This window comes from Scyliorhinus torazame, chromosome 17 (assembly GCF_047496885.1).
Source record: "Scyliorhinus torazame isolate Kashiwa2021f chromosome 17, sScyTor2.1, whole genome shotgun sequence".
Classification (NCBI taxonomy): domain Eukaryota; kingdom Metazoa; phylum Chordata; class Chondrichthyes; order Carcharhiniformes; family Scyliorhinidae; genus Scyliorhinus; species Scyliorhinus torazame.
The window spans coordinates 114,119,714-114,239,288 of NC_092723.1; the positions used below are offsets into that span (position 1 = coordinate 114,119,714).

At 52.5% G+C, this 119,575-nt stretch overlaps 1 protein-coding gene across 1 annotated transcript; it reads right to left on the bottom strand.

The window, feature by feature from the left end:
- Positions 1 to 366: 366 nt before the first annotated feature.
- On the bottom strand, positions 367 to 108,698 carry LOC140394082 (putative sodium-coupled neutral amino acid transporter 10). Its single transcript, XM_072480915.1, has 12 exons — positions 108,521 to 108,698; positions 65,331 to 65,448; positions 58,267 to 58,312; positions 47,551 to 47,644; positions 43,640 to 43,780; positions 33,951 to 34,075; positions 30,814 to 30,916; positions 29,364 to 29,546; positions 25,894 to 26,005; positions 20,473 to 20,579; positions 19,222 to 19,369; positions 367 to 2,705 (listed from the first exon to the last, which is right to left on the bottom strand). Exons 1-12 carry the CDS (start codon positions 108,608 to 108,610, stop codon positions 2,359 to 2,361), a joined length of 1,614 nt encoding a protein of 537 aa, XP_072337016.1. The 5' UTR covers positions 108,611 to 108,698; the 3' UTR covers positions 367 to 2,358.
- Between the last annotated feature and the right edge of the window lie 10,877 nt (positions 108,699 to 119,575).

A 119,575-nucleotide genomic window follows, 5' to 3' on the forward strand; every position in this document is an offset into this window, starting at 1 on the left:
CAATGATTTCATTCACTCTTATTGGAGATGGTCATTGCCTGGCACTTCTGTGGCGTGAATGTTACTTATTACTTGTCAGCCCAAGTGTGGATATTGTCCAGGTCTTGCTGCATTTGCACGTGAACTGCTTCAGTGTCTGAGGAGTCATGAGTGGTGCTGAGCATTGTCCAATCATTACAAACATACCCACATCTGACCTTATGTTGGAAGGAAGGTCATTGAAGCAGCTGAAGATGGTTGGGCCTCGGACACTACCCTGAGGAACTCCTGTCATGATGTCCCGGAACTGAGACGACTGACCTCCAACAAAACCATTTTCATTTATGCTCGGTATGACTCTAACCAATGACTCCAGTTTTGCTAGGGTTCCAATTGCCTCAACTGATTTATTTCTTTAAAAAGCAAACAAATTTCTATTCAGACCCCACATCATAGACAACTAATCCTTTAATAACCCCTTTAAACTGTCAGTCAAACTGTCAGTCAAACTGCAAAGTTAATTGTGGATTTTGAAAATCAGCCAAACATCCAAAATGATATCGAGCCCTTGGAGAAATGCTAACAAAGAATTATTTTGAAGCCACATGACCAGATGGGAATGCTTGTTCTAACCTACACTAGACAGCCTATTAATCAAGAGCTAAAAGTTTTTACTAATTTTTAACTCTTAATGATAATTTAAGCCTTGTTCATCATGCTTAAAGATTGGAAGGTTTAAAAGACTTCAAATCTTGACACTTCAGACCTAATCTCCCCTGCAATAGTGTTTATGTTTACTCCATAAATTTATGACTCCCAAACTGAGGGTTAAGATCCTTGCAGCAACCAAAATGGGGACAGTTTGAACTTAGTGTTAAGTTCAAATGGCTGTGCTGAGTTTGGGTATCCCTCCTGCGTGACCCATGCGCTGCACCTTTCCCCACTGTTGGGAATCCAGCCCCAGCTATTGCTCCAAAGTTTACTTTTCAACAGATTCACAATGATTCTTCAGTACTTTAACATAGCAAAATGTCCCGAGGTGCATCACAGAGCATTAACAGGCAAAAACAACTGACATTCAAACCATTAGGATATGTGGCCTGTTTGAAAGGAAGAGAGAGGTTTACAGAGGTGGAGAGGTTTAGGGAGGTAATGTCAGGGTTTAGGATCTAGATGGCTGAAGGCACAGCCTCCCTGGTGGCGAAAAGGAAGCCTGGGATGCACAAAGGCCAGAATTGATAGAACCCAGAGATCACAAAGGGTTTTTGGGGCTGGAGGAGGTTACAGAGGTAGGGAGCAGTGAGGCCATGGAAGGAATTGAACAGGAGGATGAGAATTTTAAAACTGAGGTGATGGTGGGGACAGAGAGCCAATGTAGATCAACGCGTCCGCTCTGCCGGCTCCACATTCAGGCAAGAATGGAAGTTCTTCTTACCGAAGAGTGATATGTTGTGCAATGCGAATTCGGCATGTGGCAAGTAAGGTACAGAATTTTTACGGGGTTCTCCAAATGAGCACTTTGACTTAGTGCCATTTTCCGCCTTTTCCTATACCCCCGCATATTGTTTCTATTCAAATAATTATCCCATGCCCTCTAGAATGCGTCGATTGAACCTGCCTCCACCACAAACCGAGTTTAAAAAGTGAGAGGTGGGTCAATGCTGCTCATTTCAATCAATTTTTATTTACCACTTTAAATGTGGCCGGTGTGCTCTCCAGCAGCCAGTGCAAGGGGCTGTCTCAATATGGGAGGTGACCCGAAATATGTTCTGCCCTCGGGAGCAGAGGGGGGAGGGGGGGGGGGGTCAGTGGGCTGGTTAGCACTCGAAAAACAGATGCTATGTAGCTGAATTAAATGATTGTAGCTCTTATTTTCTGATTCGCGTTTTGCAAATGCCCGTGGGAAATGCAGTCAGAAAATCCAGGTTAATATGCTCACAGAAAGGAAGCAGATCGCAGGTCTCCCGTGAGTAAAACTTGGCACTTGCTCCAGACGGTCATCCAAAAGCTTTTGTTCAAATAAATTACACATCCATAAAGGACATTACACTGAGTTGGACGGACATGTTGCTGCGGTAGTCAAGATCAGGGATGGCAAATCTCTTTCTTGGAGACCTGCGCACTGTCAGTGATGGCCTCTATTCTGTTCTTGGGGAACGGTGTACTTGGAGAACTTCCAATCAAAGACAATTAGGAAAAAAGGTACAGTGGAACTTTCAAGAATTAGGTCTTATTTCCAGCAGTTCCCAATCAACTTTAGCTTGATAGTATAGAAGGCAAAGAACAAGCTGAGACGTTGTGCTTCCCTCCTTTCCCGAACACTTCCCACCTTTCCACAGTCTGGTAATGCTAAATCAAAAAATAAACGGAACTGTACATTTAAGTTCCAATCTGTTGGTTCCTTTTCAGCCTGTCGGCTGGTACAGTGTCAGGCGAGGACCATTCCTGTGCGTGTGTTCTTCCTGGTGGGTTTGATCGTTTTGCCTTTTGCCTGATTTCTGATAAAATCTTTAGTGCTTTTCTGCTTTCCCTTTCTTTCAGTTCCTTTAATCTTTCCTCCATGCTGGTCCCAGCCTCTCGGTGTTTGACAGCTTCTTCACTGCCATCGGTTTCTCTGGTGACAACAGATTTTGCATTGGCTTCACCAGGCCTGGTGATAAGTCCTCGGCCTTGTCGTTTAAACTGTTTCTCTCCACCATTCCTCATCAATCCTGGTAAGACTGGATCTGTGAGAGGGGGTGGGGCGTGTGGGGATATAAATCAAGGTTAGTGTATTTTCACAGCTATCTTGCTCAGTGAAATCTCGACTAATTAGATCGCTCAGAAGGACTGTCAGAAAGCACTTGTCCATTCAAAGGGTGACAATCTGGAACCTCGTAAGCTGTTGTAGCTACAGATCAATTCACACAAAATGTCAAAACGGAGGTTGATACGCTTTTACTGAACTAGGGCAGAGATTTATTTAGGGTTAGGGAACCAAGGGAGGTAGCTGGAGTTAAGACACAGAACTGGAAAATTAAAGTAAGTAAAGTCGCCCTAGTCCCAGATGACCATTGGCTGCTTTCCCCTTTGTGGTGGAGAGCTGACTGGTGGTGATTTAGCCTGAGGATCACCGCACCTCAGGCGAGGGTGAGGTGAGAAGGCGGGGCCTTCATGAATAACCCGCACTGCTGGCCTCGCTCTGCATCACAAACCAGCTGGTCAGCCAACTGAGCTAAACCAGCCTCCCTACATGATTTAATTAAAAAGTGTGGAGCTGGTTCCAGGGGAAGGATAGCCCAGCCACCCTTGTTGTCATGTGCCCCACATTCCTAAGCCTTCTTTGTTGGACTGCACAGAATGAATTTTCAAGCTACACTGAATTATGGTTCTGTCGTTCCTTCCTAACTGAAATCCAGCACTGTGTGTGTCCCTACATGACTGCAGCAATTCAAGAAGGTGATAAATTTGTCTAGGGGAAATTAGTGCTGGAAAATAAATGCTGGCCTAACGTTGCATAAAATAACAAAAAAACAACCCCCAGTACAGGAGTGTGAGTGTCATTGCGGAATAGTACCCCAGTATCTGAGTGTGTCAATGACAGTGAAATTGTACTCCAGTATCTGTGGGTGCTGATCGACTGTGAAACTGTGCCCCAGTATCTGAGTGTGTCAATGACAGTGAAACTGTATCCCAGTATCTGTGTGTGTCATACATACATACACTGTAAATTGTAAAGGAGGCTATTCGGCCCATCGAGTCTGCACCGGCTCTTGGAAAGAGCACCCTACCCAAGCTCACACCTCCACCCTATCCCCATAATCCAGTAACCCCACCCAACACAAAGGGCAATTTTGGGCACTAAGGGCAATTTAGCATGGCCAATCCACCTAACCTGCACATCTTTGGACTGTGGGAGGAAACCGGAGCACCCGGAGGAAACCCACGCACACACGGGGAGGTCGTGCAGACTCCGCACAGACAGTGACCCAAGCCGGAATCGAACCTGGGACCCTGGAGCTGTGAAGCAATTGTGCTATCCACTATGCTACCGTGCTGCCCTAATGACAGTGACAGTGATAGTGAAACTGTACCCCAGTATCTGTGGGTGCTGATTGACTATGAAACTGTACCCCACTATCTGTGGGTGCTGATTGACTGTGAAACTGTACTCCAGTATCCGTGGATGTCGATGATTGTGAAACTGTACCTCAGTATCTATGGGTGCTGACTGACTGTGAAACTGTACCCCAATATCTGTGGGTGTTGATTGACTATGAAACTGTACTCCAGTATCTGTGGGTGCTGATTGACTATGAAACTGTACTCCAGTATCTGTGGGTGCTGATTGACTATGAAACTGTACCCCAATATCTGTGGGTGTTGATTGACTATGAAACTGTACCCCAGTATCTGTGGGTGCTGATTGACTATGAAACTGTACCCCAGTATCTGTGGGTGCTGATTGACTATGAAACTGTACCCCAGTATCTGTGGATGCTGATTGATTAAGAAACTGTACTCCAGTATCCGTGGATGCTGATGACTGTGAAACTGTACCCCAGTATCTGTGGGTGCTGATTGACTATGAAACTGTACCCCAGTATCTGTGGTTGCTGATTGACTAAGAAACTGTACTCCAGTATCCGTGGATGTTGATGACTGTGAAACTGTACACCAGTATCTGTGGATGTGAATGACTGTGGAACTGTATCTCAGAATCTGAGGGTCTGTACCCCAGTATCTGTGGGTGCTGACTGACTGTGAAACTGTACACCAGTATCCGAGAGTGTCAATGGCAACTTATCATGATTATACTTTAAGTAAATATTAATCACAAAAGCTATGTGGAATGGAAACAGGCCATTAGGCCCTGTCAGTCCATACCATCATTTCATCTCTGTTTGAGTCTCCTACCATTTACAGCATCAGATTTAAAGTGGAGATAAGGATTAATGCAATTTCTCCACCATAGTCCAACAATCTACCACAACCTGAATAAACATATGGATAACAAGTCATGTGTATGGCTCCTATACCTTTGATAATTTTGGGGAAAACTATAGGTGAAGGGCTAAGACGACAAAGCTAAAGTGTAGTAAGGACAGGATATATGACAAACTGTTGACTGGGTGTTTTGGAAAAGACTTGGAAAGAAAGGGGCAGTGTTGGGCACAAAGCTTTCTAAGTTCGCTCAACACCTAATGACTGAAGTGCACTCGGCCTGTTGTTGGAGAATGCACGTTTTACATTCTCATTTTCAAACACATGACCTGGGTGTGGTATTATAGGTATTACGGTACCTGATAGGCTACAGCACCATTGGTGTATGCTTTCTATTGGTTAGAATGTATGATAGCTCCGCCCTGCTAGGCGGGGTATAAGAACCAGTGCCGCCCCAGCAACCTTCATTCTGTACCTGAGCTGCTGGGGGAAACTCTAGCTTATTAAAGCCTTCAGTTGGACTACAACCTCGCTTTAGTGGTCATTGATCGTGCATCAATTTAATAAGCTAGTTTTTTTAAGAAGAAAGGTGGAGCTCCGAATCAAGCCTGAGTGTCTGCAACTTAGCCCCCACGCGGCGAACTCAACGGCAATCTTTAAGCACTGGCTGGCGTGCTTTAAAGGGTATCTCGGGACGGCCGAAAACGCACCCACAGGAGAGCAGAAACTGCACGTCCTGCACTCAAGGGTAAGCCCGGAGATTTACATCCTCATCGAGGAAGCGGAAGACTTTGATACAGCAATCGAGCTGCTAAAAGGACACTATATTCGCCCGGTAAACCAGGTCTACGCCCGGCACCTTCTTGCAACAAGGCGACAAACCCCTGGGGAATCACTGGAGGAATTCTACCGTGCACTCCTGGTGCTGGGAAGAAACTGCAGCTGCCCGCAGGTTTCGGCGAGCGAACACACGGAACTCTTAGTCCGGGACGCTTTCGTGGCAGGTATGCTATCTTCACAAATCCGCCAGCGTCTGTTAGAAAAGGACACCCCCAGACTTTCGGTTGCGGCTATGCGGAGCTAAGTAACACATTCGGCAGCTCCCGCTAAAAACGGACTTTTGGGCTATTTTCAGAGCCCCCAATGGCATTTTTTCGACGTTTCCCGGTGTGATTGCAGTAGTTCCCTGATAGTGTATGACTTGGACCGGGGCGGGGCGACTAAAAAAGTGGTGGTGAACCCAAAGAAGGTGCGAGGGAAGAAGAGCAAAATGGCGGCGAGCGGGGACCAGGCAGCGTGGATGCAGTGGGCGCAGGAGCAACAGGAGGGTATCCAGCGCTGCTTCAGGGAGATTAAAGCGGACCTGCTGGAGCCGATGAAGGCTTCTATCGACAAGCTGCTGGAGACCCAGACGACCCAGGGGGTGGCGATTCGCGAGGTCCGACACAAGGTCTCCGACAACGAGGACGAGATCTTGGGCCTAGCGGTAAAGGTGGAGGCGCACGAGGCGCTCCACAAAAATTGGCAAGAATGGTTCGAGGAGATGGAGAACCGGTCGAGGCGGAAGAATTTGCGGAATCTGGGCCTCCCGGAGGGGCTGGAGGGGCCGGACGTGGGGGCCTATGTGGTCACCATGCTAAACTCGGTGATGGGAGCGGGGTCCTTCCAGGGGCCCCTGGAGTTGGAAGGGGCTCATAGAGTGCTGGTGAGGAGGCCCAAGGCTAACGAGACTCCGCGGGTGCTGTTGGTGCGGTTTCATCGGTTCGCTGATCGGGAGTGCGTGCTCAGATGGGCCAAGAGAGAGAGGAGCTGCAGGTGGGAGAACGCGGAGGTTTGCATATATCAGGACTGGAGTGCGGAGGTGGCGAAGAAGAGGGCTGGGTACAACCGGGCGAAGGCGGTGCTGCACAGGAAGGGGGTGAAGTTTGGCATGCTGCAGCCGGCGCGACTGTGGGTCACCTACAAGGACCGGCACCATTATTTTGAGTCCCCGGAGGTGGCGTGGGCCTTTGTTCAGGCCGGGAAGCTGGACACAAACTGAGGGTCGGGATGGGTGGTCGGGATTGTTGTTGGGGTGTTACATTTTGAGGGGGGGGTTCTTTGCTCTTGTTTCTTTTTGGTTCAGTGTGGGTGGTTAGGGTGGGTTGGGCACTGTTTTGGTTGGGTCTGTCGGGTGGGCTCTTGGAGGGGGGTAAGTAAATGGAGTAGGGGTGGATGGTAGGTAGGGGGGATGGGGCCCCGTGGGGGAGGGGGAGGCCCGAGTCGGGGGTGAGGGGACTGGGCCTATAAAATGAGCGGCGACAGAGGTGGCGGGGCAGGGCAGGTGGAAACCGTGGGCTATTTCCCACGCTGAAGGCTGGAGGGGCGGGGCCGGGGGCAGGGAAGCGAGGGTTGTTTCCCGCGCTTGGGATGGAAGAGGGAGGTGGAGAGCCTGCTGAAGGGTAATGGAGGAGGAAGGTATGTCCCACAATGGGAGGAGTCGAAGGAGAGGCGGGAGTAGCCGGGGTCAGCAGGAGTCAGCTGACTTGCGGGAGTGCAATGGTGGGAGCAAAGTGGCTAGGAGGGGTCCTAGCTGGGAGGAGGGTGGGGGATGGGGGGTGGGTGGGGGGGCACCGGGTTGCTGCTGCTATGGTCAAGGGGGAGCTGGAGCGAGGAGAGGGGGTTGGGACAGGGGTCTGCCACCGTGGGGAACGGGCCGGGCATGGGACGCGCGCGCGTGGCTGGCCAAGGAGGGGTTATGGCTAGTCGCCAAGGGAGGGGGGTGGGTAGCCCCCGATCCGGCTAATAACCTCAATGTAAGGGGACTGAACGGGCCGGTCAAGCGTGACTGGGTGTTCGCGCACCTGAAGGGGCTGAAGGCGGATGTGGTCATGCTCCAGGAGACACACCTGAAGGTGGCAGACCAGGTAAGATTGAGGAAGGGGTGGGTAGGTCAGGTGTTTCATTCGGGGCTGGATGCCAAAAATCGGGGGGTGGCGATCTTGGTGGGAAAGATGGTGTCGTTCGAGGCGTCGAGCATTGTGACAGACAATGGCGGCAGGTACGTAATGGTAAGTGGTAAGCTGCAAGGGGAGAGGGTGGTGCTGGTCAACGTGTTCGCCCCGAACTGGGACGATGCGGGTTTTATGCGGCGTATGTTGGGTCAGATCCCGGACTTGGAAGTGGGGGGCCTGATAATGGGGGGGGGGGGACTTTAACATGGTGTTTGATCCGGCACTGGATCGCTCCAGGTCTAGGACGGGTAGGAAGCCGGCGGCGGCTAAGGTGCTGAGGGGGTTTATGTTCCAGATGGGAGGGATGGACCCTTGGAGATTTGCAAGGCCGGGGGCTAGGGAATTTTCATTCTTCTTGCATGTTCATAAAACTTATTCCCGGATCGACTTTTTTATTATGAGCAGGGCGCTGATAGCGAGAGTAGAGGATACCGAGTACTCGGCGATAGCCATTTTGGATCACGCCCCGCATTGGGTAGACCAAGGGCTGGGGGAGGAGAGGGACCAGCGCCCGTTGTGGCGCTTGGAGGTGGGGCTGTTGGCGGACGAGGAGGTGAATGAGCGGGTCCGAGGAAGCATAGAGAGATACCTGGAGGCCAACGATAACGGGGAGGTCCGAATGGGGATGGTATGGGAGGCGCTGAAGGCGGTGGTTAGGGGAGAGCTGATCTCCATTAGGGCCCACAAGGAGAGGAGAGAGCAGAGGGAGAGAGAGAGGCTGGTGGGGGAGATTGCGAGGGTAGACAGGAGGTATGCGGAGGTGCCGGAGGAGGGACTGTTGAGGAAGAGGCGAAGCCTCCAGGCCGAATTCGACCTGTTGACCACCAGGAAGGCGGAGGTGCAGTGAGGGCCCAACAGGTCCACATATTTCTTGTAGAATTTGTCCGGGAAAAAGGCAAGTCGGATGCTGGCGCATCAGCTTCGGAAGCGGGACGCAGCTAGGGAGATCGGGGGAGTTAAGGATAGGGGAGGGAGTGTGGTGCGGAGTGGGGTTGACATCAATGGGGTCTTCAGGGACTCTTATGATGAATTGTATCGGTCCGAGCCCCCACGGGAGGAGGGAGGGATGGACCGCTTCCTGGACCATGTGAGGTTTCCGAAGGTGGAGGAGGGACTGGTGGCGTGATTGGGGGCCCCGATTGGGCTGGAGGAGCTGACCAAAGGGATAGGGAGCATGCAGGCGGGGAAGGCACCGGGCCGGACAGTTTCCCGGACGAATTCTACAAGAAATATGTGGACCTGTTGGGCCCGTTGCTGGTTAGGACCTTCAATGAGGCAAGTGAGGGGGGGGCTTTGCCCCCGACGATGTCACAGGCACTGATCTCCTTGATCCTGAAGCGGGACAAGGATCCCCTGCAGTGTGGGTCTTACAGACCGATTTCGTTGCTAAATGTAGATGCCAAGGTGCTGGCGAAGGTCTTAGCCACGAGAATTGAGGATTGCGTGCCGCAGGTGATCCACGAAGACCAGATGGGATTCGTGAAGGGGAGGCAGTTGAACGCGAATGTGCGGAGGCTCCTGAACGTTATTATGATGCCGGCGAGGGAGGGGGAGGCGGTGATAGTGGTGGCGATGGACGCTGAGAAGGCCTTTGATAGGGTAGAGTGGGGGTACTTGTGGGAGGTGCTGAAGAGATTCGGGTTTGGGGAGGGGTTTGTCAGGTGGGTTAGGTTGTTGTACGAGGTCCCGATGGCGAGTGTGGCCATGAATAAGAGGAGGTCTGAATACTTTCGGTTGCATCGAGGGACGAGGCAGGGGTGTCCCCTGTCCCCCCTTCTCTTTGCACTGGCGATTGAACCCCTGGCTATGGCACTGAGGGAGTCGAGGAACTGGAGGGGGCTGGTGCGGGGCGGGGAGGAGCATAGGGTGTCGCTCTATGCGGACGACTTGCTGCTATACGTGGCGGACCCGGTGGGGGGAATGCCGGAGGTAATGAGGATCCTCAGGGAGTTCGGGGATTTCTCAGGGTACAAGCTCAACATGGGGAAGAGCGAGTTGTTCGAGGTTCACCCAGGGGACCAGGAGAGGGGGATTGGCGAGCTCCCACTAAAAAGGGCGGAGAGGAGCTTCAGGTATTTGGGGGTCCAGGTGGCCAGGAGCAGGGGGGCCCTGCATAGACTTAATTTCATGAGGCTGGTGGAGCAAATGGAGGAGGAGTTCAAGAGGTGGGACGCATTGCCGCTGTCCCTGGCGGGTAGGGTGCAGTCAGTTAAGATGACGGTGCTCCCAAGGTTTTTGTTCCTGTTCCAGTGCCTCCCCATTCTTATCCCAAAGGCCTTCTTTGGGCGGGTCAACAGGAGCATAACGGGGTTTGTGTGGGCGCGAGGGACTCTGAGGCTGAGAAGGGTGTTCCTGGAGCGGAGTAGGGATGGGGGGGCGGCTGGCACTGCCCAACCTCTGTGGGTACTACTGGGCTGCCAATGCGGCGATGGTGCGCAAGTGGGTGATGGAGGGGGAGGTGGCTGCATGGAAGAGGCTGGAGATGGCGTCTTGTGAGGGTACGAGTCTGGAGGCGCTGGCAACGGCGCCGCTGCCGCTCCCTCCAATGAGGTATACCACGAGCCCGGTGGTGGCGGCTACCCTCAAAATCTGGGGGTAGTGGAGGCGGCACAGGGGGGAAGTTGGGGCCTCGGTGTGGACCCCAATACGGGGGAACCACCGGTTTGTCCCAGGGAGAATAGATGGAGGGTTTTCGGGGTGGCACAGGGCAGGGATAAGAAGGTTGGGGGACCTGTTTGTGGACGGGAAGTTCACGAGCCTGGGTGAACGGGAGGAGAAGTACGGGCTCCCCCCCGGGGAAACCTTCAGATATTTACAGGCATGGGCGTTTGCCAGGCGGCAGGTGGTGGAATTCCCGCGGCTACTGCCACACACAGTACAGGACAGGGTGCTCTCGGGGGGGTGGGTGGGAGTGGGGAAGATCTCGGAAACTTACCAGGTGATGCAGGAGGAGGAGGAGGCCTCCTCGGTGGTGGAGTTGAAAGGTAAGTGGGAGGAGGAGTTGGGAGAGGAGATCGAAGAGGGGACGTGGGCAGATGCCCTAGGGAGGGTGAACTCTTCCTCTTCGTGCGCGAGGCTCAGCCTCATACAGTTTAAGGTGCTGCACAGGGCACACATGACCGGGACAAGGATGAGCCGGTTCTTTGGGGGTGAGGACAGGTGTGTTAGGTGCTCAGGGAGCCCAGCAAATCACACCCATATGTTCTGGGCAGGCCCAGCGCTGGAGGAATTTTGGAAGGGCGTAGCGAGGACGGTGTCGGGGGTGGTAGGATCCAGGGTCAAGCCGGGCTGGGGGCTCGCAATATTTGGGGTTGCAGAGGGGCCGGGAGTGCAGGAGGCGAAAGAGGCCGGTATTCTGGCCTTTGCGTCCCTGGTAGCCCGGCGAAGGATTCTTCTTCAGTGGAAGGATGCGCGACCCCCAAGCGTGGAATCCTGGATCAACGATATGGCAGGGTTTATTAAATTGGAGAGGGTGAAATTCGCCTTAAGGGGATCGGTACAAGGGGTCTTTAGGCGGTGGCAACCGTTCTTGGACATCCTGGCAGAATGGTCAGCAGCAGCAGCAACGGGGGGGTGGGGGGGGGGCGGGTCTATTTTATTTTTGTCTATTTACCCTTCTGAGGGGGTGTATATATTTGCTATGTTTGCTTTGTGTTAACTCGGGGTATTAATTTATTATTTATGTATAGGGAGAGGGGGGCACGGGGGATTTACTTTGTTCTGTATTTAATTCTATTGGGTTCCTTTTTCATTCTGTTGTTGATATTTTGTGAAAATCCTAATAAATTATTTTTTTTAAATGAAAAGGACACCCTGGGTCTCAGGGAGGCACGGGCCCTTGCAGGCTCCCTGGACGTGGCCTCCAGGAACGCCCGCGCTTACGTTCCCGACCGCGCGGCAGCCCCCTGGGCAGCGTGGAACCCCTCCGCGGCCGACCCCGAGACTTCTCCCATTCCCCCACAGGCCTGCGCTGCAAGGCGGCCTGGCAACCCCGAGGGGCCCCGCTGCTACTTTTGCGGGCAGGCCAAGCACCCCCGCCAGCGCTGCCCGGCCTGCGCATCCACCTGTAAGGGTTGCGGCAAAAAGGTCCATTTTGTGGGGGTATGCCAGGCCCATGCGGTTGCCGCGGTCTCTGGCGGCGAATGCGGACGGCAACCACAAACTTTTCCACGGGCCCTGTGCGGGCACCGCCATCTTCATATTCCAGGGCCATGTGTGCACCCCGGGCGCCGCCATCTTGTTCCGCGGACGCCACGTTGGAGGGATGGGCGCCACCATTTTGTGCACCCCCAGCCATGTGTGACCAATGGGAGCCGCCATCTTGGATGAACCCCCAGGACCCCAGCTCGGCTGACCACGCACTGCCCGAAGAGAACTCTCAACTGCTGCGATTAGCCTCTGACTCTGGATCGGTCTCTGCCTCGAACACTCTCAACTGCTACGACGACCGTGTTCATCAACGGGCACGAGACGTCCTGCGTAATCGACTCTGGGAGCACGGAGAGCTTCATACACCCTGACACGGTAAGGCGCTGTTCTCTCCTCATCCACCCCATTAATCAAAAAATCTCCCTGGCTTCCGGTTCCCACTCAGTGGAGATAAAGGGGTTTTGTGTAGCAAACCTCACAGTCCAGGGAAGGGAGTTCAAAAATTTCCATCTCTACGTCCTTCCCCACGGCTGCTCTCCTGAGTTTAGACTTCCAGTGTAACCTTCAAAGTCTGACCTTCAAATTCGGCGGTCCTATACCCCCCCCCTTACTGTCTGCGGCCTCGCGACCCTTAAGGTCGACCCGCCTTCCCTGTTTGCGAACCTCACCCCGGATTGCAAACCCGTCGCCACCAGGAGCAGACAGTGCCCAGGACCGGATCTTTATTAGGTCAGAGGACCAAAGGCTACTGAGGGAAGGGGTCATTGAAGCCAGTAACAGCCCCTGGGGAGCTCAAGTAGTGGTGGTAAAGACCGGGGAGAAGCATAGGATGGTCATCGACTACAGTCAAACCATCAACAGCTTTACGCAGCTGGGCGCGTATACTCTCCCCCGCATATCCGACCTGGTAAACAGGATCGCGCATTATAAGGTCTTCTCCACAGTGGATCTCAAGTCCGCCTACCACCAGCTCCCCACTAGTGACCACAAATACACTGCCTTCGAGGCAAATGCCCTACTCTATCGAGGAGGTCAGGACAGCCACCAGGGACTGCTAAATCTGCGCGGAGTGCAAACCGCACTACTACCGACCAGAGAAAGCGCACCTGATAAAGGCTTCCCGTCCCTTTGAACGCCTCAGCATGGACTTCAAAGGCCCCCTCCCCTCCACCGACCGCAACACGTACTTCCTGAACGTGATTGACGAGTACTCCCGGTTCCCATTCGCCATCCCCTGCCCCGACATGACCGCAACCACCGTCATCAAGGCCCTCCATAGCATCTTTGCACTGTTCGGGTTCCCCGCTTACACACACAGTGATAGGGGGTCCTCCTTTATGAGCGACGAACTGCGTCAATTCCTGCTCAGCAAGGGCATCGCCTCGAGCAGGACGACCAGTTACAACCCCCGGGGTAACGGACAGGTAGAGAGGGAGAATGGAACGGTCTGGAAGACCATCCTACTGGCCCTACGGTCCAGGAACCTCCCAGTCTCCCGCTGGCAAGACGTCCTCCCGGATGCCCTCCACTCCATCCGGTCACTGCTTTGTACGACCATCAATCAGACACCTCACGAACGCCTTCTTGTCTTCCCTAGGAAGTCCTCCTCTGGGACCTCGCTCCCGACCTGGCTGGCAGCACCCGAACCCATTCTGCTCCGAAAACAAGTGTGGGCGCACAAGTCGGACCCGTTGGTCGAGAGGGTCCATCTGCTCCATGCTAACCCCCAGTACGCCTACGTGGCGTACCCCGACGGCCGACAGACGGTCTCCCTACGGGACCTGGCGCCTGCCGGAACCCCACGCACATCCCAGCCACCAGTCCCACCCTCCCCTCCACCGCAGCACCTTACAGGAGGATCGGTCCTTCCGTCGGCCCCATCTAGGCCCCCCCCACCCACCGATGCCCCCCGCAGGCGCTCCCTTCCCAGGTCAACCATTTTCCCCACCAGTGCCGTCTAGGGGTGCCGAAGCTGCCATGGAGATCGAAGCCACGCTCCCGGAGTCACAGACGCCCGAGCCTCCACCGGAGTCACCACCGAAGCTCCGATGATCACAGAGGACGACCAGGGCCCCCGATCGACTGATTGCTTCATTTTAATTGTAAACTGTAAATATAAACCATCAAATGTACATAGCTATCAGAATTGTAAATAGTTACTCAACACTGGACGGAGGTATTACGGTACCTCCATAACTAATTATACCACGTTGCCATGTTTTGTAGTTTCAGGCCACCACCCCCGCCGGACTCATTTTAACAGGGGGTGAATGTGGTATTGTAGGTATTACGGTGTCTGATAGGCTAAAGCACCATTGGTGGAAACCGTATGCTTTCTATTGGTTAGAATGTATGATAGCTCTGCCCTGCTAGGCGGGGTATATAAACCAGTGCCGCCCCAGCAGCCTTCATTCTGTACCTGAGCTGCTGGGGGAAACATCTAGCTTATTAAAGTCTTCAGTTGGACTAAAACCTCGCTTCAGTGGTCATTGATCGTGCATCACTGGGCTACCCTTGAAGTAGGTGGTAAATGTTCGATTCCTCTACTCTGGATAACTGCCCCATTGAACTAAACACCTGCCATCCAAATGGGCAAAACATTACTCTTGGCCTTTGGCCTTGCTTGTGACTTGCTCCAAATTGCTTGAGCAAGTTCCAACTGAGGAACCTATTCCCAGTGACTTGTCATTGTTTATGTACTGTGGTAATGTAATGTAGTTCATGTAATGGAGACTAAATCTTAACTGGGGAGGCGGTGGCGTAGTGGGTTTTTTCACTGGACTGGTAATTCAGAGACCAAGGGTAATGCTCTGGGGTCCCAGGTTCAAATCTGACCATGGTGGATGGTGAAATTTGAGTTAAATAAAAATCTGGAATTAAATGATGACCATGAAACTGTGATGTAAGGTAGACTATCACCTGTATATAATATGAGTAGTTTATCATCCCTGTAAATTCTATGATCTGCATGTGTATTATAAATTTTCCATTTTATTGTTGTAGTTCTACCATCCGACCAGCAGGTGGGGCGAGCACGGAGTCCCAGGACCTGGGATGCACCATGTGTTGCTTCAGAAGGTGTTTGTCAGGAGTTGTTAGCTGTCGCAGTTTAAAGTAACTCTGCTGTATCTTAGAATAAGTCAGTGATAGACTGTATTCACCTTAGACATTTTAGTTATTCGTTAATGTATTAGTAATAAATAGCTTTTTTATAAAACAAGTCTAATGTTCTTTGTTCACATCAGCTCAATCAAAGAACATTACAGAAACCATTGCCAATTGTTGAAAAAATCCATCTGGTTGACTAATGTTCCGGGAAGGTAATCTGTCATCCTTAACCAGTTTGGCCACATGTGACTCCAGATTCACACAGCGATGCGGTTGACTCTTATTTGCTCCCCCCCACCACTGAACTGGCCTAGTAAGCCTCTCAGTTCAAGGGCAATTAGGGATGGGCACCAACGGCACGCCAAGAACGAAAACAAAAGAACTAACGCCTTGTCTCCCTTTCTTGAAAAAACACCTACATCTCTGCACCAATGATGGGTGAACAGGGGCGACTCAACCTCAATCACATATACCATTTATCTGTCCTGCAACATCTTCCCCAGCTGTTAAACAAAGGCTGAATGTCCCATCTGGAAACATTAAATGGAACTGCAGATGTTTAATAGATTGGGAAAGGCTATGGTCGTGGGTAGCCCATTGACGGAAGGTGAAGGAGGGAAGATGGCCGCCACACCCATTACTTTAGACATGTTGGCGGTAGTGATGGTGTCGGAGCTGGAGACATTTGCCAAGCAAATGGATTGGCAGTTCGATCGGCCGGGCAAGGAGGTAAAGGAATCCTTTACAGCCACTGTTGAGGAAGCTTTGGGCCCAATTTGGGAGCAGCTGGTGAAGCCCTCGAACGTGGTTAAAGTGCAGGATGAGACATTGAAGGGGGTTGAAAAGGCCTTGACGCAGCACAAGGATTGGCTTGCCTCATTGAAGGCTGAGTTGCTGATGGTATCGGATAACAACAAAGGCCTGAGGCTGAAGGTGGACGATCTGACAGGTCAAGACAGTTAAACCTCAGATTGGTGGGGCTGTCATCCTTACCCAGTTTGGAGGGCTCGAAGCTGACCCAGTACGTTTTGGAGATGTTTGCTCAGTTGGTGGGCGGGGTGAGCTGTTTTTCCCTCCGGAATTGGACACAGCTCACTGGGCGATCAGGTAAAAGCCAAGGCCAACTGAACCACTGAGGGTGGTGATTATCCAATTTCATATTTTCCATCAGAAGGAGAGGGTCCTGGAGTGGGCGACTGGGATGGACACATGGTGCAGTTTTATCAGGACATTGGGACTGAGCTAACGAAGAGGCATGCGGCCTTCAACAAGGTAAAGGCTATTTTCTACAGCAAAGGCATGCGATTTGGGGTGGTGTACCTGGTGAGATTGCGGGTCCCCATGGACCCAAAAGATCACTTTTTCAATATGCCAGAGCAGGCAGAGGCTTTGATCAGAGAGAAGAGGATGGGCCACTGTGAGGAGGACTGTTTGGAACTCTGTGTACTTATGCCTTTCTGCTTTTGGGTGTTATCTGTTTTGGGGCTTTGTCGGGGGGACGGGGGCTTTAATAAAAATATGGGAAATGTTCAGTTTGTTCTGGAAGGGGAAGAGCTTCGTTAATGGTGGCAGGGTTTAGGTGTTGTTGGGGAGTGTGGGCCGGAAAAGATGTTGGTTTTGAACGGCTGTTGGAGGAGGGGCCTGGCTGGGGGTCACTTTGCTAGCAATGAGGAGAGGAGAGGCTAGTGAACAGGAGTGGTGTGGGGGAGAGGCTGCAATCTGATGGGCCTGTTTGGATGGGTTGCAATGGACCTAGCTGTTGTTCATGTGGTGGGGGGATGGTGGTGGGGGTGAAATGTTACGACAGGCAGCCTGTGGGCCTCTTTGGGGGAGGGGTGACAGGGGAGTGCTAACAGTGTCCAGGGTGTTTTCTTTGTTCCACCTTTGGGGTAGGGCTGGTGGCCATTTTAGGTGGGCCTGCAATCTGGGAATTTCGGCTGGAACATTAAGTCACGTTCTCGATGGCTGACTTGAGGGGAGGCGGGGGTGAGAGACCCCCAAGAAGGTTGACCACCTGGAATGTGTGGGGCTTGGGTGTCCTGTGAAGAAGGCAAGGGCTTTTCCTATTTGAAAAGTTTGAAGGCCTATGTTCTGTTCCTACAGGATACACACCTGCGGCTGCGGGACCAGATCAGGTTGCCGACGGCTTGGGTGAGCCAGGTTTTTCCATTCAGGATAGTAGGGCAAAGGGGGCTGGCGATTTTGGTGAGCAAGCTGCTTCGTTCTCAGGCTGGTCGGTGGTGGCTAATCATGGGGGTCGTTATGTGATAGTTACAGGTACGCTGGAAGGGAAGGTGGTGGTGTTGGTGAATGCCCTAAATTGGGATGACATTAAGTTCATGAAATGGCAGTTAGCTTCCATTCTGCAGTTGGATATGCATCAGCTGAGTTTAGGGGGGAATTTTAACTTTGTTTTGGATCTGAAGTTAGATCGCTCCAGGCCAAGGTCTCTGACTCTTTCAGGGTTCATGGAGGAGACAGGAGGGGTGGATCCGAGCGGTGGGGGTAGGAGTTTTCATCTTTTTTGCCAGTGCACAAGGTGTACTCAATTATTGACTTCTTTGTTATGGGTAAGTCTTTGCTCCCTGGGGTAAAAAGTGTGGAATATTCGGTGGTGGCCATTTTCGGACCATGGGCCGCACTGGGTAGATTTGAAGCCGGGGGCAGGTTAGGTATAGCATGGGGGCTGGAGATTGGATGTGGGTCTGTTGGCTGACCTCGGGTTTTGTGTTACGATTTCCAGGACTATAATGGATTATGTGGCATGGAACGAGAACAGGATGGTCTCCCCTTCTATATTAAGGGAGGTTTTAAAGGTGGAGATCAGGAGACAGGTCATTTTGTACAAGACTAGGATAGGGAGGCTAGACAGGAGTGTCAGGAGCTGGTGGATGAGATTCTAGTTGTGGATAGGGAGAGTGCAAGTGACCCATGCCTGAGCTTTGGGCACATAGGAAGATGCTGCAAATGCAGTTTGACCTGTTGCCCATGGGCTGGATGATGCATGGGCTTGTGAGGAGCAGGAAGCTGTCGTCTAACGTGAGGCAGTTACTCAATGTGGTTTTTGCACCAGTGGTGGGGCCAGGCCTATTTTTGGAGGGTCAGTTTGCTGACAGGGAGGAGCTGAGGGAGGGGACAGGTCACGGTGGGATGGTTCGGTGTAGGTACTTTCAGGTCCGTAACTGGGACCGGCAAGATTTTCAACGTTCCCGGGGGTCCCGCCTTCCACCTCGCTGCAAAAGATTCTGTCCTGTGCAGGGTCGGAGGAGAGCGGTGCGTCTGGGTTGTACGGTCGAATCATGGGCGAAGAGGACGTTTCGCTGGAGGAGGTGAAGATTTGGTGGGAGGAGGAGGAGCTGGATCCCATTTTGGAGGAGGAGGTTTGGAGTGAGTCTCTCTGTAGGGTGAATGCGCGAGGCTAAGTTTGATACAGCTCAAGGTGGTGTTCAGGCCACATCTCGCCAAGGCCAGGAGTTTTTTGAAGGGGTTGCGGGTAAGTGTAAGCGGTGCTCGAGAGGGCCTGTGAACCATGCACACATGTTCTGGCCCTGCCCCAGATTGGTGGGTTTCTGGGGGTCTTTTCTCAAGACCATATCGGCAATTTTAGATGTGGATTTGGAGCCCTGCCCATTAGTTGCGGTATTTGGGGTGTCAGACCAGCCGTGATTGAGGACTGAGGTGATGGCGGATGCTCTGGATTTTGCCTCGTTGTTGGGTTGGCGGTGGATTTTCCTGAGTTGGAGGCAGGCGGCACTACCCAGTGCTACAGCATGGCTGGGTGACTTGCTGGAGTTTTTGTACCTCAAGAAGGCCAAGTTCACGGTGAGGGGAGCGATTGACGGTATTACAGTAGGTGCCGACTGTTTATATTGCATTTCAAGGATCTGATTCCTGTTTGCTGTTGAGTGGGGTGTTAAGTTGGGGGGGAATACAATTGTTGGCTGGGTTTTTGTTTTAATATGTTTGTTGAGGTTGTTGATGCATGTTTTATTGTTTGATTGTTGTTCATGTATAAAATGTTACAAATTTAATAAAATATTTTCAAAAAATAATTGAACAACGATCTTACCTTTATTCCTATATTCTGGCTTTGCATTTCCTGATTCATCAGCCGCTCTGGATTTCAAAGCCACTTGCAAATGGAAGTTTTTTCCGTTTAAATCAATGATACTGGAAACACGGATAAGTAGGAGGAGGATTCCAACTCCCAGAACAAGCTGCAAGACCAGGTTTCAGTTGAGACTCTTTTAACTGCATCAATATTGTCCACAATACAGGTTTCAAAATGCAGCTTGGAATTCAGCCTTTCAAACGTGAGAGAGATTTTTCTCAATAGTACAATATCCCCCTGGTTTCCTGGATTTACCGGCAGAATCTGCTGACCATTTTTTGTCTCCATTACCCGACCGCTGACAGTCAGATGGAGAGGCTGCTGGCTGTCAGGTGGGTAGGCCTTCAGCACTAGGCCGCAGTCGGGGAGTGAAGGGGAACCCGGGTAGATTGGGGAGGCCGGAGGGAAGAGGGAGATTGGAGTCTTGGAGCCTGGGAAAATCAGGAAGCTGCAGGGTAAGGGCCATTCGGAGTGCTAAGCCAGGAACCAACCAGGTGGCTGGAGTTGGGGGAGGTCTGGGTAGGAGGTAGAGTCTGGTTGCAGATGGTAAAGCAGATAGACTGGATCCAGCAGGTAAGCGGAAAGGCGTCTACCACCTGGATCAACATCATCACTTCTCTCTAACCACTGGTTCTCCCGGAGCGTGGGAGATCTCGACTGGCCAAATGGGGGTTAAATATGAAACATGCAGCCTCGTAATATTTAAATTGGCAACCTGCTTCCTGTGAGCTGGTTGGTTGCCCAGCACCTGTCCTGCCTCCCATTAAAACTGCACGGCGACAGTTTGGGTTCGGGATACAGATTTTTAGTATTTTAATACCACAAAAGGCCTCGCCGAGTTGAAGTCATCCCAGCCCCACTAGCAAAGGAAGTCTATCCCTTTATTCCCATCGGGCTGTTCCTTAAGATTAAAGGCCATTGAGGTGTGAAGGGGAATTTGTAACCACAGAATGTGGAATAGTAAATTACCATCTTTCACTGCTAGAGTTTAGAACATAATGTAATGTTGGGGCTGGTTTAGCACAGGGCTAAATAGCTGGCTTTTAAAGCAGACCAAAGCAGCGCGGTTCAATTTCTGTGCCAGCCTCCCCGAACAGGCGCCGGAATGTGGCAACTAGGGGCTTTTCACAGTAACTTCATTTGAAGCCTACTTGTGACAATAAGCAATTTTCATTCATTTTTCATTTCATGTCATAAAGTTAAACTTACACTTCCTGTGAATGTATGTTTCCGCAGTTTTGCATGAATTACAGATGGACAGATGAAGCAGATGAAACTCCCCATGGTAGTTCCCATTATCCCTAACACAGTCTCCACTGGAAAAACAAAAACACAACACAATCAGGGCAATGAGAATCTAGGTGGAGCGAAAGGTGTAAAGACTCATCGTCAGAGAGCTTTACAGCACAGAAACAGGCCCTTCGGCCCATCTTGTCTGTGCCAAACATCAAGTACCTATCTATTCTAAACTCATTTTTCATTCCCTGGTCTGGAGCCTTGTATGCTGTGGAATTTCAAGTGATCATCTAAATAGATCTTAAATGTTGTGAGGGTTCCCGCCTCTACCACCCTTGCAGGCAGTGAGTTCCAAATTCCCACCACCCTCTGGGTGAAAACGATTTTCCTCAAATCCCCTTTAAATCCCCTTTAAATCACGTGCTCCTTACCGTAAGAGCGTGATTCTCCAGCCTCGGTGCGCTCTCGCTCGAGGGAAACGAAGCCGGTGAATAGCGGGAGGGGCTGAAAACGAGAACCGCACCAGGTGCCAAACAGTTTGCGATGCAACTGGCCTGCTCGCGTAGGCAAAATCGGGATCTCGCCGTGGTGTGGCGAGAAACCAATTATCCCCACTTAAGCCCTATTTCCATGCAACTAATGGGAGCCTCCCCATATCCAACGGTCTCCTGTCATTCAGCGGCCTCCCCAGCAAGTGGTCACTCTGGCGCCGATTAGTGCTCCTTTTGAAAAACGTGAACCTAGCGGAAGGGCTTCTGCGGGGAGCCGAGGAGGTGAGTAGCCATCTTTGCTCACAGGCAAAGAGCCCGGGGGCGCTGGGCTTGCCACCGTAGTGCTCAGCGGGGAGTTGGGGGCACCCTCATCTGAGTGGGGGAGGGGGTCCACCCTCCAGAGGGGTGAGCCGCCACCATGGGAAGGGGCGGCGGCCGCTGGGGGGAAACCGCACGCAACACCAGCATACCAACTCCTGGTTCGTGTGTATCCATTCAGCGGGCAACCCTAGCTGCAACCATCTGCCCCACCAACCACTGTAACCTCCACCGACTGCCGAGGCCTCTGGCTGTGCGGCTGAAGGCTATTGCTCATAGGGAATTGGCAATCGTGGTTAAGTGAGCACTTGACACAACCCAAGTGGATTCCAGTGGGTGGGTGGGCCATGTAGCATGTGGGAGTCATTGCCTAGCATCCTAATCACACCTCGATGCATGGACGTTGTGGCTGAACTCCACAGGAGGCAACACCACACATGCAGCAGCCAATATCCGAAAACCCAGGGGGTGGGACACAGCTCCGGGGACATGTTCACGGCCAGAGAGTGGGTGAGTGATACGGAGAGGGAAAGATGCCTGGAGAGATGGGCCAAGTGTTCGGAGGTCAGGCCGATTTGCAGAAGAAAGTGACAGACACAATATACTGCTTGCGGTCAAGGGTGTTTATTGTGTTTTAAAATTCCCTACTCTCTCAATGGTGCTGCCCCCCCCCTCACCCCCTACCTATCCCCCCAACCCTGCCCCCCTCTTCCATTGTCCCCAGTGATCCTCGATGTGCTTTGCCTTCCTAGCTCTACTGCTACGTCTAGGTGTGTCCCCAGGATGCACATCTGAGGTGGAGGCAGCCAGCTGTTTACCTTGTCCCGTGGCTTTCGATGCCCCTGGCGGGTGTCCTCTGGGGGCAGAGATGCGGCCTCATCAGAGGGGTGGAACTCGGGGGAGCTGGTGGTCACCGTTGTTACTCCACGGGTCAGGTCCGTGTTGGCACTCAGTGCCCCCTCCTCCCGGTCAGTGTCCATAGGGCCCTGCAGTTCATCTTGGGATGGAGGGGCAGCTGGTTCGAGCCCCGGGTGCCCTGCATCATCTGGCTCTGCCAGCCCTGGCGGCTCGCTGATGCTTGCACCATCGTGTCAACGCCTTCGGCGATGCTCCTCAGTGATTGGGCCATGCTCTGCAGTGACTCGGCAATGTCTACCTGCGACTGGGACGCGCTCTGCAGCGGCTCGGCCATTCCCATCTGAGAGTGGGACACATCCCACATCATCTCATCAAGGTCAGCCTGGTGCTTGGTCACATCCCCCAGTGAGGCGGTCATTCTGCCAAAACCCTCAGCCATGGCCGTCACCGACTGCACAAAGCCTTGGACACCTTCACTCATGGTGCTGATGTCCACTGCGGTCGTCAAACTAGCAGTGTTGGCCTCGGTGCCACCCATTGCCAGCGACATCCCCTACACTCTGGGACTCCGCCAATTATGGATCTGCTGGAGTGTCGCTGACATCACCCTTTGAATGTTCTGGTCGCTTCTTATTATCTCCACCAGCTCTGGGAATACCTCTTCCACAGGCTAGGAGCCAACTGGGTCCTGGAATTCAGCAGACCTCACACTGCTGTCTCGCCTGGGCGTTCCTGCCTCAACCTGATGTACAGCAACAGCAGTGTGGTGCTAACCAGATGTGCCCTGAAGCCTGACCACTAACATTTCCCACCGAGGTGTGTGTATGTGCGCTGGTGGAGAATGGGGATGACAGCTGTGACACCTTGATTGTGTCTTCCTCCGAGCTGCCCTCCGAGGTGGTCTCCTGGGAGGCTGGAGAGAGTGCCCCCCGGGATGGGTCAGCAGCGTCAGCTGGAGGACCTGCGGGAGAATGGATATGTGGGAGGGATGGGTCAGTCAGTAGGGCAATAACACAGGTCCTCCGGGTGGGGCCCGATGGATCCTCACCTCTGAGGCGTCCACCAACCTCCGCGGGGGTAACCGCCCTATCTTTGGCCACCTCAGTCACCTCCAGGGCCCTCTCCTCGAGGAGGTGTGGATTCTTAAGTCTGGCACCCCGCTGCCAGTCTGGACCCTCTCCCGGTGATTGTGGGAGGGCTTTTTCTGAGTAGATACAGAGAGGGCATCGTTAGCCACATGCGTGGTTCACAGTGGTGGGAGGGGGTGTGAAGGAAGGGTTGGGGGTTGAATGGAGAAGGGATAAAGGGTGGGTTGGGGATCACATGGAGAGTTGGGGGGGTGGATGCTTGTGTGGGGGTGGAAAACCCGGAGTAGGGGTTGCGGTTGGTGTCTATTCACACATGCTGCTCTGTGTAGGTCGTTGACCTTTTTTGGCACTGGAGGTGGGTCTTCCTGGTCATTCTCTTGGAGCTTACAGCCATCGCCATCTCATCCCAGGCAGCACTGGCTGCCCTGTGGCTGACCCTCCGGGTTCCTTGGGGGAACAGAACATCTCTCCTGGCCTCCACTACACCTGGGAGCCTCCCCTGGTCTGCATATCTGAATCTTGGGGTTGGACGGTTGTTGCGAGCTGGCTGGGGTTCATAGAATTCCTACAGTGCAGAAGAATGCTATTCGGGCCATCGAGTGTGCACCGACCCTCTGAACAAACACCCTACCTAGGGTCAGGCACCACCCTATCCCCATAACCCAGTAACCCCACCTAACCTTTTGGATACTAAGGGGCAATTTATCATGGCCAATCCACCTAACCTGCGCATCTTTGTGACTGTGGGAGGAAACCGGAGCACCCGGAGGAACCCCACAGAGACACGGGGAGAAAGTACAAACTCCACACAGACAGTGACCTGAGGCCAGAATTGAATCCGTGTCCCTGGCCCTGTGAGGCAGCAGTGCTAACCACTGTGCCACCGTGCCGGGTTGGTTGAGCAAGTGCTGCTCGACCTTGTTAGTGGGGGCCTGGCGAGCGCCGTGCCGACAAATCGGCTGGCATGCCTTTATTTGTGGTGGGATGCCCATGGAGCCTCGTTGAGTGGACCAATTAACGTTGAATAGCATTGCCAGCCTTGCCGGGCCAAGTGCCGGGAAGCTCGCGGCAGTTCCCGCTCGCTACCACACTAAGAAATTGTTTGGGAGAATCGCGCCCGAAACATTTGCCTCCTGGTTATTGACCCCTCCACTGAAGGAAAAAGCTTCCTCCTATCTCGAACTCTTATAATTTTGTACATCTTGATGAGGTCCCCCCTTAGCCACCTCTGCTCTAAGGAAAATAACCCCAGCCTAACCAGCCTCTCTTCATAGCTGAAATGCTACAGACTAGGCAATATCCTGGTGAATCTCCCCTGCACCCGTTCTAGTGCAATCACACCCTTCCTATAGTGTGGTGACCAGAACAGCACACAGTACTTTAGCTGTGGACTAATGAGCATTTTAAGCAGCTCCATCATAACCTCCTCGGCTAATAAAGGTACGTTTCCCATATGTCTGCTTGGCCACCGTATCTACTGTCCTGCTGCCTTCAGAGATCTTTGGAGATGCACCCCAAGGTCACTCTGGTCCTCTGTACATCTCACCGTCCTACTTTCATTGAAAGGAGGTCATTCGGCCCATCGAGTCTGCACCGACCCACTTAAGCCCTCACTTCCACTCTATCCCCGTAACCCAATAACCCCTCCTAACCGTTTTGGTCACTAAGGGCAATTTATCATGGCCAATCCACCTAACCTGCACGTCTTTGGACTGTTGGAGGAAACCGGAGCACTCACTATTGAAAGTTACTTTTGAAACTGGTTCCACCAACCTTTGCATTCCATATCATAACAACTTACTGATTTTCAAATATTCTCTTTCTCTCCTGCCTGGTCCATTTGTCATGTTTTCCTTGCACTCGGAAATGTAAACACCCCACTCCCACCCCTCTTCCTCGCCAATGCATCACAGCTCTAGGGGCTGGTTTAGCTCACTGGGCTAAATCGCTGGCTTTGAAAGCAGACCAAGGCAGGCCAGCAGCACGGTTCAATTCCCATACCAGCCTCCCTGAACAGGCGCCGGAATGTGGCGACTAGGGGCTTTTCACAGTAACTTCATTGAAGCCTACTTGTGACAATAAGTGATTTTCATTTCATTTCATTTTCACTAGCAAATCTTCACACATTATGGGCCAAAGAATAATCTTACACATACAGCGGGCGGGACTCGCCGCTCTCCCAGCCGTGTGTTCCTCGGCAGCGTGCCATTTGCTGGCGGCGGGAACCTCTCTTCCTGCCGCATTTCAATGTGATTTCCCATTGAAGCCACCCCACGCTCCCAGGAAAAGAGAATCCCAATGGCCGGAAAATTCCAGCTAATATTTGGCGTTATAATGTGGTGTTAGAATCAAACAGAAACCCTTGCTGCAGAACGTAGTTTACTGGATATGACACAAGCTGTCTTGTGATCACTCTCACTCTAGAAAACGGTATAGCAGAACGATGAGAACATGGCTTAGGATATAAACTAGAGACTGGAATTCTCCGGCCGTTGGGATTCTCTGTTCCCGCCGGCAGCGCATCCCCCGCCCCCCGGGTTTCCCGCCAGCGGGATAATCACCAGTTGATGCTTAACTATTCTTTTTAAGAAAACAAATACTCTTGTACTGCTGGTTCCAGCTCACAGAGTTTGACTTACCGTCAGGCACCAGTATACCCAGGCTCATTGTGCAGTACACGATGAAAACTGTGGCTGTTACATGCTGGTGAAAGGGCATATCTCCACTGACTGAGAATGTGCCATCATCTTTCTGTAAAAGACGTAAAGGATGTATCTGTGAGCTTTGAATCGTTTCCACAGTGTTCAGACATTCAGAAAATGAGTAAGACACAAGCACAATCTGAGTCTTGCTTTCCTCAGCACACACATGCGAATATCCTGTCTGTTTTATATGAGATAGGAGCAGAAGTAGGCCATTCGGCCCCTCAGGCCTGCTCCGTCATTTGATATGATCATGGCTGACCTATTTGTGTTTCAGGTTCCACATTCCCATGTACTCCCAGATAACCTTTGATTCGCTCTCCTAACAATAATCTATCTCCACCTTAGAAATATTCATTGGCCTTGCCTCCACTGCCTTCCGAGAATGGTCAGTCTGAATGAAAAGATCTTTAATCATATCATTTAAACAGCCTAAGCTAACGGGTTACTTTAATCAGTCATCTGTTCCCTCTCAACTGAGATCTAACATCCAAACTCACACACATTTGGCAGGGTTTCAGGAAGCACTGCTTCCCTCACATCCTGTTGTCCAGGGACAATGAGGCCAACTGTAATAATCCTGCTGCTGTCCTGAATCTGGGAGCATCCTGATCCGACTGGCTGTGTCCTTTATTTAAGCCATCAGACTAACCTGGCTGCAAACCTTGGATCTGATGATGGGAGGAAGTGTCCTATGGGTCGTGGTGTAATTGGAATACCATTATGCAATTCTGATTTTGGGAGGCATGGGTTCAAATCTGATCTCTAATTTTCTTTTTCATAATGAAGAGTATTAGACTTTTGTTCAGTTCTCACTCATTCAGTTTTAATTGAAGCGAAGGAGAGTTGTGTTCCGTGTAGTGATTAGGACATTTTGGCTTGCACACATAAGCAGCCATAGGATTGGTTCGAGTTTGCAGTACAGACACAGGCCATTTTGTCCCACTCTACATGAACCTCCTCCTGATTTACTTCATCTTACTCCATCAACATAGTCTTCATCTATTGTCACCCGCTTTAGCACAAGGCTAAATAGCAACCTTTGCATTCCATATCATAACAACTTACTGATTTTCAAATATTCTCTTTCTCTCCTGCCTGGTCCATTTGTCATGTTTTCCTTGCACTCGGAAATGTGAACACCCCTCTCCCACCCCTCTTCCCGGCCAATGCATTGCAGCTCTAGGGGCTGGTTTAGCTCACTGGGCTAAATTGCTGGCTTTGAAAGCAGACCAAGGCAGGCCAGCAGCACGGGTTCAATTCCCGTACCAGCCTCCCCGAACAGGTGCCGGAATGTGGCGACTAGGGGCTTTTCACAGTAACTTCATTTGAAGACTACTTGTGACAATAAGTGATTTTCATTTCATAAAGTTTCCCCTTAAATATATTACAAGTCACACTGAAGAGAACAAAAGACCCTTCCTTAAAGTCTTCAGCCCTGATTTTAGCCTGGTTCACCTGAGAAGAACATAGTTCAGGTTGAATTGCCCAGTTTGCACTCTGGTCAATCATACTTCAATAGAGAGGGAAATTGAGTGACTGTACATCAGGTTTTCAACCCCAACCCCTTCAGTTTTCATGGGTAGACTGGGTTAAAATTAAAGCTTACGCATTCTAGAAATGTTTTAATTTCATATGGAGTGACTTGGTTTTCACTGCTATTGTGTAGTGACCGTCATGTAAGTAAAAGCTGTAACATTATGTGAAATGTTCAGAATACAAAGAGTTACTGTCATATAATTAACCACTAGATGGAGCTAGATGCAGAACGATATAAAGCACTGACTCACAGTCTTCTGGGAGAAGGCTGGAGAGGAGCAGTGAGAGAGATCAGAGTACAGTTATAGATAGAGTGTAAAGACTAGTGTTAGTACAGTGTAGATTGTAGATTACTAGATTATTGCTTACTATAGGAGTAAGTGGTTGAGCTTCAATAAGTAGTACAAATAAAAGTTAGCTTTGTTAATGAAGTTAGCTTCTGTGGTCTTTGTGAACACTACGACATCCATCCTGATAACAGAATCACAAAGAACACCACAAAAGTTTTAATTTTAGCATGAGAGCTATAGGTCAGAGTTTTTTGGATGCTGGGGCTCAGGAACACATCTGTGCCAACTCAGATAGGCCCGCTGCCATTTTATGCTCTAACGAGCGTTATTTGGCAGCAGGTGGGACTTCCCTCTGTCATTGGAAGACTTGTCTGTGAGAGCTGGCGGCCAATCAGATTGAGGTAGTTCAATCAGTTTTGTAAAATCATCCAAAGACCCCAGGCCATTAACTTTCACAGTGGCACCAGTTAATGCATTCTTACAACCCCAATGTGGTACTGGGAAACTGAAGCCATTAATAAGAATAATTGGATGGGTTGCATAACGTCTGACAAATCCTTCGCTGTAGGTTGCGTTCTTATAATCCATGACCAGCCCTGCACCAAAAATAACAAATACATTTAGAAAGAAGGTGGGATTTTCCACCTCCCTCCCTCATGGTGTGTATTGTGGCAGAGGCAGCCGCCATTGGTGGCGGCGGGATTGTCCAGTCCCGCCACTGTAAACAGGTATTCCTGTTGTCTGCACCCTCCCCTGCCAGCCGGGGGAGGGGGGGGGGGGCTAGTGGGATCAGTGCTTTCTGTGGGAATGGCTGGAAAATCTCAATCTCAGCCTCCGGCATGGTGACACAGTGGTTAGCACGGCCAGGGACCGGGTTCAATTTCGGCCATGGGTGACTGTGTGGATTTTGCACTTTCTCCCCATGTCTGCGTGGGTTTCCTCCGGGTGCTCCGGTTTCTTCCCACCGTCCAAAGATGTGCAGGCGGATTAACCATGCTAAATTGCCCCTTTGTGTCCAAAAGGTTCGTAGGATTACTGGGTTACGGGGATAGGGTGGGGGCGTGGGCCTAGCTAGGGTGTTATTTCAGAGTGTCAGTGCAAACTCAATGGGCTGAATGGCCTCCTTCTGCACTGTAGTGATTCTATGAATTCAGAACAGAGAAACAAACCAGTAAGTTCAATTGATCTACAAGGGTATTAATATTCCTCGCAAACCCCTTCCCACCTTTACCTCATCTCATCCTCCCACCATAATCTTCTATTCCTCTTTTTCTCATGTATGTCTCCAGTTGCACCTTAAATGCACCTTTGCTACCCATTTCAACCACTCCAATTATGGTAGCATGTTCTACATTCTAACCACTCTCTGAATAAAGAAGTTTCTCCTGAATTCTGTATTGAATTTGTATGTGACTATCTTATATTTATGGCCCTTAATTTGGATCTCCCCCACAAGTGGAAACATCTTCTCTGCCAGTCTGTCAAAACCCAAGAGCTCAATTTGTGAATCATTTAGCTTTCCCTTAGCTATATGTTGAACTGTTATTAGCAATTATTGTGATTGATCAATAAACCAACCTGTTGTTCGATAAAGAGGGTGCTGATAGCTTGGCGACAAGGTAAAATAATCATTGGGAAGCTCAGTGCGAGGGAGATGTAAAATATAGCACGTATACCATATGTTACAAAGCTTGGGGGTAAAGCAGCAAGGATATCTCCTGGTACAGCTTCAGTGAGAGGCAGGTAGCCACATAATCCGACCTGAAATGTTTTTTTTTAAAAGAAAATAACACATCAGGAGCAGATCTTGATTGTTTTTTGTTTTCTGAATATTTTCTGAAGAATAATGGTTAAGAAAAAATAAAAATCAGTGTCATGACCAAAACATTTCAAATCCAAACACATGGAAGATATCAATATGATTAAGCTTTATGACTAATCCCCATTCGCCAGGATGATACGGAGCAGCATCTCCCTATAACCTATGGCCTCTGCCATCTAGAACACTTTCAAATTCCCCTTCAAATCACACAACATCCTGGCCAACCCTTCATTGTTGCTTCCTGAGGTGATTTGTTCGTCATAAGCCCCCTTAACCTGTTCAATGTACCTCTTTGCACTTTGCCAACACTTTATTTTCACTTTTAATAAGCTTCAGGCAGCTTTTCACCATAGCACGGAAGCACAGTGGTTAGCACAGTCGCTAGCACAGTCGCTTCACAGCTCCAGTGTCCCAGGTTCAATTCCCGGCTTGGGTCAATGTCTGTGCGGAGTCTCCACGTTCTCCCCATATCTGCGTGGGTTTCCTCCGGGGGCTCCAGTTTCCTCCCACAGTCCAAAGATGTGCACGTTAGGTGGATTGGCCATGATAAATTGCCCTTAGTGTCCAAAAAGGTTAGGTGGGGTTACTGGGTTGTGGGGATAGGGTGGAGGCGTAGGCTTAAGTAGGGTGCTCTTTCCAAGAGCCGGTGCAGATTCGATGGACCGAATGGCCTCCTTCTTCACTGTAAATTATGTGATTCTATGGTTCTATGATATAAGATGGGTGAAGGGGGCAAATTTGACTTTGGGTCAAAGTTAAAAGCAGTCTATGTCAAATTAATAGCTAATTCTACACCACTCCTCATTCACGTTAATCAGAATAAAAGTGAGGAGCCTAATCAATGGCTGCACGGATAGTACCCACTTATAAAGTAAAATGACCACCGTCACCTCCTCACTGCCCAGGTCAGAAACATACAGATATCAGTTCCAAGTTTGCTGTTCATTCGCTTAAAGCTGCATGCTTCTGTCTTATGCAATTTGAAATAAATGTGATGCCTGCTTTTAAAAATGTGAATGCAGCTTAATTTCAGAGTCATGGTCGGATGTGTCCCACCACAAATTGGAACGGGAGTTCTTGAAGGAGGTTCTGTCCTGCTTCATTTAGCAGTCAGGTAGGACTTAATCTCTGAATATACATCACACCAGTGCTCAGTGACTACACCAACAGCAAGGTTATAGCAGAAATAGAGTGAAAGTAACTTACTACTGTATATAAGGTGAAGGTAATGATGGTCGCTCGCTTGAAGACTCCATTCATTTGTACCACTGATTGCCCTCTGAGGTTGAAGAATATAGGAAGCACTAATCTTGACAAGGAACATTGGAGAGAAACCATAATGCAAACTGAGCTTACAGTTGAAGATTAATGTCTGACTCTGTAATGATGCACTTTCACAAACATCACTAGAAACACAAAATGTATTTACTAATAAGAGATCAGCAGCCTCATAGTTATAGCTAGCTCCGAAAATGTCCCTTTGCCTAAGAAGACTGTCTCACTATCACATTCTGAGTCCCGATTGGTCGCACAGGCCATGTGACCCTCACTCTGCTGTGTTCCCTTACTCTGCTGTGTTACCCTTAAAGGGACAATCACCACATCCCTCCCCTTTAAGTTCTTTGTACAATCTTCAATGACTAATTCCCCTGTCTTAAATATTAGCTAAACAATCTTACAAGAGAGGATCTAACCATCAGTTCTTGACATTCAATGGCATTACCATCGCTGAATGCCCCACAATCAACATCCTGGGGGAAACTGAATTGGCCTAGCCATATTAATACTGTGGCGACCAGAGCAGGTCAACAGCTAGCAATCCTACAGTGAGTAACTCACTGTCTGACCCCCTAAAGCCTATCCACCATTTACAAGATGCAAGTCAGGAGAGTGATGGAATACTCTCCATTTGCATGGATGAGCGCAGCTCCAACAACACTCAAGAAGCTCAACACCATCCAAAACAAAGCAGTCTGCTTGATTGCTACCCCTTACACAAACATTCAATCCCTCCACCACCGATGAACAGTGGCAGCCGTGTGTACCATCTACGAGATGCACTGCAGCAGCTCGCCAGAGTTCCTAAGATAGCACCTTCCAAACCCACGATCCCTACCATCTAGAAGGACAAGGGCTGCAGATACCTGGGAATCCCACCACTTGGATGTTCCCTCCAAGTCACTCACCACACTGACTTGGAAACATATCACCGTTCCTTTACTGTCGCTGGGGCAAACTTCTAGAACTCCCTCCCAAACAGCACTGCAGGTGTACCTACACCTCAGGGACTGCAGCAGTTCACAAAGGCAACTCACCACCACCTTCTAAAGGGCAATTAGGAATGGGCAATAAATGCTGTCCTAACCAGCATTGCCCACATTCCGCAAATAAATAAAATATTATGTACGAGTTGGGTCTTTGAAGGGGGTTTCTGATCCTTGTAGAGCGCCATAATTATGTTGTCTGAAGTTCTTCCACAGGATCAATGTTGTCTTTAATAAATTTAGAGTACCCAATTCATTTTTTCCAATTAAGGGGCAATTCAGCATGTCCAATCCACCTACCATGCACATCTTTGGGTTGTGGGGTTCCGCGGCATGGGCTTTAGGTATTCCAGGAGTTGAAAAGCTTTGGCATAATCTTTCAATAGCGTGCAGTGTAGGTTGCTTCACCTCAAAGATTTCCATCCATTTAGAGTGTGCATCAATCAGGACCAAAACGATTGTGCCCAGGAATGGACCAACACAATCAATATGGATTTGTACACGTGACCGACCAGGTCAATCCCAAGGGAGCAGTGCGGCTTTAGCAGACAACCTTCGTTGTGGTTGGTACTGTTGACAGTGCTTGACTAGCTTCTCGATGTCAGCATCAATACCAGGCCACCACACATAATGCCTGGCAAGCATCTTCATCTTAGAGATGCCAAAATTGTGTAATTCAATTAGGAGCAGCTCTCTGCCTGGGTGGCGCGGCCTCACAGCGTCGAGGACTCCAGCCCTGGGTCACTGTTCGTCTGGATTTTGCATGTTCTCCCTGTGTCTGCGTGGGTCTCACCCCACAACCCAAAGATGTGCAGGGTAGGTGGATTGGCCACGCTAAATTGCCTCCTCATTAGAAAAAAAATAATTGGGAACTTAAAAATCTCATTGGTGACGAATGGCAAGCCTCCTCTGCCACACCGGGGACGGAATTCCAACCATTGAGTCGGCGGGTGACTTGACGATGGTTTTCATATTGAAGTGGCATTTAACTAAAAAGGCTGTATCACACACAAATGAGGTGGCATGGTGGCACAGTGGCTAGCACTGATGCCTCACAGCGCCAGAGACCCAGGTGCAATTCCGACCTTGTGTGACTGTCTGTGTGGAGTTTGTACTTTCTCCCCGTGTCTGTGTGGATTTCCTCTGGTTTCCTCCCACAGTCCAAAAATGTGCAGGTTAGGTGGATTGGCCATGCTAAAATTGCCCTTTAGTGTCCAAAGAAGTGCAGGTTAGGTGGGGTTATGGGGACAGTGCGGGGAGTGTGCCTAGGGGATGCTCTTTCAGAGGGTCAATGAGGGTTGGACGGGGCCAAATGGCCACCTTCTGCACTGTAGGGATCCTATGGACAACAACTTTGCATTTATCTAGTGCCTTTAATGTTGTAAAATGTCCCAAGGTGCCTTGCAGGTGTATTATTGAACCAGATTTGATCCTGAGACACATAAAGCGATGTTAAGACAGGTGGCCCAGCGGTTGGCCAAAGAGGAATGTTTTAAGGAGAATCTTAAATAGAGGATCAAGAAACAGATATGGATGGATTTGGGAGAGAATTCTGGAGATTAGGTCCTTAACAGCTGAAGGCTGGACAGCCAATGATGGAATGATTAAAATTAAAGGCCACTGAAGAGGAGAAATGGAGATATCTAGGGAGGGAGGGGTGGGGGGGGAGAGACTATTGTAGAAAATTAGATAAATCAGGAGGGATTTGAAAACAAGGATGAGAATTTTAAAATCAAGTCATTGCCAGACAGGATCCAATGTGGGTCAATGGGCGCAGGGGTAATGGATGAAAAGGATGGAATGCAAGTCCATGTTGTGGATGAACGTTTGTCTTTAATGTTCCTGGAGGAGGACATTGTACACCAGAAGGCCAAGACCGGGTTTTAAGCCCTCCCCCCATTCCATAGGCCCGTGATGTTCCACCATTCAAACAAACATTAAAGTGTGTATTGGAAAATTGACCCTTGTACAATTATAAAAGAACGGCATTTTCTTGAGCTAACCTATCTCCCTCATGCAGCTATAATTCCAATCGTTAAAGCAAACAGTTTGCTAGCACCGTATTTTCACTTCACTTACGGGTGACAACAGAATGAGGTGGCAAATATTGGCAGAGAGGTGGCGATTCCAGACCACTGCCAGAGGCGGACATTCTCCATCACCATGTCACCAGACAGCACTGAGTTCAGGCAGTATGCCAACAGCTGAAAAACAAGATGGACCCCCGTGAGAACTCCTCATCACCCACCAACACAAACAAAATCACAGCACGCTCTGCCTGCATAAACACTCGCTTGAGTGTAATAATAAGAAGCTGTTTTATTCTCGGAGTCTCTGGCACTTCTGCCAAAGCATAACGAAAACAATACAAAAATGTTGACCTTGGAGTAATTGCTACAATGTGCTGGCTCCCACCAGGGACTGTGGAGTCGCTCAGTTAACCACTTTTAGGCATCAAACACAGCAGAGCGGACTTTTTAACATATACTTTCTCCCCCTCTCAATTGTCTCCCATGGTTTCCTCAAGAAGAGACTCCTGATGGGGCACCATGCATGGCCATTGAGATCAAACACAAGAAATAATGAATGTAATTTAATGTGGCCGACAGATGGCTCTCACCATTTGGGTAGACGGTGGGAGCCTGTGTGTCCCATCTCTCTGGGAGGTCTGACACTATCACATTCCAATCAGGCAGTTTTCTGGGCGGGGTTGGGCCTCCTGTCTGACTAAGCCTGCAATAGGGTGCAAGTTCCACCCCGAGGGATGTTAATTAAATCAGAGGCTGGAAGCGCCACTGGGAGCAATGTTCACAGCTGGTACTACAGTGGGCCCTTCACCATGGATTGGCGATGGATCCCGGGAGAGGAGCGAGTACTGGTTGGATTGTGGGGGGCTCGCAGGAAGGCGTTCAAGGGCAAGGGAGCTGGAGGAGAGAGTGGGGGGGTGGGGCTGTCAGAGGCTAGGGCAGGGATGTGACTTCCTGACACTGGATCCCTCGATCGGGCACAGAGCATCTGTGAATGAGGGAACCTCCTCTACTGGCCACTGGCAAACCTGACACGGTTTACTGGGCGGCCTCTCTGGATAGCAAGTTCCCCCACTCGCCTGGGGGTGGGTTGGGGCATTACATTCTGCCCACCGAGTGCAAAATTGTAGGGAGAATATAATTTTTATTGAAGGAGAGATCCTGCCATTGGCAGGGATACTGACATTAAGATCAGGACAGGCATTGCGGTGAATTCTACAGCAGCTCCCACCAGCGGGATTGTCCAGTCCTGCCAAAGTCAATAGAGTTTCAAGCTGCTCGTCGCATTTTCTGTCCCCGCCCCACTGCGGTAGGGGTGTAAAATTCTGCCCGGATCATTACATTTGATTGGTTTGACCTGACTCGTTGATATTTAATCTTCATGGTGAAGTCCATGGAAAATGGAAAATCTCTGGATTTAAGTTAAATCATCTTTTGGGGTTTTTCAAGGTATGATTGTCATCAGAATAAATTAACGGGTGCTGACATGTGTTATTTTGTCAACAAGATTGCTTCACAGAAATGGATATTTCTTTCTACTCCTTTTGTATTGGATGTGTCTGGTTGGATTCCAGGAACTGCATCAACTTTAACCAGTGAGTATAAAATGAGTTCAAGTAATGGCTCTTCTTACAGATACCAAAAACCAGGTCAAAGAATTTTTACTCTGTCCCTTCTGCACTGCTGACTTTACTTCTGACATTGAATAGGATTGTTTCATTTTGCACATACTCCCGACATCTTCCTGCTGAAAACCTGCATGAAATGGCCTCATTCACATCGACTGTTCCTCCCTCTGTGCCCTGGGCTAAGGTGGAAGAAACTGAGGTGCCAGTTTAGTGATCGTGAAGTTACCACGTCTGAAACTGAGCCACCCTAATGAGACTTTTCTGGATTCTGTGCTTGATTGATTTCAGGAAGATCAGTGGTAGACACCCATGAGTTTATGAAGGACCATGATCACTGCTTCTGACTATTGCCCATTGACCCCTGTTGAAAAGAGCAGTGTGCAAAATTGAGGGATGATGGAACGGGCTCAGCTTTGACATTCTACAAACAGGAATGTACAGTTAACATTCTCCATGGAGGCTCCACACCACAGAGATTCCCCACCACAGAGACATACCCACCTTGTATGCTCCTCACCATGAAGGCACCCCACCGCACAGACGTTCCCACCGCAGAGACGTTCCCACCGCAGAGACGTCCCCACCGCAGAGACATCCCCACCGCAGAGACATCCCCACCGCAGAGACGTCCCCACCGCAGAGACGTCCCCACCGCAGAGACGTCCCCACCGCAGAGACGTCCCCACCGCAGAGACGTCCCCACCGCAGAGACGTTCCCACCGCAGAGACGTCCCCACCGCAGAGACATCCCCATCGCAGAGACATCTCCACCGCAGAGACATCCCCACCGCAGAGACATCCCCACCGCAGAGACGTCCGCACCGCAGAGACGTCCCCACCGCAGAGACGTCCGCACCGCAGAGACGTCCCCACCGCAGAGACGTCCCCACCGCAGAGACATCCCCACCGCAGAGACATCCCCACCGCAGAGACGTCCCCACCGCAGAGACGTCCCCACCGCAGAGACATTCCCACCGCAGAGACGTCCCCACCGCAGAGACATCCCCATCGCAGAGACATCTCCACCGCAGAGACATCCCCACCGCAGAGACGTCCCCACCACAGAGACGTCCCCACCGCAGAGACGTCCCCACCGCAGAGACGTCCCCACCGCAGAGACGTCCCCACCGCAGAGACGTCCCCACCGCAGAGACGTTCCCACCGCAGAGACGTCCCCACCGCAGAGACATCCCCATCGCAGAGACATCTCCACCGCAGAGACATCCCCACCGCAGAGACATCCCCACCGCAGAGACGTCCGCACCGCAGAGACGTCCCCACCGCAGAGACGTCCGCACCGCAGAGACGTCCCCACCGCAGAGACGTCCCCACCGCAGAGACATCCCCACCGCAGAGACATCCCCATCGCAGAGACGTCCCCACCGCAGAGACGTCCGCACCGCAGAGACGTCCCCACCGCAGAGACATCCCCACCGCAGAGACGTCCCCACCGCAGAGACATCCCCACCGCAGAGACGTCCCCATCGCAGAGCCGTCCCCACCGCAGAGACATCCCCACCGCAGAGACATCCGCACCGCAGAGACATCCCCACCGCAGAGATGTCCCCACCGCAGAGACATCCACACCGCAGAGACATCCCCACCGCAGAGACGTCCCCACCGCAGAGACATCCCCACCGCAGAGACATCCCCACCGCAGAGACGTCCCCACCGCAGAGACATCCCCACTGCAGAGACATCCCCACCGCAGAGATGTCCCCACTGCAGAGACATCCCCACCGCAGAGACGTCCCCACTGCAGAGACGTCCCCACTGCAGAGACATCCCCACCGCAGAGACGTCCCCACCGCAGAGACATCCCCACCGCAGAGACGTCCCCACTGCAGAGACGTCCCCACCGCAGAGACGTCCCCACTGCAGAGACATTCCCATCGCAGAGACGTCCCCACCGCAGAGATGTCCCTACCGCAGAGATGTCCCCACCGCAGAGATGTCCCCACCGCAGAGATGTCCCCACCGCGGAGACGTCCCCACCGCAGAGACATCCCCACCGCAGGGACATCCCCACCGCAGAGACGTCTCCACTGCAGAGATGTCCCCACCGCAGAGACATCCCCACCGCAGAGACGTCCCCACCGCAGAGACGTCCCCACCGCAGAGACGTCCCCACCGCAGAGACATCCCCACCGCAGAGACATCCCCATCGCAGAGATGTCCCCACCGCAGAGATGTCCCCACCGCAGAGACGTCCCCACCGCAGAGACATCCCCACCGCAGAGACATCCCCACCGCAGAGACATCCCCACCGCAGAGACATCCCCATCGCAGAGACGTCCCCACCGCAGAGACGTCCCCACCGCAGAGACGTCCCCACCGCAGAGACATCCCCACCGCAGAGACATCCCCACCGCAGAGACATCCCCACCGCAGAGACGTCCCCACCGCAGAGACATCCCCACCGCAGAGACGTCCCCACCGCAGAGACGTCCCCACCGCAGAGACATCCCCACCGCAGAGACATCCCCATCGCAGAGACATCCCCACCGCAGAGATGTCCCCACCGCAGAGACGTCCCCACCGCAGAGACATCCCCATCGCAGAGACATCCCCACCGCAGAGACGTCCCCATCGCAGAGACATCCCCACCGCAGAGACATCCCCACCGCAGAGACATCCCCATCGCAGAGACATCCCCATCGCAGAGACATCCCCACCGCAGAGATGTCCCCACCGCAGAGATGTCCCCACCGCAGAGACGTCCCCACCGCAGAGACTTCCCCATCGCAGAGACATCCCCATCGCAGAGACATCCCCACCGCAGAGACATCCCCATCGCAGAGACATCCCCACCGCAGAGACATCCCCACCGCAGAGACATCCCCATCGCAGAGACATCCCCATCGCAGAGACATCCCCATCGCAGAGACATCCCCACCGCAGAGACATCCCCATCGCAGAGACATCCCCATCGCAGAGACATCCCCACCGCAGAGACATCCCCATCGCAGAGACATCCCCATCGCAGAGACATCCCCACCGCAGAGATGTCCCCACCGCAGAGATGTCCCCACCGCAGAGACGTCCCCACCGCAGAGACATCCCCATCGCAGAGACATCCCCACCGCAGAGACGTCCCCACCGCAGAGATGTCCCCACCGCAGAGATGTCCCCACCGCAGGGACGTCCCCACCGCAGAGACTTCCCCACCGCAGAGACATCCCCACCGCAGAGACATCCCCATCGCAGAGACATCCCCACCGCAGAGACATCCCCATCGCAGAGACATCCCCATCGCAGAGACATCCCCATCGCAGAGACATCCCCACCGCAGAGACATCCCCATCGCAGAGACATCCCCATCGCAGAGACATCCCCACCGCAGAGATGTCCCCACCGCAGAGATGTCCCCACCGCAGAGACGTCCCCACCGCAGAGACGTCCCCACCGCAGAGACATCCCCATCGCAGAGACGTCCCCACCGCAGAGACGACCCCACCGCAGAGATGTCCCCACCGCAGAGATGTCCCCACCGCAGGGACGTCCCCACCGCAGAGACTTCCCCACCGCAGAGACATCCCCACCGCAGAGACATCCCCATCGCAGAGACGTCCCCACCGCAGAGACATCCCCATCGCAGAGACGTCCCCACCGCAGAGACGTCCCCACCGCAGAGACATCCCCACCGCAGAGATGTCCTCACCGCAGAGACGTCCCCACCGCAGAGACGTCCCCACCGCAGAGACGTCCCCACCACAGAGACGTCCCCACCGCAGAGACGTCCCCACCGCAGAGACGTCCCCTCCGCAGAGACGTCCCCACTGCAGAGACGTCCCCACCGCAGAGACGTCCCCACTGCAGAGACGTCCCCACTGCAGAGACGTCCCCATCGCAGAGACGTCCCCACCGCAGAGACGTCCCCATCGCAGAGACGTCCCCACCGCAGAGACGTCCCCACTGCAGAGACGTCCCCACCGCAGAGACGTCCCCATCGCAGAGACGTCCCCATCGCAGAGACGTCCCCACCGCAGAGACGTCCCCATCGCAGAGACGTCCCCATCGCAGAGACGTCCCCACCGCAGAGACGTCCCCATCGCAGAGACGTCCCCACCGCAGAGACGTCCCCAACGCAGAGACGTCCCCACCGCAGAGACGTCCCCATCGCAGAGACATCCCCATCGCAGAGACGTCCCCACCGCAGAGATGTCCCCACCGCAGAGACATCCCCACCGCAGAGCCATCCCCACTGCAGAGCTGTCCCCACCGCAGAGACATCCCCACTGCAGAGATGTCCCCACCGCAGAGACATCCCCACCGCAGTGACGTCCCCATCGCAGAGACATCCCCACCGCAGAGATGTCCCCACCGCAGAGATGTCCCCACCGCAGAGACATCCCCACCGCAGAGCCATCCCCACTGCAGAGCTGTCCCCACCGCAGAGACATCCCCACTGCAGAGATGTCCCCACCGCAGAGACATCCCCACCGCAGAGACGTCCCCACCGCAGAGACATCCCCATCGCAGAGACGTCCCCACCGCAGAGACATCCCCAGTGCAGAGATGTCCCCACCGCAGAGACATCCCCATCGCAGAGACATCCCCATCGCAGAGACATCCCCACCGCAGAGACGACCCCACCGCAGAGACATCCCCACCGCAGAGACATCCCCACTGCAGAGATGTCCCCACCGCAGAGACATCCCCATCGCAGAGACATCCCCATCGCAGAGACATCCCCACCGCAGAGACATCCCAACCGCAGAGACATCCCCATCGCAGAGACATCCCCATCGCAGAGACATCCCCACCGCAGAGACATCCCCATCGCAGAGACATCCCCACCGCAGAGACGTCCCCACCGCAGAGACATCCCCACCGCAGAGACATCCCCACTGCAGAGATGTCCCCACCGCAGAGACATCCCCATCGCAGAGACATCCCCATCGCAGAGACATCCCCATCGCAGAGACATCCCCACCGCAGAGACATCCCCACCTCAGAGACGTCCCCACCGCAGAGACATCCCCACCGCAGAGGCATCCCCATCGCAGAGACATCCCCACCGCAGAGACATCCCCATCGCAGATACGTCCCCACCGCAGAGACATCCCCATCGCAGAGACATCCCCATCGCAGAGACATCCCCACCGCAGAGACGTCCCCACCGCAGAGACATCCCCACCGCAGAGACATCCCCATCGCAGAGACATCCCCATCGCAGAGACATCCCCATCGCAGAGACATCCCTATCGCAGAGACATCCCCATCGCAGAGACATCCCCATCGCAGAGACGTCCCCACCGCAGAGACGTCCCCACCGCAGAGACATCCCCACCGCAGAGATGTCCCCACCGCAGAGATGTCCCCATCGCAGAGACATCCCCACCGCAGAGACATCCCCACCGCAGAGACGTCCCACTGCAGAGATGTCCCCACTGCAGAGACGTCCCCACCGCAGAGACATCCCCACCGCAGAGACATCCCCACCGCAGAGACGCCCCACTGCAGAGATGTCCCCACTGCAGAGATGTCCCCACCGCAGAGACGTCCCCACCGCAGAGACATCCCCACCGCAGAGACATCCCCATCGCAGAGACGTCCCCACCGCAGAGACATCCCCACTGCAGAGACATCCCCATCGCAGAGACGTCCCCACTGCAGAGATGTCCCCACTGCAGAGATGTCCCCACCGCAGAGACGTCCCCTCCGCAGAGACATCCCCACCGCAGAGACATCCCCACCGCAGAGACGTCCCCACCGCAGAGACGTCCCCACCGCAGAGACGTCCCCACCGCGGAGACGTCCCCACCGCAGAGACATCCCCATCGCAGAGACGTCCCCTCCGCAGAGACATCCCCACCGCAGAGATGTCCCCACCGCAGTGACATCCCCACCGCAGAGACGTCCACATCGCAGAGACATCCCCACCGCAGAGACGTCCGCACCGCAGAGATGTCCCCACCGCAGAGACATCCCCACCGCAGAGACATCCCCACCGCAGAGACGTACGCACCGCAGAGACGTCCGCACCGCAGAGATGTCCCCACCGCAGAGATGTCCCCACCGCAGAGATGTCCCCACTGCAGAGACATCCCCACCGCAGAGACATCCCCACTGCAGAGCTGTCCCCACCGCAGAGACATCCCCACTGCAGAGATGTCCCCACCGCAGAGACATCCCCACCGCAGAGACATCCCCATCGCAGAAACATCCCCACCGCAGAGACATCCCCACCGCAGAGACATCCCCATCGCAGAGACATCCCCACCGCAGAGATGTCCCCACCGCAGAGACATCCCCACCGCAGAGACATCCCCACCGCAGAGACATCCCCATCGCAGAGACGTCCCCTCCGCAGAGACATCCCCACCGCAGAGATGTCCCCACCGCAGAGACATCCCCACCGCAGAGACATCCCCATCGCAGAGACATCCCCACCGCAGAGATGTCCCCACCCCAGCGGCATCCCCATCGCAGAGACGTCCCCACTGCAGAGATGTCCCCACTGCAGAGATGTCCCCACTGCAGAGATGTCCCCACCGCAGAGACGTCCCCACCGCAGAGACATCCCCACCGCAGAGACGTCCGCACCGCAGAGACATCCCCATCGCAGAGACGTCCCCACCGCAGAGACATCCCCATCGCAGAGACGTCCCCACCGCAGAGACATCCCCATCGCAGAGACATCCCCACCGCAGAGACATCCCCATCGCAGAGACGTCCCCTCCGCAGAGACATCCCCACCGCAGAGACGTCCCCACCGCGGAGACGTCCCCACCGCAGAGACGTCCCCACCGCGGAGACGTCCCCACCGCAGAGACATCCCCATCGCAGAGACGTCCCCTCCGCAGAGACATCCCCACCGCAGAGATGTCCCCACCGCAGAGACATCCCCACCGCAGAGACATCCCCATCGCAGAGACGTCCCCATCGCAGAGACATCCCCACCGCAGAGACGTCCCCACCGCAGAGACGTCCCCACCGCAGAGACATCCCCATCGCAGAGACATCCCCATCGCAGAGACATCCCCACCGCAGAGACATCCCCACCGCAGAGATGTCCCCACCGCAGAGATGTCCCCACCGCAGAGACATCCCCACCGCAGAGCCATCCCCACTGCAGAGCTGTCCCCACCGCAGAGACATCCCCACTGCAGAGATGTCCCCACCGCAGAGACATCCCCACCGCAGAGACATCCCCATCGCAGAGACATCCCCATCGCAGAGACATCCCCACCGCAGAGACGTCCCCACCGCAGAGACATCCCAACCGCAGAAACATCCCCACCGCAGAGACGTCCCCACCGCAGAGATGTCCCCACCGCAGAGACATCCCCACCGCAGAGACGTCCCCACCGCAGAGACATCCCCACCGCAGAGATGTCCCCACCGCAGAGACATCCCCACCGCAGCGGCATCCCCATCGCAGAGACATCCCCACCGCAGAAACATCCCCACCGCAGCGGCATCCCCATCGCAGAGACATCACCACCGCAGAGACGTCCCCACCGCAGAGACGTCCCCACCGCAGAGATGACCCACTGCAGAGACATCCCCATCGCAGAGACATCCCCACCGCAGAGACATCCCCGCCGCAGACACGTCCCCACCGCAGAGACATCCCCACCGTAGAGACGTCCCCACTGCAGAGACGTCCCCACCGCAGAGACATCCCCACCGCAGAGACGTCCCCACCGCAGAGACGTCCCCACCGCAGAGACATCCCCGCCGCAGACACGTCCCCACCGCAGAGACATCCCCACCGTAGAGACGTCCCCACTGCAGAGACGTCCCCACCGCAGAGTCCCCATCGTAGAGCCACTTATCGCAGAGCCTCCCAACCACAGAGACGTCCCCACTCTGGAACCTCCCCAGAGTGGTAGCTCCTTCCCAAATAAGCTTACCCATGGGTACCAGAGCAAATAGTGCAGAGCGTTCAATTTCTATGGAACTGTACCCCAGCGAAGTCTAAAATGAGGACAATAAGATAAATCGCTTTACCCGTTAACGCAAATACAATAAAGTCAAATGTAAACATAATATTTTTGAAAACCTAACCTTTATATAATGGACAGTGATATATACACTGAGACAATCCATTTAACCAGCTGATTAATAATTCCAATCTGCTTCTTATTGTGCTCCTAATACTCACCACAATTATTAATAACAGGTAGAAGATAAGAGAGAACACTGACTGCCAGGCTGAATCTGACATATTCTTCTCCAGGCTGAGAGGAAGAATCACTGCCGAGGTGATGGTAAACAGTGCGAGAGCACATTGCCAGGGAGTACTCTGCCGGGAAAATTAACAAAAACTTGTGAAATGCCACAAACAATGACTACAGGAGGTTGCTTTTCCAGTTTATTTTAAGCCAGCTAAACTTAATTCACCTCATCATGGTTCTCCTGCACTGCTCTCCATGTTCAGAGCTTGAGGTCGCTGATCCTTCCCCAATCTAGTATTGAACTGTCAACGTGATCCAAAGTGGTGTGAGGCGACTCAAGTGGCATACTTACCCTTGGTCATCTGCACACCAGCATTTGTTCCCCCTTCCTTTCTGTCCACAGGTTTCCTCACCTCGTTTCATCTGCTGAACAATGACTCACTCCTTGGCTCTCAGTTGATCACCTGCCCCTCAGCCAAAAGGCCTTGTTCAGCTTTGGTAACAAGTATGGCAAGCTGTTTACCCAGGGAGGCATCACTGCCGTTTCTAACCTCACTAGGTATCCACACACACCTACACTTCTAACAAGTTTCGCCAGAGAGTGACTGCAAGGTTTTAAAAAATATTCATTCATGGGATGTGGGAATTGCTGGCAAGGCCAGCATTTACTGCCCATTTCTAAATGCCCTTGAGAAGGTGGTGATGAGCCACATTCTTAAACCGCTACAGTCCAAATGATGTAGGTACATCCATAGTGCTGCCATGGAGGGAGATCCAGGATTTTGACCCAGTGACAGTGAAAAAACAGTGATATATTCCCAAGTCAGGATGGTGCATGGTTTGGAGGGGAATTTGCGATGGTGGTGTTTCCATGTACCTGCTACCCTTGCTCTTCTGGATGGTAGCAGTCACAGGTTTGGATTGAGTGAGACATTACTCAAGTAGTCTAATATATCTTTGGACAGGCTCCATTACAATATTTAAAAAATAAGCAAACTACCGTCGAGACTGGAAATCTGAAAGGCGACACGGTGGCACAGTGGTTAGCACTGCTGCCTCACAGCGCCAGGGACCCGGGTTCCATTCCAGCTTTGAGGGGCTGTCTGTGTAGAGTTTGTACGATCACCCCGTGTTTGTGTGGGTTTCCTCCCAATGCTCTGGTTTCCTCCCACAATCCGAAGATGTGCAGGTGGATTGGCCATGTTCAATGCATGGGGTTATGGGAATAGGGTGGGGGACTGGGCCTGGGTGGAGTGCTCTTTCAGAGGGTGGGTGCAAACCCAATGGTCGAATGTACTCCTTCTGCATGGTAGGGATTCTATGAATAACTTCTATGGAAATCAGAAAAATGTTGAAAAACACCAGCAGATCAGGCAGCATCTGTGGAGAGAGAAATGGAGCTTGGTTCAGGTTGAGGGGGGACATTCTCCTTGTTTTAGTTCCGACGAAAAGTCATTGGCCTAAAACGTTAATTTTCCAATGGGGTGCTGATGAGGTGAAGTAACTAGAATGGGAGGAGATGCATGTTGCGCAGACTAATTTATCCCAATGGCATATTTTTATACATTCCATACAGTTCATGACACTGTACTTAAAACCACATGGGATCTAATATGGGAGTCTATCATTCCCCACTGCCATCCCTTCCGTCTTAGTGAGTAGGGATCAGGCCAAGTCAAATGCTGAGATCAATTTTTATTTGTTTATATTCCTCACACCTTGGTGGAAATTTGTTATTGACTGAGGCAGGCTCCAGGTTGCTGTCAAGCTGCAGGAGACATCAGGATTTCTATGGGGTTGAATATCGCTTGGGCTCATTAAATATAGTTTAGGTTAAGTACTTGTGGTGCTGTCGACTCACCCTTGCAATTAGAGACCACGGACTAATAATAGTCAGTGTGCATAGGGTCTGAATCACATTTGTATAATGAAAGACTATAATTAAATCAGGTAATGGGAATGAGTAGGAAGGGACTGAAATGTTAATGGATCGAGAGGGATGGAGGAGCACAAGGTATTTATGAAGGAACGTTTACAAAGGTATTTGTGGCATCTCTGAGTGTGTTGCATTGGAAATTCAAACTCGTTTGCCCACCTTGCATCAGCAACATTCTTTAGGAGCCTTCCCAGGTGATCCCAGGAGTCATGGCTAACTGGCTCTCGTTAACCTAAGGCAGGATGTTCCAGACAGGGGTGAGAAGAGCCCAGGTTCCAAGGGAGGAAAGGATCCCCGGTGTAGATCGATGATCTCATGGTGCCCAGACACTATCCCCCAAAAGGGAGGAAGCGTTTTCCAAACTTCAATCCTTGGCCATTAAGAGGCTCTGACTTTGGGCGTCACAGTGGGGCAGTGGTTAGCACTGGTGCCTCAAGGCACCCAGGGCCTGGCTTCAATCCCGGACCCCTGTCCATGTGGAGATTGCACATTCTCCCCGTGTTTGCGTGGGTCTCATTCCCACAACCCAAAGATGTGCAGGCTAGGTGGATTGGCCACGCTAAATTGTCCCTCAATTGGAAAAGAAATGTATTGGCCACTCTAAATTTAAATGAACAAGGCTCTGACTCCCTCCATTGGAGAATCCAAGCCTCCATTTTACCCTTCAGGTAGAAGAACTGCACTTCTTCTACAGATTTGGGAACCTGCCTCAACTATTACATCAATTATTAAGTACTAAACAATAATACTGGCGCTCCAGTCCAGTACTATGGAGGTGCTGTACTGTCGGATGTGCCATCTTTCCAATGAGACATTAAACTGAAGCCTGGCCTTCGCTCTCAGGTATATGTAAAATATTGCTTCTACACTATTTGAAGAAGGGCAGGAGAATCCTGGCCAATATTTCCTCCTTAACCAACACCACTGAAACAAATTGACTCAACATTTCTGTTATTCCTTCATGGGATGTGGGTGTTGCTAGCGACGCCAGCATTTGTTGCCCATCCCTAATTGTCCATGAACTGAGTGGCTTACTCGGCCATTTCAGAGGGCCATTTAAGAATCAACCACATTGCTGTGGATGTGGAGTCACATGTAGGCCAGACCAGGCAAGGACGACAGATTTCCTTCCCTGAAGTGCATTAGTGAACCAGATGGGTTTTTACAACAATCAATGAGAGTTTCATGGTGACTATTACTGAGACTAGTTTTATATTCCAAATTTATTAATTAACAATGAGAGTGTGTGAGTGTTTGTGAGAGAGTAAGTGTGAGAGTGAATGTGAGAGTGAGTGCGTGTGCAAGTGTGGGAGTGAGTGTGTGAGAGTGAGTGTACGAGAGTGTGAAAAGCATGTGAGAGTGTGTGAGAGAGTGTGAGAGTGAGTGCATGACTGTGAGTGCGTGACTGTTTGAGTGCGTGACTGTGTGAGTGTGTGAGAGTGAGTTTGTGAGTGTGTGTGGCTGTGTGAGTGCATAACAGTGAGTACGTGAGTGAGTAAGTGAGTGAGTGAGAGTGTGTGTGGGAGTGAGAGGGTGAGTGTTTGTGAGAGAGTGTGTGGGTGAGTGTGAATGTGAGTGTGAGAGAGTGTGAGAAAGTCTGTAAAAGATGAGTGAGTGAGAGGGTGAGTGACAGAGTGAATGTGAATGAGTATGTGTGGGTGAGTGTGTGTGTGAGTTAGTGAGAGAATGAGTGTGTTGTGCACATGTATGGATTCCAGGGCATGGCTAGAATCTGTTGATAATCCCCCAGCGCTCACTGTCCTGAATCACACATGAATAATTGACAAGGGTACGGATAGTCACTGCTACCTGAACAATTGGACTGTGGTGACGAAACCTATTTGTTCACGAGGGCAGGTTGGGGAGAAAATTGCAGAGAAACAAAACAGGATAAAAAGAGAAAAGTTAACCTCAACAAACCTTACATTTTGCCCGTTTTACTGAATAATATATTGAACTTACTGGGGTTCCAGTTAATGCCAGGTAAAGGTTGGCTCCCAGGTCATGAAGCACAGCAAAGAAAGCAATGCAGGTTCCCAGCATCAATCCAATCATGCTGTAAGCAGAAAATCAGCAACACCTCATTATTAAATTCAATTAAATTCAAAAGCAAAATTCTGCTTCTGTGCCAATGATCAAGTAGAAAATATTTAAATGGGAAATGAGAAAACTTTTCTCTTATTTTGTGGAATCCCAATGTACCATTGACTGATTAATGTCTTTATGGGGTATCCTCCCTTTTCTCAGCCCTGGTCTTTTGTTGTGACTTCAAGTTCCAGAGCCTTATGCACATAATATAGGCCGACACTCGAGTGCAGTACTGAGGAGTGCTGCAGTGTCAGAGGTGCCCTATTTTGAATGAGACGTTAAAGAAAGACTTTGGGCAGAATTCTCCGGGCCTTCCTGCCGGCAGGGTCTTCCATTCCCAATTAAGTTACCCACCCCACCACCACTCCTCCACCCGCAGCGCCCCTGAGGCAAGCCACGAAAATTGCCACTGTCTTTGGCGAATTTCTTATGGCGAGTTTCTTCCGCCATGGGAAAACCTGCCATGGGTCTGGAAATTCCCGGACCTTGTCTGACCCCCTTGTCTAACACATTCCAGGGTGCTATTTTGAAGAAAAGTTGGGAAGTTCTGCCAATATCTTGGCCAGTATTTATCCCTTAATATGTCATTAGAAAATGTGGTCATATATCACATTGCTGTTTCTGACATCCTGCTGTGCACAGATTAAGAGCAATGGGGCGCGATTCTCCGAGGCCGCGCCGGTTGGGAGAATCGCCGGCCGCGCCATTATATCGCACGACGCCGGTCCGACGCCGTCCCGCCACTCTCCCAACCTGCAAGAACGGCCGCGTCGAGTTCTGCGCCGCGCCAGCCGGAGAATCGCCCAAGACATTCACAATGGCGATTCTCCGGTACTCCCGCTATTCTCCGGCCCGGATAGGCCGAGCGGCCTCTCCGACACGACAGGTTCCCGCTGGCGCCGTCCACACCTGGTCGCTTCCGGCGGGAATTGTGCAGGAATGCTGGGGGGGCAGCCTGTGGGGGGAGGGGGGTTCCTTCACCAGGGGGGCCTCCGATGGGGTCTGGCCCGCGATCGGGGCCCACCGATCGGCGGGCCAACTTCTCTAAAGGAGGACCTCCTTTCCTCCGCCGCCCTGCAAGATCCTCCCGCCATCTTCTTGCGGGGCGGCCTCGGGGAGGACGGCAACCGTGCATGCGCGGGTGACTTCATTTACGCGACGCCGGCCGCGTCATTTACGCGGCGCCAAGGCCCAGCGCACGTAAAATACGCGACCTCGCTCCTAGCCTCCCGGGGGCGGGAGAATAGGGGGCTGGGAGCGGGCTCCGACGCCAGAGTGAAACACTCTGGTTTTCACTCCGGCGTCAGGACTTTGTCTCCCTTTGGGAGAATCGTGCCTATGATTCCTACAATATGACCGGCGCCAAAAAAGGTGCAAATCAGTCCGGCATCGCGCCGCCCCAAAGGTGCGGAATCCTCCGCATCTTGACCAGCCGAGCCCTAACCTTGAGGTGCTAGGCCCGCGCCGGACTGATTTCCACCCCGCCAGCTGGCGGGAAAGGCCTTTGGTGCCCCGCCAGCTGGCGCGGAAATGACATTGCCGGGCGGCGCATGCGCGGGAGTGTCAGCGGCCGCTCATGGCATCCCCGCGCATGCGCAGTGGAGTGAGTCTCTCCCGCCTCCGCCATGGTGGAGACCATGGGGAAGGCGGAAGGAAAAGAGTGCCCCCATGGCACAGGCCCGCCCGCGGATCGGTGGGCCCCGATCGCGGGCCAGGCCACCGTGGGGGCACCCCCCGGGGCCAGATCGCCCCGCGCCCCCCCCAGGACCCCGGAGCCCACCCGTGCCGCCTTGTCCCGCTGGTAAGAGAGGTGGTTTAATCCACGCCGGTGGGACAGGCATTCTAGCAGCGGGACTTCGGCCCATCCGGGCCAGAGAATCGCCGGGGGAGGGCCCGCCAAACGGCGCGGCGCGATTCACCCCCCCGCCGAAAATCCAGTGCCGGAGAATTCGGCAACCGGCGGGGGCGGGATTCACGCCTGCCCCCGGCGATTCTCCGACCCAGCAGGGGGTCGGAGAATCTCGCCCCAGAAGTATTTTCATGGGATGTGGACATTACTGGCTGGGCCAGTATTTATTGCCCATCCCTAATTGCCCTTGAACTGAGTGACCTGCTTGCCGTTTCAGAAGGCAATCAAGAGTCAATCACATTGCTGTGGGTCTGGAGACACATGTAGGCCAGACCAGATAGGTTTGGCAGATTTCCTTCCCTAAAGGGCACCAGGGAACCAGATGGGTTTTTACAACAATCAACAATGGCTTCATGACCATTAGACCAATAACTAGTGGGAGATACAGTGTGGGGGTGACTGTTTTCCCCGTGCTCCTTAAGGAGTATGAGCTCCCCCACCAGGGGCGGGGAGCTTACCCATACTTGTATAAAAGGTCGGCCATTCTGGAACCGATTGACAGGAGAGAGTGCCTAATGAGGTTCTACCTGTACTCATGTATATAATTAATGTAAAGTAAATGTCATTTACTTTTTTGCTTATTGTGGACTCCCTGTACCTTATTAAAATTAGACATCACTTCCGGTTGCGGCCATGCCTGAATAGGTCGCACGTTCGCCAGCTCCCGCCGGGAACGGACTTTAGGGCTCTCTAGAGGGGCCCCAACGGCACTTGTTCGACGGCTTCCAGTGTGGGAAGGTGACAGCAAGGTCCCCCCGACAGTATATGGATTGGACCAGGAGTGGAGCGGTGAAAAAAGAGATCTTGGAGCAGCGAAAAGTGAGAGGGAGAAAAAGCAAGATGGCGGCGGGTGGAGACCAAGTAGCATGGGCGCAGTGGTCGCAGGAGCAGCAGGAGTTTCTTAAACACTGCTTTGAGGAGCTGAAGATGGAAATGCTGGCGCCAATGAAGGCGGCGATTGAGAAGCTAGTGGAGACCCAGAGGACCCAGGGGGCGGCGATCCGGGAGGTGCGGCAGAAAGCCTCGGAGAACGAGGATGAGATCTTGGGCCTGCCGGTGAAGGTGGAGGCACACGAGGCGCTGCATAAGAGGTGGGTGGAAAGATTTGAGGACCTGGAGAATAGGTCGAGAAGGAAGAATCTTCGGATTCTGGGTCTCCCTGAAGGAGTTGAGTGGCCCGATACCGGGGCATATGTGAGCACGATGCTCAATTCGCTGATGGGCGCGGGAGCTTTCCCGAGGCCCCTGGAGCTAGATGGGGCTCATCGGGTCCTGGCAAGGAGACACAAGGCCAAAGAGCCGCCAAGGGCTCTAGTGGTGAGGTTGCACCGATTTATGGATAGAGAGTGTGTCCTGAGATGGGCCAGGAAAGAGCGGAGCAGCAGGTGGGAGAACACGGAGATCCGAATCTACCAGGACTGGAGTGCAGAGCTGGCCAAGAAGAGAGCTGGCTTTAATTGGACCAAGGCGGTGCTCCATCGGAAGGGGGTGAAGTTCGGTATGCTGCAGCCAGTGCGATTGTGGGTCACATTCCAAGATCGACACCACTATTTCGAAACACCTGATGAGGCTTGGAGATTTATACAGACTGAAAAGTTGGACACAAATTGAGGGTTTGCTGTTGTGGGGGGGGATGTTTGTTGTATATATGGTTTTAACTAGTGTAGGGAATGTTCCCTTGGTTGGGTGCTGGATGGGGATGGATGAAGGGATTTGATGGGGAGACTGTGGAAGAGTGTGGGCGCCGGTGTTGGAGGGAGGGGAGGCCCGGGGATGGGGGAATTGAGATAAGGCCGCAAAAGGAGCTGCGCCAGTGGGGGCGGGGGCGGCTCAGGAAAGCGCAGGCTTTTTCCCGCACTAGGGAAGGACGGCGGTGGGGGTCGGAGGAGCGCACACCGACTGCTAGGGAGGAGGGGGAGGGGGGATTCCCACACTGGGGGGGGCCGATGGGAAGGCAGGAGAGGCCGGGGTCAGCAGGAGTCAGCTGACTTACGGGAGTGTTATGGGGAGCAAAAGAGCTAGATATGGATCTAGTGGGGGGAGGGGGGGAGGGGGGTATAGGGTTGCTGCTGCATTGGCCAATGGGGAATTGGAAATAGGAGAGGTGGTCGGGGCGGGGGTCCGCCGTCTGGGGGACTGGAGAGTGCGGGAGGCGCGGGCACGTGACTGGCCTAGAAAAGGAGATGGCTAGTCGGCAGGGGGGTGGTGAGAAGCCCCCCAATCTGGCAGATAACTTGGAATGTGAGGGGCCTGAATGGGCCGGTTAAGAGGGCCCGAGTGTCCGCGCACTTAAAGGGACTGAAGGCAGACGTGGTCATGCTTCAGGAGACACATTTGGTGGCAGACCAGGTCAGGTTGAGAAAGGGATGGGTAGGACAGGTATTCCATTCGGGGCTGGATGCGAAGAACAGAGGGGTTGCAATACTGATGGGGAAGCGGGTGTCGTTTGAGGCCAAGAATATTGTAGTGGATAATGGGGGTTGATACGTGATGGTGAGTGGTAGGTTTCAGGGGGTGTGGGTGGTACTGGTAAACGTATACGCCCAGAACTGGGATGATGCCGGATTTATGAAGCGCATGCTGGGTTGGATTCCGGACCTGGAGGCAGGAAGCTTGATAATGGGGGGGGATTTCAACACGGTGCTGGATCCAGCATTAGATCGCTCCAGATCCAAGGCAGGGAAGAGGCCGGCTGCGGCCAAGGTGCTTAGGGGGTTTATTGACCAGATGGGGGGAGTGGATCCGTGGAGGTTTGCTAGGCCCCGGCCAGGGAATTCTCATTCTTTTCCCATGTACATAGAGCCTACTCCCGGATGGATTTTTTTGTGTTGAGTAGGGCGCTAATCCCGAAAGTGGAAGGAACGGAGTATTCGGCCATAGCCATCTCAGACCACGCCCCGCACTGGGTGGAGCTGGAGTTAGGAGAGGAGAGGGACCAGCGCCCGCTGTGGCATCTTGATGTGGGATTATTGGCGGATGGGGAGGCATGCGGGAGGGTGCGGGGGTGCATTGAGAGATACTTGGAGGCCAATGACAACGGAGAGGTGCAGGTGGGGGTAGTCTGGGAGGCGTTGAAGGCGGTGGTCAGGGGAGAGTTAATCTCCATTAGGGCCCACAGGGAGAAGAGAGAGGGCAGGGAGTGGGAGAGGTTGGTGGGGGAGATCTTAAGGGTGTACAGGAGATATGCAGAGGCCCCCGAGGAGGGACTACTTAGGGAGCGGCGAAGCCTCCAGATGGAGTTTGACCTGTTGCGACAGGGAAAGCAGAGGCACAGTGGAGGAAAGCACAGGGGGCGACGTACGAGTATGGGGAGAAGACGAGCCGGATGCTGGCACACCAGCTCCGTAAGAGGGTGGCAGCGAGGGAGATAGGGGGAGTTAAGGATAGCAGGGGGAATACGGTGCGGAGTGCGGTGAGAGTAAATGAGGTATTTAAGGACTTCTATGAGGAGCTGTACAGATCTGAGCCCCCAGCGGGGGAAGAGAGGATGCGACGATTTTTGGATCAACCGAGGTTCCCGAGGGTGGAGTAGCAGGAGGTGGCTGGTTTAGGGGCGCCAATTGGGTTGGAGGAGCTGGTTAAAGGATTGGGGAACATGCAGGCGGGGAAGGCCCCGGGGCCAGATGGGTTCCTGGTCGAGTTTTATGGGAAATATGTGGACCTGCGAGGCCCATTGTTAGTGTGAACTTTCAATGAAGCAGGGGAGAGGGGGACCCTGCCCCCGACAATGTCTGGGGCGCTGATCTCGCTGATTCTGAAGCGGGAGAAGGACCCGTGGCAATGTGGGTCGTATAGACTGATCTCGCTCCTCAATGTGGATGCTAAGTTGCTGGCAAAAGTGCTGGCCACGAGAACTGAGGACTGTGTCCCTGGAGTGATTCATGATGACCAGGCGGGATTTGTAAAGGGTAGGTAGCTAAACACTAATGTGCGGAGGCTCCTCAATGTGATTATGATACCATTGGTGGAGGGAGAGGCGGAGGTAGTGGCAGCTATGGACGCGGAGAAGGCCTTCGACCGGGTGGAGTGGGAGTATCTTTGGGAAGTGCTGCGGAGGTTTGGGTTCGGGGAGGGGTTTATCAGTTGGGTCAGGCTCCTATATAGAGCCCCGGTGGCGAGTGTGGCTATGAATCGGCGGAGTTCGGAGCACTTTCGGCTGCACCGAGGGACGAGGGAGGGGTGCCCCCTGTCCCCCTTGTTGTTTGCATTGGCAATTGAGCCTCTGGCCATGGCACTAAGGGAGTCCAGGAAATGGAGGGAGTTGGTCCGAGGGGGAGAGGAACATCAGGTGTCGCTGTATGCGGACGACCTGTTGCTGTATGTGGCAGATCCAGTGGAGGGGATGGTAGAGGTCATGCGGATCCTAAGGGAGTTTGGGGACTTCTCGGGCTATAAGCTCAACGTAGGGAAAAGTGAGCTCTTTGTGGTGCATCCAGGGGACCAGGGAAGGGGGATAGACGACCTACCATTGAAGAGGGCAGACAGGAACTTTCGGTACTTGGGGATCCAGGTGTTTGGGAGCTGGGGTGCCCCGCACAAGCTCAATTTGACATGGTTGGTGGAGCAGATGGAGGAGGATTTCAAAAGTTGGGATGTGCTGCCACTCTCGCTAGCGGGCAGGGTACAGTCGGTTAAAATGATGGTCCTCCCGAGGTTTCTCTCTGTGTTCCAGTGCCTTCCCATTGTGATTCCCAAGGCCTTTTTTAAACGGGTAGGTCGGAGCATCATGGGTTTCGTGTGGGCAAATAAGACCCCGAAGGTAAAGAGGGTGTTTCTGGAGCGTAGCAGGGACAGGGGAGGGCTGCCGCTGCCGAATCTGTGCGGCTACTATTGGGCAACCAATGTGGCGATGATCCGTAAATGGGTAATAGAGGGAGAGGGGGCAGCGTGGAAGAGGTTGGAGATGGCGTCCTGCAGGGGCACGAGCCTGAGGGCGCAGGTGACGGCACCGCTGCCGCTCTCGCCGACAAGGTACACCATGAGTCTGGTGGTGGCGGTAACGTTGAAGATCTGGGGGCAGTGGAGACGACACAGGGGCGAGGTGGGAGCCTCGGTTTGGTCCTCGATTCGGCAGAACCATCGGTTCGTCCCGGGAAGGATGGATGGGGGGTTTCGGAGCTGGCATCGGGCAGGGATCAGAAGAATGGGGGACCTGTTTATAGATGGGACGTTTGCGAGCCTAGGGGCACTGGAGGAGAAGTTTGGGTTATCCCCGGGAAATGCGTTCAGGTCTCTGCAAGTGAGGGCGTTTGTGAGGCGGCAGGTGAGGGAATTCCCGTTGCTCCCGGTGCAGAGGATTCAGGACAGGGTGATTTCGGGTGCATGGGTCGGAGAAGGCAAGGTTTCGGCGATCTATCAAGAGATGAAAGAAGAGGAGGAGGTTTCGGTAGAGGAGATAAATGGCAAGTGGGAGGAGGAGCTTGGGGAGGAGATTGCTGAAGGTCTGTGGGCTGATGCCCTGAGTAGGGTTAATTCTTCCTCCTCTTGCGCCAGGCTCAGCCTAATACAGTTCAAGCTTGTTCACAGAGCGCATATGACAGGGGCGAGGATGAGTAGGTTCTTTGGGGTGGAGGACAGGGGCGACATTCTCCGACCCCCCGCCGGGTCGGAGAATCGCCGGGGGCTGGCGTGAATCCCGCCCCCGCCGGTTGCCGAAGTCTCCGGCACCGGATATTCGGCGGGGGCAGGAATCGCGCCGCGCCGGTTGGCGGGCCCCCCGCTCGATTCTCCGGCCCGAATGGGCCGAAGTCCCGGCGATAAATTGCCTGTCCCGCCGGCGTAAATTAAATCACCTACCTTACCGGCGGGACAAGGCGGCGTGGGCGGGCTCCGGGGTCCTGGGGGGGGGCGCGGGGGCGATCTGACCCCGGGGGTTGCCCCCACGGTGGCCTGGCCCGCGATCGGGGCCCACCGATCCGCGGGCGGACCTGTGCCGTGGGGGCACTCTTTCCCTTCCGCCTCCACCACGGTCTCCACCATGGCGGAGGTGGAAGAGACTCCCTCCACTGCGCATGCGTGGGAAACTGTCAGCGGCCTCTGACGCTCCAGCGCATGCGCCGCCCAGAGATGTCATTCCCGCACCAGCTGGCGGGGCAACAAAGGCCGTTTCCGCCAGCTGGCGGGGCGGAAATCCCTCCGCCGTCGTCCTAGCCCCTCAATGTTGGGGCTCGGCCCCCAAAGATGCGGAGCATTCCGCACCTTCGGGGCGGCGCGATGCCCGTCTGATTGGCGCCGTTTTGGGCGCCAGTCGGCGGACATCGCGCCGTTTCCGGAGAATTTCGCCCTAGATGTGGGAGGTGCTCGGGGAGTCCGGAAAATCACGTCCACATGTTCTGGTCGTGCCCGGCGCTGGAGGGGTTTTGGAGGGGTCTTGCGAGGACTAAGTCCAAGGTGGTGAAAGTCCAGGTCAAGCCAAGTTGGGGGTTGGCATCATTTGGGGTAATGGACGAGCCGGGAGTGCAGGAGGCGAAAGAGGCAGGTACCCTGGCCTTTGCGCCCTGGTAGCCCCGTGGAGGATCTTGTTATTATGGAAGGACGCAAAGCCCCCCAGTGTGGAAGCCTGGATAAATGACATGGCAGAGTTCATTAAGCTGGAGAGGATAAAGTTTGCCTTACGAGTGGCAACCGTTCCTAGACTATCTCGCGGAGCGCTAGGAGGAGGTCAGCAGCAGCAGCAACCCATGGGGGTGGGGAGAGGGTGGTGTCTCTTTCGGGGGGTATTTGGGTGGGTGGGGGGGGTTTCCCCAAGGGTACTCTTGAATGTCATAGGGGGGTGTTAATATATGCGGGAGAAACCCAATGTATAAGTAGTTTATTATTTTTGATTGTGCTGTTTGTGTTCTTTCTTCTTTTTGTTATGGGGGGGGGGGCTTGTTTGTTAAAACATTTTGTTGGAAAAATTTGAATAAGCACATTTTTAAAAAAAATTACATTAAAATTAGACATTTAATTCCAGATTTATATTAACTTCAAACGTCACCATCTGCCATGGTGGGATTCAAACCCATCTCCCCAGAGAATTACCGAGGGTATCGGAATTACTAGTCTAGTGACAACACCACTAAGCAATTGCCTCCCCTCATTGGCTATTGAGCACTTTGGGATGTCCTGAAGTCTCTCCAGGCACTATATCAATGCAAGTCCTTTGTTTTTATCTCCCCCTCTTCATTTACCTGAACATTTTGACAGTATGGTCCTACCTCTATTAAAACACCAAAACATGTTGATGTAATTGGAATGCTGCCATGTTAGAGGAACTGAGCTTTTCACAGATGGCCAGGAACTATTTACAAGAACAACAATTCGCATTTGGAGAAAAATAGCCCAAAATGTTTCACAGAGCTCTAATCAGAACCTATGTGACTGGATTCCCCGCTGGCAGGATTCTCCTTTGCGCCGGCAGCGCACCCACGCCCGCAGATTTCCCGGCGGCGTGGGGCCTCCCACAATGGGCAATCCCATTGGCCGGCTGGCGGGACAGAGAATCCCCCTGCCGGCTGGGGCGCGCCGTAACAGAAAAAGGGGGAAAGTTGTACAAACTATGGACTGTGAGTTTGTAGAGTGTGTTTTTGTATCTGTGGCTATTTTCTTTCCACATGCTTGAAATAAAATCCATTTTTTGAATAAAAGGATTGGAATTCGAGAGAACCACTGTGGGAAATTCCAGCCAATTAAAGTTGTCAGGCCTGACTTCCCCACACAGGATAAAGTGAAAACATTATCCATTTATTTTTAGGGACAGATGGATGATTGTTAAGACAAGGAGAGGGGCAATGATTAGATCCTGACTCTGTCAAACGGTGAGTCAGCAGTCTGTTGTGCATTCCTGTAGATTTTTAATTCCATTGGCTCCAACAAGCAGCTGGCTTGCTTTATTATTAGCAAACAGATAATCAGCAGAGGATGCCCGAGAATAACTGAGGGCGAGACAGTGGAAGCAAAAGGGGGGAAATTATCTTGGGCCAATCTACGTGGATTACTTTGTAGTTCCTTTCAAATGACTAGAGAGAATTCAGTCACCTTGGGCGACATTCTCCGACCCCCCCGCCGGATGGGCCGAAGTCCCGCCGCTAAAATGCCTGTCACGCCGGCCTAAATTGAACCACCTACCTTACCGGCGGGACAAGGCGGCGTGGGCGGGCTCCGGGGTCCTGGGGGGGGCACGGGGCGATCTGGCCCTGGGGGGGTGCCCCCACGGCGGCCTGGCCCGCGATCGGGGCCCACCGATCCGCGGGCAGGCCTGTGCCATGGGGGCACTCTTTCCCTTCCGCCTCCGCCACGGTCTCCCTCCACTGCGCATGCGTGGGAAACTGTCAGCGGCCGCTGACGCTCCCACGCATGCGCCGCCCCGACATGTCATTTCCGCGCCAGCTGGCGGGGCAACAAAGGCCGTTTCCGCCAGCTGGCGGGGCGGAAATTCCTCCGGCGCCGGCCTAGCCCCTCAATGTTGGGCTCGGCCCCCAAAGATGCGGAGCATTCCGCACCTTTGGGGCGGCGCGATGCCCGTCTGATTGGCGCCGTTTTGGACGCCAGTTGGCGGACATCGCGCCGTTTCCGGAGAATTTCGCCCCTTATGTCGCAACTGCAAACTGTACAGGGAGAATAAGATAGGAAACAACGTGGGAACTCTCACCCAAACAACATGAAAGCTTCCGGTGTCAAACTCATCGTAGGCCGCTTACCTGATTGCAACCACTAACTTTCCAAATATTCCATTCGATATCTGAGCTGAAATGCAAATTGTAAATTTGGTGAGTGATAATTCAAAATTCTCAGCTATCATACAATCTTCAGGAAAGGACAGATAAAGGAGTATTGAGGAAGTCCGACTGATTTCAAAGTATGTAGTATGGGCCAGGATTTAGAGAACACCAAAGTATATCATAGAGTATATCATAGAGTTCACCTGACCCACAATTTTTAATAGATTTTAGTTATGGGCCACACTTTACATGTGTGGTGCAACAGAGATCTAAAGTATTTTTAAACAAAAACAATGTTTATTCTATGAATCCAGTTAACATTTTATAAACACACAGTAAACATCTTATCAACTACCAACCTTGATAATCCCCACAGATACAATACTCTATAGGTAACTCTTAATAACTTTCCTAGCAACATCCATAAGTCATATACCCTTTTTAACAAAGCCAACAGGTTTGAATTCTCTATAGAAAGCAGGTATCACTTTTAAATTATCAAGTGAGCTGAAGACACTCTTTAGATTGCACAGAGAGAGATCAATACAGCTTTTTGCTTGAATGCAGCTCCCTACTACTTAAAATGAAAGTAAAACACAAAGCAGCATCCAGCTCAAAACGAAAGTAAAAGACAGAATCACATTCCAGCTCCACCCACACAATGACATCACTGCAGCTATTTGATAAAACACGCCTTTCTTAAAGAGACTCTCACATGACATATGCAAGCCACATTTTGAAAGCCAAGCAAGTTTAATGGTCGAAATAATGAATAAGTTCCAAGTAGTTCAAGTAATTGGACAAAATCAATGATTGTTAAATGTATAATCCACACTGACATTAAAATGCAGCAGCATTTTCACCATTATTGTCGGGAGTGACCTTTCCTACCTTTTGGGTTATTAGTTTACAAGGCCTTGCAGAAGCTTAGATTGTTCACTTTACTGAACAGAATTGTGGTAAGGGTTTGTTCAGTACCTCTCACAATGAGGTTCAGAGGCTTGTAAGGTCAGTCATGCTAATTGGTAACATATAACTATAGACATATATTTGACCTGTATTCGAATCTCTCCATACAACTCTGTCTCCTGACTACTGCCATGCGTCTCTCTATATCACACTATGGGCAGTACAGTTTGTCAGTCCCACATTAACCCTTTTTATGCTGGAAACCCCTTATACTACACCTCCCCCCAAGTCTTTACCCAACATGAGTCATGAGCTCAGCCTGCAGTTTGACTTTCATGGGCACATTCCATTCTTTCCTGCGCCCTTGTACCTCCCTGAGGTATGCGCTGGTGAGTTGATGGTGTTACGACTCCTGGGCCAGTACACGTTCAATTCCAGCCCCACTTGACCCGGAGTCACAACACAGATGAAAATAGATCTTATATTTGGTTGAATTAAATTGACCACAGCCACCACAAGTAACACAAGTAACCTTTTATTATTAACAGTAATTAGAATTAAATGGGCAAAAAATATAACTAACTATCCACAAGCTGATTCCTAACTCCCCTCCCCTTTCTAACTCCCACCCTCTCTACACACACACAACATAGATGGAAATGGTGGTTGAGAAGTAAAGAAAATATAATATAATAGAAGGAAAAGGATCTTTGATTCAGATGGATGTCTTCCAGCTAGTTTCTTTCTCAATGTTAAGTCTTCAGTTGGGTACTTTCTTTTCCTTCAGCTTGAAATGATCTTCACTACAGACTCACAAAGATAGCAGGCAACCGGTCGTGGAGAAAGAGAGAAAACACAGCTCCTTTTCCTTCGAGGGTCTAGAGGCTTCTGGCAGGTTTTCTCTGAAAAACCAAACGCTGACTGTTGTCAGGCAGAACACTATCCCTGGCCAATCCACTGGTTGCCAGTTAACCATCGAACCGACTTCCTCCAAAGCCAGTCCTAACATTCATTCAGTACCGATGAGTCTGACAGAATGTCAGCATTCCAAAAGGAGAATCCAGGATCCTTGATCTCACCCCAGAAGCAGAGTTGAACTTTTTCCTGGTGTGGTACCTCAATGTCATGGACTGTTTTGGGATCCTCCACATGTCTTTCTGTCTTAGAATCGCGCAGCTTTCCAAAACGTCCCAGCCGGTTGCAGTGGAAGCACTGTGCAGGGATTGCTGCACATTGCTCTCAGCTGTGAGCTCTTTTGACACCACAGCACAGAAATGGTCTCCCACCTTTGTGTGGTCTGATTGGGTATTGTCCTCCTTGGCCTGGAATCTTCCTGGCTTTTTGTTGTTTATGAGATGGACCATTGGAGTTGTTCTCTCCCATGGCTTCCTCGCCTCATAGAATCATAGAATTTACAGTGCAGAACGAGGCCATTCAGCCCATCAAGTCTGCACCGTTCCTTGGAAAGAACTACCTAAGCCCACATCTCTACCCCATCCCTGTAATCCAGTAACCCCACCCAACCTGTTTGGACACTAAGGGCAATTTAACATGCCCAATCCACCTAACCTGCACATCTTTGGACTGTGGGAGGAAACCGGAGCACCCAGAGGAAATCCACGCAGACACGGGGAGAATGTGCAGACTCCACACAGACAGTGACCCAAGCCGGGATTCAAACCTGGGGCTGAGAAGCAACTGTGCTATCCACTGTGCTACCGTGCTGGCCCACCGGAGCTGGTGTCGTTAGCAAAATTCAGATTACCTGATTATTTGGAAGGCCTTTTCTAGAATCAGAGATCTTCTTTTGCCTATAGTACGAAAGACAATCATCAGACAATCTGACCACTATTCGCTCTCATGTGAGCTCTAACGTAAGTCTGCCAGAATCAGACTTCAGCAGTCTGTATAGCTGGTTTATGAAAGAATCAACAGGGTCTCCAGGCTGCTGCACTCACTTGTTGAACTTTGCTCGCTCCAAAATATAACTTTTGAATTATAGTAGGTATCAAAGGATTTCAGAACCTTTCCAAACATATCTGAATAAACTTATTGTTTATTCCTTGCCTTGCAATGATGTCATCAACTATTAGCCCTACTGAGTACAGGAGTGTATTCACTTCTTCAGCCTCTGTCTTCTTATCTTGCCAAAGCCCTCAATTCTGTGCCTGGTCTGGCCCTTGAATCAACCCAAATTGATCTGGTAGAGTAGATTTATTATCCACCATTGCTTTTCAGCCCAGGGGAGTACAGCTTTAAATGCTGTTCCACTCTTCAAGATGGGGAGATACTGGCATTGGACTGGGGTGAGCACAGTAAGAAGTCTTACAACACCAGGTTAAAGTCCAACAGGTTTGTTTCAAACACTAGCTTTCGGAGCACTGCTCCTTCCTCAGGTGAATGAAGAGGTATGCTCCAGAAACATATATAGACAAATTCAAAGATGCAAGACAATGCTTTGAATGCAAGCATTTGCAGTTAATTAAGTGTTTACAGATCCAGAGATAGGGCTAACCCCAGGTTAAATAGGTGTGAATTGTATCAAGCCAGGACAGTTGGTAGGATTTCGCAGGCCAGATGGTGGGGATGAATGTAATGCGACATGAATCCCAGGTCCCGGTTGAGGCCACACTCATGTATGCGGAACTTGGCTATAAGTTTCTGCTCGGCGATTCTGCGTTGTCGCGCGTCCTGAAGGCCGCCTTGGAGAACGCTTACCCGGAGATCAGAGGCTGAATACCCTTGACTGCTGAAGTGTTTCCCGACTGGAAGGGAACATTCTTGCCTGGTGATTGTCGCGCGATGTCCGTTCATTCGTTGTCGCAGCGTCTGCATGGTCTCGCCAATGTACCACGCTTCGGGACATCCTTTCCTGCAGCGTATGAGGTAGACAACGTTGGCCGAGTCGCACGAGTATGTACCGCGTACCTGGTGGGTGGTGTTCTCATGTGGTAATGGTGGTATCCAAGTCGATGATCTGGCACGTCTTGCAGAGATTGCCATGGCAGGGTTGTGTGGTGGCATGGTCGCAACCTCCAACAAACCATTGTTTACAGCAAACTACCCAGCCTTCAGAACAGCGACCACAACTGTCCTGGCTTGAGACAATTCACACCTCTTTAACCCAGGGTTACCCCTATCTCTGGATCTGTAAACACTTAATTCACTGCAAATGCTCACATTCTACACATTGTCTTGCATCTTTGAATTGTCTATATATATGTTTCTGGAACATACCTCTTCATTCACCTGAGGAAGGAGCAGCGCTCCGAAAGCTAGTGTTTGAAACAAACCTGTTGGACTTTAACCTGGTGTTGTAAGACTTCTTACTGTCTTCAAGATGGCGCAGCAGTAACCAGTTTTTTCAATGCTTCTTCCCATGCTTGTCAGGTTTAGACAGGTGAATTTTCTAATCAAAGGTTCGGGCACTTTAGAACATTTTCAGAATATTCGGGTGATTGAAAGGCAATTCCCAGCTTTAGCTGGGTTTGTAATTATTTTTCCATGGGATTTGGCTGCCACAGCATTTGACGCCAACCTGGCTAGCCACGGTGATTAATGAAACCCACTGCTCGGACTGATCAATAGCTTGAAGACTTTGAAAGGCTAGCTTAGCCTTAGAACTGAATTTTTGCTCACCTTTGCTCGGCCCTTTGACTCTGATTCCTAATGGATCTCCAAGTGTTCTGGTGGAGTCCTCTAGCTTCACCATGGAATTTTCTTCTGCCCTCCAGCCTCCATATCTGCAGTGGAGCTTCTTCCTTGGTGATCTCCTGCTGCCTTCGGTTCAAATGCACTTCAGTCAAGTCAGGACGCTGTACCTTCCGTTTTTCAGATTCCAGGTCCTTCACCAGCTTCTTTGGTTCTGCATTTTGCTGCTAGCGATCACCATGTTGTAAGGGTTTGTTCAGTAGATCTCACAAAGAGGTCCAGAGGCTTGTACGTTGAACAGTTGGTAAGACATAACTACATACATATGCCTGACTTCTACTCGAGACTCTCCCGACGACTCTATCTCTTGCCTGCTGCCATGTCCCTCTCCACTTCACGGTGTGGGCAGTGCTATTCTCCAGTCTCACATTAACCCTTGCCATGGCGGGGTTTGAACCCGGGTTCCCAGAGCATGACTCTGGATCACTAGTGCAGCGACAATACCACTATGCCACCGCTTTGCCTGTTGACACTGAGTTTTTCTGATCTGGGGAATATTAGGCGGGGTTCTCTGTTCCTGAGGCTAAGTGTTGACTCCGTCGTAAACGGTGTCGCGTTTTACGACGGTGTCAACAGGCCCCTATGATCAGCGATCCTGCGCCCTACAGGGGGCCAGCATGGCACTGGAGTGACTCACGCAGTTCTAGCTGATATCGGCGGCAAACAGGTGCCACGGGTCTGCGCAAGCGCGCTGTGACCGGCGCGAACTCGCACATGCATGCTAGTTGCCTGAGAAAGGACGTACTGGCGCTGGAGGGTGTGCAGAGGAGATTCACTAGGTTCATCCCAGAGCTGAAGGGGTTGGATCACGAGGAGAGGTTGAGTAGACTGGGACTGTACTCATTGGAATTTAGAAGGATGAGGGGGGATCTTATAGAAACATATAAAATTATGAAGGGAATAGATAGGATAGATGCGGGCAGGTTGTTTCCACTGGCGGGTAAAAGCAGAACTAGGGGGCATAGCCTCAAAATAAGGGGAAGTAGATTTAGGACTGAGTTTAGGAGTTTAGGAGGAACTTCTTCACCCAAAGGGTTGTGAATCTATGGAATTCCTTGCCCAGTGAAGCGGTAGAGGCTCCTTCATTAAATGTTTTCAAGATAAAGATAGATGTTTTTTGAAGAACAAAGGGATTAAGGGTTATGGTGTTCGGGCTGAGTGGAGCTGAGTCCACAAAAGATCAGCCATGATCTCATTGAATGGTGGAGCAGGCTCGAGGGGCCAGATGGCCTACTCCTGCTCCTAGTTCTTATGTTCTTATGTTCTCCGCGTCGGCCCCGATGCAACATGGCGGAGAGCTACAGGAGCCGGCGCGGAGTAAAAGAGGCCCCCACCAGGAGAAGCCGACCCGCCGATTGGTAGGCCCCGATCACGGGCCAGGCCATGGTGGAGGCGCCGCCCGGGGTCGGATCCCCCCTCTCCCGCACCAGGCCGCCCCCCGCAGGATGGACGCCGAGGACACGCCAGGTAGGACCACATGTGAACGGCGCCGGCGCCACTCGGCCCATCCCGCGTGCGACACGCCATCAGGATTCTCCGTTTCGCTGGCTGGTCAATGGGGTTTTCCATTGTGGGGCATCTCATGCCATTGGGAAAACCCCAGGCTGCCGGAAAAATGGAGAATCCCGATTGCGAATAATTCAGTCCCTTATTCCTGATTCACAATGCACAAATTACAAGGGCTTTTAACTTCACTGCACAAATAACCGCATTAATCCATCTGTGCCATATTATTCTATCCCAATTTTGAAAGCGAGAGGTGTGGTGAATGTATTGTATCAATAATCCACCATTGTATTTATGCTATGCTGTTGCCCTTGTATTTGTATCTGTGCTATGCTGTTGCCCTTGTGGGCTCCCCCTATGGGCCATTGTGTGGCATTATCCATAAGGGAACATGTTGGGGCCTGTATGGGCTCCACCCATGGCTCCTCCCCTTGAAGGGAGGTATAAAGAGCAGTCGACCTGTCGGCGGTTCTCAGTGTTAGCTCAGTCGCAGGCAGGCATTGTTCTAGTTGATTAAAGCCACAGTTTATTTCTACTCTTGTCTCGAGTGAATTGATGGTCGCATCAAGAGGAACAGAAGCAAAGGAAAGCAAACCACTCACACAAACAGTTAAAATGGCCAGGGCAGGATGGGAAGTTGGAGATTGTTGTCTCAAGTAACTGCTTTGTACAGTGTACCCTCTGGCAGCTGGCGTCTCTGCGGCAACTAATGTTAAACATTTAAATTGTTTGGCCTAAAATCGAGGTTTGAATTGATGGAAGATGATGCTGTTACAGCACAGAGCAAGTTAGTGCATGATGGTGGAGCTCATTTAAAATGGTTGGCTGCGCACAAACTACAGCGCTGTCATCCTTTAGCTAGTTATCATAATCTCTGCTCAAGGCAGAGATTCCTCCCCCTGTTCTCATAAACTTACCGAGACCAAAGTATGTTTTGCGTTTAGCAGCAATTGCCGCTTCGAGCAGCATCAGGCTGGAGCTGTAAGCCAACCAGGAGCAGCAACTCAGCAGGAGGGAGCCCAGGATCACACCACACTGTAAACAAAGAGCAGGACAGCATTAAACCTTCATTATTAGGTTGCACCGCTTCATGGAGATCTCATGCTCTCACTCGGATTTCAGGAAATTTGAAAGTAAAAATGAATGCTGAAGAAAAGAAAGAACTGCATTTATATAGCACCTTTCCCAACCCCGCCCTCCCCCCACCATCACCACCCCAGGATATGGCGTGAAGTGCTTGTTTGTAATACTTGCCTGTGTCACCATTACATGTGACTCATTGGTTGCTGACTCGTGGGCTCTCTGGTTCCTCCAACTCCTGTTGTTTAACTGGTGTTGTTAGAACATGGGGATGAGGGTGGCACGGTGGTGCAGTGGTTAGCACTGCTGCCTCACGGCGCTAAGGACCCGAGTTTGATCCCTGGGTGACTGGTGGAGTGCCGTGAAATCCTGGCCATGGATTTATAAAGAGGTTTCTACACTCAAGGCAATCCCCAAAGGGCTTTTAGAATCACTTACATCATTTTTGAAGTCAAGCCACTATTGCAATTTAGGAAACATGGCTGACAATTTGCACATCACGAGATCCCTTAAGCAATAATGAGCAGCTAATCTGGTTTTTAACGTGCCGATGACTAATGGCAAATATTGGCTAGCACACCAGGGAAACCTTCTTTGCTATTCTTCAAAGTGGCACCACTGGGTCTCTTACTCCCACCTGAGAGGCCAGAAAGGGATTCAAATGAATGTCGTCTGGTACCTGCAGCAAGGCAGAACCCCCTTGATACCCCCGGAGTGTTAAGACTGGATCATTGTGCTCAGGTCTCTGGATGGTCGGCTTGAATCTGTAGCCTCCGAGCTCAGGGATAAGAATATAACCCACTGAGCGATGACTCACAGCACTCTGATAGTGCTGAGAAAAGCTTCAATTTTCATGAACTTTCAGCAATGTGTGTGTCACTCTTGCGATATGAAGGCCTAACCCTGAAACCACCCCTCCAATTACTCCATGCTCCCCTCAGGGCTTAGAGACTGCAGTCATTCATTGACTTCATACACAGTCATTGATTTTGGCCAGCTGGTGTTTTTGTCATGCTTCTAATTAGTTGGAGTCATACTTGGCACAAAGGAAGATGGCTGTGGCTGTTGGAGGTCAATCATCTCAGTCCTAGGACATCACTGCGGGAGTCCCTCAGGGTAGTGTCCGAGGCCCTATCACCTCCAGCTGCTTCATCAATGACCTCCCTTCTATCATAAGGTCAGAAGTGGGGATTTTCACTGATGATTCTGCAGTATTTAATACCATTCATGACTCATTGAATAGTCTGTGCCTGCATTCAGCAAGACCTGGAGAACATATGGGCAGCATGGTGGCACAGGGACCTGGGTTCAATTCTAGCCTCAGGTGACTGTCTGTATGGAGTTTGTACTTTCTCCCTGTGTTTGCATGGGTTTCCTCTGGGTGCTCCGGTTTCCTTCCACAGTCCAAAGATATGCAGGTTAGGTGGATTGGCTATGCTAAATTTCCCCTTAGTGTCTAAAAGATTAATGGGGTTACTGGGTTGTGGGGATAGGGTGGAGGCATGGGTTTAAGTTGGGTGCCCTTTCCAAGAGCCAGTGCAGACTCGAAGGGCCGAATGGTCCCCTTCTGCACTGTAAATTCTATGATTCTACGATTCCTCCCCGTCTCTGCGGGGGTTTCCTCCGGGTGCTCCGGTTGTGGTGGTATGTATTAGGGGTCATGTGGGACTGTGAAGCCGTGATGATATTGGCTGACAGATCCCGGGTCCTGGTTGGCTGCTGACTCCTGGCTCCGCCCTGAAGGCGGAGTATAAGAACCCGAGCTTCTCCCCGCCACTTCATTCTGTTGCTGAACTGCTGGGGACAAATCTCGCTTAATAAAGCCTGGATCGACTTCATCACTTCTCGTCTCTCTCGTAAGTCATTGTGCGCTACAATTTATTAAGCGAGCTTAAAAGACTATGGAGCTCCGTATCGCCCCGGAATGCCTGCGGATCAGCCCCCACGCAGCGAACTCGGCAGCAGTATTTAAGCACTGGCAAGCATGTTTTGAAGGCTACCTCCGAACGGCCCCCGGCCGGATCACAGAAGACCAGAAAATGCAGGTCCTGCATTCGAGGGTAAGCCCGGAAATTTACCCTCTCATAGAAGACGCAGAGGATTTCCCGACGGCACTCGCATTACTGAAGGGCATCTACGTTCGGCCCGTTAACCAGGTCTACGCGCGCCACCAACTCGCAACGAGACGGCAAAATCTCGGAGAATCGCTAGAAGAATTCTACGCCGCGCTGCTAATTTTGCGACGGGGCTGCAGCTGCCCGCCGGTGAACGCGATGGAACACACGGACATGCTAATTTGCGATGCTTTTGTGGCAGGTATGAACTCTCCCCAAATCCGCCGAAGACTTTTAGAAAGAGAGTCGCTAGGATTCTCTGAGGCACGGGCCCTTGCAGCTTCCCTAGATGTGGCCTCGCAAAACGCCCGCGCCTACGGCCCCGACCGCGCGGCAGCCCCTTGGGCTCCGTGGACCCCCGTCGCGACAAACCCCTCCCTCGCAGGCTTGCGCGGTTATAGCGCCAGACCATCCCGGGGGGGCCCGCTGCTATTTCTGCGGGCAAGTGGAACACCCCCGGCAGCGCTGCCCGGCCCGCGCAGCTATTTGTAAAAGCTGCGGCAAGAAGGGCCATTACGCGGCAGTGTGCCGGTCCCGGGGGGTCGCCGCAATCCCCGGAGAAGAACAAGCCCAGCATATCCCAAACGCTCCCCAACCCCCCCCAGCGCCCCATGTGCGACCCGCGGGTGCCGCCATTTTGGGTCCCGGGCACCACGAGGGGAGGATGGGCGCCGCCATCTTGTGACCCCCCAGCCAAGTGCGATTCATGGGGGCGGCCATTTTGTCCACCCCCGACCACGTGCGATCCATGGGGGCGGCCATTTTGTCCACCCCCGGCCGCGTGCGATTCATGGACGCCACCATCTTGGTTGACAACAAAGGACCCCAGCATCGACGGCTCCACGGGGTCCGAAGAAGACGCCACGACACTACTACCACCTTAACCAAGCGGGTAGACCCGTGGCCTTTTTCTCCCGGACCCTCCACGCCTCAGAAATCCGCCACTCCTCAGTGGAAAAGGAAGCCCAAGCCATAGTGGAAGCTGTGCGACATTGGAGGCATTACCTGGCCGGCAGGAGATTCACTCTCCTCACCGACCAACGGTCGGTAGCCTTCATGTTCGATAATGCACAGCGGGGCAAAATTAAAAATGACAAGATCTTAAGGTGGAGGATCGAGCTCTCCACCTTCAACTATGAGATCTTGTACCGTCCCGGAAAGCTGAATGAGCCGTCCGATGCCCTATCCCACGGCACATGTGCCAACGCACAAATAGACCGCCTCCAAGCCCTCCACGAGGACCTCTGCCACCCGGGGGGTCACTCGATTCTACCATTTTGTAAAGTCCCGCAACCTCCCCTATTCCGTGGAGGAGGTCCGTACAGTCACCAGGAACTGCCACATCTGCGCAGAGTGCAAACCGCACTTTTTCAGGCCGGATAGAGCGCACCTGATCAAGGCTTCCCGCCCCTTTGAACGCCTCAGTTTGGATTTCAAAGGGCCCCTCCCCTCCACTGACCGCAACGCATACTTCCTGAACGTGGTGGACGAGTACTCTCGTTTCCCCTTCGCCATCCCCTGCCCCGACATGACAGCGGCCACAGTCATTAAAGCCCTTGGCACCATATTCACACTGTTCGGTTGCCCCGCGTATATCCATAGCGACAGGGGGTCCTCCTTCATAAGTGACGAGCTGCGCCAGTTCCTGCTCAGCAAGGGCATAGCCTCGAGCAGGACGACCAGCTACAACCCCCGGGGGAACGGGCAAGTAGAGAGGGAGAACGGCACGGTCTGGAAGACCGTCCTGCTGGCCCTATGGTCCAGGGATCTCCCAGTTTCCCGGTGGCAGGAGGTCCTCCCGGATGCTCTCCACTCCATCCGGTCGCTGCTGTGTACCACCACTAACCAAACGCCTCATGAGCGCCTTCCTTGTCTTCCCCAGGAAGTCCTCCTCCGGAACGTCGCTGCCGACCTGGCTGGCGGCCCCAGGACCCATCTTGCTCCGGAAACATGTGCGGGCGCACAAATCGGACCCGTTGGTCGAGAGGGTTCACCTTCTCCACGCGAACCCGCAGTACACCTACGTGGCGTACCCCGACGGCCGACAGGACACGGTCTCCCTGCGGGACCTGGCGCCCGCCGGCAACACACACCCCCCCGACACCGATCATCCCCTCCCTGCCACCGGCGCACCCCGCGACCGCCCCCTTCCCAGGGGGATCGGTCCTCCTCCCATGCCCGCCCATGGGTAAAACAGGAACAAACACCGAAACGCTCCCGGAGACGACAACGCCTGAACAAGCACCTGCACCACCACCGGGGCTGAGGCGATCGACCAGGAAGACCAGACCGCCCGCTCGACTCGTGGCATCCGCATGACACCAAGAATGTTGTTGTATTGTAACAAAAAAAATGTTTTTCTTGCTAATATTGTAAATAGTTTCACAAACTTGTACATAGCCCAGTGTAGGGCTAAAACTGTAGTAACATGTCCGAAATTTTCCTTCCAGGGCCAGCCTTGTAAACCCCTACCACCATGCAAACCACCACCCCGCCGGGTTCCTTTTTAACAAGGGGTGAATGTGGTGGTATGTATTAGGGGTCATGTGGGACTGTGAAGCCGTGATGCTATTGGCTGACAGATCCCAGGTCCTGGTTGGCTGCTGACTCCTGGCTCCGCCCTGAAGGCGGAGTATAAGAACCCGAGCTTCTCCCCGCCGCTTCATTCTGTTGCTGAACTGCTGGGGACAAGTCTCGCTTAATAAAGCCTGAATCGACTTCATCACTTCTCGTCTCTCTCGTAAGTCATTGTGCGCTACACCCGTTTCCTCCCATTGTCCAAAAATGTGCAAGTCAGGTGGATTGGCCATGCTAAATTGCCCCTTCGTGTCCAAAAGGTTAGGTGGAGTTATTGGGTTATGGGGATATGGTGAAGGCATGGGCTTAAATAGGGTGCTCTTTCCAAGGGCTGGCGCAGACCTGATGGGCTGAATGGCCTCCTTCTGCACTGTAAATTCTATGATTCTATGATACAGGTTTGAACTGATAAATGGCAAGTGACATTCACAGCACATACATCCCAGGCAATGTCCACCTCCAAAAACAGAACATCTTAACCATCTCCCCTTGACGTTCAATAGCATTATCATCACTGAATCCCCCACTATCAACATCCTGGTGTATCCTCATTGACCAGAAACTTAACTGCATCAATCATATATTGTGGCTACAAGAGCAGGTCAGAGGCTGGGAATACCGCAATGAGTAACTCTGTTCCTGGCTCCCTAAAGGTATCTACAAGTCAGGGGAGTGATGGAATACTGCCCCCTTGCCTGCATGGAATGCAGCTCCAACAACACTCAAGAAACTTGACACTAGCCAGACCAATACCCGCTCCATAAAAATTCACTCCCTCCACCACCGATGCACAGTGGCATTAGGGTGTACCATCTACAAGATGCACTGCAGCAACTCACCAAGGTCCTTTAGACAAGTTCTTTAGACAACACCTTCCAAACTCCGACCGCTACTCTAGAAGAACACAGGCAGCAGATACCTGGAAACACCACCACCTGGAGGTTCCCCTCCAAGTCACTCACCATCCTGACTTGGAACTGTATCGCTGTTCCTTCACTGTCGCTGGGACAAAATCCAGGAACTTCCTTCCTAACAGCACTGTGGGTGTACCTACACAATGTGGACTACAGCGGTTCCTGAAGATGGCTTATCACCACCTTCTCAAGGACAAATAAGGATGGGCAACAAAAGCTGGCCTAGCCAGTGACATTCAGATCCTAAAAATGAATTTTAAAAGACTGTACCAGTCTTTGTGAGCTCTTACTTCACTCTTTATATTTGTATAGATTTCCTTAAAAGTATAAAATAAATTGCATAATTTTAATAAACTTAAAAATGTAAATAAAAATAAAGTTTACACAACATTACTTTTGTTTCTTCCTTGACTATTTACTGCTTTAATTACTATGACATTTCTTCCCTATAAATGTACTCCTCTCCCCACCCCCCACCATCTCCTGAATCTTCGGCCTTCTTGCTGGAATCTGAAGCTGTTGGATGCCCATTGATCTCAGTTTGACTGGAGCACAATAGGCTGGAGGTTAATGTTGAGTTAGCCAATAGGGTAAGTGATACTTTGGCCTTCAGTGTATGATGGGGAAAAGCATTGAATGCTCGTAACAAATGAGGAAACCTGCTTATTTGTGATCCAAAGGTCAAGTCTTGCTAGGGGCAAATAGGAATACATTTTAGTGATAGTAGATACCCTTACGCAGACTTTATTGCATGTAACAGGAAGGTCTGGGCTAAATGGGCAAGGGGAATATTGGTAATGAATGGCCAGGAGCTCAAATTGCAGCCATCCCTTGAACACAATTGTTTTTTGGTAAGCAAGGCATGTATAAAAATCCTAGATGATCAGACTTTGGTAGAACAGATCCAAAGTGAAGACCATACAGTTAAACCGCTCAGTCTCTCAAGACCTTTTTATTAACAGCATTGCAAATTACTGATTATAGTTTATGGTTCCCAAGCTATTTGTTCCCAAGTTAAGTTTGCTGTGAACATGATTATCTGGTGTTTGAAACAATTTAACAATTAATAGCTCTTTTCTGCCACACTTGGTCAAATATTCTCTGCATATCAAAGACAGTTACTCTTCCCCTGCCTCAGCTATTCAACTCATGTCCAAGACTCGATCAAAGCTGTGACGGGATCTGGAGCAAAATAATTATGTAAGCAGAACCTGAGCATTGGTAATGTAGCCACTTAAATTGGCCAACTCCCGATTTAAAATGGCGAACGGCAAAGGCTGATGGGAAAGTCAGCCAACAAGACAAAAACCAGCAGCTGCAGGTTTGCTGTGTATTTACCTCTGCAAAAACCAGACAACATCGATACCAGCGACCATCAGCATAACAAAGTGAACAGCCATCTGCATATTGATGAGCAATCCCCGGGAACAATAAGTAACATTTTTGACACACAAAGCAAAGCCAGACTCCTCGGCGCAGCAGGAGCCAAAACAAAGGAGGTGAACGAGCACCTCAAGACCGCCCATCGATCAGGGAATCGCTCCAGTATTGGAGAAAATCGAACCAAGCGATTGGGACAAAGTCCAATCACTTGGCACCAGGTACAGGGTCCGCCCCGAAAGGCGGGAAGCCCCTGGGGACTATAAGAGTTGAGCCCCAAGTTCAAATCGCTCTCTTCACTCTCTTCTTCACCTCTTCGCTCTCTTCACGCTCTTCTTCCTGCCCGGGTCACCCAGCAACAACGAACCAACATTTATTTTTTATTTTTATTTATTTATTTAAAAAAATATATATTTATTAAGAATTTTAACACAATTTTTCACCCTTACAGACAAACCCCCCCCCCCCCCCCGTAACAAAAAGAAAGAAAGCGCACATAGCAAGACATGAACATGGTAAATCGATATGATACAGAGCTTTGTACATTGAATTCCTCCCGTACATGTCAGTTTTCCAGATCCTTCATGTATTTTCTTGCTCAAATACCCCCCAAACAAGCCCCCCCCTTCCCCCCCTCCCCCCCCACCCCCCTCCCCCCCCCCCCCCCCACGCAAGACATCCCCCCCTCCCCCCCCCCTCCCCTCTGGGTTGCTGCTGCTGCTGGCCGACCTTCATCTAACGCTCCGCGAGATAGTCTAGGAACGGTTGCCACCGCCTGTAGAACCCCTGCGCAGACTCTCTCAAGGCAAACCTTATCCTCTCCAACTTGATAAACCCAGCCATATCATTTATCCAGGCCTCCACGCTGGGGGGTTTTGCCTCCTTCCACATTAGCAAGATCCTTCGCCGGGCTACTAGGGACGCAAAGGCCAGAATACCGGCCTCTTTCGCCTTCTGCACTCCCGGCTCGTCCACTACTCCAAATAATGCTAGCCCCCAGCTTGGCTTGACCCGGACTTTCACCACCTGGGATATTACTCCCGCCACTCCTCTCCAGAACCCCTCCAGTGCCGGGCATGACCAAAACATATGGACATGGTTTGCCGGACTTCCTGAGCACCTCCCACATCTGTCCTCTACCCCAAAGAACCTACTCAGCCTCGCCCCCGTCATGTGCACTCTATGAACCACCTTAAATTGTATCAGGCTAAGCCTGGCACACAAAGAAGAGGAATTAACCCTACTTAGGGCATCAGCCCACAGCCCCTCCTCAATCTCCTCCCCCAGCTCCTTCTCCCATTTACCCTTCAGCTCCTCTACCAACGCATCCCCCTTTTCTTTCATCTCCTGGTATATCGCCGACACCTTGCCCTCTCCGACCCATACACCCGAGATCACCCTATCTTGAATCTCCGGGAATTCCCTCACTTGTTGCCTCACAAACGCCCTCACCTGCATTTTTCTGAAAGCGTTTCCCAGGGGTAGCCCAAACTTCTCCTCCAGTGCCCCTAGGCTCGCAAACGTCCCATCAATGAACAGGTCCCCCATTCTTCTAATCCCTGCTCGATGCCAGCTCTGAAACCCCCCGTCCATCCTTCCTGGGACAAACCGATGGTTACCCCTGATCGGGGACCACACCGAGGCTCCCATTGCACCCCTGTGCCGTCTCCACTGGCCCCAGATCTTTAGCGTTGCCGCCACCACCGGACTCGTGTGTACCTTGGCGGCGAGAGCGACAGCGGTGCCGTCACCAGCGCCCCCAGGCTCGTTTCCTTGCAGGACGCCATCTCCAACTTCTTCCATGACGCCCCTTCTCCCTCCATCACCCACTTACGGATCATCGCCACATTTGCTGCCCAGTAGTAGCCCCCCAGATTCGGCAGCGCCAACCCTCCTCGGTCCCTACTGCGCTCCAGAAACCCTCTACTTACCCTCGGGGTCTTATTCGCCCACACAAAACCCATAATACCCCTGCCTACCCTCTTAAAAAAGGCCTTGGTGATTACAATTGGAAGGCACTGGAACACAAAAAGAAACCTCGGGAGGACCACCATTTTGACCGACTGCACTCTACCCGCTAGCGAGAGCGGCAACATGTCCCATCGTTTGAAGTCCTCCTCCATCTGCTCCACCATCCTCGTCAGATTAAGTTTATGTAGGGCCCCCCAACTCCTAGCTATTTGGATCCCCTAGTACCAAAAGCTCCTTTCCTCAGCGGTAGATCGTCTATCCCCCTTTCCTGGTCTCCTGACTGTACTACAAAAAGCTCACTCTTCCCTACATTAAGCTTATAGCCCGAAAAATCCCCAAACACCCTTCGAGTCTGCATGACCTCCACCATCCCCTCCACTGGATCCGCCACATACAGCAACAGGTCGGCTGCATAAAGCGACACCCGATGCTCTTCTCATCGGACCACCCCCCTCCATTTCCTACACTCCCTTAATGACATGGCCAAGGGTTCAATTGCTAATGCAAACAACAGGGGGATAGGGGGCACCCCTGCCTCGTCCCACGATACAGCCGAAAATACTCCGACCTCCGCCGATTCGTAACCACACTCGCCGCCGGGGCTCTGTATAGGAGCTTAACCCAGCTAATAAACCCTCCCACGAACCCAAACCTCCGCAGCACTTCCCAGAGGTACTCCCACTCTACTCGGTCAAAGGCCTTCTCCGCGTCCATAGCCGCCACTATCTCCGCCTCTCCCTCCACCGATGGCATCATTATCACGTTTAGGAGCTGCCGCACATTGGTATTTAGCTGCCTGCCCTTTACAAATCCCGTCTGGTCCTCGTGAATCATCCCCGGGACACAGTCCTCGATCCTCGTAGCCAGCACTTTTGCCAGCAACTTAGCATCCACGTTGAGGAGCGAGATAGGCCTGTACGATCCACATTGCAGTTGGTCCTTGTCCCGCTTCAGGATCAAAGAGATCGTCGCCTCAGACATTGTCGGGGGCAGGGTCCTTCCCTCCCTTGCCTCATTAAAAGTCCTCACTAGCAACGGGGCTAACAGGTCTACATACTTCCTATAGAACTCAACCGGGAACCCGTCCGGTCCCGGGGCCTTCCCTGCCTGCATACTCCCCAGACCTTTGATCAGATCCTCCAACCCAATTGGTGCCCCCAAACCAGCCACCTCTTGCTCCTCCACCCTCGGGATCCTCAGTTGGTCCAAGAATTGTCGCATCCCCTCTTCTCCAGCTGGGGGCTGGGATCTGCACAGCTCCTCATAGAAGGCCTTGAATGCCTCATTTACTTTCGTCGCATTCCGCACCGTAGCTCCCCTTCCATCCTTGACTCCACCTATTTCCCTCGCTGCCATCCTCTTACGGAGCTGGTGTGCCAGCATCCGGCTCGCCTTCTCCCCATACTCATACGTCGCCTCCTGCGCTTTCCTCCACTGTGCCTCTGCCTTCCCTGTGGTCAACAGGTCGAACTCCGTCTGGAGATGTCGCCTTTCCCTAAGTAGTCCCTCTTCAGGGGCCTCTGCGTATCTCCTGTCCACTCTTAAAATCTCCCCCACTAACCTCTCCCTTTCCATGCCCTCTATCTTCTCCCTATGAGCCCTGATGGAGATTAGTTCTCCCCTGATCACCGCCTTCAGCGCCTCCCATACCACCCCCACCTGCACCTCCCCGTTATCGTTGGCCTCCAAGTACCTTTCAATGCACCCCCTCACCCTCCCACACACTGCCTCATCTGCCAGCAGTCCCACATCCAACCGCCACAACGGGCGTTGGTCCCTCTCCTCTCCCAACTCCAGTTCCACCCAGTGTGGGACGTGATCTGAAATGGCTATGGCCGAACACTCCGTTCCCTCCACTTTCGGGATGAGTGCCCTGCCCAGAACAAAAAAATCTATCCGGGAGTAGGCTTTGTGCACGTGGGATAAAAAGGAAAATTCCCTGGCCTAGCAAACCTCCACGGATCCACTCCCCCCATCTGGTCCATAAACCCCCTAAGCACCTTGGCCGCAGCCGGCCTCTTTCCGGTCCTAGATCTGGAGCGATCCAGTGCTGGGTCCAACACCATATTAAAATCCCCACGCATTATCAAGCTTCCTACCTCCAGGTCTGGAATGCGCCCCAACATTCGCTTCATGAATCCAGCATCATCCCAGTTCGGGGCGTATACATTTACCAATACCACCCACGTCCCCTGCAACTTACCGCTCACCATCACGTATCGACCTCCATTGTCCACTACGATATTCTTGGCCTCAAACGACACCCGCTTCCCCACCAATATTGCCACCCCTCTTTTCTTCGCATCCAGCACCGAATGGAATACCTGTCCTACCCATCCCTTTCTTAACCTGACCTGATCCGCCACCTTCAAATGTGTCTCCTGGAGCATGACCACATCTGCCTTCAGACCCTTTAAGTGCGCGAACACTCGGGCCCTCTTTACCGGCCCATTCAGGCCCCTCACATTCCACATTATCAGCCGGATTGGGGGGCTTCCCACCCCCTCCCCCCCTGCTGACTAGCCATCCCCTTTTCTAGGCAAGTCCCGTGCCCGCGCTGCCCTCACCTTCCAGTCCCCATGTCTAGCTCTTTTGCTCCCCCCATAGCACTCCCGTAAGTCAGCTGACTCCTGCTGACCCCGGCTTCCCCCGCCGTCCCATTGACCCCGCCGTGTGGGAATCTCCCAATTAGTGTGCGCTGCTCCATTCCCCCCCCCCCCTCCGTCCTTCCCTAGCGCGGGAAAAAGCCCGCGCTTTCCTCAGCCTGCCCCGCCCCCTCTGGCGCAGCTCCTGTCGCGGCCTTGTCTCATTTCCCCCATCCCCGAGCCTCCCCTCCCTCCAGCACCGGCGCCCACCGTCTCGCACTGTCTTCTCACCCGGTCCCTTTCCCCATCCTCATCCATCACCCAACCCGTGGAACATTTCCTGCGTGTGATTAACACCCTGTGTACAACAAACATCGAACATCCCCCCCCATCCTCACACACCCTCAGTTTGACTCCAACTTTTCAGTTTGAATAAAGGTCCAAGCCTCCTCAGGCGTTTCAAAATAGTGATGCTGATCCTTGAATGTGACCCACAATCGCGCTGGCTGCAGCATTCCGAACCTCACTCCCTTCCGATGCAGCATCGCCTTGGCCCGGTTAAAACTCGCTCTCCTCTTTGCTACCTCCGTGCTCCAGTCCGGGTAGATTCGGATCTCCGCATTCTCCCAGCTGCTGCTCCGCCCTTTCTTGGCCCATTTCAAGACCCTTTCTCTGAAACGGTGAAACCTCACCACAATCGCCCGTGGCGGCTCATTAGCCTTGGGCCTCCTTGCCAGCACCCGGTGTGCCCCATTCAGCTCCAGAGGCCTCGGAGGGACCTCCGCACCCATCAGCGACTCGAGCATCGTGCTCGCACATGCCCCGGCATCGGCCCCCTCCACTCCTTCAGGGAGACCCAGGATCCGAAGATTCTTTCTCCTCGACCTGTTCTCCAGGTCTTCGAATCTTTCCGCCCACCTTTTGTGCAGGGCCTCGTGCGCCTCCACCTTCACCGCCAGGCCCAAGATCTCACCCTCATTCTCATTAACTTTTTTCTGCACCTCCTGGATCTTTATCTCGTGGGCCTTCTGGGTCATCCCTAATCCTTCAATCGCCGACAACATAGGCGCCAGCATCTCTTTCCGCAGCTCCTCAAAACAGCGCTTAATAAACTCTTGCAGCTCCGGCCCGCATTCCACTTTATCTCCGGCCGCCGCCATCTTGTTTTTCTTCCCTCGTTTCTCCCGCTGCTCCAACGCTGCTTTTTTAGCCGTTTCACTTGTCCATTCCATATACAGTGAAGGGGAACCTCACTCTCACCTTCCCACACGGAACGTCTTCAAAAAATTCCCGTTGGGGCTCATCTGGAGAGCCCGAAAGTCCGTAATCGCGGGAGCTGCCGAATCGTGCAGCTTAGCTCCGCATCGCCGCAACTGGAAGTCCACAACGAACCAACATTGACCGTGACCGGTGCAGTTACTCCAGTGATCATCCAACTCGTAAGTCTTAATTCAACGCTCGCTACGAGATAGGCGCTCCTAGCTACCAATCCGTACCAACTTCGAATCCCGCAGACTCAGAACCCGAACGAAAGGCCATTTGTTTCCCTGACCTGGTGGGCCAGTTCAAAGTTAAGTATAGGCCTGTTAGTTGTAGAAGTAGCTTAGACATAGAATTTGTGCATGAGTAGCGATTACCGTGTATAATAAATTTGCTTTGATTTAAATCTTACTAATCGGTGTATTGGATTATTGATCATTACTCGGACTTGAACCTCGTGGCGGTATCATAAAGATACCTGGCGACTCGAGAGCAAAGGTAATAAAACAGAGCAATTGAACCAATGAGAAAATCAGCAACAGTGTGCAGGTTATTAATGTCATGGGATCATTGGTGATTCCTTCCCGCATTAATAATCGGGGAAAAGGTTGATAAACTGGTAACTGGCCAGTTTAGGTTGATTAGGGTTAGGGTTGATCCCAATAGGTGGCCATTTTCCATATATTCAGGTCAATGCCAGTGTCTCATCTGCACTGGAATAATTTGCCGAAGAAAGCTGCCAGTTCTGTGCACAGTCTTCAGTGCTACAAGTAGAATGTTCTCGGGACCTGTAGACTTCTCTATGCTTGGTGCACTGAACATCACAACATGGAGTAGAAGGAATTGGTCAGACAATGAGAACTATGATGGTTATCAGTCCATAACCTGACATCCAATAATGGTAGATTTATTGTGATTTAGCGGGCCTGTCACGGTATTCCGGGGTGCCCACGATTCTCCGCCTCCACCGGGGGGATTCCTGGCGGCGAGGTTCACTTGTGCTTTCAAAAATCGTGCAACAGTCCCTGCAGCTGCTGAGGGGGAGAGGGGGGTTGCAGAAAGTGTCCAACATCGCCATTGTTTGCTGACAGTTGTGTCGCTGGCCGGGGACCACTGCCAGGGCCGGAGGGGGAAGTGGTGGGGGATGGCCAGGATGTGGGCTGTGAGGTCGGGGTGGACGGGCATGGAACACAATTGGACAAACCGCTGACTGCCCACTGCGAACTTAGTGCCACGGGTCATATGGGTGTCCTCCCAGGCCACCCTTCCTCGGTGCCCTCTCGCCCCAGCTGACCCATCAATGGGATGGTGGTGCACCAGCACAACCAGTGCCATCTTGTTGGCTGGGATGGTGTATGTGGGGAGTGAAGTGTGTACATGTGGCTGCAGCTTGTCAGCCTCCTGAGTGTCAATCACGGGCCCGGCAAATCTGGCACCATTTCTCATAGGAATCGACCGTGATCCATGTGGCGCAGATGCCAGCCCCCTAACGGTCGCTAAATTGTTCCAGGTGCAGTGCCAGTTTTGCTGTCGTAGAAATCCACTAAGCCTGCCCCGTGTCAACACTTAGTATCAGGACCGGAGAATTCCGCTGACAATCTTGTGGCCTTAACTACTTCCGGTGGTAATGAATTCCACAGGCTGACCACTCACTGGGTGAAGAAATTTCTCCTCATCTCTGTCTTAAACCGTCTACCCCGGACCCTCAGACTGTGACCCCTGGTTCTGCACATGCCCACCATTGGGAACATTCTTCTTGCATCTATCCTGTCTGGTCCTGTTAGAATTTAAGAGGTTTCTATGAGATCCCCTCTCATTGTTCTGAATTCCAACCAATACAATCCTAACTGAATGGGGCCAGTAGAGGCCGGAAGTGGCCTCTTCTGGGATTTACCCAGCTCACCACGCCTCGCGAGATATCACGATTTGGATCCACCTGGGTTCCAGTCTGGCACTACCAGGCTGGCAGTGGTGCTGGTAGTGTCAAAGTGCCAGGCTGGCATTGTGCCTGTGCTGGGGATCAGGTCTGGGGTTGCCCTGCCTGTATGAGGTTGGGGGTGGGCCCCGGGGGTGGGCCCCGAGAACTCCCTTATAGCTTAGTTGGGGCTCTGGGGCTCATGTCGGGGGGTGGGGGGGGGGTGGGGTGGGGGGGAGGTTGAGAGACCGGAGAACCATTTAAAAATGGCATCCCCATCGCCACCTGCACTAAGGAGTCCTGGAGAGTAGAGCTCATCAGTGCAGGAAACGGACCTAAGTGCGGCCTTGGTGGGTGCCCCTCAGAGGTCCCAGATTGAAACAGAGACCTATTCGATAGCATGGTCTTTCCTGGCACTGTGACAACCAGGAAACACCTTGCTAAACGCGCTCGACATGGGACTCTATTGCAATTTGGTTAGATCGCGCCCTTAATGTCTCGTCACACGTCAGTCCTGCCATCCCAAGAATTAGTCTGGTAAACCTTCACTGTGCTCCCTCTAGAGTAAGAATATCCTTCCTCATAGAAGGCGACCAAAGCTGCACACCATCTTCCGGTGTGGTGTCACCAAGGCCCTGTACAATTGCAGCAAGACATCCCTGCTCTTGTATCAAATCCTCTTGCTGTGAAGGCCAAGATACCATTTGCCTTCTTTACCGCCTGCTGTACCTGCAGGCTTACCTTCAGTGACTGGTGTACGAGGTTACCTAAGTCTCGTTGCACATTTCCCTCTCCTAATTTATGGCCATTCAGATAATAATTTGACTTCCCATTTTTGCAATATCACCTCACATTTATCCAGATTATGCTGCATCCTCCTCACAGCTCACCCTCCCACTCAGCTCTGTGTCATCTGCACCACACTGACCGAGACCAACTAACTTGATACAGATCAGTCAACAAACTTTGTACCATCCCTTCCTCTATAGTTCAGTACTCACTGGATAGTCAGGGGGTCAGTTGGGGAGCACCTGATTTTATTTCCTACCTGATTAGCTTGTTTGACATTTATTCCTTGTTATCCCATTGCACTATTGAAGAAAGGCAGCGGAGAAATCCTGGTGTCCGTGCCAATCCTTATCTCTCAATCCACACCACAATAAAGTAACACAGTTGGCCATTTATATCATTTCTGAAGCTCGGGTCAATTGAATGACAGCACGCTGAGAGATGTGTGGAAAGACGGGAGGTGGAGGAACAGATTCATAAGACCGCTAATTAGTTTTAACAAGAAGAAAACAGTTATTAAACATGAAAAAATTGGATTATGATACAATGCTTCTTGACTCATCCCCTTAGTTTAACAATTACACACAGATTTTAAGATTAACACAGATTACCAAGTATATCTTAAGGTACAATGGTCTCATTAATACACAAAGTCCCTTTTAATCACACAAGATGACTGTAGACAAATACACTCTACACTCTGAACCCCCAAGTGATTGTTTGTGGATATCTGTTCAGAATTTCCCCAGATGATTATCATGTGGGAGTTTCCAAACTCCACTCCCAAAAACACGCCTTAAAATCTTCTGAGGGCGGCATGTGGCGCAGTGGTTAACACTGGGACTATGGCGCTGAGGACCTGGGTTCGAATCCCTGCCATGGGTCACTGTCCATATGGAGTTTGCACATTCTCCCCATGTCTGCATGGTTTTCACCCCCACAACCCAAAGATGTGCAAGTTAGGTGGATTGGCCTCTTAATTGGGAAAAAAATAATAATAATTGTGTACTCTAAATTTTTTTTAAAAAATCTTCTCTTGTAATTATGCTTTTGCTGAGTAGTTTGTATTCCAAAATCCATACCAGGATTTCCAAATAACACTTTTAAAGTTTCCTCTCCATTTTAATAGTGAATCCAGTCCAGGATTCCTTCTCTAGGCTCTTATTTACTCTTCACTCTGCAACCCTCTCTAAGCACAATAGAATCACAGTTGGAACTTAACCAACCCCCACACACACAAACACCTTTGTCCAGCATGAATCTAATTATAACTTTCACAGCTCCAGGCACAGAAACATTACATTAAACCCACTTAAAACTATACCTTATTTCTAAGTTTTACCAATACAAATATAACTCCCTTAAAACTACCTTTGTTTTCTTAACTGTTGTGAGCATAGCATGCCATCTGGGAGAGACATGAACGAATTCAGGCTACCGTGCATTTATCCAGATCCACAGCCCTCCCACCCCTAACATTAGGCATTGATGAGATGGAGAACATGGTTCTGCTATGTAAGCAGATATATGTGTGTGAGACCATTCGAGACTGAAAGTCTCATGTGCCTTTTGTCATGATATGCAGACACACACATAATGATATACAGACAAGCAGCTAATGGACACAGAGAACAGGACATGACCAATAAGCAGGCAGGACACGCAGGGGTGGGATCTGACTATAAAAAACACGAGGCACTCACACTCCACCTCTTTCCACTGATGAACATCTAGAGAGTCAGTCAAGGGTGTTGTTACAATCTCACACCTCCACCACGTGGCTAAGAGCTAGTCTGGTTCAGTCAGACAGAGCAACCAGACTTAAGTTAGCAGAGAGTCGAACTCATAGAGAACTGTGCTAACTGTGCTATTAGTTCTATAAACCTGATTGAACTAACTTTAAGGTCTGGAGTATCTTTCTGATCTAAGCTGCATCCAGTTGCAGCCAGTGTTAGACCAGTGTACCTAACCAACACCTTTTTCCATTTCTCAAGCCAGAATATCTCTCGGAAGGGGAAGTGCAGCAATAGGAGGGACTGCCCCCCACTTCAGCGACCAAGACCTCCAAATCCTGGAGGAGGAGGCTCCGAGAGAATGCTCCGTGTTATATCTCAATGGCTGCTGGAGCTTGCCCACATTAACCAAGAGGGAATTTCAGAAGTATGCCACTGCAATGAGTGCAGTAGGAGATCATGGAAACTCTTAGATTGAGGAGGCTGTGGTGTAGTGGTCTTGTCACTGGACTAGTAATCGAGAGACCCAGGGTAATGCTCGAGGAACCCACGTTCTAATCCCATCATGGCAGATGGTGACATTTGAATTCAATAAAAATCGGGAATTAAAAGTCGAATGATAATTAAACCAATGTTGTAAAAATCCCTCTGATTCATTAATATACTTCAGGGAGTGAAATCTGCTGTCCTTACCTGGTCTGGCCTACATCTGACTTCAAACCCACAGCCACAGCAATGTGACTGACTCTTAAATGCCCCACAAAATGGTCCAGCAAATCGCTCAGTTCAAGGGCAACTAGGGCTGGGCAACAAAAGTAGCAGGTGAAGCCCACACCCCTGAACGAATAAAAACAAATGTCAATGTGGGGAGAGGTTCCACACCCAACTGCACTGTGGCAAGTTGAGTTGTTCAGCACATCTATCCAAGAGATGTTTCACATACTGCATGCTGCCGGTGGGAGACCTGGCACATTCCTCTCCTTTAGCGTGGAGGCTTGGCTGCCGAAACTGCTCCTGCGGGGCACACATGTGGAGACACATGCAAGAAATGTGTCCCTGGTGACACTATATGCTCGGCTAACATCACTCTTTGTTTTGTATCTGCAGGGCAGGATGGCCCATAATACCAGGGAGATGGTCCAGACTGAGGGTGTGTTTGTGAGGCTACAGGCAATAAGGAATGTGAAGGGACAGACATGGAGGTAACCAGGGTACCCACCCGGCTGCACGGCAGGGATGGTGTGCCGCCCAAAGCCAGTGCTGTAGGTGGTGGTATCAGCACTTTGGACTTTGCTGATAATAGTGGATGTGCTGCTGTAACTAATTGAGCACAAGGGGAAGTTGGTATAAGAAGGAGTGTGACGGCTGGATTGCATTAAAAGGGGAGCATGATTAACGTGTGTATTACATTGTGATCCCACAATGTGAAGTTCTTCATCTCATTACGTACTTTTGTGCCTCAGACAGATCCCAGTATCTGTTGCTCACCGCCCCGACCCACGACTGCCCACCAAGCTGGGTCAACCTATCCCTTCGGCATGAAGAGGAGGAAGAGAGGCCCATGGAGGTAGAATCACAACTGACTAGCCCAAAGTCTGCCAACACAAATACCAGCTCATCAGAGGGATGCATATGAACATACAAAATGGGAGAAGAGGAAGACCATTCAGCTCCTTGAGTCTGCTCTACCATCCAATCAGATCATGGGCGGGATTATCCATTGGCCACCGCCGGAATCGAGAAACGTGATTGAGCGGAGAATCGGTTCTGATGCCGAAATTGCGGCAGGCGCCAATTTCACGCCAAAATCACAATTCTCCGTTGCCTCGACAGCGGCATCAATGTGGTCCGGGATGTACGTACAGGCAACACCGTCTGCAGATCATTATTGTGCCCGACACGGCGATGCTCCGCCTCCGATGGACCGAATTCCCGACAGCGAGGTTCACTCTGCTCTTAAAAATTGTGAAACCGGCGTCGTGACTGGTGAGGGAGAGAACGCGGCTACGGAAAGTGTCCAACAACGCCATCGTTTGCTGACAATTGTGCCGCTGGCCAGGGGCCTTCTGCGGCGGTGGTCAGGAAGTGGGCTGTGATGCCGTGGTGGACGGGCAAGAAGCACCATTGCCGCGGCCTGCCAGGCAGCCATGCAGCTGCGCATGCTGCTGACTGCTCACTGTGAACTTAGGGCCACAGGTCATATGGGTGTCCCCCTAGGGCACCCCCCTAGGTGCCCTCTGGCCCCAGCCGACCCATCAGCTATATGGGCATGCTCCAGCACAACCAGTGTATGGGGAGTGAAGTGCGTATATGCGGCTTCATCTTGTCAGCCTCCCGAGTGTCAAACCCGGACCCAGTGAATCAGACACCATTTTGCATTGGAATCGATTGTGTTCCAAGTGGCGCCAGTGCTATCCCCTCAACGGTTGCTGAGTCGGTCCAGATTTGGCGGCAGTTTTGCTGTCGTGAAAGTCCATGAATCCTGCGTCGGCGTCAACACTTTCCCACCCCATGTGCCCTCTTCACAACATACTCTCCTACCTATCTTTGTATCATCTGTAAATTTAGCTCAGGTTCACTGAGGGAGAATGCAGAATGTCCAATTCACCTAACAAGCACGTCTTTCAGGAATTGTGGGAGGAAACCGGAGCATATGGAGGTAACCCACGCAGACACATGGGCAACGCGCAGACTCCGCACAGATGGTGACCCAAGTCGGGAATCGAACCCGGGTCCCTGGTGCTTTGAAGCAACAGTGCTAACCACTGAGCTACCGTGCCACTCATAAGGGAATTGGTATTAATATTTTGAAATCTGGGTCCACAGGGTGGGTAATATCAAAGGGAAAGAATGATATATCCATAGCACAATAACTGGAGAAAAGCACACAGTGGCAACAGCTACCATCACAGCCACACCCAGCTGAAGAGAACAGTCTCCCCTGAAAACAAGTTGTTGCCAAATGGGTAGCTGGTTAAAACTCAAAATATGGACATAGAAGGATACACCTTCGCTGAACTGAAGACTGTTCTTCCCAAATGTGGACAAATAACCTGTGCGTGGTAGTTATCTGCTGGATTTAGCCCATCGAGTTATATAATACTGGATGTTGCTTGGGAAAAAGGAAATGGAGGAAGCTGGGAATGAAGGGGTAACTTTATGAGACACTGCGTCTGTATAGCCATCAGTGTAGTTAACTGCATTGTTGTAATGTATAACAGTCCTTCTTGTCATGTGTTTTTTTCTTTTAAGTTAATAAATATTCTGTATTATTTGATCACAAAATGACTGGACTATTCCTCCCTGGTTTGCCTATCTTTTCTCACACTGTACCAAATTGAAAATATACACCACTAAGAACCAGAGTTCCAAGTTACCCTTCTGGGATTTGGGATACCCTCATATTTAACATCAGTAGTGTTTTAACTCCCATTCTCAATCTCTAAAGGACCAACACTCATTTTACTTAATCTTTTCCATTTCAAATAGCTGTAGGAGCACTTGCGATCAATTTTTACATTCTGAGTTAGCTGCACCTTATACCCGAATCTCTTTCTCCGAATTAACCTTTTTAGTCATTCTCTACTGTTCTTTATATTCTGACCAACCACCTGACCTGCCACTCATCTGACCTGTCACTCATCTGACCTGCCACTCATCTGACCTGTCACTCATCTGACCTGCCACTCATCTGTACATAATTATGTGCTTTTCCTTAAGTATGATGCTTTCCCTAACTTCTTCAGTTAACCACGGATAGTAGGAATATATTTCTACTGCGTATTCTGAAATATCCGCTTAAAATTCTGCCACTGCTGCTCTATTGATCTGCCTCTTAGCCTCGTAATCCAGATCACTTCAGCCAACTCAACTTTCATACTCACGTAGTTGCCCTTATTTAAGTTTAAAATGCTTGTCTTAGACCCATTCTTCTCCCTTTCAAATTGGATGTAAAATTCAATCATGTCATGGTCCTTGCTACCTAGGGGTGCCTTTACACTCTCTGCATCTGCATCTAACGGGAGACTAAGTTGCTCTCCTCCAAACCCGTGTAAAGATGGTATCAATGACAGCCCTGACGTGACTGTGTGTGGCTGACTCTGAGATTCCACAGAGGTCGCCTGCTTTATCCTGGAAAGAGCTGGTTGCATCAAACGTCAGAGCCGCAGTAAGAGCCAGTATCAGGGCCTGTGGATTGGCATGGTGCCCGACCTTGTTGCACCAGGGCACATATGTAGGTTACCATTTCCCAGGTTAACCAGAGCCGGATTCATAGAATCATAAAATCCCTACAGTGCAAAAGGAGACCATTCGGCCCATAGATTCTACACTGACTCTCTGAAAGAGTACCCTACATAGGCCCAAACTCCCACCCTATCCCCGTAACCCCACCTATGGCCAATCCACCTAACCTGCACATTCTTGGACTGTGGGAGGAAAACCGGAGCACCCGGAGGAAACCTACATAGGCACGGGAAGAATGTGCAAACTCCACACAGTCACCCGAGGCTGAAATCGAACCCGGGTCTCTGGCGCCGTGAGGCAGCACTGCTTACTGTGCTGGACTCACTCTAATTTGCAGTTCCCAGAAGCACCCGAGGCATTGGGACCGGAGACCTCGGGCAAGCGCCGTTCATTATTGTCTCCACAAACGGGGACCAGATGGAACAGCCCCTTGTCCGGGTCTCCCAGGCGATCGGAGGCTCCAGATGCATGCCCATTGGGCAGGGTGGCATCCTGACACTACTGGCACCACTGGGGAACCTTGGCAATGCCAGCCTGGCACCTTCACCTGTGCCAGCCTGGCACAGCCAAGGTGCCTGGGTGGCACTGCCAGGATATCAGGTTGGCACTACCAAGATTCTAAACTGGCATTTTTCACATGGCATTGATCAGGGCAGAGGTGCCCTGAGCGGGTGTTAGTGGGTGTGGGGGGGAAACGGGTCCTCCTAATGGTGAGTTGGGGCTTGGGTGGGGGGAATTGGGGGTTGCGCGGGGGCTCTAGAAATCAGGATGCCATTTAAAAATGGCATCCTGATCTCTCGCTACACTGAGGAGTTCTGGCAAGGAGAGCTCCTCAGTGCCGAAAACGGGGGCTATGTGCGGCCTCGGCCACATGTACCCGCTGCGAGTGCCAGGACACACACGGCTAAATGTGCTCAATATGGGACTTTGTTCCCATTTAGTTAAATCGTGCCCAGAAACCTTTCCGTTAGATCGCACCCCATGTCTCGAAAACTCTTCACTCTTCCATTTTGCTCCAAAATATAACAGTCTTATACATTTCTTATATGTAACAATTTCCTTACATTGTGACAGTGGCTACACTCCTCAAATCATTCATTATTTAGGAAGCGCTTTGGGATGTCCTGAGGTTCTGATAGGTGCTGTATTAATGCAACGTCTTAGATAATCATGAGGTGGATTTTATGGAGGCATCATTGTTCTCATCTGCTGGCTGCAGAGAGCTGATGAGAGACACCCGTGGGCTCCTCCAGGAAGGCCCGCTGGAAATAAGTGTCACTCAGGAACTTAGATAGCTGTAGCAGGCCTCTCCTGGGATCAAGGACCTTGGGAGTAGAAGCCCCAGCTACAGAGAGCTGCTGGCCAATCAGAGGCCACCAGCTCTTTTAAACAGCAGCGCAGTTTGGGAGGCAGTGGCTGCTGCCGGAATGACACCTACTGGAGGCCCAGGGTCGAATAGTGGCAAACAGGCCATATGTAAGTAATAGTGGGAGGGATTTCACAGGTTAGAGGTCATGGGGAGAGGGCTCTCGGAGGGATAGCAGCAAGGGATCATGGATCGAGCCACTGCCTTTCCAGCCCCCCTCCGAGATGCCAAGTTGGCCGCAATTTTACCTGTTGTGCACACGACATGTCGACAGGCCTGACGGCCGCTGAGTTAATGTCAGCGGTGACAAGATGAGGCTCTTAAGGACCCTTAATTGCCCATTTAATGGCCTCAATTGGTGGTGGGGCAGGAAGTCCAACCACGGGCCTTCCCGCCCTGACTTAATTCTGACCAAGGCTGGACGAGGCACACCACCATCATATCCAATGAAATGTCTTCCCTGCTTCCGAAACATGCCCTGGGAGAGGTCATAAAATTCCATCCCGTGAGTGAATTGGAATCTGAGCAAATCCCTGCCTGTCACAGTTGGGTTGCTGACTACTTTCTTCCTTCCCTCATTTCAGCCTTGGTGCTATCTTGCACTATGAACTTTGACCTCTAGTTTTCCCACTTGGGAAGGATCAACTGGCGTGGCAGCACTCAGAGCAGCAGCCGCACCCGATCCAGACCTGGACGCCTTGAACCAGCCCAGTTGGAGAATTAGCGCAGAAGTTCATTCCAACGTCAGCTTTACCTCACCAAATCCGTCAGTTCTCTCAACTTGGTTTCTGAACCAGTCGACTACTTTTCAAGATAATTTCCCCAAATTTGGGGATCTTTCACCGTGTGCAACAATAACAAACAGTTTAACAGGTGGAGCAAAACAAGTATCTTCAGTGTGGCAGGGCGAGTTAGACCAGTTGTTAACTGAACATTCCAGTCTGACTCTTTGAAGCTAATTCAGTACAATGGCTGTGCTTAAATGTTATTTCAATAAAGATCTCTCATGAATAAAGACACCTGCATACTCCAAACACAACGCCCATGTCATCATAGAATCTTCTGAAAGTCCTCTGAAAGAGCACCCCACCCGGGCCCATTCCCCCGTTACCCTACACTGAGGGACAATTTAGAATATCCAATCCACCTAACCTGCACGAAGGTTCATGAGATATAGGAGCAGAATTAGAGCATTTGGCCCATCGAGTCTACTTCGTCATTCAATCATGGCTGATCTCAGGGCGGCACGGTGGCGCAGCGGCTAGCACTGCCGCCCCATGGAGCCGATGACCCCGACTCGATCCCAGCTCCGGGCCACTGTCTGTTTGGAGCCTGCACACTCTCCCCGTGTCTGCGTGGGTCTCACCTCCACAACCCAAAAAATGTGCGGTATAGGTGGATTGGCCATGCTAAATTGCCCCTTAATTTAAAAAAAAAATCAAGGCTGACCGCACCCTGGCCTCAACTCCACCGCCCTGCCCGTTCTCCATAACCCTTCGACTCATTACAATTGCGAATCCGTCTAACACCTCCTTAAATTTGTCCCAGCATCCACCGCACTCTGGGGTAGCAAATTCCACAAATTCACAACCCTCCGGGAGAAATAGTTTCTCCTCAAATCTGTTTTAAATTTGCTATCTCTAATGTTAAGGCTAGAATGCCCCGTAAGAGGAAGCATCTGCTCCACGTCTACTTTATCCATACCTTTTATCATCTTGTTATTATTATTATCTCAATTTGATCTGCTCTCATTCTTCTAAACTTGAGAGAGTATAGGCCTAACTTGCTCCATCTCTCTTCATAACGACAAACCCCTCATCTCTGGAATCAACCTAGTGAACCTCCTCTGAACTGCCTCCAATGCCACTACATCTTTCCTCAGATAAGGGGACCAAAACTGTGCACAATACTTCAGGCGTGGTCTCACCAATGCCTTGGACTGTGGGAGGAAATCGGAGCAGCCGGAGGAAAACCCACGCAGACATGGGGGGAAAGTGTAAACTCCACATGGACAAGGTCGGAATTGAACCCGGGTCCCTGGAGTTGTGAGGCAGCAGTGCTAACATGTGGCACCGTGCTGCCCTAATCTTGATCCTGATCATTCGGGAATCTCGTGGTAATTCCTGCTTGCTACAACACTTAGAAATCTTTCTGGGGAATCGCGTCCCATGCTTCATATTCATGTGGATTCCATAAAACCCTGTTAGTTCAGGATTCAGACTATAAAACATGGGACACGATTCTCCGGAAAGGTTTCTAAGTGTTATAGTGAGCAACAATTGCTGTGAGCTTCCTGAGGCTCGGCCCAGCGAGGCCGGCAACGCTATTCAATGTTAATTGGTCCATTTAACGAGGCCTCACAGGCTTCTCGCCGCAAATGAAGGCTCGCCAGCTGATTCGCCGGCACCACACTTGGCATCCCCCCCCTAACAAGGTTGAGCAGCACTTGCTCAGCCATGAGGACACCAATGTCTCGCTTTCCACCTCTCTCAATTTACACCCATTCAAATAATAATCTGCCTTCCTATTTTGGCTGCCAAAGCGAATAACCTCACATTTATCCACATTATACTACATCTGCCAGCATATACCCACTCACTCAGCCTGTCCAAATCACACTGAAGCATCTCTGCATCCTCCTCAAAGCTCACCTTCCACCCAACTTTGTATCATCTGCAAATTTGGAGACAATACACTTAATTCCCTCGTCCAACTCATTAATATATAATGTGAACAGCTGGGGTCCCAGCACTGATCGCTGTGATCCCCCACTGCCAGCCAATCAGAAAAAGGCCCATTTATTCCAACTCTTTGGTTCCAATCTGCGAACCAGCTTTTTATCCATCTCAAGATACCACCTGCAATTCCATGCACTTTAACTTTACACAGTAATCTGCTATGTGAGACCTTGTCGAAGGCCTGCTGAAAGTCTAAATAAAGTGAAAAAGTGAAGTGAAATCTAAATTTGAAAAAACATCGGTGTCACCTTTGTGTTCTTAATAAGTCTTATGTTAATGGCAACGAAGTTGGACAGGTAAGTTCTAGCCTTCATACAGAGGCTCTTTTATAGCCTGCCCTTCGCTGCACCACTGCCAGCTGACAGTGGGTTTCATCAGTGAAAAGCTTCCCTCTTTGCAGAATGGCATGTTTCTCCTGTGCACACCGCCAGAATGTTGGGCGCTATTCTCCCCCCTCCCACGCCGGGTGGGAGAATCGCTGGGGCACCGTGTGAATCGCGCCATGCCACCCCGACCCCCGGACGCGATTCTCCCACCCCCCCGGAAACCAGCGGCGCGCGATTCGCACCGGACCGCTCGGAGAACCGGCGAGCGGCGATTCTCCGGCCCGGATGGGCCGAGCAGCCACTACGACATGACAGGTTCCCGCTGGTGCCGTCCACCCCTGGTCGCTGCCGGCGAGAACTCTGCGGGAACGCTAGGTGGGTGGGGGGGGGGAGGGGGGGGGGTTGGGGGGGCTCCTTCACCGGGGTGGCCTCCGATGGGATCTGGCCCGCGAATGGGGCCCACTGATCAACTTAGCCATATTCTTGTAGGCATCAGACTTGTCTATCCATAAACCTTCCTCGTTGTTTCCCATCCTCCACCCTCCATAAACACCAACTTGTCCAAACCTCCTGCCGCTTGTATCCTGCTCTGCACCATGTTTGTTTCATCCACAATCCCTATCATCATTCTCTAATATAAAAATATAAAATCCATGCTCTGAATGAGAAAGCTCTCTCTGGACTTGCTGCACTCTGTCTGTATACATGGGCATACTGAAATGGGCAGCACGGTAGCACAATGGTTAGCACATTTGTTTCACAGCTCCAGGGTCCCAGGTTCGATTCCCGGCTTGGATCACTGTCTGTGCGGAGTCTGCACGTTCTCCTCATGGGTTTCCTCCGGGTGCTCCGGTTTCCTCCCACAGTCCAAAGATGTGCAGGTTAGGTGGATTGGCCATGATAAATTGCCCTTAGTGTCCAAAATTGCCCTTAGTGTTGGGTGGGGTTACTGGGTTATGGGGTTAGGGTGGGGGTGTGGGCTTGGACAGGGTGCTCTTTCCAAGAGCCGGTGCAGACTCGATGAGCCGAATGGCCTCTTTCTGCACTGTAAATTCTATGATCTATGTATACTCTGTCCTGCTGCTGAAGCTGCTCCAAAATACTCCGGTCCCCCAAAGCTCACCTGAGACATTGACAGGGATTGAAAGTTTGAGGCAATGGCAAGGGTACAGTGTTTGCAGTGAGCATTGTCCTCCTTAAGCACAATGAAGTGTGGATGTGACATGTGCAATTATTCATTTTAGAGCACGGTGGTGTTCACAGCGCCTAAGGGAAAACAGGACAGTTGTCAATGTTTTATCTTCCCTGCTTTTGTAAGGTAATTGAACTTTTTTCTGATACTGATATGTGCTGTTTGAGTTGGGAGGCGTTCCAGCTAGTGTCACTGCCACCTTTCTGTACATTATATATGGAGCACATTTCTGAAGCTTGTTCTTATGTATGTCTCATTTCATTCAAGAGTAGGTTTAAAATTGTGTGATAAAAGCAAATTACCACCCATGCTGGAATCTGAAACAAAAACAGAAAATACTGGACAATCTCAGCAGGTCTGACACCATCTATGAAGAGAAAAAGGGGCTAACGTTTCGAGTCTGGATGACTATCCGCTTTGACAAAGAGTCATCCAGACATGAAACTGTAGCCTCCTTTTCTCTTCACAGATGCTGTCAGACCTGCTGATATTGTCCAGTATTTTCTATTTTTGTTTAAAATTGTGTGCTTTGTGAATTAGGTCTGTGATAAAGCCAGGGGAGTCCAACGAGCTTCTTAAAAGTCCTTTATTTCAGCAACAGCATCATACACGCACAGGGCCCGGTTCCCTTTCACCGGGTCCTCATTCCTTTTTAGCTGGCTCTACAGCTGCCTGCCTTTTATGCTCGTGCTGGGTTAACTCAGTCCAATTGAACACGGGGAACAATCATCTTCAGCTGGATGAGTCCTGTGCAGGTTATTACAAGGTTATTTTTCAGTTCCTAAAGAATATGGGATTGTCCTTGGGAGTGGAGTCTTTCTGAACATGGGGAAATTGAATCTGAATCACAATGGGCAGTTTGTTAAATAAAACGAAGTCTGAGAGTACATCAGATTTACAGCAGAGAATACAGAGTAAACCAGCAGTATCTGTAAATCCTTCATCCCTCGATCATATTCTTGCTGGACCAACTTGCCCCCTTTGCTCCTTCAATACTGGATTACTGCCCTTTTCCTGTTCCCTCCACTCAACCACCTAAGGTAAGTTTTTCAGTCAATATACACCATCTTTCCTTTGATCTTTTTGTGCATAGCCACTCTGCCTTACTGCCTCCCAACCTCCAATGGCCTGCTTAAAACCAACCTCTTTAACTGTACTTTCAATCCCCTCTCTATATCCGTTCCACTCGATCAGTAACATCCCCTCATCCTTCCCGTCCTACATGGAGGATGTTATAGAAATGAATGGCCTTGTTCATGCTATCAGTAAGATACATGCATCTAAATGCGAAAAGCTCAATAAATCCTAATAATGAATAACAGTTTTCCTAAATTGGCCTGTTACTTTAGATCCTTGGACTCTTTAGTTTAGTTGTGAAATGTATAAATGGGAGAAACACTCTGTTTTTCTTTACAAACTGCTTTTTAAAGTGGCGATATTCCAAAATGTTTAATTGGCTTCAAAGAAACTTCTGTTTGTTGCCACAACATTGGTATATTCATGGCTTCACTTGGTAATGCCCCTGATACGTTTTCTTTGGATAGAATGTGCCGTCGAAAGTATGACTCTGGAAGGAATGAGACTATTTCCTTTCCACATTATTGAGAGGTGACCGGTTTCAATTCTGTTAAAAATGACACTTTGCTTAACGAAAATCCAGGTTCTCTCTGACTAACTGTCCGAGCAGTGCTTTTTTATTTCTCTCTAAAACCCATCTTTTAAAATTGTGTGAAAGCATGTTAATTGCAGATCTCTTAGAGTGAGTGTCACAGAACGTGACAAAAGTCAGTATGCCCATGTTCTTAGATGTAAATTTGGGCCACCTTTTCATCCAACTTCGCTGGGCTGGCCACATGCTCAGAATGTCAGAGTCCTGACTGCCAAAGCAAATCTTCTCTGCCCAGTTCAAGGAAGATCTAGGCGACTTAAATCTGATGAAGCTTTGGAGGAATATCGAGAAAGTAGGACAAATCTCAAACGCGCAATAAAGAGGGCTAAAAGGGGTCATAGATTTCATAGAATTTACAGTGCAGAAGGAGGCCATTCGGCCCTTCGAGTCTGCACCGGCTCTTGGAAAGAGCACCCTATCCGAGGTCCACACCTCTACCCTATCCCCATAACCCAGTAACCCCACCCAACACTAATGGCAATTCTGTACACCAAGGGTAATTTATCATGGCCAATCCACCTAACCTGCACATCTTTGGACTGTGGGAGGAAACCGGAGCACCCGGAGGAAACCCACGCACACACGGGGAGGATGTGCAGACACCGCACAGACAGTGACCCAAGCCGGAATCGAACCTGGGACCCTGGAGCTGTGAAGCAATTGTGCTATCCACAAGGCTACCGTGCTGCCCAATCATGAAATATCTTTGGCTAACAAGGTTAAGGAAAATCCCAAAGCCTTTTATTCGTATATAAGGAGCAAGAGGGTAATTGGAGAAAGGATTGGCCCACTTAAAGACAAAAGACGGAATTTATACGTGGAGTCAGAGGAAATGGGTGAGATTCTTAATGAGTACTTTGCATCGGTATTCACCAAGGAGAGGGACATGACGGATGTTGAGGCTAAGGATGGATGTTTAAATACTCTAGGTCAAGTCGGCATAAGGAAGGGGGAAGTTTTGGGTATTCTAAAAGGCATTAAGGTGGACAAGTCCCCAGGTCTGGATGGGATCTATCCCAGGTTACTGAGGGAAGCGAGGGAAGAAATAGCTGGGGCCTTAACAGATATCTTTGCAGCATCCTTGAGCACGGGTGAGGTCCTGGAAGACTGGAGAATTGCTAATGCTGTCCCTTTGTTTAAGAAGGGTAGCAGGGGTAATCCAGGGAATTATAGACTTGTGAGCTTGACGTCAGTGGTAGGCAAACTGTTGGAGAAGATACTGAAGGATAGGATCTATTCACATTTGGAAGAAAATAGACTTATCAGTGATAGGCAGCATGGTTTTGTGCAGGGAAGGTCATGTCTTACAAACCTAATAGAATTCTTTGAGGAAGTGACAAAGTTAATTGATGAGGGAAAGGCTGTAGATGTCACATACATGGACTTCAGTAAGGCATTTGATAAAGTTTCTCATGGCAGGTTGATGGAAAAAGCGAAGTCGTATGGGGTTCAGGGTGTACTAGCTAGACGGATAAAGAACTGGCTGGGCAACAGGAGACAGAGAGTAGTGGTGGAAGGGAGTGTCTCAAAATGGAGAAATGTGACTAGTGGTATTCCACAGGGATCCGTGCTCGGACCACTGTTGTTTGTGATAAACATAAATGATCTGGACGAAGGTATAGGTGGTCTGATTAGCAAGTTTGCAGATGATACTAAGATTGGTGGAGTTGCAGATAGCGAGGAGGACTGTCAGAGAATACAGCAAAATATAAATAGATTGGAGAGTTGGGCAGAGAAATGACAGATGGAGTTCAATCCAGGAAAATGCGAGGTGATGCATTTTGGAAGATCTAATTCAAGAGCAGACTATACGGTCAATGGAAGAGTCCTGGGGAAAATTGATGTACAGAGAGATCTGGGAGTTCAGGTCCATTGTACCCTGAAAGTGGCAACGCAGGTCGATAGAGTGTTCAAGAATGCATACAGCATGCTTGCCTTCATCGGACGGGGTATTGAGTACAAGAGTCGGCAGGTCATGTTACAGTTGTATAGGACTTTGGTTAGGCCACATTTGGAATACTGCGTGCAGTTCTGGTCGCCACATTACCAGAAGGATGTGGCTGCTTTAGAGAGGGTGCAGAGGAGGTTCACCAGGATGTTGCCTGGCATGGAGGTTGCTAGCTATGAAGAAAGGTTGAGTAGATTAGGATTGTTTTCGTTGGAAAGATGGAGGTTGAGGGGGGACCTGATTGAGGTCTACAAAATTATGAGAGGTATAGACAGGGTGGATAGCAACAAGCTTTTTCCAAGAGTGGGGGTGTCAATTACAAGGGGTCACGATTTCAAGGTGAGAGGGGGAAAGTTTAAGGGAGATGTGGGTGGAAAGTTTTTTACGCAGAGGGTGGTGGGTGCCTGGAACGCTTTGCCAGCGGAGGTGGTAGAGGCGGGCACAATAGCATCATATAAGATGCATCTAGACAGATATATGAATGGGCGGGGAACAGAGGGAAGTAGATCCTTGGAAAATAGGTGACAGGTTTAGATAAACGATCTGGATCGGCGCAGGCTGGGAGGGCCGAAGGGCCTCCTGTGCTGTAAATTTCTTTGTTCTTTGTTCTTTGAACAAGAGGAGGACAGAGGAAGCCCTTCAAAGACACCCTGAAGGCTTACCTCAAGAAATGCAACATAGATGTCAAAACCTGGGAGACCCTTGCTCAGAGGAGGCCTACGTGGATGAACCTCGTGATTGAAGGGACACAAATCTTCGAGGACAACCGGTGGCAAGACGTGGCCCGGAAAAGAAACCTGAGAAAGGAACGCCAGCGATCCCGAGTCCAAAGATCGATTCCACCTCCCGAAATCCCTGCCAACTGAGTGATTGAAGCAGCTCTAGGTGCTGTGTTGGGTAGGCTGGGTCGATACAGTGTAGCGAGAGACAGACCTCCAACACTTGATAAGGTGCAACACGATTTTATTTAACATCTAAACTATTATACATGTTCAACTGTGGGTTGACACTATGCTGACTTGACTGGAGACCTGATACTAGCCTAACCTGACTTACTAGCTACCACATGGTGTTTGCACTGGCCAGCTCACTAACTCTGACTGTCCCAGAGGCTGGGTCCTGAGAGAGCGGGAAAACTGGTGCCCTCTGGCTTTATAGTGGCCGTGTCCTGTCTGGTGGTTGGCTGCTCTGTTCTGTGTGCTTACTGGTCATCCTGTATGTCAATCACTGCCTGCCTGCACTCCATTATATACATAGATGTATATTATGACACTAGGATTAGGCTAATCAGCCACGCAAAAACTCACAGAAACCGTGATCAGTGGCACGGAGTTTCTAAGGTGGACAATCAGACTCATTGGTGAGTGATCGCTGAAGAAGGTCACACTGTGTGTGCCCTGTTAGTGAAACTTTTCTGTGCACCCTCTAAACTCAAAAAATACCTTTCAGTTGTAACTTACTGGAGGTGGAAGCAAAGCAAGGTCTTCAACATAAGAGGGAGGTTAAGGGTGAAGTGCCATTTTTTTTACAATGCCTACAGGGCTTACCTGAGAGTAGGATTACTGGATTCACTCAAACCTCAATGCCATCAGCCTGAAATAGCATGCATTTTAAACAACTGCTTAGAAAGGTATAATATTTAAAGCTTAGAAACAAGCCATTCAGCCGAAATGGTTTATGCCACTGCTTACGTTTCACACAAACCTCTTATCACCCTACTTCACCTAATACCATCAACATGGTCTCCTTTTGCTTTCCCCCTCTTGTGCTACCCTGGCTTCTCATTAAATACATCTATTCACCTCAACGACTCCCTATGGCAGCGAGTTCTACATTTTTGCCATTCTCTGGATAAAGCCGTTTCTCCTGAATTCCCAAATAGGTTTTTTAGTGACTATCTTACATTCATGGTCCCTAGTTCTGATCTCAACTGCAAGTGGAAACATCCACTCTATCAAACCGTTTCATCATCTGAAAGGACCTCCATCAGAACATTTCTTTTCTCGATGAAGAGACCCAACCTGTTGAATTTTACCTGACAGGTGTAACAATCTCACTTGTGACAGAACTCTGATCATTTTCTTTTCACCTTCTGCAGGGCCTCGATATTTTTTTATAATACAGAAATCAGAATTGTTCTTTGCACTCTAAGTGTGATCTAAATATAATTCCACACAAATTAACATAATTTATCAGCTTTTTGATTTGTTTCCTTTTATGTGAACCAAGAATATGCTGCTTCATTGGCGACAGAGCGATCTACTCCAGGAATAACTAGCTATTAAAACAGATGGAAAGTCTGCCTTCGTGCTTCACTAGATGTGGGAAGAGAATTGGAATTAGGAATACTACCTCCCACTTACCTATATTGAAACTCATTCAACAATTGAATGCCCATTTTAGCTGTTTATTAATGCTTTCCTGTATTTTGTTAATCTTACTAAACCAAGGCCCACTTTACTCTCTTGGGGAGCTGTAAATGATCTCAAAGAAGGCACCTTGTCCAAGAATGATCCCTCAATAAGCACCAGCAAAACGTAGGGCGGGTGCCTCTGGCCGGGTCTGCCCGGCGACCAGAAATTCCTACCTGATGTCAATGGACCTTTACATGGTTCGCGTCCCGCCCATGGCAATCTTGCGGCGGGCGGGGTGGAATAACCCAGCCTTAGTTATTCATCTGATGGCTTTGTTATGCAGGTAAAATTAGCATACACCAAACAGTCTCCGTTTCAACAATACTTTGTTGGCTGTCAAACACGACACAAATTATTTACTTTAACAATAAGCAACTTGTTTTTCGTCTACAGCGTAATTATTCAAAGAGCATGATGCTCTTTGAATGGCTTATTATTCATGTAAACGATTTGAATATTAGAATACAAATTAAAATTACAACTGTAGTAACTCAGAGGCAGCTGGCGATAAATGAACATAGTTTTATTTAGCTATTTACAAAGTTCTGCTTAAGGCATCATATCTCGCCCAGTACAGTCTTTGCTGGGAGAACTAACCACACCAGGCCCTGCTTTGGGCTGACTTTTATCTTAGTCCATAACAAGCTTCAGGTGGGGGACCTCGATCCCGTACCCGGGAGGTTTGTACTCCACGAGTCCCACAGAGAGATCAATTATGGTTTCCCCTTGGTCCTCGTGGGGGTTATGACAACATTTTGTGATGATACCAAATTTGGGGCAAGAACAATTAGCGAAGTTGACACTATCAATCGAGTTTAAAATCCCATCTGAAGCACGACATCTACCAACGATGCACACTCCTTCAGTACAGCTCTGCAGTGTCAGTCCAGAAAATGGGCAGGCTGGGCCCTGAAGCTATTTGTTTATTAGCTGAGAGGCAGGGTGGCTATTGAGTTGAGGACGGAACTTACAAAACGCAAGTAAATTACATTCAATCATCCCTCTGATTTAAGTTAGAGGAAATAGGCCATTCAGCCCATCAAGCATATTGTGTGGCCAACAGTTCTGTCACGGGTCTTAGTTCATTAAACAACCAAACCAGTTTCTGACAGGCAGGGGGCTCCTCAACTGACTTGATGTACAGGAGTGAACCATCAGTTACTGACGTTTCCTGGAGAATTGACTAGTTTATTTGCTGATGGTCTATGTTCTCCTATTCTCATATTCATATGCGAATCACGAACCTCCCTGATTATTTCAATTCATATCGCTCTCATTTGAAGATGGAAAGCATCAGAACATTGTGTGTACAAAATAGTCACTCTGGATTGATGGAAAATATGACAAATAAAGTGCCAAAAATTCACACTGCTCTGAAAGATCTCGGGCGAAATTCTCCGTTATCGGCGGAAAGTCCGCCGATCGGCGCAAAAAACGGCGCAAATCCGACTTGCGTCACGTCGGAAAAATTGGTCGATAGTCTCCGGCCCGAAATGGGCTAGCAGCGACGTAACGGGATCCGCGCTTGCGCAGTGGTTCACGCCGTGCAGCTTCATACGCGCTGCACGGCGTGACGGCTCATAAGGCCGCGCTGCTCCCCCCCACCCGACCGCAACACCCGACCGCAACACCCGACTGGATGGCTGGCCGTCGCTCAGCCCCGAGGTTCGAGTCACGCGATGTGGAGGCGCTCCTGGACGCGGTGGAGCAGAGGAGGGACGCCCTGTATCCCGGGCACGGCCGCAGAGTTGCCCCACGCCACAGCCGGCGTCTGTGGAGGGAAGTGGCAGAGGCCGTCACCGCTGTGGCCCTGACACCACGGAAAGGCACCCAGTGCCACAAGAAGGTGAACAACCTCGTCAGAGCAGGCAGGGTGAGCCTCCCCATATCCCCCCTCCCCCATATCCCCCCCTCCCCCATATCCCCCCTCCCCCATATTCCCCCCTCCCCCATATTCCCCCCTCCCCCATATCCCCCCTCCCCCATATCCCCCCTCACCCATATCCCCCATCCCCCATAACCCCCCCTTCCCCATATCCCCCCTCCCCACCCCCCATATCCCCCTCCCCATATCCCCCCTCCCCATATCCCCCTCCCCCATATCCCCCCTCCCCCATACCCCCCTCCCCATATCCCCCCTCCCCCATATCCCCCCTCCCCCATATCCCCCCTCCCCCATAACCCCCATATCCCCCCTCCCCCATATCCCCCCTCCCCATATCCCCCCTCCCCCAAAACACCCCCTCCCCCATATCCCCCCCTCCCCCATATCCCCCTCCCCCATATCCCCCTCCCCCATATCCCCCCTCCCCCATATCCCCCATCCCCCATATCCCCTCTCCCCCACATCCCCCATATCCCCCCTCCCCCATATCCCCCTCCCCCATATCCCCCCCTCCCCCATATCCCCCCTCCCCCATATCCCCCATATCCCCCCCTCCCCCATATCCCCCCTCCCCCATATCCCCATATCCCCGCCTCCCCCATATCCCCCCTCCCCCAGATCCCCCCTCCCCCATATCCCCCCTCCCCACCCCCCATATCCCCCTCCCCATATCCCCCCTCCCCATATCCCCCTCCCCCATATCCCCCCTCCCCCATACCCCCCCTCCCCATATCCCCCTCCCCCATATCCCCCCTCCCCCATAACCCCCATATCCCCCCTCCCCCATATCCCCCCTCCCCATATCCCCCCCTCCCCCAAAACACCCCCTCCCCCATATCCCCCCTCCCCCATATCCCTCCCTCCCCCATATCCCCCTCCCCCATATCCCCCCTCCCCCATATCCCCCCTCCCCCATATCCCCCCTCCCCCATATCCCCCATATCCCCTCTCCCCCACATCCCCCATATCCCCCCTACCCCATATCCCCCCTCCCCCATATCCCCCCTCCCCCATATCCCCCCCTCCCCCATATCCCCCCTCCCCCATATCCCCCCCTCCCCCATATCCCCCCTCCCCCATATCCCCCCTCCCCCATATCCCCAAGTGAATCCAGCCCTAACCTTAACCTCTGCAATGCACGCGCGACCGATGGCGTGCATTCATATACCTGCCTAACACTGTTGCCTTTTACCCCTGCCCCCCCCCCCCCCCAGGGAGAAGCACGCACACAACAATAGGGAGCATGTGAGGACTGGAGGAGGGCCCGCTGATGAGAGGCCACTGACCGTACACGAGGAAAGGGCCCTGGAACTGGCTGGCGGACCTGAGGACCGGGAGGTTGCTGATGCAGAGGTCGGGGGCGTACTAGCGAGTGAGCCACCGACAGCCCGTCCCCATATCCCCCCTCCCCTATATCCCCTATATACCCTCCCCTATGTCCAGGCACCCATCCCCGCAGATGCAGACCGCCCGCAGGATGCCCCTCGGAGACCACAGGAGACGGAGAGACCCGCACCCTCCAGCATGCGACGCCCGCAGGATGCCCCTCGGAGACCACGGGAGACGGAGAAACCCGCAACCTGCAGCATGCGAGGCCCGCAGGATGCCCCTCGGAGACCACGGGAGACGGAGAGACCCGGACCCTCCAGCATGCGACGCCCGCAGGATGCCCCTCGCACACCATGGGAGACGGAGAGACCTGGAGCAACAGGGAGACGACACCCCCGTCACGTGCGGGAGCGACCACCCAGCGATGAGGGGGGCAGACACAGGCCCCCGTCACATCCGAGCCAGGACACCACTACCCAGGACACCACTACCCAGGACACCACTACGCAGGACACCACGACCCAGGACACCCCTACCCGGGACAGCACTACCCAGGACACCTCTACCCGGGACAGCACTACCCAGGAAGACGAAATACCGGACAGTGAGTCAGAGTGGATGGGTGGAGACAAACCCCCACCCCAAAGTGCCATGGACTCAGAGTGGGACGAAGAGCACGACACAACGCCACTGCTGTCACCAACACCCTCCACCATCGCAGAAACACTCACCACGGTTGGGCACTTTAGTGATGAGGCGTCTGGTACACTCACTGGTGCGCACAACACAGCCGTCCCGGTACAGCAGGTGGAGGTAGGAGCAGCAGAGGGACCGGGCGGTCGGAGGGCAGCCGAGCCCAAGCGAACATCTGCCGCCCAGATGGATCCCGGGTTCCTGCAGTTACCACACCCACACATAGATCCGATGCAACCACCGACCCGGAGACGAGCGAAGAGGGTGACGGGTGGCTTGCGGCGGCTGCGGTCGCAGGTGGAGGAGTCCACCCGCGTCCAGGAGCTGGGAGTGGTGCCGGTCATGCGTGCCACCCAGGCTGACACCGCACGGGTGGCGTCCGCGGTGGAGGCAATGGGTGCGACGGTGTCAGACATGGGGAACGGTTTGCGAGGCCTGGGGCCTTCCGTGCAGGCGGCGTCTGTGGCCCAGGAAATGGCTGCCCTCTCACAGGAGGCCATGAGCCAGTGCCAGCGCCAGATTGCAGAGGCGCTCAACGCCATAGCCCAGTCTCTGCAGGCCACGGCCCAGTCTCAGCAGGCCATGGCCCAGTCTCTTCAGGCCATCGCTGAGGGCATCGGCGCCAGTGGCCATGTGCGAGCCGGCGTCGCACTGTCACAGACAGGGTTTGCCAACACCCTGGGCTCCATGGCTGCAAACCTGCAGACCCCTGTCGATACCAGCACGGGCCTCCAGGACTGGCAGCGCCAGATGTCGGGGGGGCGTTGGATGGCCAGTCCGTTCGCATTCCCCACCCATGTAGAGGCCTGGGGGCCATCGGGCACCCCGAGGGAGGAGGAGGTGGTGTGGTCCGTCCCGGCTCCCTCTGTAGGGGAGGTCCCGGTACACCGCGACACCTCGGACTCCCCCCGTTCCATCCCAGGTGCATCGGGTGAGCAACGGGCAGGACAGGCTGGCAGCTCGCCATCCCAGTCGCCCGGGCCGCAGCCTGGCCCATCTAGGCCAGGACGCCCCAGGAAACGGCCGCCAAAGGGATCCAGTGTCAGAGGGCAGGAATCACAGGAGTCCACCTCCAGTTCTGCTGTACCGTCTGGGGAACCACGTAGACGTAGTCAAAGGGCCCGTAAGGCCAAACAATTAGACACTGAGTAAGTTGGCACGGGTGCAGGGCACAGATGAGTTTGAGGGGCTAGGGCACGTGCATGAACTCCTTTGGTTATTAAAGTCAATGTTACACCTACAGAAGCTGCCTTTGTGCTCTGTCCAAAGTGTGCGGGGGTGTCATGTACGTTGAGCGCAAGTGTGTATGTGAGGGGTGGTCTTACCTCAGCCCCAGGTGAGTCTGCCCCCTTCCCCCTGGGCCGCCATTAACATCCCCCGGGCAGAGGACGGGACCGTGCGCTGCAGTGTCACAGCCGCATGCAGGGATGGTCCGGGTGGATGGTGGTACTGTGGCCATGGGTCAGACATAGTCCAACGATGTAGAGCAAGGAGCTCATCGCAGGGCGGGTTGTCATCATCCTCCATGGCCTGCGATAGACACGCGTCCACCCGCAACTGTGTGAGCCCGGCCCGTTGTGCCGCAGGTGGATCGGCAATGGGGGGGGGTGGTGTGCATGCGGGTGGGTGGGTGGGGTTGGGGGTGAGGGTGCTGGGTGGGTGGATGGGTGGGGGGTGTGGGTGGTCGGCTGTTGCCATGGTGTGCGGTCTGTGGCTATACTACCCGATTCCCACGCCCATCTAGTCAGTGAAGCGGGCGTCTATCAGTCTGTCCCGTGCCCGCTGGGCCAGCCGGTAACGGTGGACAGCCACCCGCCTGTGTCTACCCCATCTGCCCTGACCATTGCCCCCATCCCCCTCATCTGGGGAGGAATGGGCCTCTTCCTGCTGCTCCTCCACTCCGCCCTCCTCTGCCTGCGGCACATCGCCCCTCTGCTGGGCTATGTTGTGCAGGACGCAGCACACCACAATGATGCGGCCGACCCTATCTGACCGATACTGAAGGGCGCCCCCAGAGAGGTCCAGGCACCTGAAACGCATCTTCAGCACGCCAAAGCACCTCTCGATCACTCCCCTCGTCGCTACATGGGCATCATTGTAGCGGTTCTCCGCCTCATTGCGTGGCCTCCGTATAGGCGTCATCAGCCACGATCGCAATGGGTAGCCCCTGTCGCCCAGCAACCAGCCCCTCAGCCGGGGATGGCGTCCCTCGTACATGCCGGGGATGGATGACCGCGACAACACGAATGAGTCGTGTACACTGCCTGGGTGACGGGCGCAGACGTGCAGGATCATCATGCGGTGGTCGCAGACCACCTGTACGTTCATCGAATAGGTCCCCTTCCTATTGGTGAACACGGCCCTGTTATCTGCAGGTGGCCGCACGGCGACGTGCATCCCATCGATCGCGCCCTGGACCATGGGGAACCCGGCAACGGCAGAGAAGCCCACGGCCCGGGCATCTTGGCTGGCCCGGTCCACGGGGAAGCGGATGTAGCGGTGCGCCATGGCATATAGGGCATCTGTCACTGCCCGGATGCACCGATGTCTGCGATATGCCGGACAGGTCCCCACTCGGTGCCTGGAATGACCCCGTTGCATAAAAGTTCAGGGCCACCGTAACCTTGACGGACACGGGGAGAGGGTGTCCCCCGCCAGTGCCACGCAGTGACAGGTGTGCCAGCAGGTGGCAGATGTCTGCCACGGTTTCCCGGCTCATCCGGAGTCTCCTCCTGCATTCCCGGTCCGTGAGGTCCTGGTATGACTGCCGGGGCCGGTACACACGGGGCGCCCTCGGGTGCCTCCGTTGCCGTGGGGCCGCGACGTCCTCCTCCCCCTCCTCGTCCTGTCGGTCAGGTGTCCCTCCAGCCTGGGCGGCTGCCGCCTGCCCCTCTGCGTCAGCCTGCGCCGCCTCTCTGGCACGCTCCTCCTCCTCCTCCTCATCCAGGGCAACATAGACATGAGCGGCTGCCACTACGGCGGCCAACATCGTTGGATGATCTGAAAACATGACGGCCTGGTGGGGGGGAGGGGAACGACGACATGTCATCATTGCCCATATCCCCTCCTCCCCCCAGCCAGGTGGCATGGACCGCATGGGTCCAACTGTTGGAGGCTGGCACCTGGCCAGGTGGACCAACTCACTTGCCCACCCATCCCCCTCCTCGGCACGGACCCCCCCCCCCCCCCAACCTCCACCCCGGCACGGACCCCCCCCCCCAACCTCCACCCCAGCACGGACCCCCCCCCAACCTCCACCCCAGCACGGACCCCCCCCAACCTCCACCCCAGCACGGACCCCCCCCAACTTCCACCCCAGCACGGACCCCCCCCCAACCACCACCCCAGCACGGACCCCCCCCCAACCTCCACCCCAGCACGGACCCCCCCCCCCAACCTCCACCCCAGCACAGACCCCCCCCAACTTCCACCCCAGCATGGACCCCCCCCCAACCACCCCAGCACAGACCCCCCCCCCCAACTTCCACCCCAGCACGGATCCCCCCCCAACCTCCACCCCAGCACGGACCCCCCCCCTGGTGGACCAACTCACTTGCCCACCCATCCCCCTCCTCGGCACGGACCCCCCCCCCCCAACCTCCACCCCGGCACGGACCCCCCCCCCAACCTCCACCCCAGCACGGACCCCCCCCCAACCTCCACCCCAGCACGGACCCCCCCCCAACTTCCACCCCAGCACGGACCCCCCCCCCAACCACCACCCCAGCACGGACCCCCCCCCAACCTCCACCCCAGCACGGACCCCCCCCCCAACCTCCACCCCAGCACGGACCCCCCCCAACTTCCACCCCAGCACGGACCCCCCCCAACCTCCACCCCAGCACGGACCCCCCCCCCCAACTTCCACCCCAGCACGGACCCCCCCCCCCAACCTCCACCCCAGCACGGACCCCCCCCCTGGTGGACCAACTCACTTGCCCACCCATCCCCCTCCTCGGCACGGACCCCCCCCCCCAACCTCCACCCCGGCACGGACCCCCCCCAACCTCCACCCCAGCACGGACCCCCCCCCAACCTCCACCCCAGCACGGACCCCCCCCAACCTCCACCCCAGCACGGACCCCCCCCAACCTCCACCCCAGCACGGACCCCCCCCCAACCTCCACCCCGGCACGGCACGGACCCCCCCCCAACCTCCACCCCAGCACGGACCCCCCCCAACCTCCAGCCCGGCACGGACCCCCCCCCCAACCTCCACCCCAGCACGGACCCCCCCCAACCTCCACCCCAGCACGGACCCCCCCCCAACCTCCACCCCAGCATGGACCCCCCCCCAACCCCCAACCTCCACCCCGGCACGGCACGGACCCCCCCAACCTCCACCCCAGCACGGACCCCCCCCCAACCTCCACCCCAGCACGGACCCCCCCCAACCTCCACCTCAGCACGGACCCCCCCAACCTCCACCCCAGCACGGACCCCCCCCCAACCTCACTCTAAGAGATCTGCAATTAACATGCTTTCACACAATTTTAAAAGATGGGTTTTAGAGAGAAATAAAAAAGCACTGCTCGGACAGTTAGTCAGAGAGAACCTGGATTTTCGTTAAGCAAAGTGTCATTTTTAACAGAATTGAAACCGGTCACCTCTCAATAATGTGGAAAGGAAATAGTCTCATTCCTTCCAGAGTCATACTTTCGATGGCACATTCTATCCAAAGAAAACGTATCAGGGGCATTACCAAGTGAAGCCATGAATATACCAATGTTGTGGCAACAAACAGAAGTTTCTTTGAAGCCAATTAAACATTTTGGAACGTCGCCACTTTAAAAAGCAGATTGTAAAGAAAAACAGAGAGTTTCTCCCATTTATACATTTCACAACTAAACCAAAGAGTCCAAGGATCTAAAGTAACAGGCCAATTTAGGAAAACTGTTATTCATTATTAGGATTTATTGAGCTTTTCGCATTTAGATGCATGTATCTTACTGATAGCATGAACAAGGCCATTCATTTCTATAACATCCTCCATTTGGACGGGGAGGATGAGGGGATGTTACTGATCGAGTGGAACGGATATAGAGAGGGGATTGAAAGTACAGTTAAAGAGGTTGGTTTTAAGCAGGCCATTGGAGGTTGGGAGGCAGTAAGGCAGAGTGGCTATGCACAAAAAGATCAAAGGAAGGATGGTGTATATTGACTGAAAAACTTACCTTAGGTGGTTGAGTGGAGGGAACAGGAAAAGGGCAGTAATCCAGTATTGAAGGAGCAAAGGGGGCAAGTTGGTCCAGCAAGAATATGATCGAGGGATGAAGGATTTACAGATACTGCTGGTTTACTCTGTATTCTCTGCTGTAAATCTGATGTACTCTCAGACTTTGTTTTATTTAACAAACTGCCCATTGTGATTCAGATTCAATTTCCCCATGTTCAGAAAGACTCCACTCCCAAGGACAATCCCATATTCTTTAGGAACTGAAAAATGACCTTGTAATAACCTGCACAGGACTCATCCAGCTGAAGATGATTGTTCCCCGTGTTCAATTGGACTGAGTTAACCCAGCACGAGCATAAAAAAATCGGCTGCCTTGCGCAGACCTGTGACATTCTCCGCGGCAGCGGCACCATTAACGCCCCGCCGACTTTTCTCCCTTAGGAGACTTCGGCGGGGGCGGGATTCACGGCAGCCAACGGCCATTCTCCGACCCTCTGGGGGGGCGGAGAATGACGCCCCTCATGCATGATTTACAGAAAACCAAACTCTCAAAAACCAACGTCTGAAATTGCTGCTACAACCAGGTTTAACTAAAATACCAGCCAGCAAGAATCAACAGAGGAAGAAAGAAAATGGACAAAAGATGTTAAGTAAATGAGTTAGGTAAACTTGCAGTCAAGATGTGAATTGAATTTAAACTCCCTCCTGACCGTGGAGGTGGACAGATATTGCTCCCAGCTCTCCTGACGGGAGTTAATCACCCTGTCAGATCTTGTTTGAATCAAGCTTTAATCTGAATAGTAATTACCTGTTGAAAGCAGAATGGTAGTGCTAGCAGAGATACTCCAACAAAGCTGTTCACGACATTGATCGTTAAACACAGCTCCTTCACATTCATTCCCCTGTGCTCTTTTCAACAGTAACACTTTGAGAAATAGCCAGGTAGCAACTGTTCCACTGCTTAAAGGAAGATCAAATGTACTTTCCATGACATTGCTCAGGACTCCCCACAGTTTGACATTGTTTCCTGGTTGTTTAAATGTTTGTGTTGAACTCCTCCCTAATTCTTGTGGATTATAGACAACCTAGAGAAATAAATATATGCAGTGAAGGGTTGATTGGCATCTGACTCACACTATCCAGAACCTGTATATGGTAGCACCCAATAATTCTGAATGACCCCAGGGTTTTTTCCTCCACTACGAGAAGGAAAGACTTCTACGTTTATGGCAATTTTCCACACTTCAGGACATTTCAAAGAATCTTACGGGCAGTGAAGTACCTTTGAAGTGGGCTGGTTTAGCTCACTGGGCTAAATCGCTGGCTTTTAAAGCAGACCAAGGCAGGCCAGCAGCACGGTTCAATTCCCATACCAGACTCCCTGAACAGGCGCCGGAATGTGTCGACTAGGGGCTTTTCACAGTAACTTCATTGAAGCCTACTCGTGACAATAAGCGATTTTCATTTCAAGTGTAGTCACTGTTGTAATGTAGGAAACATGGCAGCCAATGTGTGCACAGCAAGCTCCCACAAACAGCAATGGGATAACGACCAGATCATTTGCAGATTACAACAGTGACTACACTTCAAAAGTACTTCACTGTCTGTAAAGTGCTTTGAGATGTCCTGAAGTTTGGAAAAATTGTTAAAAGAACAGGGGCGAGATTCTCCGACCCCCCGCCGGGTTGGAGAATCGCCGGGGGCTGGCGGGAATCGCGCCGCGCCGGTTGGCGCCCCCCCCCCCCCCGCGATTCTCCAGCCCGGATGGGCCGAAGTCCCGCCGCTAAAATGTCTGTCCCGCGGGCGGAGATTAAACCACCTACCTGACCGGCGGGACAAGGCAGCGCGGGCGGGCTCTGGGGTCCTGGGCGGGGCGCGGGGCGATCTGGCCCCGGGGGGTGCCCCCACGGTGGCCTGGCCTGCGATCGGGGCCCACCGATCTGCGGGAGGGCCTGTGCCGTGGGGGCACTCTTTCCCTTCCGCCTTCGCCACAGTCTCCACCATGGCGGAGGCAGAAGAGACTCCCTCCAATGCGCATGCGCGGGAATGTCGTCAGCGGCCGCTAACGCTCCCGCGCATGCGCCGCCCGGAGATGTCATTTCCGCGCCAGCTGGCGGGGCACCAAAGGCCTTTTCCGCCAGCTGGCGGGGCAGAAATTAGTCCGGCGTCGACCTAGCCCCTTAAGGTTGGGGCTCGGCCCCCAAAGATGCGGAGCATTCCGCACCTTTGGGGCGGCGCGATGCCCGACTGATTTGCGCCGTTTTGGGCGCCAGTCGGCGGACATCGCGCCGTTTCCGGAGAATTTCGCCCCAGAAGTATTTCTTGGTGGTAGTGGAGGCAAATATCCTGGGGCCCTGAAAAAAAATTGAATGCTGCAATGTACAGGGTCTAATGTTGGTTGAGGGATAAATATTAGGCAGAGCCTGCGTGGAGAACTCCATTGCTCTTTTTTAAATTCCATTTATGGGATGTGGGCATTGCTGGTTAGGCCATCATTTAATGTCCAACCCTAGGGCAGTCAGGGATGGGCAATGAATGCTGTCCTAACCAGCGACGCTCATCCTGTAAATGAATTAAAAATTTTGCACCATTGGATCTTTTACAGGCAGCATGGTAGCACAGTGGTTAGCACTGTTGCTTCAGAGCTCCAGGGACCCGGGTTCGATTTGTGGCTTGGGTCACTGTCTGTGCGGAGTCTGCATGTTCTCCGTATCTGCGTGGGTTTCCTCCGGGTGCTCCGGTTTCCTCCCACCAGTCCTGAAAGACGTGCTTGTCAGGTGAATTAAACATTCTGAATTCTCCTTCAGTGTATCCGAACAGGCTCCGGAGCGCGGCGAATAGGGGATTTTCACAGTAACTTCATTGCAGTGTTAATGTAAGCCTACTTGTGACGCTAATAAAGATTAATATTATTATTTATGTCCACCTAAAAAGCAGACAAGGCTTGGGTTAATGTCTCTTCCAAAAGTGGCACTTCCGGCAGATCTGCATTCCTTTAGTACTGCACTGGAGTGTCAGACTAGATAATGAGCACAACCTTCTGAGTCAGTCCACTCAGCCACGACTGAAACTGCAGAATAAGTGAGGTGCAAGGAATCAGATGCAGGGTAGAGAGGGTGAGGATGGAAGATCGACTGAAAAGAGCAACGAGGGTGAAAGGAAGAGCAGGAGGAGGGAAAGGGTGAGGATGGGGGAGAAAGGAATGGGAGAGGAGAGCGAATGAATGGGAAGAAAAGAAATGCTGAACAATGAATAGGAAAGGGAGGGGAGGGGAGGGGCGAGACAAGGGCTAGGATGGAGAATGGGAGAGGGAAAAAAATAATAAATTAATTTGCCTCATTTGGGCGGGGAAAATCGCCAGAATGTGGATGTTCCCTCCATTTGGCAAGGCCTTCCACTTTGGGCAATGTCATGATTTTACGATTGGCCGATGGATAATGGGTGAAAAGTTGCAGTCTCCTAGGTTGCTGAACAGGATTCCCTCCCTTTCTTCCTGACAGCTTAACTGGAATTCTGCCGCCATTGAGATCCACTGTTCCCGCCAGCAGCACACGCCCACCAGCGGGTTTCCTGGCGATGTGGGGGGAAAATCCCATTGACAAGCGGCAGAAGTAGTGAAACCCACCACCAGGGAATGGTGCACCACCGAGGAACATGCAGCTGGGGGACTGGAGAATCCTGCCCATGTAGCAGAAACCCTGATTAATGGTTGAGTCAGTAATCTGGGATGGTGAGTGTCATTTAAAATCGCTTTGTTTACCCATTTCTATCAGTTTCATGTCAAAGCTCTACTGTTCTTATTCAAACTGCCCTCTGCTTATTTATTTTTCAACTTCTTCGCATTTTGATCAGTTGCCTTTTCTTTCGCAACGTTTTACTCATGCGTGAGGTACTTATAGCATTTCTGCTCCAGGTAGCCCTGCCTATTGTGTTGTGCTCCCAGCGCCACCTGGAGTGCACAATCTCTGGAATGTTTGAGAGGAAATGTTTTCTCATACACCTATCTGGCCACTTGTTACAGTTGTAATGTTGCCAATGCTTGCCATTGTCACTATGTGAAATTGCTTCTTTGGGCAAGTCCACGTATCATACAGTTAAACATGGATGTCCAGAATATTCTGTCAATGAATCCTTGCTCCTCCACAGGGTTCCATTTGAAAACCTTTGCTGGTGGAAATCAATTAGAAATCACTGGGGCAGTGCAGTGGTGGTGCAGTGGTTAGCACTGCTGCCTCACGGCGCTGAGGTCCCTGGTTCGATCCTGGGTCTGGGTCACTGTCCATGTGGAGTTTGCACATTCTCCCCGTGTTTGCGTGGGTTTTGCCCCCACAACCCAAATATGTGCAGGTTAGGTGGATTGGCCGCGCTAAATTGCCCCTTAATTGGAAAAATGAATTGGGTACTCTAAATTTATTTTTTAAAATTAGAAATCACTGACTTGGTGTGAACACCCACTTTTTACATCACTTGTTTCCACCATAGAAACTTGTTGAATGAGCCAAGTCCTCTGTCTTGGGCAGCACGGTGTCACAGTGGTTAGCACTGCTGCCTCATAGCGCCGAGGACCTGGGTTTGATCCCGGCTCTGGGTCACTGTCAGCGTGGAGTTTGCACATTCTCCCCGGGCCTACGTGGGTCTCACCCCCACAACCCAAAGATGTGCAGGGTAGGTGGATTGGTCACGCTAAATTGCCCCTTAATTGGAATTTATTTTTAAAATTTTAACTCCTCTGTCTTGCCTCAACGAAGGTCAATTAGCTCAGTACAGACTAGGAACGAAAGCCTATGACATCCTAATTTTTCAATTAAGCCATTGGGATCTCATTCACTGGGGATTTGGTGACATAGTGGTGCTGTCACAGGGCTAATAATCCAGAGGGCCAGGGTGATCCTCTGTTACAAGGGTTCAATTCTCCCAAGGTCGTTGTTGGAATTTAAATTCAAATAATAAAATCTAGAAGTGAAAGCTCATCTCAATAATGGTGGCCAATGATATCATCATCGATCACTGTGTGAAAAAAATCCTCATCTGGTTCACTCATGTCGTTTAGGGAAGGAAATCTGCCATCCTTACGCTGGTCTGGCCGACATGTGAGGTGTAAAGAATTATGTGGGGCCTAGCTGAAGGGTCAATTACCACGGGACATAGATTTAAGGTGATTGGTAGAAGGATTAGAGAGGACATGAGGAAATACTCTTCACCCAGAGACTGGTGGGTGTCTGGAATTCGCTGCCTAACCTGGTGGTTTAGGCCGAAATATTCAACTCATTTACAAGTTACCTGGATCTGCATCTGAAGTGCTGCAACCTGCAAGATTACCAACCAGGTGCTGGGGAGTGAGATTAAAATGGGTGGCTAGTTTCTTTTTCCTTTTTTGGCCAGTGCAGACATGATGGGCTGAATGGCCTCTTTCTGCTCTACGGTTCGATGATTCTATGGTCATAGTGAAACCAAAGTTACATGCTGATAAGGTGAATTACATCTAGTTTCTTTAACTCGACAAGGTAAGGAAGTTTTATAGAATCATAGAATTTACGGTGCAGAGGGAGATTCTGGCACACTCGAGATCTGGGTGACAATCTCGATGAAACATACAAGATTCTGAAGGCGCTTGAGGTAAACACGGGAAGGTTATATCCCAATGGGGGCTTTCGAGCATGGGGGCAGATCTCAGGTAAGGATCAATCATTTAAGATTGAGTTGAGGAGCAACCTCTTCACTCAGAAGCTTGTGACTCTTTGGGATTCGCTACACCAGAGTATTATGGATGCTCCATCTTCGAATATATTTAAGGCCGCGCTAGAAAGATTTTTGCTCCCTCAGAGAATCAAGGGGATGGGGGAAGCTAGGATCGTTTTGAATGGCGTAACAGGTTCAATAAAATTCACCAAAGACCTGGGGCGGGATTCTCCCCTACCCGGCCGGGTACCGATGCCGAGGAGTGGCGTGAACTACTCCGGCCTCCCGGAAGGTGCGGAATCCTCCGCGCCTTCAGGGGCTAGGCCGGCCCTGGAGTGGTTTGCCAAAGCGCCTCCGCCATCTGGCGCGAGTTGGCACATGCGTGGGAGCGCCAGCGTGTACTGGCGCCATCCCAGCGCATGCACAGGGGGTTCCTTCTCCGCGCCGGCCATGGCGGAGGTTGACAGCAGCCGGCGTAGAGGGAAAGAGTGCCCCCACAGCACAGGCCCGCCCGCGGATCGGTGGGCCCCGATCGCAGGCCAGGCCACCGTGGGGGCACCCCCCGGGGCCAGATGCCCCCGCACCCCCCCGAGGACCCTGCAGGCCACCCGTAGAGCCAGGTCCCGCCGGTGCGGACCTGGTTTGATTTACGCCGGCGGGACCCGCCGAATACGAGCGGCCACTCGGCCCATGGCGGGCCGGAGAATCGCCGAGGTGGCCGCTGCCAACAGCCCCCCGACCGCCGTGATTCCCGCCCCCGCCAAAACCCCAGGCCGGAGAATTCGGCTGCCGGCGTCGGGGCGGCGGGGCGGGATTCACACCCCATGAGTGGGATTCACCCGGCGGGGGGTCGGAAAATCCCGCCCCATGAGTGTAGCCATAGCAGGGTAAAAATAATCTTGAATTGGGTGGCATGGTGGCACAGTGGTTAGCACTGCTGCCTCACGGCACCGAGGGTCCGGGTTCGATCCCGGCTCTGGGTCACTGTACATGTGGAGTTTGCACATTCTCCCCGTGTCTGTGTGGGTCTCACCCCCACAACCCAAAGATGTGCAGGCTAGGTGGATTAGCCTCGCTAAATTGCCCCTTAATTGGAAAAAAATTGGACAGTCTAACTTTATTTATTTTTTAAATCTTAAATGATGGCGCAAAAGCGGAGTATCTGCTCATTATTCGTACTGCCAAGGGAGAGAGCCCGAGAGGGACCACATCCATGAAAGGAGGGCGGAGGGATGTATGGAGGATGGCAGAGTTGAAGGGTAGGTATGAAGGGGCCTCTGGGATGTTGGGGGGGTGACAGATGGAGGTCCTGGAAGTGGGGGGACTGTAAGGGGGAGTGCGGGGCCTGAAGAGGGGCGGCCCCCAGGGACCCCATAGTGGTGTTTGGGGTAATGCCCATGTGTGTGGGGGGTTCACATTGCCCATGGGTGGGGGGGACCCACAGGCTCACTTAGAGGTCAGGGCACCCTTTCAACATGGCGACCTGATCTCTGGGTTCAGCTCCTCAGTGTTGAAAAAAATTTGAAGGGTGCAATTTAATGGGAAAGTTTCTAAGTGTGATAGCGAGCGGGAATTAGTGTGAGCTTCCCGGCGCTCGACACGGCGAGGTGTCACCATATCAAACAGTAATTGGTCTACTTAGCGAATCCCCATGGGCTTCAGGCTGCAAATGATGGTCCCACCGGCTGATTCGCTGGGATCCCGCCCGCCAGCACCCCGTCAACAAGGTGGAGCATCACTGAAAACAATCACGCAGAACAAACCCTACACAGCTCGCAGACATGTCACTGAGGAGACCAGCCCCATGATTCAGGGATGTCGACCTGGTCAGATTGTTGGTCACAGTCAAGAGCAGACGGGATGCCCTGATCCCTCCAGGGGCTTGGAGGGTCAGCCACAGGGCAGCCAGTGTCGCCTGAGAGGAGGTGACAGTGGCTGTCAGCTTGGGGAGTATCACCAGGAGGACCTACACCCAGTGCCGTAAGAAGATCAACGCCTTCCACTGGGCTGCAAGATGGGAATAGGTGGGGGAAGGGTGGAGGGATGAGATGATGGATGAAGCCACGTCCTATGTGAAATGGGTGAGGATGTGAGCATTCCTGGCCCCGGACCCTCGTCGCTGTCGCCTGCCCCCCATCCTCCGGCAGGTCCTGCGGGTCATCCCCGGGCTCGTCCTCCAGCCCCTCCTGGTCCGGCACCTCCGCGACCTCCTCCTCGGAAGTGGCCAAATGTCTTTCTCCCTCTACATCCAGCATGTCGTCCTGCTGCTGTGTCGGGTTGTGGAGGGCACAACATCCATGCTGTCGTCATTAGCCAGGTGCTCAGCGGGTACCCCTTATCTACCATGAGCCAACCGTCCATTCAAGGGTGGTCCACGAAGAGGCCGGGGATGTCCGACTGCCCCATGATGTAGCTGTCATGCACACACTCTCTGGGAAGTCTTCATGTGGTAATCGCACATGAGCTGGACAGGTAGTGGAACCCCTTCCTGTTATGCTCCCAGACTGCCCGTTGCACGCAAGGTGACAAGCGTGCCATCTATTACCCCTGGACCTGGGGTATCCGGCGATGGCAGAGAATGCTACTGCCCGGGCATCCTGATGGGCTTGGTCCAGGTCAAATTTTACAAAGTTAGCTGCCCAGGCAACGAGGGCATCCGTGACTTGACAAATGCACTTGTGGGCTGTAGGCTGGGTGATGCCACATAAGTCCCCACTCAAGCCATGGAATGATCCCGCAGCGTCAATGTCCAGGGCTGCGGTGACCATGATGGTCACCGGGAGCGTGTACCCTCCTCCTCCATGTGGTGCCCAGTCTGCGAGGACAAAGCACAAGTGCTGCACCGTCCCCTTGTTGAGGTAGAGCCTCCTGCGGCACACGCTGTCTGTCATCTGTTCAGAAGATCAGCAACACCTGTGCACCTTGGGCTCTACCCTCTGAGTCCGTCCATGGGCTGATGGACTGCCGGGTTCTCAAGATGCAGGGCAGGACCCTGTACATGGCCCACCGCCCCCAGGATCTGTCGACACTGCTGCCGCCGCCTCCTCCAGCGTCTGGCCACCTGGCCTGCCAGCAGCAACGCCATATCCCCTCCCCCATATGCCCCCTCCCCATATCCCCCCTCCCCCGTATCCCCCCTCCCCCATATCCCCCCTCCCCATACCCCCCTACCCCATATCCCCCCTCCCCCATATCCCCCCTCCCCATATCCCCCCTCCCCCATATCCCTCCCTCCCCCATATCCCCCATATCCCTCCTCCCCCATATCCCCCCTCCCCCATACCCCCCTCCCCATATCCCCCCTCCCCATATCCCCCAGATCCCCCCCTCCCCCATATCCCCCTCCCCATATCCCCCATATCCCCCCTCCCCCATATCCCCCCTCCCCACAAACTCCCTCCCCCATATCCCCCTCGCCATATACCCCCTCCCCATATACCCCCTCCCCCATATCCCCTCTCCCCATATCCCCTCTCCCCAGAATCCCCCCTCCCCCATATCCCCCATAATCCCCCCTCCCACATATCCCCCATATCCCCCTCCCCCATATCCCCCCTCCCCCATATCCGCCCTCCCCCATATCCCCCTCCCCCATATCCCCCCTCCCCCATATCCCCCCTCCCCATATCCCCCTCCCCCATATCCCCTCCCCATATCCCCCCTCCCCCATATCCCCCTCCCCCATATCCCCCCTCCCCTCATATCCCCCCTCCCCATATGCCCCCTCCCCCATATCCCCCCTCCCCATATCCCCCCTCCCCATATCCCCCCATAACACCCATATCCCCCCTCCCCCATATCCCCCATATCCCTCCTCCCCCATATCCCCCATATCCCCCCTCCCCATCTCCCCCATATCCCCCTCCCCCATCTCCCCCATATCCCCCCTCCCCCATATCCCCGCTCCCCCATATCCCCCCTCCCCATACCCCCCTCCCCCATATCCCCCATATACCCCCCTCCCCATATCCCCCATATCCCCCCTCCCCCATATCCCCCATATCCCCCTCCCCCATATCCCCCATATCCCCCCTCCCCCATATCCCCCTCCCCATATCCCCCCTCCCCCACATCCCCCCTCCCCATACCCCCCTCCCCATACCCCCCTCCCCCATATCCCTCCTCCCCCATATCCCCCCTCCCCATATCCCCCCTCCCCCATATCCTCCCTCCCCCATATCCCCCATATCCCCCCTCCCCCATATCCCCCCTCCCCCATATCCCCCCTCCCCCACATCCCCCCCTCCCCCACATCCCCTCCTCCCCCACATCCCCCCCACATCCCCCCTCCCCCATATCCCCCCTCACCATACCCCCTTCCCCCATATCCCTCCTCCCCCAAATCCCCCATATACCCCCCTCCCCCATATCCCCCCTCCCCCATATCCCCCCTCCCCATATCCCCCCTCCCCCATATCCCCCTCCCCCACATGCCCCCTCCCCCACATGCCCCCTCCCCCACATCCCCCCTCCCCCACATCCCCCCCCCTCCCCCACACCCCCCTTCCCCCACATCCCCCTCCCCACAACCCCCCCTCCCCACATCCTCCACATCCCCCCTCCCCCACATATCCCCCCTCCCCCACATATCCCCCCCTCCCCCACATAACCCCCCCCTCCCCACATAACCCCCCCTCCCCCACATAACCCCCCCTCCCCCACATAACCCTCCCTCCCCCACATAACCCCCCTCCCCCACATAACCCCCTCCCCCACAAACCCCCCTCCCCCACAAACCCCCCTCCCCCACATACCCCCCTCCCCCACATACCACCCCTCCCCCACATACCACCCCTCCCCCACATACCACCCCTCCCCCACATACAACCCCTCCCCCACATACCACCCCTCCCCCACACACACCCCTCCCCACATACCCCCCTCCCCCACATACTCCCCCTCCCCCACATACCCCCCTCCCCCACATACCCCCCTCCCCCACATACCCCCCTCCCCCACAGACCCCATATCCCCCCCACCCCCATATCACCCATATCCCCCCTCCCCCATATCCCCAAGTGAATCCAGCCCTAACCTTAACCTCTGCAATGCACGCGCAACCGATGGCGTGCATTCATATACCTGCCTAACAGTGTTGCCTTTTACCCCTGCCACCCCCCCCCCCCAACAGGATAAGCGCGCACACAACACCAGGGAGCATGTGAGGACTGGAGGAGGCCCCGCTGATGAGAGGCCACTGACCGTACACGAGGAAAGGGCCCTGGAACTGGCTGGCGGACCTGACGACCGGGAGGTTGCTGATGCAGAGGTCGGGGGCGTAGTAGCAAGTGAGCCACCGACAGCCCGTCCCCATATCCCCCCTCCCCTATATCCCCCTCCCCCATATCACCTGATCACTGCCTGATGTCTAACCATGCATGCTTCAAACGTCCAGGCACACATCCCCGCAGATGCAGACCGCCCGCAGGATGCCCCTCGGAGGCCACGGGAGACGGAGAGACACGAACCCTCCAGCATGTGACGCCCGCAGGATGCCCCTCGGAGGCCACGGGAGACGGAGAGACCCGGACCCTCCAGCATGCGACGCCCGCAGGATGCCCCTCGCACACCACGGGAGACGGAGAGACCCGCACCCTCCAGCATGCGACGCCCGCAGGATGCCCCTCGCACACCACGGGAGACGGAGAGACCCGCACCCTCCAGCATGCGACGCCCGCAGGATGCCCCTCGCACACCATGGGAGACAGAAAGACCCGCACCCTCCAGCATGCGCCGCCCGCAGGATGCCCCTCGTAGGCCACGGGAGACGGAGAGTCCTGGAGCAACAGGGAGACGACACCCCCGTCACGTGCGGGAGCGACCACCCAGCGACGAGGGGGGCAGCCACAGGCCCCCGTCACATCCGAGCCAGGACACCACTACCCAGGACACCACTACCCAGGACACCACTACCCAGGACACCACTACCCGGGACACCACTACCCAGGACACCCCTACCCGGGACAGCACTACCCAGGACACCCCTACCCGGGACAGCACTACCCGGGACACCACTACCCGGGACACCACTACCCGGGACACCACTACCTGGGACAGCACTGCCCAGGACACCCCTACCCGGGACAGCACTACCCAGGAAGACGAAATACCGGACAGTGACTCAGAGTGGAAGGGTGGAGACGAACCCCCACCCCAAAGTGCCATGGACTCAGAGTGGGACGAA

Excerpts from the sequence above, each read along its gene's own strand:
- LOC140394082 (XM_072480915.1), bottom strand. The coding sequence starts at position 108,610 with ATGAATGTGAAGGAGCTGTGTTTAACGATCAATGTCGTGAACAGCTTT. Across the intron at positions 19,370-20,472 it reads AACATACATTCACAGGAAGT|CTTGTTCTGGGAGTTGGAAT; the intron begins GTAAGTTTAACT and ends CTGGTCTTGCAG. Across the intron at positions 2,706-19,221 it reads GCCAGAATATAGGAATAAAG|ATCCAGTCTTACCAGGATTG; the intron begins GTAAGATCGTTG and ends CCCCTCTCACAG.